Source organism: Sprattus sprattus (assembly GCF_963457725.1).
Source record: "Sprattus sprattus genome assembly, chromosome: 17".
Taxonomy (NCBI): domain Eukaryota; kingdom Metazoa; phylum Chordata; class Actinopteri; order Clupeiformes; family Clupeidae; genus Sprattus; species Sprattus sprattus.
This window is the reverse complement of record NC_137915.1, coordinates 17,057,425-17,199,433: the sequence shown is the minus strand read 5'-3', so window position 1 is coordinate 17,199,433 and position 142,009 is coordinate 17,057,425. Positions and strand designations below refer to the sequence as shown.

Below are 142,009 nucleotides of genomic sequence, written 5' to 3'. Positions count from 1 at the left end.
GCTATAAGAGATGTAATAGATTTTGCAGACCAGGGATGCCATAACAAAGGTGTTCAGTACACTTTAAGTCATTGGAAAAGAAAGACAGAGAGAGAGAGAGGGAGAGAGAGAAGAAAATAGGGCAAGAAATGAGACAGACCTTATGGCTGTGAGGAAGAAAGCCGCTCTCCTCCATGTAGCCCACAAAACCCCAGATGGGAATGTCATCGAGGACAAACTCAAAATAAAACAGCTCCTCCACAGCCTCTCTCAGCTGCTCCACCTGTGACCAGAGAACAGCTCCGTATTACAGTGTGCTGTAATTAATCACCAGTGACACTTCAACTGTAGGAACTAACAGTAACCAAAACACAAATGGTTATTTTATCTGGGGTCACAGAAGCACAAAACAGCTTACTGTTTCAGTGTCCTGTTCTTAACCACCAGTGATGGCGAAAGTGGGTTAACATCAACAACCAGTGCTGCCGTAGGTTTACCTCTTTTTCTGTGAGGGTTTTTTGGCACAGTGTTTGTCTGTCTGCGTTCTCCCTAAAGTGGATGTTGTATAGTGACTCGGCCATCCTGTCTCCGTCTAACACCTCTCCAAGGCTTAAGGCTTTATGGCGCACCTGAGAAGGACAAGAGTCATAAACAATAAAGCATCACCTCAACATAAGCAGATGGCATACTGGCAGGAACCTTGCCGTTTTTGTTGGCCACATGCCATTTGTTATCTAATAGATCTCTTGTGACTCACCTGGTCAGGCCGACAGACCGGTAAAGTGTAGTAGTGATACGTTTCCTGGGGATTGTGGTAAGGCCCGACCTTATTGACATAGAGGGTGACAGAATCTCCTTGCTTGTAGCTCGCCGTCCATCCCAGTTGGAACATAAGGCAAAGAGCCAAGACGCAGTACCTCCTCACTCCAGTGGAGTACTGGTGGCCGGATAAACCCAATCTTGGCGTCATGTCGACCCCTGGTAAATGAGAAACGCTGACTTCGCTGCGTCAAAACATACGCATACATTACTTAAAAGCAGTAAAATGTGAGTGATTCAAACCAAGTTGCTCCACGTTACAATGTTACCTGCCTGTGTACCTAGCGACTACGCTAACTACGCTAGCTACCTAATTTTGCAAGGTGGCCCTCCTCTCTGATGATTTACGAGCACAATGTCACATATTTCGCGTCGCTTGATAAACAATATCGGGAGCAACTACATTTGAATGGTTTTAACATGCAATTCCGGTAGTTACTTGAACTGCTAGCAAGTTGTGCTGGTAAGCTAATTGGTCTGTTGCACAAAATGTGACATTGTTGTTGTCAAACCAAATTGAAACCAAGTGACGAAGAAAGAGAACATTAGAAGTTGGTAACTTTGATTCTGTTGCCGTAAAAAAAAACATGTCAGATCTGCCGGCTTTCATTTTCATTTCCGTGTTGGCACCTACTGTACCGCAGCTTCCTCCAGTAGGCTACAATAACGTAAACGCAACAAACCTGTCGATGCTTCTCGCAGGATTTTTCGGATTCCAGGCCTGGGGACAGTCCTCTTCTCTTATCCGTGTTTCTGAAAGACTGCCCAAATCAAATAAAAATATTCCATAACATATCCTAACATAAATTGAAAGTAGTACTGGTATATGGGCTACATTCGACCCCTAAATTGATTGTGCTGTTCAAAAATACATGATGCCGTGGTGGAGAGTCAAGTAAAACTGCCTACTCCACGTCACCTTAAAAATCAAAATAATGTCGACTTTTCCGGAGTGGGCGGGGCAAAAGCGCTAAACACCTCCACCTGCTTTAATAATTTTAATGTCAAAAGTACTGGCTTTGTTGTTAGAGTCAAGAGTAAATAGTTACATTATTCAATTTAAAATCATTATCCCACTATTCGCCGATTGTGGACGTTTTTACTGTAGCTGTCGTCCTTCCCTCTGGGTACCCCTCAGCCCAGACCAATCGCATTACACGAACAGAGATGTTCGTTTCCATTTCCTTCCCCTACGCCAGACGAAGTTATCATTGTCGAGTAATCGATTCAATGCAACCTATGATGGGTCAGTTCTCTCCATCGCACAGTAATGTCTACTTTTAGAATTTCGCGCGAAAACAGACGCATTTTCTTCGCGCCGGTGAAAGTGAGAGAGTTGTTTTTCTAGCGCGCGACGGTGAGTATTTCTTCAGATAATTTCTTGCTAAAACGAACACTGGATACATTGATAATTACGACAGAGCTTTTTAACAATTGTCGACAGACACTTATTACAATGAAGTTTGACTGACATTTGCCAGTTAGACAGTATAACCCTTCTCTAACTCTTTGTATTGCATTGTCACGCATAAAGAGAACATGTGCGTGCAAGCTGTAGTGATGATTTTATTACAGCATGGACAGTTTCTTGTAGCATTGTGTAAGTCACTTGATATCGTTCTTGCACTGAATTATTGCCTTTATGTTGTTTAGACTCAGAACCCCGCAAAAACCATGGGAATTCACGGGCTTTCGAAGCTGATTGCAGACCATGCTGCTGCAGCCATCAAAGAACATGAGATGAAAAGCTTCTTTGGTAAATTCAGTAACTAGCTAGATTGTCTAACTCGGTGCACGTTATTATGTGTAGTTGTTGAGCATAGACACCAAAGCGTTCGAGCAGAGGCTGTCTTTATACCCTCGACATGTTCTCAGACTGCAACTTGCTATATTAGTCTTGCTACTGTGGCTATCCTGTTGATTTCGGCCTTAATTTAGCTCTTTACAAATCTTATTTCTCGCGATTCACCGGAGACATTACGGTTTTCTCATGTTATCCATCAGGGCGAAAGATCGCTATTGATGCATCTATGTGCATGTACCAGTTTCTCATCGCGGTCAGACAAGACGGTAATGTGTTGCAGAACGATGATGGGGAAACCACAAGGTATTACGCTGATCCTTCATATATATTCTTGAAAGCATCTTATTTTGTCACACTTTTGATGTACTATTAGTGCTGTACAAATGCGTAACATGGTGCACGCTTCAGCGTTTTATTTACAAACCTGGTTATTATAAAGTGCACCGTCCGTCAAGCCCTTTGACTGCCTAGTCATATCAACTCTTGTTAGTTCTGTCAAATGAGTCATCCAGCTGCCAACCATTTTTCTGAGTCATTGTTTTTTTTTTTGACCCTCAGCCATCTCATGGGCATGTTCTATCGGACCATCCGCATGCTGGAGAATGGAATTAAACCTGTCTATGTGTTTGATGGAAAACCCCCACAGCTGAAATCTGGAGAGGTGTGTTGCAACTACTTGGCTCACCACATTTAGCGAATAACAACTTTTACATAATACTGAAACAATTTTTGATGTGAGTTGCACACTTCAAAATGTGTCTGCCATTGGCAGCAAATTATTTACTGGCTAGTCAGTGGTATAGTTAATGAGCTGTCAATCTAAATTACATTGGATGGAATTTAGATCAGCTCAAAATCTATGTCACAAACACAGAGAACATGGAAAGGTAGACACTGACTTGTTACTTTCGTTAAGGCAATGGTAAGTATTCTGCAGATGAAATGTTAACTAATCATCTTCTGGTTTTTGTTGGTGACAGCTGGAGAAGAGAGGAGAGAGGAGGGCAGAGGCTGAGAAACAACTAGCCCAGGCTCAGGAAGCAGGTATGTCTGAGAGGGGCGGGACTCATGAAACTTTCCCTTCCCTGAAACATCAACCCATCTTGATAAATCTCTAATAACCATTTGTATGTATGCTATGTCTCAGGTGAGCAGGAGAATATTGACAAGTTCAGCAAGCGTCTTGTGAAGGTCACAAAACAGCACAACGAAGAATGCAAGAAGCTGCTCACCCTAATGGGAGTGCCTTATGTTGATGTGAGTTTTGGGAATAAACTCAACCTTTCATGTTAACCTGTGAACTTTCAGAAGAACCTAAAAGATAATGGCCAAGATAAACTTAAAATATGTAATTCTGGAAAAAAAGGGCTTTGACAGTAAAAAAAAAAATATGGGCCCTGTTTATGCCACTCAATCGGTCACTCAGGTTAAGCCTCTATAATTTGTAGGTTTTTGTCGTGAGTCAAGTATGAAGCATTGCTTTTACTGCTGAAATGGGGGAGCTCTAGATAACCTACATGTTAAATACCAAATGAACAGCATAGACGGGAAGAAAACCATCCCTGTGTCCTCTCGTCTAGGCTCCCTGTGAGGCAGAGGCCAGCTGTGCTGCCCTGGTGAAGGCAGGAAAGGTGTTTGCCACTGCAACAGAGGATATGGACGGATTGACGTTTGGTACCAACGTTCTGCTGAGACATCTCACAGCCAGCGAAGCAAAGTATAGTCACTTACCATGCACTACAAACACAGCCAACCAGAGTCATAATCAATCAATCAATCAATCAAACTTTATTTGTACTATAACACTGTTACACTATTGCCACACCTGATGTCTCTCACTCACTCACACATAATTTACAGAAGCGAAAAAAAAACACGAGAGAGAGAGAGAGAGAGAGAGAGAGAGAGAGAGAGAGAGAGAGAGAGAGAGAGAGAGAGAGAGAGAGAGAGAGAGAGAGAGAGAGAGAGAGAGAGAGAGAGAGAGAGAGAGAGAGAGAGAGAGAGAGAGAGAGAGAGAGAGAGAGAGAGAGAGAGAGAGAGAGAGAGAGAGAGAGAGAGAGAGAGAGAGAGAGAGAGAGAGAGAGAGAGAGAGAGAGAGAGAGAGAGAGAGGTAGATGTATTGGCATATCGGTAACGCATTTTGTGCATTTTGGGTAACATAAATGGAAATGAATGGCATTTCGGTAACATGACGTGGCATTTGGGTAACATGAGAGTGGCATTTGGGTAACATGGTGTGGCAATTGGGTACATTGATTTTAAAGTGGCATAATGGTAACATTTTAAAAAACAAACTTAAGGCATGAAATCATTCATGATATGAATCAGTAAACAACGTGTTGCTAATCTTGAGGTTTTTTTTTTTTTTTTTTTGGAAAAATAGTCAACTGAGGACATAAATCCCAAATGAATTTCATTCATTAGGATATTCATAGAGAAAAAGGTCGTAATAAGCTCCCTCATTATTTTTTATGATAATGTATTATAGTGTATGTGTAAATGTTTATTTTATTTATGTATTTATGATATTTAATTTCATGTACACTGCTAAATCTCTACCAATTCACCTCAATCGTCACGACTAAATGAGTCAGGATGACCCGCACCATAGTGGAGAATCATTTAAAACTCTATAAACTATACATTTAATGAAAGCTCATGAAGTGTACATGTCATTTAACATCTTATTTGGCACATCAGATGTGTCTATATGGATGTAGAAAACAACTATCCGCACTAAGTGCATACTAAATTCACGCCACTCGTCACGACTGAATGAGTCAGGATGACCCGCACCATAGTGGAGAATCATTTAAAACTCTATAAACTATACATTTAATGAAAGCTCATGAAGTGTACATGTCATTTAACATCTTATTTGGCACATCAGATGTGTCTATATGGATGTAGAAAACAACTATCCGCACTAAGTGCATACTAAATTCACGCCACTCGTCACGACTGAATGAGTCAGGATGACCCGCACCATAGTGGAGAATCATTTAAAACTCTATAAACTATACATTTAATGAAAGCTCATGAAGTGTACATGTCATTTAACATCTTATTTGGCACATCAGATGTGTCTATATGGATGTAGAAAACAACTATCCGCACTAAGTGCATACGAAATTTACGCCACTCGTCACGACTGAATGAGTCAGGATGACCCGCACCATAGTGGAGAATCATTTAAAACTCTATAAACTATACATTTAATGAAAGCTCATGAAGTGTACATGTCATTTAACATCTTATTTGGCACATCAGATGTGTCTCTATGGATGTACAAACAACTATCCGCACTAAGTGCATACGAAATTCACGCCACTCGTCACGACTGAATGAGTCAGAATGACCCGCACCATAGTGGAGAATCATTTAAAACTCTATAAACTATACATTTAATGAAAGCTCATGAAGTGTACATGTCATTTAACATCTTATTTGGCACATCAGATGTGTCTATATGGATGTAGAAAACAACTATCCGCACTAAGTGCATACTAAATTCACGCCACTCGTCACGACTGAATGAGTCAGGATGACCCGCACCATAGTGGAGAATCATTTAAAACTCTATAAACTATACATTTAATGAAAGCTCATGAAGTGTACATGTCATTTAACATCTTATTTGGCACATCAGATGTGTCTATATGGATGTACAAACAACTATCCGCACTAAGTGCATACGAAATTTACGCCACTCGTCACGACTGAATGAGTCAGGATGACCCGCACCATAGTGGAGAATCATTTAAAACTCTATAAACTATACATTTAATGAAAGCTCATGAAGTGTACATGTCATTTAACATCTTATTTGGCACATCAGATGTGTCTATGGTGGGGCAGAGAGACTGTCTAAGGTGGGCAGAGCGGAGAGACTGTCTAAGGTGGGCAGAGCAGAGAGACTGTCTAAGGTGGGCAGAGCAGAGAGACTGTCTGAGGTGGGCAGAGAGACTGTCAAAGGTGGGCAGAGAGACTGTCTAAGGTGGGCAGAGAGACTGTCTAAGGTGGGCAGAGAGACTGTCTAAGGTGGGCAGAGCAAAGAGACTGTCTAGGGTGGGCAGAGCAGAGAGACTGTCTAAGGTGGGCAGAGCAGAGAGACTGTCTAAGGTGGGCAGAGAGACTGTCTAAGGTGGGCAGAGCAGAGAGACTGTCTAAGGTGGGCAGAGCAGAGAGACTGTCTAGGGTGGGCAGAGCAGAGAGACTGTCTAAGGTGGGCAGAGCAGAGAGACTGTCTAAGGTGGGCAGAGCAGAGAGACTGTCTAAGGTGGGCAGAGAGACTGTCTAAGGTGGGCAGAGCAGAGAGACTGTCTAAGGTGGGCAGAGCAGAGAGACTGTCTAGGGTGGGCAGAGCAGAGAGACTGTCTAGGGTGGGCAGAGCAGAGAGACTGTCTAGGGTGGGCAGAGCAGAGAGACTGTCTAGGGTGGGCAGAGCAGAGAGACTGTCTAGGGTGGGCAGAGCAGAGAGACTGTCTAGGGTGGGCAGAGCAGAGAGACTGTCTAGGGTGGGCAGAGCAGAGAGACTGTCTGAGGTGGGAAGAGCAGAGAGACTGTCTAGGGTGGGCAGAGCAGAGAGACTGTCTAGGGTGGGCAGAGCAGAGAGACTGTCTAAGGTGGGCAGAGAGACTGTCTAAGGTGGGCAGAGCAGAGAGACTGTCTAAGGTGGGCAGAGCAGAGAGACTGTCTAAGGTGGGCAGAGCAGAGAGACTGTCTAGGGTGGGCAGAGCAGAGAGACTGTCTAGGGTGGGCAGAGCAGAGAGACTGTTTAAGGTGGGCAGAGAGACTGTCTAAGGTGGGCAGAGCAGAGAGACTGTCTAGGGTGGGCAGAGCAGAGAGACTGTCTAAGGTGGGCAGAGCAGAGAGACTGTCTAAGGTGGGCAGAGCAGAGAGACTGTCTAGGGTGGGCAGAGCAGAGAGACTGTCTAAGGTGGGCAGAGCAGAGACACTGTCTAAGGTGGGCAGAGAGACTGTCTAAGGTGGGCAGAGCAGAGAGACTGTCTAAGGTGGGCAGAGCAGAGAGACTGTCTAAGGTGGGCAGAGAGACTGTCTAAGGTGGGCAGAGCAGAGAGACTATCTAGGGTGGGCAGAGCAGAGAGACTTTCTAAGGTGGGCAGAGCAGAGAGACTGTCTAGGGTGGGCAGAACAGAGAGACTGTCTAAGGTGGGCAGAGCAGAGAAACTGTCTAAGGTGGGCAGAGAGACTGTCTAAGGTGGGCAGAGCAGAGAGACTGTCTAGGGTGGGCAGAGCAGAGAGACTGTCTAGGGTGGGCAGAGCAGAGAGACTGTCTAAGGTGGGCAGAGCAGAGAGACTGTCTAGGGTGGGCAGAGCAGAGAGACTGTCTAAGGTGGGCAGAGCAGAGAGACTGTCTAAGGTGGGCAGAGAGAGACTGTCTAAGGTGGGCAGAGAGACTGTCTAAGGTGGGCAGAGCAGAGAGACTGTCTAGGGTGGGCAGAGCAGAGAGACTGTCTGAGGTGGGCAGAGCAGAGAGACTGTCTAAGGTGGGCAGAGCAGAGAGACTGTCTAAGGTGGGCAGAGAGACTGTCTAGGGTGGGCAGAGCAGAGAGACTGTCTAAGGTGGGCAGAGCAGAGAGACTGTGTAGGGTGGGCAGAGCACAGAGACTGTCTAAGGTGGGAAGAGCAGAGAGACTGTCTAAGGTGGGCAGAGAGACTGTCTAAGGTGGGCAGAGCAGAGAGACTGTCTAGGGTGGGCAGAGCAGAGAGACTGTCTAAGGTGGGCAGAGCAGAGAGACTCTCTAAGGTGGGCAGAGAGACTGTCTAAGGTGGGAAGAGCAGAGAGACTGTCTAGGGTGGGCAGAGCAGAGAGACTGTCTAAGGTGGGCAGAGCAGAGAGACTGTCTAAGGTGGGCAGAGAGAGAGACTGTCTAAGGTGGGCAGAGCAGAGAGACTGTCTAGGGTGGGCAGAGCAGAGAGACTGTCTAAGGTGGGCAGAGCAGAGAGACTTTCTAAGGTGGGCAGAGCAGAGAGACTGTCTAGGGTGGGCAGAGCAGAGAGACTGTCTAGGGTGGGCAGAGAGACTGTCTAAGGTGGGCAGAGCAGAGAGACTGTCTAGGGTGGGCAGAGCAGAGAGACTGTCTAAGGTGGGCAGAGCAGAGAGACTGTCTAAGGTGGGCAGAGAGACTGTCTAAGGTGGGCAGAGCAGAGAGACTGTCTAGGGTGGGCAGAGCAGAGAGACTGTCTAAGGTGGGCAGAGCAGAGAGACTGTCTAAGGTGGGCAGAGCAGAGAGACTGTCTAGGGTGGGCAGAGCACAGAGACTGTCTAAGGTGGGAAGAGCAGAGAGACTGTCTAAGGTGGGCAGAGAGACTGTCTAAGGTGGGCAGAGCAGAGAGACTGTCTAGGGTGGGCAGAGCAGAGAGACTGTCTAAGGTGGGCAGAGCAGAGAGACTGTCTAAGGTGGGCAGAGAGACTGTCTAAGGTGGGCAGAGCAGAGAGACTGTCTAGGGTGGGCAGAGCAGAGAGACTGTCTAAGGTGGGCAGAGCAGAGAGACTGTCTAGGGTGGGCAGAGAGACTGTCTAAGGTAGGCAGAGCAGAGAGACTGTCTAGGGTGGACAGAGCAGAGAGACTGTCTAGGGTGGGCAGAGCAGAGAGACTGTCTAAGGTGGGCAGAGCAGAGAGACTGTCTAGGGTGGGCAGAGCAGAGAGACTGTCTAAGGTGGGCAGAGCAGAGAGACTGTCTAAGGTGGGCAGAGAGACTGTCTAGGGTGGGCAGAGCAGAGAGACTGTCTAAGGTGGGCAGAGCAGAGAGACTGTCTAGGGTGGGCAGAGCACAGAGACTGTCTAAGGTGGGAAGAGCAGAGAGACTGTCTAAGGTGGGCAGAGAGACTGTCTAAGGTGGGCAGAGCAGAGAGACTGTCTAGGGTGGGCAGAGCAGAGAGACTGTCTAAGGTGGGCAGAGCAGAGAGACTCTCTAAGGTGGGCAGAGCAGAGAGACTGTCTAGGGTGGGCAGAGAGACTGTCTAAGGTGGGCAGAGCAGAGAGACTGTCTAGGGTGGGCAGAGCAGAGAGACTGTCTAAGGTGGGCAGAGCAGAGAGACTGTCTAAGGTGGGCAGAGCAGAGAGACTCTCTAAGGTGGGCAGAGCAGAGAGACTGTCTAGGGTGGGCAGAGAGACTGTCTAGGGTGGGCAGAGCAGAGAGACTGTCTAAGGTGGGCAGAGCAGAGAGACTGTCTAGGGTGGGCAGAGCAGAGAGACTGTCTAGGGTGGGCAGAGCAGAGAGACTGTCTAAGGTGGGCAGAGCAGAGAGACTCTCTAAGGTGGGCAGAGCAGAGAGACTGTCTAAGGTGGGCAGAGAGACTGTCTAAGGTGGGCAGAGCAGAGAGACTGTCTAGGGTGGGCAGAGCAGAGAGACTGTCTAAGGTGGGCAGAGCAGAGAGACTCTCTAAGGTGGGCAGAGCAGAGAGACTGTCTAGGGTGGGCAGAGAGACTGTCTAGGGTGGGCAGAGCAGAGAGACTGTCTAAGGTGGGCAGAGCAGAGAGACTGTCTAGGGTGGGCAGAGCACAGAGACTGTCTAAGGTGGGAAGAGCAGAGAGACTGTCTAAGGTGGGCAGAGAGACTGTCTAAGGTGGGCAGAGCAGAGAGACTGTCTAGGGTGGGCAGAGCAGAGAGACTGTCTAAGGTGGGCAGAGCAGAGAGACTGTCTAGGGTGGGCAGAGCAGAGAGACTGTCTAGGGTGGGCAGAGCAGAGAGACTGTCTAAGGTGGGCAGAGCAGAGAGACTCTCTAAGGTGGGCAGAGCAGAGAGACTGTCTAGGGTGGGCAGAGAGACTGTCTAAGGTGGGCAGAGCAGAGAGACTGTCTAGGGTGGACAGAGCAGAGAGACTGTCTAGGGTGGACAGAGCAGAGAGACTGTCTAGGGTGGGCAGAGCAGAGAGACTGTCTAAGGTGGGCAGAGCAGAGAGACTGTCTAGGGTGGGCAGAGCAGAGAGACTGTCTAAGGTGGGCAGAGCAGAGAGACTGTCTAAGGTGGGCAGAGAGACTGTCTAGGGTGGGCAGAGCAGAGAGACTGTCTAAGGTGGGCAGAGCAGAGAGACTGTCTAGGGTGGGCAGAGCACAGAGACTGTCTAAGGTGGGAAGAGCAGAGAGACTGTCTAAGGTGGGCAGAGAGACTGTCTAAGGTGGGCAGAGCAGAGAGACTGTCTAGGGTGGGCAGAGCAGAGAGACTGTCTAAGGTGGGCAGAGCAGAGAGACTCTCTAAGGTGGGCAGAGAGACTGTCTAAGGTGGGAAGAGCAGAGAGACTGTCTAGGGTGGGCAGAGCAGAGAGACTGTCTAAGGTGGGCAGAGCAGAGAGACTGTCTAAGGTGGGCAGAGAGAGAGGACTGTCTAAGGTGGGCAGAGCAGAGAGACTGTCTAGGGTGGGCAGAGCAGAGAGACTGTCTAGGGTGGGCAGAGCAGAGAGACTGTCTTAGGTGGGCAGAGAGACTGTCTAAGGTGGGCAGAGCAGAGAGACTGTCTAGGGTGGGCAGAGCAGAGAGACTGTCTAAGGTGGGCAGAGCAGAGAGACTGTCTAAGGTGGGCAGAGCAGAGAGACTGTCTAGGGTGGGCAGAGCACAGAGACTGTCTAAGGTGGGAAGAGCAGAGAGACTGTCTAAGGTGGGCAGAGAGACTGTCTAAGGTGGGCAGAGCAGAGAGACTGTCTAGGGTGGGCAGAGCAGAGAGACTGTCTAAGGTGGGCAGAGCAGAGAGACTGTCTAAGGTGGGCAGAGAGACTGTCTAAGGTGGGCAGAGCAGAGAGACTGTCTAGGGTGGACAGAGCAGAGAGACTGTCTAGGGTGGGCAGAGCAGAGAGACTGTCTAAGGTGGGCAGAGCAGAGAGACTGTCTAGGGTGGGCAGAAAAGAGAGACTGTCTAGGGTGGGCAGAGCAGAGAGACTGTCTAAGGTGGGCAGAGAGACTGTCTAGGGTGGGCAGAGCAGAGAGACTGTCTAAGGTGGGCAGAGCAGAGAGACTGTCTAGGGTGGGCAGAGCAGAGAGACTGTCTAGGGTGGGCAGAGCAGAGAGACTGTCTAAGGTGGGCAGAGAGACTGTCTAGGGTGGGCAGAGCAGAGAGACTGTCTAAGGTGGGCAGAGCAGAGAGACTGTCTAAGGTGGGCAGAGCAGAGAGACTGTCTAGGGTGGGCAGAAAAGAGAGACTGTCTAGGGTGGGCAGAGCAGAGAGACTGTCTAAGGTGGGCAGAGAGACTGTCTAGGGTGGGCAGAGCAGAGAGACTGTCTAAGGTGGGCAGAGCAGAGAGACTGTCTAAGGTGGGCAGAGAGACTGTCTAGGGTGGGCAGAGCAGAGAGACTGTCTAAGGTGGGCAGAGCAGAGAGACTGTCTAGGGTGGGCAGAGCACAGAGACTGTCTAAGGTGGGAAGAGCAGAGAGACTGTCTAAGGTGGGCAGAGAGACTGTCTAAGGTGGGCAGAGCAGAGAGACTGTCTAGGGTGGGCAGAGCAGAGAGACTGTCTAAGGTGGGCAGAGCAGAGAGACTCTCTAAGGTGGGCAGAGAGACTGTCTAAGGTGGGCAGAGCAGAGAGACTGTCTAGGGTGGGCAGAGCAGAGAGACTGTCTAGGGTGGGCAGAGCAGAGAGACTGTCTAAGGTGGGCAGAGAGTCTGTCTAAGGTGGGCAGAGCAGAGAGACTGTCTAGGGTGGGCAGAGCAGAGAGACTGTCTAAGGTGGGCAGAGCAGAGAGACTGTCTAGGGTGGGCAGAGCAGAGAGACTGTCTAAGGTGGGAAGAGCAGAGAGACTGTCTAAGGTGTTAAATGACATGTACACTTCATGAGCTTTCATTAAATGTATAGTTTATAGAGTTTTAAATGATTCTCCACTATGGTGCGGGTCATCCTGACCCATTCAGTCGTGACGAGTGGCGTGAATTTCGTATGCACTTAGTGCGGATAGTTGTTTTCTACATCCATATAGACACATCTGATGTGCCAAATAAGATATTAAATGACATGTACACTTCATGAGCTTTCATTAAATGTATAGTTTATAGAGTTTTAAATGATTCTCCACTATGGTGTGGGTCATCCTGACTCATTCAGTCGTGACGAGTGGCGTAAATTTAGTATGCACTTAGTGCGGATAGTTGTTTTCTACATCCATATACACACATCTGATGTGCCAAATAAGATGTTAAATGACATGTACACTTCATGAGCTTTCATTAAATGTATAATTTATAGAGGTTTAAATGATTCTCCACTATGGTGCGGGTCATCCTGACTCATTCAGTCGTGACGAGTGGCGTGAATTTAGTATGCACTTAGTGCGGATAGTTGTTTTCTACATCCATATAGACACATCTGATGTGCCAAATAAGATGTTAAATGACATGTACACTTCATGAGCTTTCATTAAATGTATAGTTTATAGAGGTTTAAATGATCTCCACTATGGTGCGGGTCATCCTGACTCATTCAGTCGTGACGAGTGGCGTAAATTTCGTATGCACTTAGTACGGATAGTTGTTTTCTACATCCATATAGAAACCTCTGATGTGCCAAATAAGATGTTAAATGACATGTACACTTCATGAGCTTTCATTAAATGTATAATTTATAGAGGTTTAAATGATCTCCACTATGGTGCGGGTCATCCTGACTCATTCAGTCGTGACGAGTGGCATAAATTTAGTATGCACTTAGTGCGGATAGTTGTTTTCTACATCCATATAGACACATCTGATGTGCCAAATAAGATGTTAAATGACATGTACACTTCATGAGCTTTCATTAAATGTGTAGTTTATAGAGGTCTAAATGATTCTCCACTATGGTGCGGGTCATCCTGACTCATTCAGTCGTGACGAGTGGCGTAAATTTCGTATGCACTTAGTACGGATAGTTGTTTTCTACATCCATATAGACACATCTGATGTGCCAAATAAGATGTTAAATGACATGTACACTTCATGAGCTTTCATTAAATGTATAGTTTATAGAGGTTTAAATGATCTCCACTATGGTGCGGGTCATCTTGACTCATTCAGTCGTGACGAGTGGCGTGAATTTAGTATGCACTTAGTGCGGATAGTTGTTTTCTACATCCATATAGACACATCTGATGTGCCAAATAAGATGTTAAATGACATGTACACTTCATGAGCTTTCATGAAATGTATAGTTTATAGAGGTCTAAATGATTCTCCACTATGGTGCGGGTCATCCTGACTCATTCAGTCGTGACGAGTGGCGTAAATTTCGTATGCACTTAGTACGGATAGTTGTTTTCTACATCCATATAGACACATCTGATGTGCCAAATAAGATGTTAAATGACATGTACACTTCATGAGCTTTCATTAAATGTATAGTTTATAGAGGTTTAAATGATCTCCACTATGGTGCGGGTCATTCTGACTCATTCAGTCGTGACGAGTGGCGTAAATTTCGTATGCACTTAGTACGGATAGTTGTTTTCTACATCCATATAGACACATCTGATGTGCCAAATAAGATGTTAAATGACATGTACACTTCATGAGCTTTCATTAAATGTATAGTTTATAGAGGTTTAAATTATCTCCACTATGGTGCGGGTCATCCTGACTCATTCAGTCGTGACGAGTGGCGTGAATTTAGTATGCACTTAGTGCGGATAGTTGTTTTCTACATCCATATAGACACATCTGATGTGCCAAATAAGATGTTAAATGACATGTACACTTCATGAGCTTTCATTAAATGTGTAGTTTATAGAGGTTTAAATGATCTCCACTATGGTGCGGGTCATCCTGACTCATTCAGTCGTGACGAGTGGCGTAAATTTAGTATGCACTTAGTGCGGATAGTTGTTTTCTACATCCATATAGACACATCTGATGTGCCAAATAAGATGTTAAATGACATGTACACTTCATGAGCTTTCATTAAATGTATAGTTTATAGAGGTTTAAATGATTCTACACTATGGTGGGGGCCATTTTGTATCAGCCGATCATGAAAAATACCACATCTACAATAGTGGCAGCGTATAAAGATACAGGGTGAGACATTGTGCCCATTAAGATGTGATGTTTCTTTAATGCTGCTTAAGCAATCCAAGACCATTTTAGACACACCGCATATTTAAAAAAATGTCCTAGAAAGAGAAATTTATGAATGTTTTGCAACCCAATAGTTAGTAATATTTTCTTTTAAATTCGCTATTACTAAAATTGCAAATAGGAAATGCTTATAATGTCTGAATGTTTTCAAAACTCTTCACATTACCTCATTCGTAGCCAAATAACCTAATAAGATGAATAATTTGGCCACATCATAAATAGCTTCTCCAAAACTAACCCTAGGCTGCGTTACCGAATTGCCACAAAAATACACAAACATCATATATTTGTCCAATACTAAACACATTTCTCAAGTATTGTTACATAAACTGAAACATGGTATTAGGTTCTTACAAAACAGTTTCATATTTTGTTCCTTCATGTGATAATGACAAAAATACAACAATTTAAAAAAATGTTACCGATATGCCACAATTTGGTATTACAGTCAAATTAAAACATAAAATGGTAATATTTTGGTTAATAAATCTTATGTTTCTGGAGGGTTAGATGTTCTTTCTCTTTTTCAATGAAAAAAAAAATGATTATAGTATTTCCAAAGTGTTTTAACAACAAAAAACAGGTTGGGATATTATGGCATATCGGTTGGCATATCGGTAACATGATTTCAAAAGATAAAACTTAAATAATTCTGTCAAAATTAGAGAAATCTATTTGAAATTAACTGAGGCTGATGCAAAGGATCCCTGCAACTGGAATATACCAAAAAATCACTATTTTTGCTAATGCAGAGCTTGTAAAAAACTCTCCAATCTTATAACCAGTTACGAACTTTATGTGTATGCACTCTCATAGGAACGTAGGATGTCTTTCCGGTGAAAACAATTGACCAAAAAAAAACTAAGCAAAAACTTTAGGGAGAATAAATGCAGGTAATATATAGCTAGAAATTGCCCCAAGAATCTGTAAAAACATTCACATTCTCTCCAGTAATGGTGAAGATATAGCTTGTGGCATATCTGTAACATTGTCATGACATAACTATGCATAAAATTAAAATGGCTAAACAAAAAAAATAATTGACCAATATATGTCATAAAGGAAGTTCACAGTATTAGTTTAATATGTTAAATTAACTAAAAAAAGTATTTGTCTGTTTTTTAGGAGTGGAAAAGAGAGCAATGTTACCGATATGCCACTTCATGCATCTAAAGAGAGAGGAGAGAGAGAGAGAGGAGAGAGAGAGAGAGAGAGAGAGAGAGAGAGAGAGAGAGAGAGAGAGAGAGAGAGAGGAGAGAGAAGAGGAGAGAGAGGAGAGAGAGAGAGAGGAGAGAGAGAAGGAGAGAGAGAGAGAGGAGAGAAGAGAGAGATGAGAGAGAGAGAAGAGAAGAGAGAGAGAGAGAGAGAGAGAGAGAGAGAGAGAGAGAGAGAGAGAGAGAGAGAGAGAGAGAGAGAGAGAGAGAGAGAGAGAGAGTTAGGATGCAGCCAGCATGTAAAAGGAGAACAACAACATATCAAACTTCTCTGGTCTGACACTTTATCTGTGTCTCTTTATTGAGTGATGTTTTAAATTCCACAGGAAGCTACCCATTCAAGAATATCATTTCAGTCGCATTCTGGAAGAGACTGGGCTTACACATCAGCAGGTAATCATACGCATTGGTCCTCTGTCAGAATGGGTTCCCAATGACCACCCTATCGAACCCTATTCTGTGTTCTCTTCCATTATGTTTATTGTACCCCTCTGTTCTTGCAGTTCATAGACCTGTGTATCTTACTGGGCTGTGACTACTGTGGGACCATCAAAGGGATTGGACCCAAGAGGGCTTTTGACCTCATCAAGCAGCACGGCTGTATTGAGGAGATTCTGGAGAACATCGACCTAAAGGTAGGTTAGGCTTATGCCTTCCTAATTCACACGAGAATAAGTCAAAATAATGAGTTACTGTTCTTGAGCCCACCATCTCAGTGTAGGGGGGGGGGGGGGGGGTGGCTGCGTGCGTGCATACGTACAGGGAGGTTCCAACTACCAAACAGTGCTGGTACAGGGGTCTTTAAATGGTGTTGAACTGGCTGGTTAAGATCAGTTGGGTAGAAATTATTTTCTCTTGAGTAACAAAGTCAACTTTGCTCTGGTACAGCGGACGACAGACGACCATTTCACATCTGTGTTTATCAGCCTAGATATAGATTTCCTGTGTGTCAATATTTAAAGGGGAATGTCATCAGTAATAAACTCGCACACAACAAAGTGAATCTGTCACAGCCCAGATAAAGTCAAAATATTTTGCCACTCTTAATCTTTTTCATGGCACCATCTTACATCTGTGTTGGAAGTATCTTTTACCTCCCGTCATATAAGACACATGAAGCTTCTAGGACATTATGTCTTGGGTGCCTCATAAGATGTAGCCAGTACACAAGAGAGCATTATGAAGGGGAAAAGGCTTATCAAGTGATAAGGAAGAGGGAGGGAGGATACAGTTAGGAGTCACAGTTAACGGCAAGGTCAGCTCGTTATCAAAACAATCCCTATGCTGGAGGAAATGCTCAAAACACTACTGCTTATAACATGGCCCCTCATACTGCTACAGAGTTCCGTTGAATTGAATGGGCCATCCCAACGTTTGGAGGTCTGATATTTCTTGATGATGACCGCTGTCATGAACAATGGGTTTTGTAATTCTGGTGCACATATCAACCTCCACTCTGCATCGGGGTCCTGTTCTTCCTGTCGGGATTTATTTTTTAAGAATAACCAGCAGATTATACATCATCCCTTACATATCCGTACGGACAGGTTTTAACATGATTTTTCTTTCTCTATGTAGTATGTTGGCAACGGCCAAATCTAAAATGGTGCCATCTTGTGGTGATGTTTGTCAATTGCATAGGTGACAATCAGTTGTTCAAATTCCCTCACATGATCAAATTTGTAAGGCCTAGTTTGGAGACTGAAGAATGCCTTGCTTAAGTATTGTCATTAGAAATGGTGAAATCTCTATTGAGTTCACTGTGCTAATGTGTAAAGGGTGTTTGTTTGGTTGGTGCTCTCTGCAGAAATACACACCACCAGAAGATTGGTTGTACAAGGAGGCCCGCGGGCTCTTTCTGGAACCAGAGGTGGTGGACTGTTCCACCGTGGAGCTCAAGTGGAATGAGCCAGACGAGGAAGGACTTATCAAGTTCATGTGTGACGAGAAACAGTTCAGGTAAGGCTCGTTGGCAAATAAACACAGTCCTCAATCCTCCATTTTGTACGCAATATGCTGTTACTCTGGGCGATATACTGGCAGAGTAGACAAATGAGTCAGATTTTTGCTGATTTGCAAGTCCATGTGGAGTGGAGATGCGTTCCATCATGGCATGTGTATAGCTAAGATGTTTTGCTGCGCTTTGTCATGTAGCCATCAGTCAAGCACTCAGGCGGCCATCAGTAATGCACATTTCTTTCCTCAGTATGAGGCATTGACTCCAGACTTAATGCAGTAATTAACATTTTGACAAGTGTAGCTTGTAAAGCTCCCCGCCGTAGATGAGTGAGTTAAGGCTGACCTCAGGACTGTTATGTGACCTGCTGTGTCCCCAGTGAGGATCGCATGCGCAACGGCTGCAAGAAGATTCTAAAGAGTCGCCAGGGGAGCACCCAGGGACGGCTGGACACCTTCTTCACCGTGACGGGCTCGCTGTCTTCAAAACGCAAGGTTTGTGTAACAAGCGGGAGAGGCCGCAGTGACTAAATTACAACATGATCAAGTGATGACACTTCCAAGTTTTGACCTTGTACCATAAAAATACTGACTCAAAACGGGAAGTAATGTTCTCTACCAGACAGCTCTGGGCGTCTGCAATGATGGCCTTTTTTCATGACCTATTGTCATCCTTTTGTTGATAGGAGACACCGCTGAAGGGTTCAGCCAAGAAGAAACAGAAGACGGGCGCGACGCCTGGCAAGTTTAAAAAGGGCAAATGAGAACGTAAAACAGAACAGAAGTGGGTGAATAATCGAAGTCCATGGAGAAGGTGCTTAATGTGCAGTGACACACTGCGGTTTATTTCATTCTATTTTTCTTTCTGATGCAAATATAATCAGCTTCAATATCCTTTTCATGAACTGGTGTAAATAAATGTTTTAATAAATAATTCTGTGTGTACCTTGAATAAAGTTTGAGAGCATATTTACTAATGTAGGTTCTATTTATTACATCTGTGTGTTCACTATGATGAGCACATTTATCTGTTAATCAAGTATCCTGTGAAATTGTGGGGAAAATCAGTTTTTGGATTCTTCAGTAAAAACAGATTTGTATAGTCAACAACTTTTGGTGTCCCCTTCAAATTAATGCAGACCGAATATGGTTACGTGAAGGACCGATAAACATCTGTGGTTCCCACAAGCCGCCAAGGCTATGCACTATGGAGTTTGTGGTCCGGGTCTGAACACACACCCTGCGAAAATTAAAGAGCCTCACAGTTTGAAATTGCCAAAAGACACCAGTTGGCTTGTTTTCAAGCTTTGTCAGGGCCAACTGGTCTGTTGGTGGTGTTTGCAAGGTTTTTGCATGCTTTTTGAAGGGCAGTTTGCTAGGTTAAGGTCAAAATGCAAAATGCTTCTTTAAATGACAGACAAGAACTTGGGAACTTTAGGGCTACAGGAAATTATGTACTGGAGGCTACTGTCACTTTTCACACGTATAAAACTCAATTCACAGTCGGGAGAGTGAAATTGCAGTGTAGGATTTAGGGTTGATAGAATCTAAATGAGTACGCCAAAGTTGAAGAACGGAAGAGAGGACGTAGTCAGGATTCCTGGAGTTTATTTCAACGTGGAGACCCACTCAGCTGGTGCTCAGAGAATGGCCTACCTGATTGTAGACTATGTTGGCATTTATACCATTCAGTCAGGTAGAATACAAGAATGGGGAGAGACCACACATCAATATGCGGTTCCATCAGGGTGATCTATCAACAGAAATGGAATATAGTATTTATTATTAAGTATGTATTCATTAGTGTCAAATCGCCTGTAGTGGTTTCGTTTATCAGTTATGGGGAAGTTACTTTTGTCATGAGAGCAAGTGTCTGCCGGTGTAGGTTTGACCTCAACTAAACTATACTTAACTATAGTTACACTTCTCTGTCAGCTCTTCCTGACCAAGCTCCAAGGAGGAGTGCTCCCTCCATATCGGTGAGTGACCGCTCATTATGTCTGAGTAATATCAGGATTTGGTTGGGGTAAATGGAAAGACAACCACATGAAAACCCAGCATGTGTGCATTTCTCCTGCAAAAGAGGATTGATGAAGCAGTTGTTGATGAGATGCAGGTAAAGGTAAAGATGTTAAAAGGATGGAAGCCCAGTGAGGACAATAGCGGTGGCTTTCAGGAGGGGGGGTAACTAAAATCTACGTCAAGGAGAAACAGAAGTCTGGTCAGTGGCATGTACCGACCTTAATTTTTATTAGATGTTGACACTTGCCCTAAACATTCTCAACAAACAGGAAGATGTTATCGCATTGTGCAATTTTGCAACTTCAGTCGAGCCACTTTTTCTCAGAAAGGCAGATAGACAGTATCAGCTCACAGATATGAGAAGGAAATTAACTTGAACGTTTCTGTTTTCAAGCGCACACAAGTGACACCATTTCACCTCTCCGCAGTTGATTCTACATCTTCATGAAAACTCAGAGGAGATACTTCAGTGGTGATTGCTTATTGTTTGTCTCAGTAAGATTTAAACAATTATCAGTGCTGGAAAAATGTAAGTGAATCTAAATTACATTTTAGGCAAAATGACTGATAAGTGGAGATGCAGTAAAGGTGGACAATGAATAGAGAGTCGTGTTGTTAAACAGCTAATGATGATTCTTCGTGAAGATAATTCAAATTCATTTTAATTGAGAAAAGTATTAAAATCATAGTATCTGTAGAACTCAATTTTCTTCAATGAACAACTTAATTTTGTCAACTTTTAAAGACTCTTTGAGTCACTTCTCCTTAACAGTGAGGTGAAGTGTATTGTTTAACAACTTGGATCACAACATGAAAATTACATCCATCCTTGTGAAGATGAGAGGGCCAGTTTACAGCTGTAGTCCATTATTATTCATTGTATTATTTGTGATCCTGTTTTCACAGATAATAAGACTGATGATGATTTTCCTGATGACTCTATTTGTATTTTGCATTGGGTCACCTGCACCAGGTTGGGGTTCAAATTATTTTTTTTCTGGAATGTTTGATATTAAACTTCACAGTGAATCTAAATGTGACTTCAGTTGTCACAGCAGCCACAGCAGCAGTTGTGTAATGCCTAACTGTACGTTTTATTGTTACAATACAGCACATTTATAAAGAAGACTGATATTGTGTGTTGTTGATGTTGTATTTCAGGTCAGACAAAGGATACATATTCTGTATTGCTGCCAGAAGACATATACGCCCTGGCAGGGTCCTGTGTGTTGATCCCTTGCACATTTAAAGTCTCTGAGTTTGAGACTAAACTAAAAAAATCTAGATCAATCAATGCCGTGTGGATTAAAGGTGGACCAAAGAATGGCAAAAATGTGGTTTTTAATAGCACTAAAAATACAACCAAGGGGTTTGAGAGAGTAGAGATACTGGGGAAACTCCATCTGAGGAACTGCACAACAGTCTTTTACAACATCCGCATGGATCATGCAAGTCAGTACCATTTCAGAATTGAGTGGACTCCTTTCAAAGCAACATTCAGTAATAAGCCTTTTTATCTTACTGTCAAAGGTAAGAGACTCCACCTCTGAAGTTAACTTAACAATGTCTTTGATTTGGTGAAACTACTGTCGTCAACATTTCATACCATTCCGGTGCATTTTACTGCTTTTTCAGATTCTCCAGTGAGTCCGCATGTATCAAAGGTATCAAAAGTGTCGGAGGTGTTGACGGAGTCTGAGGGCTCATCAGTGACTCTCACCTGCACTGCTGCTGCTCCCTGCCCCTCTCAGCCTCCCACCATCACCTGGTCTCTCCACACTGGGAACGTACACACTCAGATACGGGATGAGGAAGATGGCACAAAATCCCTCTTATCATTTTTGACCTTCACCGCTTCCCGTAGTCACCATGGGAGAGAAATCTCCTGCATGGCTTCCTACCTCAGACAGAACCAGAGCACCCTGGCAGCAAACAGCACTGTGCAGATACTCAGAGTCCTGTGTAAGAACTACTTTTTAGTTTCACTGATGACTGCTTGGTTGATGTTGAGATTTATCAAACTGTCAAGATTAATTCAAATTAATTCAAAATGCTCTCTCTTTCAGATGAGTATGGTATCATATGCATCGGGTCTTTAATACATTCTATGCCCTCTCCCCAGTCTCTCCTGAGGATGTGTCAGCCTCTGTGAGTCCTTCAGGTCCAGTGCCAGAGGGCAGTAGTGTGACTCTGACCTGTAACAGCAGTGAGGCCAACCCTCCAGTGCAGAACTACACATGGTTGAGAGGGGAGCAGCACACGCCCATAGGATCTGGACAAACCCTCACCTTCAATCTGAGCTCCAGTGATGAAGGACTGTACTACTGCAGGGCAGAACATCCACAGGGGGGAAAGCAGTCTGTGGCAGTGACTCTGACGATTAAAGGTTTGCTTTTTAAGCTTGTTAATAAGTAACAAGTGTTCTACCAGATTCAGAAATCATATAGGCCCAAACTGATAAAAAGATTAACAGACAAAAATAGAAAGACAACTTCTAATTGATTTCTTTAGGAAAGATTATTTACAATGAAACTGACCAGGTATCTTCACAATGAAAGTCAGCTTCTCCTTTTTTTCCCAGGAATGTATGTTTCTGCATGATGCATTACATTTTAACAGGGCAAAATCCTTTAAAGATTCGAACTTATATTTTCCCAACCCTCAACAAATGTTTTTTCAGAACAAAAGTCAGAACATTTCCTGTTCTTAGCGGCTTCAGGAGGATGTCTGGGAGGGCTTCTGTTATGCGTGTGGATCGGGTTTGCTTTGAGGTTAGTAGTTTTCTCTGCTTTTTGAGTAGTAGCCTCAAAGCTTCTTGTTTTTAACAAACTTAAGGAGCAGAGTACTAGAAGAGAATAAGACAGGAAAAAAGCATGTTCAGACTGGGAGAACGTACAAAATAAACCTCAGTGTCGTAAATAAACCTCATGATTTTCCTGAATGTTCCTAACACATCTATTATGGACACATGCCATTTTCTTCCCTAGTATTCAGTATTTTCTTAGATACGAATTTCTGACACAGATTAAACTAATAGGACTTCCTGGTTATTAACGAAACCTTCTGTAGCAATTCAGAGGTCCACCCTCATCTGAGAATGTGGGTGAGAAAGTTTGAAAAGATCGTTTGTATTTTTAAACTTGACTAAAACTCCATTAAATACACGTTTTCCAGAATGAGAAAAATTCAAGTACTTCAACGGGATGAGCAGCGCTCCCTAGATCAGGTATGTGAGTGGGTCTCCCGCCCCCCCCATCCCTCCCTCCCTCCCTCCCTCCCCAGTCAGCCATACTACACTGTCTACGCTGAACAGAGAAAGGAAAAAACACAAAATAAAAATAAATAAATAAATTAATAATAATAATAATACAATATAATGTACAATGCAACATACATTAGATATGACAAAAGCCATTGGGGAAAGACAAACAAAGGGGGGGGGAGGGGTCAGTAAAACAAATCAGAAAGGGAATAAGGCAACAAGGTCAGATTGTAACCAAAGTTTCCTGAATATGATGATAGTGCTCATTTATCTTCAAGGGTTTTTAACTATTTTATGTTTTCCAGTGTTGGGTTCCAATTTAATTCAAATTTCTCCGGAGATCCTCTTAAATTGTACTTAATTTTTTCTAATTTGAGAAACATCATAAGATCTTCTAGCCATTTAGACGCCGAGGGGGCAAGTGGTGACTTCCATCCTAGAAGTATTCTCCTCCTCGCTAGTAAGGACGCGAAAGCAATAGTGTCTTTTGCCCACTTCGTGAAGTTCTCATGATTTGGTATTACCCCAAAGATACCGACTTCTATACTTGGTGACAATGTTACACTTAGAAATTTGGACAAATGACTAAAAATATCTGTCCAGTAATCACAAAGGCGAGGACAAGACCAAAACATATGTGTCAAGTTTGCTGGGGATAAATGACATCTGTTACAAGTGTCTGTGACATTAGGATATATTTTGGAAAGTTTAGAGTTAGTATAATAAGTGCGATGGATCACCTTAAACTGTATTAAACTCAGCCTTGCACAAGATGTACTCCCATTCACTCTGCTGAGTGCCTCCTTCCAGTCATTGTCAGTTATAGGGCAACCCAGCTCCTCTTCCCAGTCTTTTCTTTTCTGATCTAGTGGGGTAACTGTGAGTTGGGAAATTGAAGAATATATTCTGGAAATTAGGCCTTTTTGACTGGTAGGAATGTCCAAAATTGAGTCGACTGCTGAATCAGGTGGGGTGGTTGGAAAAACTGAATTATTCAGCTTGGCAAAGTTACGGATCTGGAAATAACGAAAAAGATGTGACTGTGGAAGGTTAAACCTTTCACTGAGTTTGGCAAAGCTATCAAAGGAATTATCAGTGTAAAGGCCTCTTAAATTTGTAAGGCCCGACCTTTGCCAAAACAAAAAGGCTGCATCAACACTGGGGGGAAGAAAAAGATGGTTGTTGCAAATGGGAGTATGGTTAGATACCCCCTTGAGGCCAAACGTTAATCTAAATTGAGACCAGATCCTTAACGTAGTGATAACAATAGGGTTGCCTGTGTATTGAGTTGACTGAATGGGTAGTTTAGATGTGAGCAAAGCCAAAAGTGAAGTGGAAGGACATGAACTAGCCTCAATCTCACACCAATTTAGCGTCGGCATCTGAACCCATAGAATCATTTTTTGTATGTTGGCTGCCCAATAGTAATTTCTTAAGTTTGGGAGCCCTAGTCCACCAACTGACCTGTCTCTTTGTAAAAACCCACGCTTGATCCTGGGGATCCCATTTTTCCATATAAAGGAGGAGATCAGTTTGTCAAAAGAGCTAAAGTATGATTTTGGCAGAAAGACTGGCAGACACTGAAAAAGATATAGAAATCGTGGAAGTACATTCATTTTTATGCAATTTATCCTACCTGCAATTGTTAAATGCAGAGCCTTCCACCTTTCCAAATCTAGTTTGATCCGTTCCATTAAAGGTAGAAAATTATTTTGGTAAATAGTTGACAAATGTCGACATATATTCACCCCTAAGTATTTAAAGCTGTCTCCAGACATCTTAAAGGGAAGATCTCTGTCGGTAATTTGTGGAGCTGGGTTATTAACTAAAAAGCATTCACTTTTTGAGTAGTTCAGTTTATAGCCTGAAAAGATACCAAATCTGTCTAATAGTTCAATTATGCGAGGGATAGTGGTCAGTGGATCAGACACAAACAACAATAAATCATCAGCATAAAGTGAAAGTGCCTGGTGTCACCTCTAGAAATCCCCTGATTATAGTTGGTTGATTTAAGTGCTATAGATAATGGTTCGATCACCACAGCAAATAATAGGGGACTCAGGGGACAACCCTGACGTGTAGACCTGGAGAGAGTAAAGTATTGAGAACTCATTCCATTTGTATTCACTGAAGCTTTGGGTGAAGTATATAGTAACTTTATCCATGAAATGTATTTAGAACCCATACCGAATCTGTTAAGGACATCAAACAGATACCCCCACTCCACCATGTCAAATGCTTTCTCAGCATCTAGTGAGACCACTACCTCTGAAGTTTCAACAGGAGCCGGGGACAGAAGGATATTAAGAAGTCTGCGAATGTTTGAAAAGGAATGGCGATTTTTCATAAATCCTGTCTGGTCAGACGATATAATGTCCTGTAAAACAGATTCCAATCTCAGTGCAAGTATTTTAGCCAGAATTTTATAGTCGTTATTCACGAGTGAGATCGGCCTGTTGGAACCACACTCATTACTGTCTTTGTTTGGTTTCAACAATAAAGTTATGGAGGCCTCTGTGAGGGTTTGAGGTAAGGTTCCCTGAATCAAGGAGTCATTAAACATGTTAAGAAGAAGAGGGCTTAGTTTATCAATGTGTTTTTTAAAAAGATTTATAGGGTAACCATCTGGGCCAGCCGCTTTGTTGCTTTGCATTAGTTTAATTGCATCAGTAATTTCACTAATTTTCAGAGGTTGATCCATAATATTAGCTTTGTCTGGAGTGATGGATGGAAATTCCAAATTATCAAGAAATTCCGTCCTGTATGTGTCAGTGTTAGAGGCTTCAGAAGTGTATAGATTAGAGTAGTAATTTTTAAAGGTATCATTAATGACAGATGGGACTATTGTAAGTCCTCCTGAGGAAGTTCTTATTTGTTTAATTTGTTGAGATGTTGTTTGACTCTTGAGCTGGTGAGCTAACAGTCGTCCTGCCTTCTCACCATGTTCATACAAAAAACCTTGTGAGCGCAATAGTAATTTTTCTGTCTCATGTGTTGTAAATAGATTATAATCCATTTGCAAATTTTGTCTCTCTTTTACAAGCTCTGGGGATGGTGACACTGATAGTTTGTTATCCAGATGACTAATACTTTCCATTAGCTGCTCTTGTTTTTGTCTTCTTATTTTATTTAAACTTGCAGAGTACGATATAATCTCTCCCCGAATAACCACTTTTAATGTTTCCCAAAGCAAAGATGGAGATATGGAATCTGAGTTGTTGTTAATAAGGAAATTATCAATTGCTGCAGAAATCATGCAATTAAATGCATTATCATTAAGCAGTGTGCAATTCAACCTCCAGGGGGGGGCGTGTTTTTTGTAAGAATCTGAAGGAGAGGTCAAGAAGCAATGACGCATGATCCGATATGACTATGGTTGAGTATTCTGTGTGACTGACAGTTGGAAGGAGATCGTTACTAATGAAAAAGTAATCTATTCGTGAGAAACTTTTATGAACCTGAGAGTAAAATGAAAATTGTTTCTTATCAGGGTAGCGGAAACGCCAAGGGTCCACACTTCCTATTTGGTTCATGAAAGATGAGAAGGCTTTGGCCATTTTAGATGGTGGGTGTTGTCTGGAGGGGGATCTGTCCAGTAAAGGATCCATTGCACAGTTAAGGTCACCCCCCAAAATTAGTTTATGATAGCTCAAATCTGGAAGAGATGATATCAGCTTTGTAACAAATGCCTCATCATCCCAGTTGGGCGCATACAAGTTTACAAGAGTAACTGCTTCATTGTTAAGACAGCCTGTAACTATAATGAATCGGCCTTGATTATCAGCGAATGTATTAGATGGGGTAAACTAAATTTTTTTATGGAATAAAATAGCTACACCCGCACTTTGCTGCTAAAGTTGGATTGAAAACATTGGCCAGTCCACGATGCCCTCAATCTGTGTTGATCTTTAGAGATCAGATGTGTCTCCTGCAGGAAAGCCACATCTGTTTTCAAATGTTTTAGATGAGATAAAATTCTGCCCCTCTTGACTGGGCTATTAAGCCCTTTAACATTCCAGGATACAATCCTCAGGTTTGCTCCTTCACCTTTTATTATGTTGGCCATATGTAATAGTAAGAGGAGTGTAAAATAGTGACACTGCCTTGGTATGAGAAGATGAGAGCAGGGGAAGGGGAGGAAACGGAAGGGGAGAGAGAGGGGAAAAAAACGAAAAACAAACATACAAAAAAGGAGACATATATACCAACAATTGTAGTGAGGCCATAACCACCCACCACCCCCCTCCAAATCGTACACATCCACCCACCCACCCATTCCCTTCCCAGAAAAAAACCCCACATTAAACTCTCAGAACGGAGAGTATACAATACTAATGCAAAATCTAACGTTCCTAAGCATGTTCTCAGAACTAGAACTAGCAGCAGGATATTACAAAACGAGTTACTTCTAGGCGGCATGCAACACGATCCCTAGTACATGAGCTAGGGGGCTCCTATTTAAAACAATGAATCCTGTGATTCAGAGATAATAAACACCAAACTAAGATCAGTGAGAGGTATAATATAGGCCTATAAGCTAGGTTAATGTACCCCTTCATATTGTTAATGGTTACTGTGTAAAGCTTATTGTATTTTTAAAGAAGTAAGAAAAGAAAAGAAAAAACGATAGGCCTATAACAAAATAAGATTTAAAAAGTCATCTTCGAAAGAGTACATACAATAGTGTCTAATCAGTCAAAATCAACAGAAAATGTTAGCTTGGTGGCTGTAACAGACAACTCGGGATGAGGCCGGTCTCTTCTCCTTTGCAGCATACTAGACAGGGGTGTTGATGTGCTGGTCATAAAAGTCCTGGGCTTTTTGTGGCGAATCAAAGTAGTAGTCTTGATCTTGGAAAGAGAAGTGAAGACGGGCTGGGTGTAGCAGGCGAAACTTTATTCCTTTCAGATACAGGGAGTATTTTTATCGGGTTAAATGACGCTCGTTGCAGGCCTGTAGAGAATACCCCCGCAGCCCCCGCACCGCGGGGGGGCCTCGCAGGGTTGGGGGGCCTCGTGTGGCCCCCACCAAAAAAAATAAATAAAAAATAGAAATATATATATATATATTTTTTTTTTTTACATTACATGGGATGCAATACAATAGGCTAGTTTAACCAATTCGAAGGTCACGACCATCTAGTTCATTAAACACAACTTTACTCATAACAATGCCTTTTAAGCATAAAAGTGGAAGTAGAAAAAGGCAAGAGAAACAGAGAGTCAAACAACACTTAGTTAATTGTGTACACACCCATCACTTCTGATATACGTAAGATTATATCGATAACCAATTTTTTTTTTTTCGATAACCAACATTTTTGGGGGGGGGGGGGGGGGGGGGGGGGGGGCGTTCGGGACGGGGGGGGGGGGGGGGGGCTCTCAGGGTTATTCTGCAGGGGGGCCTCACACGTTTCCTTTACGGTACTGGCTCGTTGTTTGGTCAGTTCAGCACTGATATCAGGGTAAACTCTCTGTTCAGAATCACGATACGTCATCTGATGTTTCAGGACTTTCTCTTTCTCTTGAAAACGAAGGAATTTGACGATAAAGGCTCTAGGCTTCTCTGTATTATTGTATCCCGGTCTGCGGAGGGAGCGATGAGCTCTCTCTATCTCAGGTGGGCTATTGAAGACCTCGGAGCCGGTCACCGTCATCAGCAAGTCAGACACAAACTTCGTTAGGTCCTGGCCTTTCTCACTCCCCTCGGGTATGTTGATTATTCTCAAATTCGAACGCCTGGATCTATTTTCAAGATCGTCGACTTTATCCAGAAGATTACCGCACTGGGATTGAAGCGTTTTAACTGTGGTCTCCATCTCGGTGAGTTTTCCAATGTTTTCCCCAGCCAAAACTTCTGTATGAGTGAGACGGCTATTAAACGATGACACCTGCTGTCTCAGAGAATCCACCGATGATTTGAGGGATTCTGTTGACTCGCGGATCAGAAATGCCACATCGGTCTTAAAGCTTTCACGTTGATCATTGAGTAGAGCTTCGAGGTCGCTTTTGGTAACCGGGCTGTCTTCTTCATGTTTGCTAGCCCATTTAGCATCTCTGGCTGCCATGTTAGCTAACTTAGCAGAAACGTTAGCTCGAGTACCTTGCTGTTTCGGTTTGTTCATTAGGCCTATCTCTTGACACTCCCGTGTAAAGTATGTGTAAATGTTCAGATTTAGGTCAACAAAGATAGAGGAAAATAAGTTTAAAGGTCGTTCAGGTTAATGATATGAAAAGTTTAGCCGGAGCCCCCTTTCGCACGTCTGCTCACCACCTCGTCATGCCGGAAGTCCAAAAATCCCATTTTAAGTTCTAACACTGCTTGTCTCTCTCACTCGCTCACTCATTAAAACACACACACACACACAAACACACACACACACACACACACACACACACACACACACACACACACACACACACACACACACACACACACACACACACACACACACACACACACACACTCCTATGTATACACTCAGGATAAGTTTTATAACAATATGTGTGTGTGGATCAACACTGACCCATGAGTGTGTTCACATGGATTTGAGCATCACACACAGTTTCATGTCTTTTCATGTTGAAACCCCAGGACTCGAGTGCGTGTGTGTCTGGTGCGTGTAAAGATGGGTCTGTACACACCAACACTCCCAAAGCCTCAGAAGACCAGCAAGAGGAGATCCACTACGGGGAAATCAGCTTCTCCAACCCCCCCATCAAAGACAGCAGTGAGAGGACGTGGCAGGAGTGCGGTCAGGACCAGGGAACGGAGTACTCAGAAGTCCGTCTGTCCGGCAGACATGCACAGGCCAGATACAAGAAAGCACCAGACATTGAAGAGCTTTACGCCCAAGTGAAGTAGAGATAGATGAGTATCTTTTCTTTCCAACTGTCTAAGGAATTTTTAGGAATTCTAAGGAATTTTTCTATAATGTGTCATTTATTTGAATTCGGCTTGTGCTAATGTGGCCGCCACAAGAAATTCTGTTTGTGCCAGCTTCAGTATATTATAGACCATTTGTAAGCATTTCATTTAAGAAAAGTCTACTTAAAATTAAGAATAAGAACAGTGGATATTTAATGTAAATGACAAAACCTGGAGTACCTTCACTTGTTTCCAGGTGATTTATTATCTCAGGGGCCTGTACAGGTTGTCCATATACTGTATAGTTTACATACAGTGCCGTCCACAAATATTGGCACCCCTAGTGAATATGAGCAAAACAGGCTATGAAAAAATATGTCTTTACTGTTTATCCTCTTGGTCTTTCACTCAAAATATTCACAAAGATCTTACCTTTTCATTGAAGTAAAATTATTGAAAAAATAAAACTGTTGACATTAAATAAATATTTTTTTCCCAAAACATGTGTGCCACTATTATTGGCACCCCTTAATTTAATGTTTTGTGCAGCTATTTTTCGGTCGACACCAAACCCACCTTTGATGTTTGTTGCCAAAAAGCTTTATTTTGGTCTCATCTGACCATATAACTCGGTCCCATTGAAAGTCTGACTTACATTTAGCAAACTGTAGGCGCTTTTGTTTGTTGTTGATTGACAGTAGAGGCTTTTTTCTGGCAACCCTCCAAAACAACTTGTGGTGATGTAGGTGGCGTCTGATGGTAGTTTTGGAGACTTTCTGACCCCAATACTCAACTAACCTCTACAATTCTCCAGCTGTGATCCTTGGAGATTATTTTCAATGTACAGACAAGTCCTCTTCCAGGCTGATTCTTAACATCTCCTGTCGCTTTAAACTTCTTAATTATTTCCATGTTAGTGGAAATGGGTATTTTCAACTGTTTAGAGATTTTCTTGTGTCCATTTCTTGATTTGTGCAGCTCAACAACTTTTCGTCACTGTGTTATTTGGGTCTTTCCCATAGTGATGAATGACTAATGGAATTTGGCCTGTGTCACTTCATATTTGTACGCCAGTGGAACAGGAAGTCATGGTTGACCTCTAGGAGTTCCTTATCAAACAGGTGAACTTAAAAATGTAAAACATGACTGGAATTATACTTCAGTTAGATTTTTATTACAAGTTTTTTCTTGGGGTGCCAATAATTCTACGTCGTAGAAGGAAATACAATGCAAATGAAACCTAAGAAAAGAATAGCTGCATAATGCACACATGCACTAAATACAGTGCCCTCAACAAATATTGGCACCCCTAGTGAATATGAGCAAAACAGGCTATGAAAAAATATGTCTTTTATCTGTTGCTTATCCTCTTTGTCTTTCGCCTCGAAAATATTCACAAAAATCTTACCTTTTCATTGAAGTTAAATTATTGAAAGAAAAAAAAACAGTTGACCTTAAATAACTATTTTTTTCAAGCAGAAATTGAAAAAATATCATATCAATATAAATACAAAATATTCATGAAACACCAATCTAATGGCTGAGTGCCTTTTTTGCCCTGCAGCGTCCTCAAGTGGTGACATAATATATCACATGTTATATTGATCGATTTATTTTGTTAAGTATTTGTTTGCATATCTCTCACAAGTACGACGTGTATTATGGAAGTGGAATGGTTCACGCATTATAACCCCTGTTTGAGATAATGGCCAAAATGTCAGATCCAATGGACTTTAAACTGGATCAGAGTTTAACATTGAAATTTCTCGCAATTGCAATTTGTGTCTATTCTTTGTGGATATGTCCTTCCAGTATGGTACTGTATTATAAAAATGAAACAGCACAGGGATTATTACAACGGCGTTAGTAAGATAATTTGCACAAACAACTGCAAAATAAGTGAATGGAAGTCAATAGACACCCTTAAATATAAGAAGAACGGGCCGCTAGTCATTTTCTTGGTGGAAAATATCTAATTATTGTCCTCTATAGAATTTGCAAATTATTTCTAGTAACAGATATCATGTAGTTACAAACTGTATAGCTATGTCTTTGATTGTGTTTTTGTCCATGCCCCTTTTCAGAAAAGACTTGTCCATGCATCTTCTCAGAAAAGTATCCTTAAACACCGATTACATTACAGTCACAGATTTGTCAGACCTTTTGAAAGGAAATGCCCACACCACCATTTAGTTCAAGAAGTTTCCCTTGCACTCACAGCTTGGATCTAGTAGTAACAACACTGTTAAGTTCCTACTGAACTTGAGTGCTGGGTACATTGTGTTTTACTGTACAGCAGTGGTATGCATCTTACTCTTGTGCAGGGGGCCTTTGGGTTTAGTCTTAATTGAGTGAGCGACACTTGTATGGATAGCAATTTAAAGATTGATGTTTAAGACATTTTCCAATGAGCATTTTTTTTAAGAGATGAAGTTGCGAAGAGAGAGAAAAAAAAAAGACCAACAAAAAACTAAACAAAACAAAGAAGACTTCTAAGAAGAACTACATTTCAAAAAATGCTGAATCTCTCTGTGGGCGTGAGGTGGAAGTGATGGGCCTTCTGCATTTTAAGATCCACATGTCCCTAGATTTGCCTCTACATGTCACGCAGTTTACAGAAGGAAGAGCTGTGAGTCTCTGTTTTTTTAGAAGGCAAGTGCATGCCTACTGATTCAATAGCGAGAGAAGAACACAGTCGACATCTCACAGAGCTGGGGAGAGGTTCCTCGTCGTGATCGTCTTTGTCGGTAAGCACTTGATATTGAAAGTTAAAAGAATTGTGCAGCTTTGTTCAATTAACTTTTATTCCTCAACAGGCGTAATATTGTAATTTCCTCTAGTCTTTTTGAAACTGGGTTAAAAGGGGGTTACAGAAATGTAATCTCACTGATTTAATAAAGACAAATTAACTACAAAAGTGAAAGTGAGAGTGATCAGGGAAAATAAAAAGATTGAAAGTTGATAAAAAGGGTAAAAAGGGAAATGAAAGGAATAAAAGTGGTTCAAAAGTGTCAAGGGCAAAATGAGTCTTGTTCAAAATTGGGTCTATGAGAAAATAAGTTCTATTTGTCAAATTTGTTTCATTCTTTAGTCAGATTTGTCCTTCAAAGCTAAGATTTCTATCACACATTGTCTTGATTGAGTCACGTTGCAGGAAATTCTGAATCATCCCCGTTTTTTTAACATCAAGTTTCCCACTTCTATTTAAGTTGTGAAGTGAAGAAGAGTAACGCTTTTACGAAAACACATGCATGCATAGGCATCAGTCTCACTCCAATAAAAAGAGCTTAATCACCACGGACAGATGATAATGGAATTGATACACAAAAATTAAAGCTGTGTGCAAGTGCTACAGTCAGGGGTGGAACTTGCCTTTCCTGCTGATGTGTGCGACTCATCAGTGAAACAGTGAGTGATCTAGTTGCCCAGAGGCCCACACCTTCCTGTCCCTGACAGTTAACCAAGAAAAGCTGTTTGTACACCGCAGAGAGCCATCTCTAGATTGCAGCTGTCCTAATTACATTGGCACGCCATGTTTAGTCAAGTTTGTTTGGTGGAAAATTAAATCAATGGTCCACTAATAAAGTTAGATAATTATAAGAAACCAGCCTTTTTATTAGCTAATTATGTCCATCTGTAGTGCATGTGTGTTTTCTTTATTTTCTGCAGACATAATGAACATGCTACTGCACACGCAGGCTGTAGGTGTAATCATCATGCCAAGTTCAAATAGGAACTGAACTGTGGGAAGAGGATTAAGATAAAGACACAAAACAGATTTTATTTGCCCATGCAGACATGAGAATGAGTAGCGAAAGTCGTCTGCACGTTGAAGAGAGGGTGAGCTGCCAAAGATAATGATGTGTTTTCCACAAGTTGGGTACAGTTTAGATGAAGGGATTCTATGGTGCGTAATAGATGTTCGGTGCACATTACTGTACATTATATAGTCTGTATGTCCATTATAACAGGTCCTATGTTTATGAAATATCCTTTTTAAATATCAAGTTTATCTGCCACCAGTATAGATTTGCATGGCTTTGCATTTGTTTGATCATTTTACAGACTTTCAACAATGATATTCTTCAAGACCCTCTTTCTCCTTGACCTCCTGTTATTAACAGTAGGTGAGTCTTTAACTATTAATGTTTTATATATATTTGGGATAACCTTTGCACAGGTTATAGGGCTCAGAAATGGAAATAAATATGTTAGTATGTTTCAGTCATACTACAAGAAACTTTCAAAAACTATACCCATGTCTCTCCATCTAAATCTATATCCATTTAGTACTAATATTACTCCATGCCAATAATTATCTTTATTTCATAATACTTTTTCATTGAGTTTGTAATGATGGTGAAAGGCGGCTTGTCATTATAGTAACAGTGCTTGTTTTGATATCTGGAGTTTTAGGGCAAAACAAGTACATGAGTACATACTTGTGCACTGACGCATTATAGTAATCATTTTTGCACTTGTTATCTTTTTAGGGGCAATCAAGCACTCATACTCAGTATCACTGCCAGGGAACCTACAGGCTCTAGGGGGATCCTGTGTACTGATTCCCTGTACATTTAATATCTCTGATTTTGAGAGTAAACTGAACACAGCTGGGTCAATCTATGGATTATGGATTAAAGGAGGAAGCGCATTCCATAATCACCCAGTGGTGTTCAATAGCAATAATAACACAACCAGGTTGTTTGAGAGAATAGAAATCCTTGGAAATCTAGGCCTGAAAGACTGCACAACTGTCTTCTACAACGTCAATCAAAGTCATACAGACAAATACTTCTTCAGAACTGAGATGAACGGCTTTAAAGCAACATTCAAAAATAAGTCATTTAACCTGACGGTTGCTGGTAGGAGACTCTCCTCTTATGTTAACTTATGTTAACTTTATGTTAATTGCTGCTGTATTATATAATGTAATGTAGACCAATGTAATGTATGGCAAATATTTATTATATCTTTTGTTTATCTCTATTATATCTTATTATATTATGTGTACATATTTCTCTTGAAAGACAATTTTTTAAACAAACTGAGTATTTATTATTCATGGATATAATTCGTAGTTGAATACATACAATCAAATCAAAACCATGTTTTATATAGAAAGAACGGAGGAAAGATGTTCTTGCCACCTTGAATAAAACATGAAGGGCTGCTATGCATTTTAATCTTCCTACAGATTCTCCAATGAGTCCACATGTATCAAAAGTGTCGGAGGTGTCTAAGGTGTCTGAGGGCTCATCAGTGACTCTCACCTGCACTGCTGCTGCTCCCTGCCCCTCTCAGCCTCCCACCATCACCTGGTCTCTTCACACTGGGAACGTACACACTCAGATACGGGATGAGGAAGACGGCACAAAATCCCTCTTATCATTTTTGACCTTCACCGCTTCCCGTAGTCACCATGGGAGAGAAATCTCCTGCATGGCTTCCTACCTCAGACAGAACCAGAGCACCCTGGCAGCAAACAGCACTGTGCAGATACTCAGAGTCCTGTGTAAGAACTACTTTTTTTCTGTGGCAAGTAATGCAGTAAATAATATTTTTTATTTAGAATTATTATTATGTATGCATATATTTGTACAGTATATTATTTTTCAGATACTATTTTAAACACTCAAAAAATGTTTATGAACTCTCATTTTGTTCTCCCCAGTCTCTCCTGAGGATGTGTCAGCCTCTGTGAGTCCTTCAGGTCCAGTGCCAGAGGGCAGTAGTGTGACTCTGACCTGTAACAGCAGTGAGGCCAACCCTCCAGTGCAGAACTACACATGGTTGAGAGGGGAGCAGCACACGCCCATAGGATCTGGACAAACCCTCACCTTCAATCTGAGCTCCAGTGATGAAGGACTGTTCTACTGCAGGGCAGAACATCCACAGGGGGGAAAGGAGTCTGCGGCAGTGACACTGACGATTAAAGGTTTGCTTTTTAAGCTTGTATCTGTATTATTAACACTAAATAAAACTAAATGCCAGAATGTGTTTCCTGTTTCACTGTAGGCTGATAAAAAGGGCTTGCATCCATATTAACCACACAAAGAATGTAGATGAACAATTACAATGTAACGAGTTGTTGAGATGTAATGAAATAAACTGAACTTAAGGTATATAACCTTCCAGGAAACCTTTAAAGGGTCGGATTCAAAGCAACAAGTACAGTAATTACTCGAAGATGCTCAGTGAAAATACAAAGTTAGCACTGCGTAGGAAACAGAATGTGTGCACTGCCTGGTTGTTACGACCTCGTTTGGGGGCAGAGCCTTTATTTTTCCCTAAATAAATAATCCATCGAAAATGTAGCAGAAACATGAACCATAAGCAAATGACCATAAGGATTCACATCGTGAGAGCACTAGGAGAGTAAAACCAGCCAGAAAGCACACAGGGACTTCATCTTATATCCACATCTTGGCAGGTGAGGTGAGGTGAGGTGAGGTGAGGTGAGGTGAGGTGAGGTGAGGTGAGGTGAGGTGAGGTGAGGTGAGGTGAGGTGAGGTTTGGTGAGGTGGTGATTATGCCCATTCAGTACACCAGGGCTGTTTCACAGCCTCTACAAGTCTCATTACATACTCTTTTTTTCAGAGAAGGGGAAGACATCTTTCCTAATCATCGGAACAACTGGAGGATCTCTGGCAGTATTCCTTATAGCTGTTCTGATTTGTGTTCTGAGGTGAATGTTTTAAATGACTGTATGCATATCCAATATCAAATACTCTTTTATGAGAATCAGTAATCAGTAAGAAACAAAAGTCTTTCTGTTGTTCTCCACAACTGCAGCGATTAAAACTGTGAGGAGCAAATGAAGTTGTTATTTAGTGGACATATACTGTAACTAAAAACCAGAGTCATTGTGTTGAATGTCATTTTCAGATGGAATAAATCAAAATTACCTGAAGTAGATGAGCACATTTCTGAGTGTGAGGTATGTTGTATAATTTTGAATGGAAGTGAATAATTATGGAATGAATAGATTCATTATCTTATTAATTATCTTATAAGAGCGTTACACCAAACAATTTGGTGTGAAAATATCACATGGATTTCTTTTTAGGGATTATCCTTTCTTGTGTGTCACTCAGATATGCATTAATGAAAATGACCTGTGTGATTAATGGTCATAACATGGCATATTGGCCTGTCTGACACACAGACCTCAGCTACGTGTGACGAGAACAGACCTGCAGGTGCTAACGGACCCGAACCCTTAGAGGAGCAGCCAGAGGAGATCCACTACGGGGAGATCATCTTCTCCGGTATGAAGCTCAGAGACACCAGTGAGAAGACGGAGCAGGAGCAGGAGACGGAGACAGAGTACGCAGAGGTCAATCAGTCCAGAAAAGACACCCAGACTAGTAACCAGACAGGCCCAGACAATGAAGAGCTTTACGCCCAAGTACGGAAGTAATTGAGATCACTCCACTCTTGTCCTGAGGATAACAACAGCAAACATTTAAAGGTGGGGTCTGTGATTTGAATCCAATACACTTTTTGTCAAATTCAGGGGATGGCTTTCCGCTCTTCCATGTGCTTGAAAAGCATAAACAATTCCAGTCAATCACCGTTGCTTCCGAAGTACAGAAGGTAGTAATTTGATTGACTGCTCAGCTCAAATATCAAAAGCCTTTCAGAATCAGGGACTGTGCCTTTAATTATGCCATAAATGTTGTCTTTTGCTTCCTGAAGGTGCAAAAAGGCAACCTTCTGATTTGGTCCATATGAGTTAGTATGTGATACTCTGTAATATGTTATAAATACTTTATTTTATATGCTAATTAAATGGCTTGAATATTGTTTAACATGTGTGTGAAAACAAGTGTGTGGTTGCGTGTTGCATGTGTTATCCCCAAAATGTGTGTTCCCTATATGTGGGTACCCTGGTGTTAAAAGCTAACTCACCAAACCCTTGGGGTTCCTGTGGAGCAGAGCTCCTCCCCCGCCCTGTTCTCCCCCTCTCTCACCATCGATACTACTCAACGTTCTCAGTGCTACAACCTCATACCTGTCCCTGTTCTTCCTCCTTACCCCAATCAATCAATCAATCTATCTATCTATCTATCTATCTATCAATCTATATCCTACTATATGTACAAAGGCTTGGAGAGAGAGTTCTTCCTGCATTGTGAGATTGGAGGCGGGGTACCCATACTGGAGAGGCGACAGTCGCCAGACAGGTACCCAGGCTCTCTCCCTCACTTCTATGGCAGCCAATCAACTTGTCCGTGGCATTGTTAGTGAAGATCTGTTGGTTGGAACCGTTGCTGTGGCCCCCTCTCAATGTCTGGCCAACTGGACCGCCCCACTGGTTGTAGTTCTGTGATGACTCAAAGGGCTTGCCTTCCAGGGCGAGGGTGACTCGGACTGCCGACCAGACCGTTAAACTCCTGTAGGCGGCGATAGGCAACTCTATCACCAGAGAGGCTAAGCAGAGGAGTTTGACTTTGTGTGACGCGCAATAAACAAATCCAGGGTCCGCTGCATTTAGGTTTGATTTCTTGTTCTTAGGTTTATTGTTTGAAACAAGCATCAGGTTTACAGGTAATAATCCCAGTGGATTGACTTGACGGTCAACAAAAATGTGATCTCCTTCTCTCACCCTCTCTACATACTCCATACCACCTCACCGGTGCTCAGGTGCCTATATCCATTCATACATTTCTCACGTGACATGCCCACAGTCCCACGAGTGTCAGAATAAAAGCTTTTAGTGCAAAACGTCAATAACCACTAACGGACCTGAAACATGGCCGCTTCAACTCCCGTAGCTTGTTTTTATCTGATAGTCTCATCAGGACTGTTGGAACATCCGCTTTCACGTCATGTTAAACAGAACATAGTCACAGAAATGTCTAATGCAATGACAAAATGTAAAACTACTGCCGTTGCAACGCTTTCACCTCAATGGTGAGCAAAGAGGGGCGAGTTCCTCTTTTTTAGAAAACAAGAGCAAAGCACAAAGATCAGACACCCATTAACAATCCCACAAAGCTGGTGTGAGCTTCCTCTTTCTTGACTCTTGCAAGGTAAGCAACCCCTGTATTTCATACTGATACTCTCACGCAACAAAACAAGGCTTCAACCATCTTTTTTAAGTTCTATCAGTGAAGACTATTCACAAAGTTATCTGTGTATACTATTCTGTCATCTCTTCAGAACAGATTTGAAAACAGATAATAATTTGAAGATGAAAGGTGAAATAAAGACACTAACAACGTAGGGAAATTAACTTAAAAAGAGGGAGTGAAAAATACTAAACAGAGAGACGAGACATCTGTACTTTTTCATTTGGATTTTTTCAGTCAAATAATTATTTAAATGTACAATATTTAAATCCACTTTGGCTTGTTATGTTCGTCTTGTTGAGTCTCATTTACATATGCAGGACATGCAGACATACTTCCTTCCTTCCTTGTAATGTGGCAAATACTTTTTCGTTGTGACCTAAGATTCCAGTGGTTCCTTTTTTAAATTGATAGGAAATAAGAATAAGGCACAATATATTAAAAATAAGTTTGGGGCTTGTAGTATACTCTGTGACAAAAATCGCTACCTTATGCAATGCAGTGTGCTTTCAGAACAAACCATATGTAGGACTTAAAAGTGTGAGTACATCAAGAGATAAAATGTGTAGTAATCAGATTATCCTAACCAAAAACTGTTGCAAAAATCCTCCACAGAGGAACATTAATATGTGTATTAGTACTACATGAGACTAAAAACCACTCAACTGCTCAATCAAACATCTGAAACCTAATATGGTTTGAACCGTTACACCAGAGATGGTGAGGGAGAAAGAAATCATCCACTGAGAATATGAGTAATCTTTCCATCCTGTCTCAATACTCTGCAGAACAACACTAGGTAGTCAGACAGCTCTTCACTGTCACTTGCATTTGTTTTTATAAGTATCAGCAAAAAAAAACTTAGAAGAAGTTACAGAAGTACTTTTCTCAGGGGACTGCACCTTGGTCAGTGTCCCATTTATATATATATACACAGTGCCCTCCACAATTTTTGGCACCCTTAGTGAATGTGACCAAAACAGGCTATGAAAAAATATATCTTTGCTGTTTATCATTTTGGTCTTTCCCTCAAAATATTCACAAAAATCTTACCTAAAGTAAGATTCTTGAAAGAAATATTTTTTTTGACATTACATAAAATATTTTTCTCCAAAACATGGGTGCCACAATTATTGGCACCCCTAGAAAATCCTATAATTAAAATCTAACTGAAGTATATTACCAGTCATGTTTTACATTTTTGAGTTCACCTGTTTCATTAGGAACTCTTAAGTGGTCAACCATGGCTTCCTGCTTCACTGAGGTATAAATATGAGGTGACACATGCCAAATACCCTTAGTCATTCATCAAGATGGGAAAGACAAAAGAACTCAGTGTCAAAGTGCGACAAAAAGTTGTTGAGCTGCTGAAATCCGGATTTAGGGAAATAAGAATATATCTAAACAGTTGGAAATACCCACTTCCACAATCAGGGCAATAGTTAGGAAGTTAAAAGCGACAGGAGATGTCAGGAATCAGCCTGGAAGAGGACCTATCTGTAAATTAACCCCACACACCGTGAGGAGGATGGTTCGACTGGTAAAATAATCTCCAAGGATCACAGCTGGATAATTGCAGAGGTTAGTTAAGTCCTGGGGTCAGAAAGTCTCCAAACTACCATCAGACTGCACCTACATCACCACAAGTTGTTTTTGAGGTTTATCAGAAAAAAGCCTCTGCTGTCAATAAGCAACAAACTAAAGTGCCTACAGTTTGCCAAATGTAAGTCAGACTTTTATATTAGAGTTATATGGTCAGATGAGACCAAAATAAGGCTTCTTGGCAACAAACATCAAAGGTGGGTTTGGCGTAGACAGAAAGATAGCCATACAGAAGAGCACCCCATACCCACATTGAAGTATGGTGGCGGATCTCTGATGTTGTTGGGCTGTTTTTCTTTCAAAGGCCCTGGACATCTTGATAGGATACATGGTATCATGTACTCCATCAAATACCATCAGATATTAAATAAAAACCTAACAGCCCCCCTCTAGGAAGCTTAAAATGGGTCGTGGTTGGACCTCCCAGCAGGACAATGATCCGAAGCACACCTAAAAATCAACACAAAAATGGTTCACCGACAGCAGAATAAAGGTTTTGCCATGGCCATCACAGTCCCCAGACCTAAACCCCATAGATAATCTGTGGGAAGAGCTGAAGCCGAATCTGCAAATGTGTTGGCCTCAGAATCTGAAGGATCTGCAGAGATACTGTATGTAGGAATGGTCTCAGGTCTGTGCCATGTGTTCACCAACCTCATCACGCATTATAGGAGAAGACTTGGAGCTGTTATCTTGGTAAAGGGATAATTTTATTTCAATGAAAAGGTAAGATTTTTGTAAATATTTTGAGTGAAAGACCAAGAGGATAAACAGCAAATAAATATTTTTTCATAGCCTGTTTTGGGCACATTCACTAAGGGTGCCAATAATTGCGGAGGGCACTGTATATATAAATGTTTTATTTTGGAAGTTATTATGATGTGTGGTTGTAGAGTGTGCATTTTTGAGGACACAGGATGTAGTAGACCAGCACATCACTGGTCAATGGTGTGTCTGAAAGAAAAGGACAATGCATAAAATCTTTATGCCCATTACAATATATTAATAAAATTAGAATTTAAGCTTGAGTCTTTTGTGTCCATTTAGTCTGTGATCACTATGTGCGATTTACATGGCATTTCTCCTTGTGTGATCAGTTTACAGACTGTAAGTGATGATTTTTCTCAAGACCCTCTTTCTTTTAAATCTCCCGTTATTAGGAGTAGGTGAGTCTGTTATTTTTCTCAAGTATTTGTGATTGACCTTTGATTAGATTAATTGCTTTAAAAATGGAAGCCAATATAGAAGTGCTCCTCACAATGGACCAAATATGATTTAATTTCTACAAGAGACCTTAAAAATAATCCTATCCATGTCAATTTAGTAATGTTAGTTCATGCCAATACTTTTTATTAGTAGAGAACTAATAGGTTGTAAAATGGTGAAAGGAGACTTATTATAGTAACGATGTTTGCATTTTCTATCTTTTTAGGGAAAATCAAGCACTCATACTCAGTATCACTGCCAAAGAACCTACAGGCTCTAGGGGGATCCTGTGTACTGATTCCCTGTACATTTAATATCTCTGATTTTGAGAGTAAACTGAACACATCTGGGTCAATCTATGGATTGTGGATTAAACATAACCATCCATTTAATAAAAACCCAGTGGTGTTCAATAGCACTAATAACACAACCAAGTTGTTTGAGAGAATAGAAATCCTTGGAAATCTACACCTGAAAGACTGCACAACTGTCTTCTACAACGTCAATAAAAGTCATGCAGACAAATACTTCTTCAGAACTGAGATGAACGACTTTAGAGTAACATTCACTAAAAAGTCATTTTACCTGACTGTTGCAGGTAGGAGACTCCCCTCTAACATTAACTCAGCTGTTGCTGTGTTATATCATAATGTAATGTACTCCAGTGTAATGTATGACAATATTGTATTTTATTATATTATATTATGTGTACCTATTACTCTTAAAAGACAATTTTTTAAACAAACAGTCATAATTATTCATGGATAAAGTTGATAGTCATGGTACTTGTAAAGTATACAAATCTACTATTCAACCATGTTTAACAAAGAAACAAATCTTATATAAACGGGAAAACGAGAGGTTTTCCTCTCCACCTTCAATGCAAAATCAAAATCAATTGATAAGAGATTTTATCCGACTGTTGAAGGTAGAAGACCTCTTGAGATAGCACTTTGTCAAAACAACTCTTTGTCTTGTGTTATAATATAATTGGTTTAAATGCAAAACTGAAGGTAGAATGTAAATCATCCCTCTCCAACAGATGCTGTGGCAAGTCCAAATGTATCAAAAGTTTCTGAGGTGTCTGAGGGCTCATCAGTGACTCTCACCTGCACTGCTGCTGCTCCCTGCCCCTCTCAGCCTCCCACCATCACCTGGTCTCTTCACACTGGGAACGTACACACTCAGATACGGGATGAGGAAGACGGCACAAAATCCATCTTGTCTTTTTTGACCTTCAACGCTTCCAGTAGTCACCATGAGAATGAAATCTCCTGCATGGCTTCCTACCTCAGACAGAACCAGAGCACCCTGGCAGCAAACAGCACTGTTCAGATACTCAGAGTCCTGTGTAAGAACTACTTTTTAAGTGTTACTGATGACTGCTTGGTTGATGTTGAGATTTATCAAACTGTCAAGATTAATTCAAATTAATTCAAAATGCTCTCTCTTTCAGATGAGTATGGTATCATATGCATCGGGTCTTTAATACATTCTATGCCCTCTCCCCAGTCTCTCCTGAGGATGTGTCAGCCTCTGTGAGTCCTTCAGGTCCAGTGCCAGAGGGCAGTAGTGTGACTCTGAACTGTAACAGCAGTGAGGCCAACCCTCCAGTGCAGAACTACACATGGTTGAGAGGGGAGCAGCACACGCCCATAGGATCTGGACAAACCCTCACCTTCAATCTGAGCTCCAGTGATGAAGGACTGTACTACTGCAGGGCAGAACATCCACAGGGGGGAAAGCAGTCTGCGGCAGTGAGACTGACTTACACAAGTGGGTTGACATTCACATTTACACACAACAAAAAGATGAAATGAAGTGAAATGACCAAAATTGATAGAGAGAAATTAAGCATCACCTTCCAGGTAACTTGGTAAAGTGTTTAGCATGAAAATGTGCCAGGGTTTAAAGAAGCAAAAACAACTATTTGCCTACTCTTAAATGTTCAAGGAATATATATATCAATTGGACAATGCAGAGTAAACAAACAAACAAACCTGTATGGAAAGGTCAATTTTAGTCGATGTACTGAACCACATTCTCTTTATTTCAGGGCTGGATCAAATGGAAAGTGTTCTAATCATCGGAGCAGCAGGAGGATCTCTGGCTGTACTCTTCCTAGCTGTTCTGATCATTTGTGTTATTAGGTAGACATTTTCCATCGAATTTCTGTTACTGTCATTTAAAGTGCCTCCAAGCTGGTAGATACAAAATCTGTTCTTAAAGGCACCCAGTGCAACTTTATGTAAACATTCAATGAAAAATAAACATTCAATTTCTAGTCTTTTTTGCACGTAGTAAGTTTCAATAACTCCATACCATTACATATCGACATTCAAGGAGCAAAGATGAGACGTCGTTGTGTGGTGAGAACTGATAGAAAATCGTAAACAACAACAATCGACGGTGGGGAGAAGCCATTTTTCCATTGACTGGAACCTGCTTTATTTATTGTAGGTTACCAAAAAATAAAGGAAATGGCGGCGATTGTTGTTCTTATCGATTTTCTATCAGTTCTTACCACACAACGACGTCTCATCTTTGCTGCTTGAATGTCGGTATGTAATGGTATGGAGTTATTGAAACTTACTACGGGTAAAAAAGACTAGAAATTGAATGTTTATTTTTAAGCCTCGAAAGTTGCACTGGGTGCCTTTAATGAGCTGCATTGATGTGTGTGTGTGTGTGTGTGTGTGTGTGTGTGTGTGGGCTGAAATCACTATAGTGAGGAACTATGTGATCTGATTTTTCAGTTCTCCATTCAGGCCACGGCAGCCATGGCCAAGACTGGCTGGACAGAATGTAGGTGATATGAAGTTGACATAATCAATTACCAAATTAAAAGTCCCTGTGTTTATTTTCAGATGGAACAAATCTACAATAACTCAAGAGCAGATTTCTGAATGTGAGGTATGTGTATATTTTCAATAGAGATGCATAACAATGGAATACATAGATTCATTAGTTCATAATGTGGTTCGGTGCAGTCTGCTTTAAAAACATAATTTGGATCTTTCCTATGGGAGTTTTTTGGCATTGTTTTTTCATGCGTCACTCCGATATCAAAACAAATGTTTTACTGAGCAACATCATCATTACAATGATGTGTGCGGGGTCATGACATGATCCTTAATTTCCTTCAGGGTCAATAAAGCATCTATCTATCCTAACATGGCATATTGGCCTCTCTGACACACAGACCTCAGCTACGTGTGACGAGAACAGACCTGCAGGTGCTTACGGACCCGAACCCTCAGAGGAGCAGCCAGAGGAGATCCACTACGGGGAGATCGTCTTCTCCAGTATGAAGCTCAGAGACACCAGTATGAAGACGGAGCAGGAGCAGGAGACGGAGACAGAGTACGCAGAGGTCAATCAGTCCAGAAAAGACACCCAGACTAGCGACCAGACAGGCCCAGACAATGAAGAGCTTTACGCCCAAGTACGGAAGTAATTGAGAACACTCCACTCTTCTCAGGAGTGTTACCTTCTGTTTCCTGCTTTTGTACAGCTGTTATTTTTGTAGATATGTGTAAATTCGACACTTTTTCTATTTGAGTTTGTGTTGTACAAGAAATACTATATTCTATGTGTCAATAAAATCATTTTAATTTTCATGTGTGTGTGTCAGCACGTCTGTTTGTATTCCCCACACACATACAGTATGCTAACATCTAGTAGGATTCAGATAATTCACCCATAAAACATGGGTTACTGTGGAGCAGAGCCTTTGGCCTCCTGTTGATCAAACAGCCTGCCACACAGCTTAAGGCATAATGCATTTAGGCTAAGGAATGAGAGACATCATAGTGAACCTGAGCCGAGTTAGCACTCATATGAAATGTGAAATGAGCTAGCACTCATGTGACTCTGGGTAACACTGGCATCACGAGCACAGTGAAATAAAGAGATGGCAGAACATCCCTAGTTGAGCATGTATGAAATGTATCTTTCTGCGCTCGCTGTGATGAGCACAGTCTAGTTTTAGTGAGAGATCCATTGGGTCATGGCTAGAATGTACCCAATGTTCCTATTGTTGCTTTGGCGCACATTGTGTTGTTTGGTATGTTGTCAAGCGCCATGCCGTGTTGCTTCTTCCATTGGATTCAAGTTCTTGTTCAAGTTTTTGCCATTGCAATGATACTCAATGTGTTCAAAGAAGATTAAAAAAAGACACAATTTCCGGTGGTCATGCCTGGAACTTTGTAAATTCACCAGCAAGAGAAATCATTTGCAATCTGAATTAAGACACACACACAGAAGCTTATTTATGATTGTTTTATTAAATCAGTCTTAATAAAACAGTTCAGCATTTTCTTTGGTCCAGACACTTTAGTGTAGCACATGTGTAAACTTGCCATGCATTATCAATTCATTTGAAATAGCTTTGGTTTAAAATAGTTTTTATTTCTTGATTTAAACAATTCAAACTCAACTAAAAATAATTTCATTGCGTGTGTTTTAATAAAATGACAGATTTTTTCCCTGAGCCTTCAAAATGTGTTTACTATGCTTGCTGGCACGCAAGCGGATAAGGACAGACAGTCTAACAGCCCATAACCTTCAGCTAAACCCTTTAGTACAAACTCATTACTGTACCAAAGCGAAAAAGACCCACTTCACAGGCACTCGGGTTATGACCTATCTAAGGATTTCTCACGATAACAACATTTAACTTTAGATTCAAATTCACTGATAAAAAGTGAGAACAACACTTAAGACTGAGTAGGTAGGTCCGTGAAATAACGCACCTTTCAAACAGTGAGTTGTAAACACCTGATGTCTTTGCTAAGCTATTGCAGGGTGTCCGTAAGGCACTGCTTGGTAGCATTGGCTCTGCTTGAGGATGCCCACCCTTATGCCCTGAGGACGTGCTAGTGCTTCTACGGTCAGGAGGACGGGGAGTACGAGGTTGCTGGTGCTCACATTACAAGTGATCTTGTGGTATTTTTCATTTTTTTTGCTTTTTGAAATGCCACTAATGTCACGTCATGCACATGCACCCTTCATATTTCCCCCGTCACGGAATGTCATATTCACAGCGTCACACAAGTTCCTCCTCACCCCCACCACCACCCCAATCTCCCCCAACTGTGCAGTAGCTCTATCATTTCCCGTAGTGTCTGTTGTCTTGCCGGTAGGCTGAGTGTCCATATATTGTTTTTTCTTTTCTGAGTGCCAGCTTCTTTTTTCAATTTCTCCCAATGAGGAGAGAGTATGCAGCCACCTGGAGAAGAAGCGCTGCACCCTGCGCTCGCCTTTCTTGTGCGGCTGCCTCGGTTTAAAATCTCAGAAAGGCGCTGGTGTCATAACTGTTGTGGCCCACCTGTGGTTTTTAAAAACACTATATGGACCACACACCCCAGCCCAACACCCCCCACCCCCCACCCCCCACCCTTGTCTCTCTCAGCATCACAATCACTGAAAGATCTGTTTTACAATCTCATCTCTCCTTCTGCCTCATCTCTATTTATCTAACTAACTATCGCTCAATCGATCTCTCCATCCATCCATCCCTCTGTCTTTGCTTAATTCCTCACCCTCTCCTCCAGTGCTTTGAGCTCCTCTCCCACCTGCGAGGGCAGGTCGGCCCCCACCTGCTGGGTGAAGTACGCCTGCAGCTCGTGCACCTCCTTCTGCCAGAAGGGCTTGGGTATGTCGAACAGCGCCCCCATATCCACCTTCTCCCCCAGCCCCTCCAGGCTGATGGCGCCGTCCTGGGGCACCCAGCCCACGATGCTCTTCTTGGCGGCCTCGTCGTCACTCTGCCGGCTGCAGCGGCGGAAGATCCACTCAAGCACGCGGGCGTTCTCACCGAAGCCGGGCCAAAGGAAGGCGCCGCTGGCCTGGTCCTTGCGGAACCAGTTGACGTGGAAGATCTTCGGCAGCTGTGTGGGCGCCTTGCGGGTCTCCATGCTGAGCCAGTGGGCCAGGTAGTCACCAAAGTTGTAGCCGAAGAAGGGGCGCATGGCGAAGGGGTCGTTCATGATGACCTTTCCTATGGGACAGGAGACAAATATGATAGTTTGCAAGTTGTAATTCATTTCAGTATATTATTATTAATCTTGTGTAGGAACACTAACAAAGAGCACTGGCATATTGTGTGGGCATAAAGAAGTATTTTACATATACACTTACGCATGTATAGCTCATAGAGGGCTATCTGTAGAGCAAATATCATGCTTATGTACTTTACAAGTAGATGACTGTATACCACAGTTCCAGCACATTCTACCACATTCTTAGAGCGTCGTCCATGACGATGAGTAGTGCACACAAACCTTTGTGTTCTGCTGCTGCTGTAGACTCGGACCTCATAGCTGCTCCTACAAACACTCCGTGACGCCAGTTGAAAGACTCATAGACCAGGGGCACACCTATGGAGGGAGAGAGGGGGCAGTGCCAACACAATGCTCAGTCATCTTTTATGAAAGGAAGGAATATGTGTGGGTTTGTGTTTTTGTGGATGTGTGTTTGTGTGTGTATGTGTGTGTGTTTGTGTGTGAATGTGGGTGCAAGTGTGTGTGTTTGTGTTTTTGTGGGTGCAAGTGTGTGTGTTTGTGTGTGAATGTGTGTGTGGGTGTGTGTTTGTGTGTGAATGTGTGTGTGTGAATGTGTGTGTGTGATTGTGTCTTTATGTTGTGTGTATGTGTGTGTGTTTGTGTTTGTGTGAATGTGGGTGCATGTGTGTGTGTGTTTGTGTGTGTTTGTGGGTGCATGTGCGTGTGTGTCAGTGTGTGTGTGTGGACATTCGTGCGGGAGTGTTGAAAGGGATATGATGAAGGACAGGCCGTGCTAAACACCAGTTCAGGGGACATAATAACAAACAGGAAGTACAATTTCTCCATCATCTACTGTCCTCCATCTACTTCAGATTCTATTTCACAACAAAGTCACTTAGTAACAACAAAGCTGTTCTATTTAAAACCAAAAAAACTCCACATTCAGTATAAGGGTGTAGCCCCTTCTTGCTGTATTTGAACTTCATTATCACGCATCTATGTCTTGGCTAGTGTCAGTGTACAGATTTTAAATGTTTTCTACTCTATGTAGCAGGTTGGGTATGCTGGCCACCCCTGACCTGAAAATCCTCTGCCCATTCTTGCTCTAAGTACATGAATTCTGTCAGTATAAAAATTATGTTCTAGGAAGACTGAATCAGCTGTGTTCAGCTAAGCAATGGTGCTATGGTACATTCAGTAGAGACAGATGAAAAATATATAAGGCAGTAACCTGAAGCCTGAAAACAATTTAGTCACATGCCTTCCTACCTGCTACCCCCCTTCTCAGATTTTTTTTTTTTAGTTCACCCCTTCCCCATCCCAAAATGCCCACCTTCTGGTCTGCGGCCCCCAAAGATGATGGCATCAATAGGCACACCCTCGTCGCTCTCCCACAGGGGGTCAACGATGGGGCACTGGCCGGCAGGGGCACAGAACCGGGAGTTGGGGTGGGCGCATGGAGTGGAGTCTCCTGTGGACGCGCGAGAGAAGAGGAAGAGGAAGACAGGGAGAGAAACACTGACGTTAAACATGGTTGACACATTTTTTAAATAAGAAGTGAGACATAAGATGTGAGAGTGTCGGCAGCAGGGGATAACAGATTAAGGGTGTAAAGTACAAGTTCCTGTGTCAAAGACAGCCTGGTAATTTAAACATATGGTTGGATCAGGCAACTAGACGACAGATGTCTATCATGTCACATTTATTTCTCAGACCTCACTGTCAGTACAATTACATTCAGTTCTGACAGTATAATGTGTCTTTGCAACAACTGACTCCATTAAAAGGTTTTGTAAGAAATAATGAAATCAACTATCTGCATTTAAACGATCTGGAAACCCCCCCTGTGTGCTTCTTCTTCACTGAACAGAGAGCAGTTCTAAATTCATCACATCTTCCCTGATGATGCAACAATGAAAAGTCACAGCATGAGCTCTGAGGGAAATGACTGCGCAACATAAAAGTCCATTCTGTGTCACTTTTGCAAAAGCTGGCTTTTTCCTGTGGACACACAGACTACGGGATATTCTAGCCATGCCAGTGTCACAATACAGATGAATGTTACATACATTACACCAGATTTGTATAGTTTTGATCACGATTGGATTATGTATGTATTTATGTGAAAACACAGTGAACTGTGACTCAGATTGTTCCATATTGAATTTCTGCTGTTGCTCGGTAGATGACGTATATCATAGCATAGGACGGTATCCCCTGGAACACCGATCACTGGTAATCTGAAGGCTTACCGATCTTCCAGGACTTCCCGTGCCAGTCGGTGATGCCGACCCCAGCGGCCGGGGCGTCCAGGCCTTCCCACCAGACGCCTCCGTCGCTGGTTTCCCCCACGTTGGTGAAGACAGTGTTTTTGCCGATAGTTGCCATGGCGTGCGGGTTAGTCTTCATGGAGGTGCCCGGAGCCACTCCGAAGAAACCATTCTCTGGGTTAATGGCTCTGAGTTTTCCTGAGAGAGAGAGAGAGAGAGAGAGAGAGAGAGAGAGAGAGATGTTATATGTTTCTATACCACATTGTTACCATCGATAAATTATTGTTTGTTTTGTATTTATTTATTTTATTGTGCTTGTACATTTTATGTAAACATGCTTTGGCAACGTTGTATTGTTTGCAGTCATGCCCAAAAAGTTTTTTGAATTTCAATTGAAAGAGAGAGAGAGAGGGGGAGGGAGAGAGAGGGGGGGGGGAGAGAGAGGGGAAGTGAGAGAGGCATAGGGGGAGACAGAGAAATGATCAGAGGAAGTATTTAGGGTGTGTGATCATCTCCATTTTGGTGAAGTGTTACCCCCCCAAAAGAAAACAAAAAAGGAGTAAAAAAAATTGTTTCTGAGAACTTAATATTTACTGGATACTCAGTACGTTTCAGTACATTGTTTGCATTAATTGTAAAAAATTAACTTACTAGAAAGCAGACAGCTGCTATGAAAGCTGGACAATGCTCTCTTTGTACTGTCAGTGGGCTGGCCACAGCAATTCATAGTTCAAAGGTCAGAGTTCCAAAGGGGGACGTTTATATCCCTCTTCCCGTTTTGCTCACCCTGGCTGTCGAACTTCATCCAGGCGATGTCGTCCCCCACACACTCCACAGTCCACCCCGGCAGTGCAGGCTTCATCATGGCCAGGTTGGTCTTCCCACAGGCGCTGGGGAACGCCGCCGCCACGTAGCGCTTCACTCCCTGAGGGTTGGTGATGCCCAGGATCTACAGAGAGAAGAGAGGCCCATGAGATCCTAACCAAAGTCCAAGAAGGTCCTGGAGCTCTAGCATGCTTTTATTTGATTACTATTATCAACCTTCTCAAGCTCATCAAGAAGGAGACATGCCTGAACAGAAATTCTCTTTCCGCCTACTGTTTTTTCTTAGGGATGAGCAAATGAAACCTAAACATGGCCACTTAAACGTAACAATATTTTTCCCGTAGAGCATTTGAATATACATCACAAAGCTGAACATCTTTGATTCTTTATAGAAGCCAGTTTTAGGAGAAGAAAGCTGAAATCAGTCAAGCTCTTTGTTTCCCGGGTAACCATGATTGCTATGTTGACTGCACAGAAGCCTTAATGTCTATGTTCATTTTGCACACAATACAATCAATGGTTTGGACTGTGATGTGCCATTTTGGCTTTAGTTTTTTCCCGTGCTGCCTGGCAAGCTCAGTTGCACTAGCATAAATTGACACAAATTGGATCCTTTCGGACTGCAGTAAATTCAACTTCTGCTCAGCTGGTACGTTTCCAAGAGGTGAGCAGAGGTCATATGGTTTCATCTATGCTGTTTCTGAATCTGTTTCTCAAGATCAGTATTATCAGACACACTGGCACACTGCAAAACAGGTTATAAAACTCTGCTTCCATGCAACGTGAAGTATATGACGAAGACAGAAATGAGCTTCCTGTGATCAGTAATCTCACAGGGTGAAGTCTATAAATAAATAAATTATTATCAAAGTTACAATACCCATAATAGTCATGATGGCTGTGCTCAGCATTAAAAGGTCCAATGTGCAAAGTCTTTGCAGACTCTTAGAGATATCATACCACTGATCTAATTATCAGAACAAGTTTATAAACCCATATGAGCAAAAGGCATGAAAAACCACGCAGAGAATGTGAGACTGCCTAGGTCTCAGTCAAGAAAGCAAAGCATAAATGGACTATATGGATACAAAGACATGGGGATTCCTTTAAGGATACTGTATTCAATTCCTTTAGAGGTTTTTCCTTCCAAGAGATGTAATTCCTTTGACCTTAATGAGTGTCATCATTGATCTTGCTCAAAAAAAAAAATCTGCAGAAACAAAGCAGGCTCTCCCTCTAGTGTTCAATGTCAATACTGCATTCTAACTGGCATGTTGTCATCAAGTCAATCTTTGTTTATGGCAATGCATAAGGCAACGTGTGTGTGTGTGTGTGTACTCACCAGTGTATGTTCAGCAAATGAGCCCTTATCTTTGATGGTGTCAGAGACAATGTAGAGAGCAAAGTGTATGTGTGAGTGTAAACGTGTATGTCTGTGCGGCGTGTCTGTGCGTACGTGTCTGTACGTGCATGATGTGTATGTGTGTGTGTGTGTGTGTGTGTGAGTGAGTGTGAGTGTGAGTGTGAGTGTGTGCCTGTGAGTGAGAGTTTGTGAGTGCATCTATGTGCAGGTGTGTGTTTTTGTGTGTTTAAGTGTTTGTCTGTGAGTGTGTGTTTTCTGCATGCACGTGTTCTCACCAGCATGTGCTCAGCCAACCAGCCCTAGTCATTGGTCTTTGGCAATGTGTGAGGAAAAGTAATAGTGTGTGTGTGTGTGTGTGTGTGTGTGTTTGTGTGTGTTTGTGTGTTCTCACCAGCATGTGCTCGGCGAGCCAGCCCTCATCTTTGGCAATGCGTGAGGCGATGCGGAGGGCGAAGCACTTCTTCCCCAGCAGTGAGTTTCCTCCATAGCCGCTGCCAAAGGACAAGATCTGCCTGGAGTCAGGAAGGTGGGAGATGAGCACCTTCTCTGGGTTACAGGGCCAGCTGTTCACCAGGGGAGCTGAGAGAGAGAGAGAGAGAGAGCGAGAGAGAGAGAGAGAGAGAGAAAGAAGGAAACAGATAGAAGTATATTTTTACTATGAAATGAATGAATGGAATGAAATGAGCCCTAGTGACTAGTACTATAGCTTCATGTAATGAAAACACTGTATTCAAATGAATCATGCTACCTACATTTCCCTGCAATCATTGCCTGCTGTGATTATATTAAATGTAGACCTCATTGTGACTCATTGTGTACATTGCTGAGTTCTGTCTCGCATTACATAGAGATCATGCTGCTCAGTTTTGTCCAACAGAGTAAGCAGAGAGCAAATATCTTTCACGAATCGTCTACCTCCACCTTTTTCTCCACCAAACGCGCAGCTAGAGTGAGTGTCTGGGATCAAGTCTGCTATTGGGGAGCGCTTGATATCAAGCGGCACAGCAGGGTTATCTTGGGGATCAAACCAACAGTGTGCGCCCTCTGCTCAAACACACCTGACTGTTCCCTTATAGAGCCCATAGTGAAGCTAGCCCATTTCTGTTGACATGGCCCTCCATCTCTCGTTCCCAGGTCTCACTTGTCCTGCTGGACAGTGTAGTCAATTTTTAAATGTCTTCACTTCGGTCTGTCATTGAGTTTTCCCAGCTTCGAAACAATCACTCATTCATCAATAATCTCCACATTCATCACATGCCCACACATCTCATGAAGTAAAAAATCCCACCATTCCATATTATTATTCGCCATAGCAAGTTCAGCTCTCGGTGCCCCTCCTTTTCTGATGCCACAATAGGCCCAGTAATTAAAGGTACGCAGTCAACACCTGAGCCTACTCATCACAGCTGATGGTCTCGCCACCTGCCTACAATGCTTCGCTACGGATTCATACCCTACCCACACTGACCTCACACTTTAATGGAGATAAGTTCCAAACACTGGTAATGACTTAAGAATATAATAATCAAGTGCCTTGTATTATTAATGACCTTATATAAATAATGTATCTATGTAAGTTGGAACATGGCTTTTCTGTGTTCCTGTGTATACATGTAAATTAGATCATTAGGCGCCACTTTGTCTGCATATGTGCAACAACATGTTTGGGTGAGCTAATTGGTGACAGGGTCGAAATGTGCTCTTGACCATGGAAAGAACAGACAACCTTGCAAGACAAGAAGCTCAGTCGAGGACTTGACTGAAATGTTAAACATTTATGGCGCCAGCATTAGATAAATATTAAGTATATAAACCCTATGCGATGTTAGTGAAATTGCTTCACCATCAGCCTTGTGCTGGGAGTGAGCCTGATTGCAATTGTAATTGTTGTGTGTCTAATAAATATACTTATATGCAGCACCGGAGTCCTGAGGTAACTAGGGTGACTTTTCGCCTATCAACCTCTTATCCATGCGATCTCCAATGCAATGTAAGACAATTGTAACAATAACATCTCCCAACCCACTAACAGACAAACCCCACCTTATTCACTCAGAGACACAAATCAAACCATACTGACGGCGGTACCTTTGAGAGGGAGGGGTCTGCCCAGTGAGTGTTGGCACCGTACAAACTCTGCCCCCTCTGCCAGCTTGTCCATGACGGGCGTGCCCATGCGGGTCATGACGCCCATGCTAGCCACCACATACGGGGAGTCTGTGACCTGCACACCAAACTTGGCCAGGGGGGAGCTCACTGGACCCATGCTGAAGGGGATCACGTACATGGTCCTGCCTACACGCAGAGGGAAACAAAATGGAGAGAGGCTGAACCCAAAGCAGACAAGTGACAAATCAAATTTAACCTTAAATTTAAAATATTACGGCTATATTTAAAACTGATAAAAACAGAAATGATTCTTTGCTCTTTTTTATCTTTGTGAGGCTTGTGTGTGTAAGTGTTTGAGAATGTGTACGTGACTGTGTGTGTGTATGTGTATGTTAGTGTACAAGTCTGAATGTAGTGTGCATGCGTTTGTGTGATCGTGTGTGTATGTGTTTGTGTGTGTTTTTTGTAAATGTGAGTGTTTTCTTCACACTCACCTGCCATGCAGCCAGGGAAGCGGTCCTGTCTGGCTGTCTGGAAGTCGCTCTCACTCATCCAACTGCCCAGCTGGCTTTTGACACCGCCGGTGGGGATGGGAATAGTGTCGCGCTCATTCTTAGTCACGATCACCGTCTTACTCTCCACACGAGCCACATCTCGGGGATCTGTGCGTGCCAGCCAGCTACACACACACACACACACACACACATACAAACAAATTAAAGATTCAATCTCTGTGAGTCAAAGTGAATTAAAAGCTACACCGATAAATATCATGCAATAGCACATCCGTTTATAATGAACAGTGTTTATGAAATGACTACTACAGTGTCAAATTAGCCTGGATAACAGACCGAACCCCGCCCACAACACTTGAGGTCTGGAAGTTCGGTCTGGCACTGCTCCGTTGGGGAGAAATTATCAGATCTCAGAAAACTGATCTAACCAATGAAATTGTCAGGGTGGGCTTTATACGATGATGGAAAGATGATCAACCAACGCTTGAGTTGAATTAACGGTAGATTCGAAATCGTACCAAGATGGCGGCATCCCGGTAGCCTGTTAGTGGGAAATATTTTATGTGAATTAAGCTATCTACACGACTTTTTTATGTCTACATTGACTCGGTTAGTTGTGTATGTGCTACACGAATGTTGCAGAGTATTGTAGGTCTTAACTGAAGCTCTAGACCATTACTTTTAGGTTACTGCTAACGCTTAGACCAAAAATCTATTGCAACACATAGTAGCTAGCTAGCCTCCCTGCTAATAAGTATAACGTGAGCGTGCATATCTCACAGATATTGACAGCGCATTCATTTTAAAAGATGAACAGAGAAACGCGATCAAAGCATTTGTCGATCGAAAAGATGTTTTTGCCGTCCTTTCTACGGGATCCGGTAAAAGTTTAATGTATCAGATGGTCACACTATGTTGCTCTGATTGGTTCTAGGTATCCAATTGAGTGAAGAGGCACACAGCTCAATGGAGCAGTATCAGACTCATATTCTGACTAGAATTATGAGTTTGACATTGTCAGGCTAGTGTCAAATACTATTAGATCTAGTCTAAAAACATGAAAGAAAGGCAGAGAACTCAAGCAAGACTGCCTGAGTGAAAACTGTAGAGGGACTAGATGAGTTGGCAAAAAAACTGTAGGAACCTACCCAAAGAAAATAAGAAAACATCATGTCTTCAATATAAAAATATGGTTATCGGCCACCTAGAATGTGTAGCTGACAAGGAACACCCCCTTGTGATAAAACATGTGTCAGGTCAGTACTCACCAGTTCTCATATTTCGGCAGCTTCTTGACCATGCCCTCTTTTTCCAGTCCTGCGTAGATGTCCTGAAGCTCCTGGGTCGACCCCGTTACCACGTGAACATTGGAGGGCTTGCATTCGTCCACCGCCCCCTTCACAAACTCGGCCACGGCAGGGGGGAGGGAAGGAACGGAGGCTAGGGAACGCACTCCCACAGACGTCCCCGATCTGACAAAATAAATAAATACAATGTCACACTCTACTTTAAAGGCACCCAGTGCAACTTTCGAGGCTTAAAAATAAACATTCAATTTCTAGTCTTTTTTAAACGTAGTAAGTTTCAGTAACTCCATACCATTCCATATCGACATTCAAGGAGCAAAGATGAGACGTCGTTGTGTGGTGAGAACTGATAGAAAATGGATAACAACAACAATCGCCGCCATTTTCTTTATTTTTTGTAACCTACAATAAATACAGCAGGCTTCCAGTCAATGGAAAAATGGCCTCTCCCCCCCGGCGATTGTTGTTGTTTACGATTTTCTATCAGTTCTCACCACACAATGACGTCTCATCTTTGCTCCTTGAATGACGATATGTAATGGACTTACTACGTGTAAAAAAGACTAGAAATTGAATGTTTATTTTTCATTGAATGTTTACATAAAGTTGCACTGGGTGCCTTTAAAAAGACTTTCATGCAATATTTGTATGTACGTTGAGTTATTACATGTTTTACTAGATAGCATAAGAGAGCAAACATATCTATCCAGAAATCTCGGTGTGTCTGTCAGTCTAGGGCGTATCTCCCTGACGTTAGTTACGTTAGATATGAGATTTCGCATGTAGCTTACGCATGTCATGAACCTGTGCATCCTTGATTTTGAAGATTTCTGAATTCATAGTTCGCGAGATTTTTGTATTTTATCGTTTGCCGTAGGCACTATGGGTTATCGTTTGCCGTAGGCACTATGGGTAGTGAGGCACTATGGGTAGTGTAGTAATTCAGAGAAAGAGGGGCAGACCCACGCGACGTGAATGATGTCATAGTCATAGAACAGCCTGGCATGTAACCAAGTCTCATTACCATGTTAAGTAGTATATTGTAGTTTGATGTATTTGTATAAGAGTTTGCTTTCTATTCAACGTTGCTGGTTAGACTAGACCAGTGACCATGCGTTCATGCATCTACTGATGCAAAGAGAGAGGTTTTCCGATGTATTAGTGTCCCAATCTGTTGTAATTCGTGTGTACTTTGTTTTCTCATTATTGCAATATTATAAACCTCAGTCTGCATTTACACTGGCTGGGAGAGGCTGTCATTCCGAAGGTACTGTGTGTGATCGCCTTTGCTCTGTGTTCATTAAACCGGTCAGTGTGTATGAATAAACGGCTGGGTGCCAATCAAAATCACAACAAAAGAGTGGAGTACTACACCGCTACAAATGGTAGCTTATATTGATAAGCATCGGAGGCTTTCAGATTGTCCATTGCTTTCCCATCTGTTGCTATGGAGTCCACGAAATACGCGAAAATCTCGCTGTAAGTTATGTTGGGCCATGTCGTCATGTTATCCTCCCAGTTCTGCACTGAACAACAGCTACACCTACGTCTGCTAACACTACAGAATGCATAATTCCTACGGGCACTGCACTAGTAGTCAGTGAAAAAGGGTGGTTTAAGAATCGGGCAAAAACACTGTGCGAAGGTTTTCATAGATAAGATTCAGATCAGAATCTATATCCACATTTGGGTAAACCTCTTGGATGAAGACCCATTTGCCTCTTTAACATGTGTAGTCTCCAGAATGAGACCTTTCAAGAGAAACAGCCTTTGAGGACAGGTGTTACCGAGACAATGACCTGAAACTCCTCACCCTGAGAAGCTTGCTCTGTCCTAACTTCATGCCCTAAAGGAACCAGTTCTGCCTCTTTGACTCACTCACCTTTAGAACAGGAATTTAGTATATACAGTAGTTGGGCTTTTAAAAATATATATTGTTAGTTATTTAGAGTTATGCATTGTTCAAACTGTCCACAATATGGTCTGAATTCCTACAGCAGCTGTAAGCGATATCCCGTCTGTTTTGTCCACCATGCTACCACCCTGCCAGGTTAGCAGGACTTGATACAGTCACATGGGTCATCTCTAACACAATCAATCACTGCATTCAGGAAGGCGTTTGGAAAACTGGTTGGGTCTGTATTGGTATGTTTGTTCTGTTCTACAGCCAATGGTTATTTCCAAAAGAACTAAAATTCCTGCTTCACTGAGTTGGGTTGTGACAAATGTGTGACCAGGGCTAAATCTGAGCATGAAGATGTTCATTATATCGTTGAAAAACAAAGCTTAACTCCACACTGGTGCCAGCGGTGGTCCTGTATTTGGTATGTGGCCAAGAACAATTCTTGCATCACCTCTTGGATCACAAACAATGTAACCGTGAGCCGATATTGCTCAACCAACATTCAACCACACACCCCACAGCTACAGAACTCAGATTCACCTTCTAATGATTAGGGCCCATTTCTTTTACTTTCTTTTTAATGAACTGAGGCGAGAGGCATGAAAAGACAAAGGAGTGAAAACCTTCTCTCTTTCCTCTGAGTACTAGAAAAAAGAGGGTCAAAGTTCACATTAGAATAGTGGCCAGTCCTTTTTGTTTGGGTGCTGAACAATCGGCACAGAGCTTTAAAACTGGGCCATAAAATAGCCACTGACTCTTACCTATACAGCCCAGCACAGCATAACTGGATAAGTGGTCAGTCATTTCACGAGACAGAGGGTGTCTTCAATTTCACAAAGCGTGACTCCCATCTACAGTAGCTTGTGAATAAAATTAGGGAGATATTTGAAAGGGGGTGGTGAAAGAGGTTTTCTTTTTAACTCTTCTAATGGGTGTGGCGTCTCACTGTTTTAATCTCTGACCTTTAACCCACTCTCTTTCACCATCCTCCTATCCCATCATTCCTCTCTCACCCATCCCCCATCTCCTCACCATCAACCCAGTTCTCTTTGGAACCTTTTGACCAGTGAGTTCTGAGCATAGATTTGTTAGTCTGTAAAATAATCCTGTGCCCTGAAGAAGGTTTTTTATTTCCACATGCCACTGTAGTATTATCTAGATTCTAGAACATCAGCCCATAGATAAATGTTAAATAGATACACATAGACGTAACACTCTATTTCGTTGTAACATTATAGAGAGAACCCTCAGCCAATGACATTCTAATTGAACAGAAGTGATCCTAATCCGCAAGGACCATCCCCAGCTAATAAGACTGATGAGAACATACTCCAACGAGTTAAGAAACCCTCTGTGATCCAATAAACTCAGCCAAAAAATGGTCAGCCATAAGGGGTTTGTTTTTAGCTTGCCCATGCATACTCAAATTTCAGGAGATCTGTATGTATAGCCATGTTTGCAGTTCCCTAGTTGCTATATGGGAGCTTGGGGAACAGTATGGCAGTAGAGTTATTAACTGTTGCAGACAGAAACACAGAGCATGAGAGCAGAGATAAGTCTGTCAATGTATCAACCATTAGACCCCATGATCTCTCTCTCTCCCTCTCATTTTCAGTGGAGTTCTGATCCATCCTATTTCTCTTCAGCGGCCAAACACACCTCCAGATGGGCTGGCCAATCGCCTGGTATGATGCACAAGCACACCCACTTGTACCAAAGCTCTACAAGTTCACAGTCTCTGTGGGCATACCGCACAGACCTATGTGCAACACTTAAACGCACTTAGGCCTTAACAAGGCCTTCACAAATCATGTGTGCACTGCAGTTTAACCAATGGGGGTGGTGGACATTATCATCTCCTAACCAACAAGAATGCACAAAACCACAACGACACACAAACATAAAAACAAACACACACATATACAGATCGAATGTGCAAAAAACAATGTCTATTTCCTGCCTATCGTGTTCTGTTATTGGCACATATCTTACGTTTCTGTACTACAAACTGTATTCTGATTTCTGGTCTGTTTTCAGTACTTCTCTGCACATTATAGACTTTTCTGAGCTTCTTTTTTGAGTGGTTGTGTGGAATTCAGCAGAGTACATAATAAAATGTGTCCTCATTCCCTATTGAGATCTTCTCATGTAAGTATTTAAACACATTTCAGCAAATCAAGTCCTCCCAAACACATGTACACAATACACCATACACCACATACAACACACACACAGCAGATACACAGCAGACACACTAGCAGCACACAGACTGTTAGACATCCTCCCCCCCCACCCCCAACCACACACACACACACACACACACACACACACACACACACACACACACACACACACACACACACACACACACACACACACACACACACACACAGGACACAGAGAAGAGTTTATCTCAATCTTTCCAGACTTTTCCTGATGCTAAAAACGGGCACAATGCCTTGACTTTGCTTGTTTCCACCCAAAGCACTGTGTTTCTATAAAACTTGACAAGGAAATATCTGAGAAGACTTAATTTCTTGTATTAAATGAGTCACCCGGACACTCAGACTTCTCAGCTACTGACATCTCCTACGGTTGAGAGATTGTGTGACTTCTTTCCAGCAAGTCAAAGTTTGTGCGTGCTTGGTTAAACTATCACATACCACAGTCAGGAAAAAGGACACAGTTGTGACAATGTTGTATTTTCTCTTTTGAGTTACCACAAGGTATCAGGTAGCGTTAATGTGCATTACAGCACAGTATTCATATCCTTGTTCCTTGCAGTGCATCTGTCTTTTACAAAACCCAACGTTATGCCAGAGTTTATGGAATATATGGGAAACTAACCCCGATTCCACTATTGGTTTCCAGGTTTTCCACCCTCTTCGATGCAACCAATTACTAGATCAATGTCAACCCTGAGGAGTTAAGCATTCAGTCATTACAGCTATACACCAATGTAGGCACTGAACAAACCGGATTGGTTACCCCAAACCAATCTGAATTTGTGGGGGCAAAAAATGTCTAACCCACATGGGGTGATAACGCATGTGACATTAACCTGTTCCATGTCAGGCTATACAACGTGTGCCACAGTTTGCCACGACATGTCATTAGAAAAGTAAACTGAGAGAAGGATGTTGAACTAGGCAATATGCCAAGGGCAATCTCTAAAGTAAAATAGCGTCAATGTACAAGGCTTCAGACTCTCGGTTACCATTCAGGTTTGCAGAATTGAACATCATATTTCCTTCAGTAACTTGTCTGAGCTTTGCTCTGTAGTAACCTAGTCCCTGTGAACATGCAGGCACTGTAAACCTCTCACACGAATATCTCACAAGTTCACATCCTTTACATTTCTGCGCCAACGTGGATACGCCATTTACATTGCGTAAAATGTAATGCATGCTCTGGCTGTACATCTCGTTCTTCAGCTTACAATCCGGAAAAGACCAAGGAGAAGTTGTGTATTAGTCCTTACACATTTTTATTTTGATACATACCTTCTCAGTACTCCAAGCATAAGGCGCGACATCCTCGATGATGCGGTAGTAAACAAGATACTAAAACTCCAAAAGTATTCAGTGGTTATATAAAAAAACAGATGCTGGTGTAACAAATGGAGTGCGTCTTCCAGGGCCAATCACCTCTCACATCTGATTGGTCTTGTGGACAGAGCTCCTGCACCGAGGTAACTGAGGTAGTGAGAACCTTGCTCTTTTGTATAAGCAGCACGTGTAACTTATCTACTTTACACACACCCTATTTCATAGCTTAATATCTGGACAGCAACAAGCGACTTTCCTCTTCCGTCAGCGCAAATTGCGATTCCAAACTTGTAGCTCCAACAGCTATCTCTACATATAGCCTACTTCAAACACATTTCCCTATTCGTTCATTTTACAGAGGTATTATATAGTTCGGAGTTTGGTGGATTGTTGTGTGAGGTTATATCCAGTATAGACAACCGTAGCAACATCCGTGTGTGCTCAACAGGTCTCCAGACTAGACTAAACAAAAAACTGAGACGACCGCACAGTTGGCTAATAAGTAGCTAAGATAGCCCTCGAAAACACAAATAATACCTTATGCACTCGAATCTCTAAATGTTATTTTTTCGGTGGTTCTTCCAGAGAACTTCGGTGGTTCTTACACCACATATTCTAAAACCTTTCGTCCTACTGGTATAACAACACCGGCTTGCCACCGGCTGATGCAAAGTCCTGTTCCTTTATTCACAGAAGAGTACTTTGTATCACTGCGGTTGCATTTACTACAAATGCAGCTGATGGTCTTATAGGTGAAAGCAATAAGGTCTTGAAAAATCCAAGATGGGGGGTTTGAAGATTAGGATGTCGTCCCTGTATGACGAAGCAGTGCCAAATCAGCAGATGTTGCCGTGAAAAGTCAGAGGTTTGGTCAGGAAACGAGGAAACACTACTCAAACCAGTGACGTTATAACCATGGGGGTTATCCTCAGTGCTGCAGAGCCGAATTTCTTATTGCTGTATACTTAAGTATAAATTAAGCGATGAAATATCTAACTTAGTTCATTTTTCACAATCTTTACGTTTCCTTTTTTTTATCTTGCCCAAATAACAACCACACACCTAGTAACAGTTGGAAATTCGGCACTCTAACCACAACAGCAAAAACCTATAGTTTATTCGGTTAAACAGCTGGAGTGTTTTATTTTGTAAACTTACTTTTACAAATCTTCACTTAACAAGAAAGTTTATGTGTGTGTTTGTTTGTGTGTGTGTATGTGCGCGCGCGAGACAGAGAGCGAGAGCAAGAGAGAGAGAGCAAGGGTGGGCGAGAGATAAAAGTACAGCACATCCAACAACTGGTTAAACTTCAGCCTGTCAATAACAATAAACCACGGCCTGAAACCATTCGCAACGCAGGCACGTGTTGGAACATACTCTCTCTAAAAAAAAGTCGTTTATGTACAGCTGGATTCCACATCTGAGAAAACTTGAAATACTCAGTTGCCAGTATTATGCAGGTGAACTACTTTTTTCAGTATGGTGAAGCTTTTGTATACTTCCACTTTTTTATGGCGTTCTGTAGAAAAGGCAATAATAGCCCATAGGCTATGTAAAATAGTGCCTAATTTGGGCTGGCATATTAGAGGTGGAAATTAAAAATAATAATATAATATTGATACAGCTACTCTATATCGCGATATTTATTTATATCATATTATGACTTTATTTTGGTACATACGTCTACTCTGATAACATTGCTTCTGAAGTCCACAATATGGCACCAAACCTTATACGTGTCTTTGATGAGATGTCAAAGCAGAAATTGGAAAGGAAGGTTGGAATCAAATGTCTACACACTGGCCACCAGTTTTGAAGGTGTTGAGAATCATGGTTATAATTCAGTGGTGTGGTGAACATAAAGCTGATAGGTGAAAATTCACCCTAGTTACCTCAGGACTCCGGAGCTGCATATAAGTATATTTATTAGATAAACAACAATTGCAATCGGGCTCAATTAAACACATCGCACAAGGTTTATATAGACAGAAGTTTAGCGTTCAGCAGGGATAACCACGTGGTGGATCTCTGACGTCAAAGGCTCCCTATATAGCAAGGATGGCAGTTTTGCACAAGGTCGGAAGAAGCACAGTTTCCTTCTTATCACCTCTGGTCTAAACATGCACTTGAACAAATGCAGACTAAGTGGCACCTAATATTCTAAGTTACACACACGCAGAAACACAGAAAAGCCATGTTCATGTAAGGTAATTAATAATACATTAGGCATTTGGCCTGTGCGCAGAGATTAACGTCTTTTTAGGCTAGGCAGAATGGCCGTGTGCAGAGGTGGGTGTCTTGAAAGGTTAAGCAGAAAGGCCTGTTCCCAGGGATGAGACTTGTTTTCGAAAAACAGGCCTACAGGTGCATGCCGATGGAGACAGGCAAGCATTCATCGAGGGGTCTCGGGATAGGAGATGCAGACAAGTCAAGGACAGGCAAAGCCTCCCAAAAAAATAAACAGGCTCTTTGCCATATTGGCAAGGACACCAACCTGCTGTCACGAGTCACCATTGTCCTAAAATGTTTCTCCACATCAAGTGAAAGAGAGTATTCTGATTGGCTGAGCGTGGATAAGTTTTAGGTGTACAATTGGTTCAATTTGGATACGTTTTAGGCTTTTGATTGGAAAAGCATAGTGACGAAATATGCCCTTTAAAAAGTTAGTGCGCAAGGTTTTGACAGAGCTGCTCAATGGACCACCACTCTGATTGAATGAAATGACTGCAAGATTCAATAAAACTTCAGTTCATCGCATTCGGTCTTCTGACTCTCATTGAAGTATCATCTCTGATATTTGGAGTGGTTGTTTTCGCTACAGCAAAGGCTATACAGTATATTTACCAAAGTTTGATATCCCTTTCATGTGTGTAGATTGTTATACCATTGTAAACTGTCCATACCTATGATTTATTGTTTTTATTGCACATGTTTATTCAACTTCAGATTGCTTTTACGTGTATAATTATAATGTTCTCTGCCGTAATATAGTTTTTTGATTTTGATCCAAGTACGGTTAGAAACTCCACGTGTAGTGTCTCCTGTGTTGTGTTTCAACCTATCACATCTCTTTCATCCTGCAAAACTTTACTTTTGCAAAGCAGCCTTTGCCCCATGGACTTTGCCAGCAGACCAGGGCATCAACATCACAATGTACTCCCCAGAAATACATTATCAAATCAATCAATAACCGATGGTCTACCAAGAACTTCAGGTTGACTTTTGACCTTTCAGCACAAACAACAAGAAATAAAAACACTACAGTGATGAACGTGAAGACCATACTTGTTCATTCATCAAACTTAAGTACACACACATATAAAAAACTGTTTCCATACTCTTCACTGTAAGTTATACAGCATGTGTTATTGAATTGCTCTGAGCAGTGAAAAATGCCTCAGGCCTTTCAAATGAGAAACCAGTATGTCTAGGTCTCATTTCATCATCTTGAATCAGATAAGTTAGATATACAAGATCACTGCCATTACATCTTACTCAAACTCAAGGTACATTTGCCAGAATTGAAATTCCTACCCAGAAAGACATTTAAGGTGAGGAAGAGAGTGGACAATGTCCTCCCTTCAACAAAAAAAAAACAACAAAAGCATTAATGAAGGCTGTTTTGATTGTAATGTCTCAAGTCAAGTCCTTATCCATCATATTTTTCCTAGCCATATCAAAGTATTTGATTGTACTGGTCATTCAAAAGCTTGTCCAACTATATAATATACTTCTACCATCTTATGTCTTCCAAAGTGTTCAAGAAATGTGTTCCCAAAAGTTATGGCTCAGGAATCCTTAGGGATATTTAGTATGCCTAGCCTCTACATTACCAGTCTAGTGTGAGGCTGTGTTGCATGCAGAGATACACAAGTGCAATAAATGTCCTACTTGAGCCCCAGTGCCTGTCTGGCACAAGGACTCCATTCACCTCCAACATTAATTCATGCAAACTCTTAGAACCATGTGAAAGTCTAGCCCACTTTAGTTCACAGTCTGGTAAAAATCAGTGGTGTAGCACTGGTCAAGTAAAGTCACTCATTCTCACATTGAATTTGAGCTAGTCTAGTGTGATAACAAGATGCCACAGCAGTGGGAGGTGCTTTTCTTTTCCACAGCTTTAGTGATTTGATCAGAAACACATAATCATTATGCCAGCGCTTGCAAGGCATTCACACATCATCTATTGATCACCAAAAAATTGCAGGGAAAAAAACAAATCCACTCAGTGTGTTTAGTTTGTCGACAACTTTGATCTGACTAGTTTCTTTGCTCGTCGGGCAGTTTGGGGTTTGTTTACTGTGCCTGACGCCACAGCTCTTTGTGTGTCTGTTTGTTTTTAGGTGGAACTTGAACCCCACATGTGGGTCAAGTTAGGGAAACAGAGGGCCACTGTCAACTGGTTGATTGAAAGTTCAATAATATCCATCAGCAACCATTTAACAGTCTGCAGTAGGTTTAAACAGCTTGCAAAAAACATGGCAGCCCCAACTGAGGAGAAGGTGATTGACCCTGATGGTGGTGATAATGTAATGATCTTCATTGAGATGATTATTTCACCAACGACAGGAAGCTCTTCTACCACCTACCGATGAGGTTGAATATCGCAGTTGAGTGATGGTCGGTGTCGTATGTGGTCGAATCTAATGTCACACCAGAGGTTATCTCTGGTTCAGTTCAGTAGCGTCACCGAAGTTGCTTTTTTGGTGATTTACCGAAATTCGAAATCGACTATATTTTTTATTTTATTATTATTATTATTATTTTTTTTTTTTACATAGCCTATCATAACCATGTTCTAAATAACGACCTCTAGACACAAAACTACAATCACAATTGTGCCTCTTTAATGGTGATTGGAAATAGGAGAGTTGGACATTCAGAGTTTTACACTCGAATGACGTTTGAAATGGAAATGGAAAGCAGTGTCCTACAATTCCCAGTGTGCAACACAAAGGCGGAATTAAATAATGATAGTCGGGAAGTTCCGACATTGCTTTAATTCACTTTCATTTTCACTTCATTTGCTGAGTAACTGTCTGCGTATTTCTTGTACGAATAACATTGTCATATCTACTGGGAGAAAAGTCCGGAGAAATTCTTCACGTCGATCGATTAACAAACGTTAACAGAATTATCAAGAAGTTTTTTTGTGTAACCAGATTGTCCATATTTTCACCTGGTTACGATGACGTCCATGGTCATGACCCCCGAGTCAAAGAAACAGGTAACTTAGACGAAGATATTTCAACATTAATATAGCATACAACTGGTCGAACAGTAGGCCTAGAATTCTAACAACTCTAAGTCTAAAAACCTGAAGAGAGTTGTGTATATGAGCAAACACAGTGCATGCTCACATGCAGACTCTCGCGCCGTAATATGACAAATAGTCTGTTGTCAGAAGGTAATGTGAAAAATACTGTTTCATTCCAGGTTGATGGCTTTTGCAAGAAACTGACCTTGGAGGTAAGACAGACTCTGTCCCCATTTAAATTGCTCAGATGTTTTCCCCCAGTATTGAGGTGGGCCCATTGTATTCATGTATGTTACATTTATTCCAAAGGCAGAACACCTGGTCAAAGCATTCTTCCCACAAAAGATGGCAGAAATGGATGCCCTGTTGCAGGTAAAATCAAGCCACTGAGAAGTATGTTCCAGAGGTGACATACGTGTCCATTTCATTTTCAAAACCAAAACCGTATTTGGTGTAGAACTGATGTGGTGGTCACATATTGACCTCATGGATGATGGTTTGTGTGTGAGTCACTTCCTGAGAGAATGTTGTGAGAACATAAATGATACCCCCAAGGGTAAAAGCCATAGAAAACCCCATTTTCTAACAGTGATAGCAATGCACGTCTCCTAACGATAGTCTGTCTGCTGTTGGCTCCTTTAAGGCTTCTCTCAGTCTGGAGGACCTGACTGCATTGAAGGCTCCCCTTGATATCCCAATCCCTGACCCAGCCAAAGAGGAACTCAAGAGGAAGAAGAAAGAGGAGGTGACTGAAATGCAATCTCATTCCAGATCCCTGATCCAGCCCCATTTACTCCCATTAACATAGTTGTATAAACTCTAAAATTATATATCCATGGATTAGCATGTCTCCTAGACAGGTTTTATTGTATATTAATCCATATCATATGTTTATTTTCTTTCGACAGAAAGAGGCTAAAGAAGGAAAGAAAGACAAGGACAAAGACAGTGACAAAGAGGATGAGGAAGGTCATTCAAAATATTGAAGAGACTGAGTCAATGGCCTACAAAGATTTGAGTTGGCAGAGTTATAGCGTATATATTTAGTTTTTAGAACTAATCCTAAATCTAATTGTCAGAAATGGACTCTACAGGCCTCATTAGTGAAGTTGACGATACAATTACAAACTGATTGCAGTTATATAGTAAATGCAGTGTCTAATTAAAAGCATTGCTCATCATCGTTAACATCGTTAAGCATCGTTTCTTTGACCCTCATGGTGCTGAACATGACCTTTGATATGTCTGTGGTTTAGCTGGCCCCCCCTGTGGTCCCATTGGCTGCAATGAGAGATTGGAGGCTCTGCTGAAGGAGATTAAGCCTCACCTCCAGACCCTTAAGGAGAAACTGAACACGGTAATGTCACTGCATTACACTGCATAATTCACGCCTCTCAAGTCAAGTCATCAATACCAGAAGGCTTCAGATAGGCCAGCCAATAGGAATTTTGGACAGGGGTACAACATTTTCTGAATTGGGCCCCTCGTTGTAGTTAATCCCATTTATGGGTCAATCATAGACCATTGCCTTTGACAGGGGGTCATCTGAACCCTTTGCCTCCCCTGACGGCAGGCCTGCTTCAGTGAAAACACACACACATACAGACATGTAAACATACAAGCACTTGCACACGCACACGTACAAGCATGCACACATACACACACACACAAACACACACACATGCACACACACAGGCACACTCTGACAGCCTCACATTCAGACAACTCTGTCATCTTCACTTACCTTGCACCCGTAATGCTTGTGGCCGATGTTTCACCTCTGTACTCATACCTCTGTACTGTCTCTCTCAGGTGTCGATGTGGGTGCAGCTGCAGGTCCCCACGATGGAGGACGGGAATAACTTTGGTGTAGCAGTGCAGGTTAGTATGCAGCTCTTCCTGTTCATTAACGGGCAACTGGCAATGAGCAAAGTCTGTCGCACATGAACTAAAGCTATCGTGTGGCGTGTGGGAACATTGAGCTAACCCACCCATGTTTGCACTCAGGATCTTTCTCATGGTATTTAATTAGCAAAATGATATTGACCAGTTATTAAATTAGCTGTTGTTCATGTGCTGCGACCAAGTATACTTAGTTCAGCTTAGTTTTAAGTTGTTAAGAATTACAGTTCTAGTTCGTAGCTAGTGTTTAAAAATATACACAAACTCTTTTTTTAAGAAACCATATTGGCAAGTGGCAGTCAAGCATCATAGTTTAAGTATGAAAATGTATTCTCCCATTTATTCAAACCTGGATTTTTCATGTTTGATGATTTCAGGAGAAGGTGTTCGAGCTGCTGACCAACACTCGCACCAAGATTGAGGGATTCCAGACACAGATTTCAAAGTACGTTTTATAGCACCACCCATTACATCACTGTCAAGAAATGAATCAGAAAACTTGATCTGAATAAAAACAAAAGGATTTTCACTGGAAGGCTCTTAGAATAAGCATAATTTGAATGATTGTCTGAGGGACTGTCCCCAGGGAAACTTGTGTGTTGGGGGAGTTATTTTAACAGTACATTAGATCATGTGTGGGACAGGAATCATGAGGAACCGCATCCACTATCCGATTAAGTACTAGTGATCTCTGGAAGAATGCTTTTCAGTGGGTTAGATAGCACACTTGGTTAAGGATGAATTATATTTAGGTAAGACCTGTCAGACCAACATTATGTCAATGATGAGCACTTTTACCAGGCTGGCCCATGTGATGGAGAGTCAGTCGACAGGCAGCTCTGTGGACCGCCACAGTTGTCTGTGAAGAATAGGCGGAAACTGGATAGACCTCTGACTAACCCTTGGGACACTGGGAAATCGGATGGGGTGTCACTTTGACCAGTTTTTCGAGGATGAAATAGCTTGGGAGCTCTATGAAGTCTGCTTGGAATGTATTGATCGGGGGACGCGATTTTGACTTTACCCCCTAAAAAGGGGGATGTTGGGCACCTGAGTCATTACTTTGACACAACTCAAAGATTTTCTCAAAAGCTCTGTCCAATAACAAATTATCATACCTCAGGCACCATATACATACAGTCATGGACGAAAATGTTGGCACCCTTGCAATTCTGTCAGATAATGCACCACTACTCCCAGAAAAGAGTTGCAATTACAAATGCTTTTGTATTCACATGTTTATTTACTTAGTTTGCATTGGTAAAACACAAAAAATCTGACAAATAATGCCAAATCTGACTTTATTCCACATAAAACTCAAAAAAGGGCCGGACAAAATTGTTGGCACCCTTAAGAAATAATTGTGTTTTAGGCATGTAATTCTCCTTTAATCTTTATTTAAACTCACCTGTGGCGAGCCACAGATGCTGGTAATACAGAAATCACATTTGCAACCAGTTAAAATGGAGCAAAGTTGACTCAACCTTTGTGTTGTGTGTCTGTGTATACCGCGCTGAGCATGGGGAAAAGAAAGAAGAGCAAAAAATTGTCTGAGGATTTGAGAACCAAAATTGTAGAAAAGCATGGACAATCTCAAGGCTACAAGTCCATCTCCAGAGATCTTAATGTTCCTGTGTCCACTGTGCGCAGTGTCATCAACAAGTTTACAGCCCATGGCATTGTCACTAACCTCCCTGGATGTGGAAGGAAGAGAAAAATTGATGACAGAATGCAACAAAAGATTGTTTGAATGGTGGATAAATAACCTAGAACAACTTCCAAATAAATTCAAGCTACCCTGCAGACAAAGGGTACAACGGTGTCAGCTTGCACTATCCGTCGCCATTTGAATGAAATGGGATGCTATGGTAGGAGACCCAGAGGACCCCACTGCTGACACAGAGACCTAAAAAAGCCAGACTTGAGTTTGACAAAACTTTCTTGGGGAAGCCAAAATCATTCTGGGAGAACGTCCTGTAGATAGATGAGACCAAAGTAGAACTTTTTGGTAAAGTAGTTTACAGACAACGAAATGAGGCCTTCAAAGAAAAGAACACGGTCCCTACAGGCTAATATGGTGGAGCTGGACCGATGTTTTGGAGTTGCTTTGCTGCTTCTGGAACCTGATGCCTTGACTATGTGCATAGCATCAGGAAATCTGAGGACTACCAAATCATTTTTGGGCGCAATGCAGGGCCCAGTGTCAGAAAGTTGGTTCTCCGTCAGAGGACATGGGTCTTCCAGCAGGACAATGACCCATAAAACACTTCAAAAAGTACCCAGAAATGGTTAAGACAAAGCACTGGAGAGTTCTGAAGTGTCCGAGATGACTCCAGATCTTAATCCCATAGCACAACTGGGGGGCATGATCTCAAATCAGTAGTTGGCAGAAGGCACCCTTCAAATGTGAGAGACCTGGAGCAGTTGGCAAAAGAAGAGTGGTCCGAAATTCCAGTAGAGAGGTGTAAGACACCTCATTAATGGTTACAGGAAGCAATTGATTTCAGATATTTGTATTTCTTTATTTTTAAGGGTGTTCTCCCCATTATAAAGTTGAGGGTGCCAATAATTTTGTCCGGCCCTTTTTTGAGTTTTATGTGGAATAAAGTCAGATTGGGCATTATTTCTCAGATTTTTTGTGTTTTTCCAATGCAAACTAAGTAAATAAACATGTAAATGCAAAAAACATTTGTAATTGCAACACTTTTCTGGGAGTAGTGGTGCATTATCTGACAAAAGTGCAAGGGTGCCAACATTTTCGTCCATGACTGTATATGCATATGTGAACTTCATGTTGTTATGTGTTCTTTTCAGATACTACAGTGAGCGGGGTGATGCAGTGGCCAAGGCTTCCAAACAACCCCATGTGGTAAGTGGATTCTACCTGAACTCCCTGTCTGCTTGATATTTTTTTTTGTAGTTTGTATCATATCTGCATTTACTTTCCAATAGCCGTCATGAAAATATAAGGCCTGAGAAATAAAGTACATCGAGGATTCTGCTGTGGTGTCAAATAAATCAGTGAATGATTTCCCCACAAGTTCCGGCTCAATTGAACAATCATGAAACCTCTAAATAGTTGACACCATGTCTGTCAGTTACATGTGTACGTTGTGTGAAGGGAGGGGACAAACATCATGCCACAGCGATGTTAATGAGTAATATTGCTCTACCCCTTTATTTTTTGTTTTCCTTGCATGTCCCCCTGACAGGGAGATTACAGGCAGCTTGTTCATGAGCTGGATCAGTATCAGTACAGCGAGCTTCGCATTGTGGTTCTGGAGATCCGCAACACATATGTGAGTTCAGATGGTTGTTTTTTATATATTTTATATTTTTGTTTATATTTTGGTAGGTCCTGTAATGAGTGTTGGTTCTGATTGAGTTATTTTCTGAACTCTAGGCTGTGTTGTATGACATCATCCACAAGAACTACGACAAAATCAATAAACCCAGGGGAGACTGCAAGGGCCTCATCTACTGAGAGACAGAGGACACACACACACACACAAAACCTTTTACACTGGCAATGAAACATACCTTCTTATGTGTCGTTTTGAGATGCCATTTGATCCTTTTACTTTAGCAATGAAAAAAATGCTCGCAGTCATTTTCAGTTTCAGAAACCACTCTTCTGTATTACAATGCTGTTATGCTATTTCCAAAATAAAATGATTATCATATTACTCTTCAGGTGTAATCTTATATTATTGTATTATAATTCTTATATCAGTCAGGTTTTATTTGTGTTTTAAATGTCCACAACGCGCCCTGCAAAGACACCGATTACATCCTGGAGACTTTATCAGTCTCCCTCAATGTTTAAAAGTCTATCAGCAGCAGTAACCACTTTCAAAACCAGAGGTAAACAACCGCCACATTAGAAAAACATTTCTCTGTTTCCATTCTTCACCTCTCCTTTCTTTTCTGTGGCAACTAATAGTCCACTGGTGGGCCCCCCTGGACAGCACCAGCTTGGTTCAAATCTAAACCAACCCAGGTAGAGAACTCTCCAGGCCAGGCAGCCTAGAGCTCCCCCTATCAGCTGGGAGGGGAACTGTGGGAAATGAGCCAGCAGGCAGAAGAGCAGGAAGAACCAGAGCCCCAGCAGACAGACACAGAGCAGGAATAGCAGCCTGAGGGGAGTCCCTGTTGAGCGTACGCACTGCCCAAACATGGCTGTCTCTTCCACCAGCAGCAGGCAGCACAGGCACAGCAGCAGGGCCTCCTGGGATACCTCACAGCCACGCCACTGAAATCCAGCGCGCAGGCAGGTCGTCTTACTCTCCTCGTCCCGGAGCAGCAGTCTTGAGCCCTGCCCGGGTGATGCGGCCTCCACACAGGCTTTTAGAGTGGTGCCGAGAGGCTCAAAACAGCTTCCGGAAGCATCTTCCAGGGAGGTTAACAGCCAGCGAAGGGCCAGCCACACAGCACTGGCTGCGGCCAGCCGAGAGAGGTGACGAAGGGATAGAAAGACAGAGCGGCGGAGGGAGAAGGAAAGGAGGAAGATGAAGGATCCAGTGAGGATGCAGGTCCAGCCCCAAGCTGAACTCAGGAACGTCCTGAACAAGAAATGACAATGAGAAATCAGGATGAAGTACTTCCTTTACTTCACAACGCACATTTATATGGAAGCATGTCTTCTCTTTTTGAAAGTGAACTTTATTCTTACATCAAATGTATGTTTACAGTGAAAACAACAACACAAATAATTGATTTAACTTCCCTCAGTTGATAAATAGGACTCGCTCTGAATAAAGTTCAGGACAAAATTAAGACAGCTATTAAGGCAGTGCAAAGAGCAATTGTCCACCCGTATTAGAGTGAGTATATGTTTCTGCCTTTCATGTCATACAGCATTTATGTGACAAACAAAGGGTCTCATGTTATTCAAAATCTTTACACCAAGAAATGAATCCAATATAACACATTAAAGCCAGCTCAAACAAACACACATGTAGATCTTACCTGTACAGGTAGTGGTTGTTATTAGCAAACACACTGTACTTGGAGACCCATATACTTAGGGCAGGCCCAGACAAAAGCAGGACAGAGAGCACCAGGTGGAAGTGGCGTCTGAAGGCTCCTTGGTTGAGGAATGCGGCCGAGAGGTCGCTCACCACCACCAGGGCCGAGAGGGCAAACGTGGCGGCGCGATGGTCCTGGAGGACAACCACGGCCCGCTGGAGCCCACTAAGAAACATCTCAGTGATGTCACGTCTCAATCCTCTCCAGAGATCAGCAATCCACAATTCACTACTAGAGAATCCACTGTGTTACTGATCGTTTGTGGTGGTGTGGTCCATCTGGAGGTCTTCCTAAAGGAATCCTTTCCCAGGGTCCTGGGACAGCTCAGTGCCCAGTTTTTCCCTGATCTGTTCTCGCTCTCCCCCCTCTCTTTTCTGTCTATTCTCCGTTGTCAGTCAGGACTGAGTGTGGTCTTGTGTAGGGACACCCATCCCCACATTTGCACCCTCCCCAAGACCACACCCTCCACTCTGCCTCTGGCATGAAAACTCATGGGGAACTGTGTCACTGTTCTTCTGTTTACCCTGTTTATCAAGGTGCTTTTTTATTACCATTTGTTTCACTCCCTGCCTCAGTGTTAAATCTCACTCCTGTTTCTGTGAACTTTCTGGTCTGGGTTGTTGTTGTTTTTTTCAGGTTTTTTTAAGGGTGTTAGCAGATGTGTATTTCATCACTGAAACTTAGAAAAATAGTTTAATTGCATCAGAGAAAACTCCACAGGCAACGAGCAAGGCATTGTTCTGGCTCTCGGTTGACAGGCAGGAATGCAGGCAGCTGCTTCAGGAAAAACATCCCAAACCAGTTTGAGGTTTTTATGTGTGTCAATGGCCAAACAAACTTCTCTATGCTAAAATACCTACTACCCTCCAGTCTAGTTGTAATATTCTAACAGCTCTGTGAATGTCTCCGTCAGCACTTCAGTGACATGAATGTGTGTGACAAAAATCAATACACTCCAAGTAAACAACTTGTTAGCTTGTCTCTAATCGCCGTTTTTGTTGTCACACATCTAATATTTTTAGTAAATTAAATGTCAAGGAACTATTAGGTACTAATGCTTTATAATGAGGTACTTTACTGCTCCCAGTAAAGGGATTTTAAACAAACACAAACCAGTTTTGTGGCTACAGTTCCTTTGTTACAGTTGTTGGGAAGCTGTGACATTCCATACCCTCCTAAATAAAGTCCTACAAGATATTATGGCTCCTTATCTCCCTTCTGCTGGAGATGGAATGCTGTAGCCGTCACAGCTATTTGGTTTGCATCAGGTTGTGGACACAATTAATGTTTTGGCCAGCAGAATTTCGATTGAAAAAATCTTGCCAGATAACACCTCTTTCTGCTTTGTCTGAATGAAATGTTTCTATTTTGTTACCAAATTCAGTAATCAGGATTTAAGCCACTGAGGAGCCAGCTAAGTATTAACCTTTTCAGAAATGCCCAGAAGCCACACAAACAAACATACAATAGTGGTACATCTCTATTGAACCGCTTCAAAGGGGACCGGTTACTCAAACTCTGCAGGATCCAGTCAACTGACAATGACACAGGGGTTCGCCTGACATCACCCCCCCCACCCCACAGCTTTGTCTCTCCCTCTTTCATTCTTGCCCTCCTCTGAGCAGCGCCAGCGCTATCAGTGGCTAATTTTAGCACCCTGACCACATTCCCCTCTCCGCCTTGCCCTTTGGTCCCCATGTGGACACTCTGAGCCAGACCAAGGCTGTGGGTTGGACTGTCCAATGAAATGATTGGCCAGCATCCAAACCTGGGAAAATGGCAACCCAGTATTTCCCTTGTTTATTTTTCAGATTTCTTCTAATGCATCCAATGCATCATGGGAACCTTACGAGAATGTGTTTTTTCAAGCTATTTTTTTTAACTTGGGCTCAACCCACCTCTGGAGGTAGGACCGGAGCAACTCCAGTTATAAGGAGGACCATAAGCTGCAGAGATTTTCATTGTCATAGTTACCAGAACTTCGCTTTGAACTAATTCAATTAAAGCCACGCCCATTAACAGGCATTTTCATCAAATAGGAAGGACAACAGGCGGTGAGTTTTTGTGGGGTTTTAATAATTACTGAAAAAAGAATGACCCAAAACACACCAACAGACAGACACACTCACCATATACACAAATTACTGTGTATATGCACATACATATAGACTGACACACACTCACTCACTCACTCACACACACGCACACTTCTCCTGTCCCCATCTTATCTCCTCACACGGAAAAAAGACATTCAAACCTTTTGGCTGAAAATGTGAATACTAGATAACAAAGTTCAATTATCAACATTTCAACATTAATTCCGATAAAATGTTTTACATTATCATAGAATTTCCCCCCAACCCCCTACCGCATGTTTTGTGAGTGTGTTCATTTTCTACGTTTTTAATAAAGCACCTTGTTGGACCGATCAGCCCCTCCCCATGAACCCACCCTTCCCCAAGGAAAAGGAAACCTGAACAACAGACTTAGGCCGTAAAAAAAACGACCTTAGCGTTAACTAAACACTCAGCCATAATAACTGAGATAGATCTACTAAAGAGAAATGAAAACACAGCGATCCTCATTTCCTCTGGATAAACTAGTCTGTGGTCGGCCCACAGCACGGCTGTTATTGACTTGAGTAATGTTTTAGGAGGAAAAATGTGTCTAAGAGGTGACTTCAAGGATCTTACACTTGCCAAAAACAAACAAACAGCAACAAGTAGCCTCCTGTATTTTGTCTGAGCTTATTCTCTCCGGGTCATGCCACCTCATGGCAGGCGGCACCTCAGATGCCAGCAAAAGCTTTGTCCTAAAAGTTCTCCTTTCCTCTACCTCCCTGCTTCTTCCCTCCTTTCTCTATCTCACTCTTTGTCCCGCTCCCTTTCTCTCTCCTCGTCCAGAGGGTGTGTCTGTCTATGTTCCCATTGCCGCACTGCTCCGTCCCACTGCAGGGGGGAGGGGAATAAAAGAGAGGGAGAGAGTGATGAACTGCAAGAGTACAACAAATCACAGTAAGATATAGAGCACACAAAAACACAAACAAAGAGGTCATATGAAATCAATACAATAAACAGAGTGTACACACTTGTATGACAAACTGAAATCAATAATACTGATAAAAACTGTAAGACAGCGTAAACAAAGAAAAGAAAGAAAAACTACAAACCAGACAGACATATGAAGATATAAAGCAAAATGTCTATAACAGACAAACAAACAGACAGACAGAGAGGGAGAGGGAGAGGAAGAGGGAGAGGGAGAGGGAGAGGGAGAGGGAGAGGGAGAGGGAGACAGACGTACTGAGCTGCTGACGATGCTCTCCTGGTATGGGTGCCAGCTGACATCTCTCACACATGCGTCATGGCCTGGGAGTCTGGACACGATGGTGCCGGTCAGGACATCATAGACTAGGGAGAAGACACAGGGATATCACAGAGGTTACACAAGCAGCACCACCATTCATGCTTACATTCATGTCTTCATTCATTCATGTATTCCTTTGCTCAGCCATTCATTCATGTCTTCATTCATTCATTTATTCCTTTGTTCAGCCATTCATTCCTTCATGTCTTCATTAATTCATTCTTTCGTTCATTCATTCATTTGCTCAATTGTAAATTAATTTATTCATCCAATCATATAGGGACACATACAATTAGCAGTAAACCTGCCCTACGCGATACATTAGCTACTGCACACAGACATTCAGTTTACTGCCCTTGTTGCTCTGTCATGAACAGTGTGATGAGAGAAGGGTGGAGGCCCCCTAATTAGCTGCACCTGGGCCTCATTAATCTTAAGGGAGAAGCAGAGGCCCTACTTAATAGCCTTCGCAACATAATCACCAGCTATGTAAGGGTGTGTGTGTGTGTGTGTGTGTGTGTGTGTGTGTGTGTGTGTGTGTGTGTGTGTGTGTGTGTGTGTGTGTGTGTGTGTGTGTGTGTGTGTGTGTGTGTGTGTGTGTGTGTGTGTGTGTGTGTGTGTGTGTGTGTGTGTGTGTGTGTGTGTGTGTGTGTGTGTGTGTGCGCTTTCTGTTGGGTAAGTCTTTAGTTAATTCTGAAGTTGTACAAGCTATGTTCTTACGCTTGGAGTAACCAGAAAAAAACAGACAATTTTGTTTTGTTGCCATCTACATTTAAAACACAGTGGTGGAACCGATAAATGTTTATAAAAAAAACATTGTATTTCTGTCCCTGCTCACAGTCAAACTTGAAATAACCGAGGGCCCACAAACTAGCATGTGGAGACATACTACTGAATAGATGTAGAAACAGCAAGGGGAACATTTGTTGTATGAACAGACGCTTAGCCTTATTGACAGACAGACAGACAGACAGACAGACAGACAGACAGAGCGAGACCCACTGATGATCTTGCCGGTGGAGCAGCCGGTGTAGATGAACTTCTGTCCGGTGCTGAACTCGGGTGAGAACCTGCAGCGGATAAGTGTGTGCAGCACGCCGTGACCCCGGTACGTCATCACCGACGTGTCGCCCGTCAGCTTGTGCCTCTTCAGGGCTGGGGCCGGCAGACAGGAAGAGAGGAGAGGAGGGGAGGAAAGAGGAGATTAAGACAGAAAAGAGTAAGGAGAAAAAAAGGGAAACAAGAAAGGAGGGAGTAGAGAAGAAGAGGAAGGAAGAGGAGAACGAGAACAAGAGAAGGAAAAGATAGACGGAAACACAGATTGACTCCTTTTACACTTTGAATATACACACATTAACACTGTCAGCACCTTCATATGACCAGCACATAAATAAACACAATAACAGTCCAATTACCACACAAACACACAGACACTCTGAACATATATTATACTATACAAGAAAGGGGAGGGGGTAAGCCACACTCAGTTACCCCAAACACGATGCACCTGGGCCTCCAAAGTAATTATGTTACCCTGGCAACCTATTGAGGCCCAGGTGAGGATCATTTAGATTCTTGGCATAATTTTTGGTCGGAAGCAGAGGCGGGCAGAAGGAACTGAAGCTGGCTTCTACTCTAATAGGCCACTTATGTTTGCTGAGGGACCGTTAGAACAGAGTGAGGTGTTTCATTTCATCTTCAACAGGATTCTGTGCTGTGACTGAGGACTCCCTGAACAGTGCCATTCTCACTCAGTCACTCAGTCACTCAGTCACTCAGTCACTCACGGTACCTTTTTGGGGAACCTGCTGCCAGCGGTAGTCCCAGTTCTGCTGTGTGACGGCCAGCCGAGAGGCGGCCAGACCCTCCTTGGGGGAGAACTTCCTCACATCCCATAGCTTGATGGACTGGTCCTTAGAGTTACTGATCAGGTAGCGTGCGTCTCCCTGGACACACACAAGGGCATTCTCATTTAATTAGTGAGATCGATATATATGGAAACAGACAGACAGACAGACAGACAGACAGACAGACAGACTTGTTGAGATACACCACACCCGGGTTAGTGATCAGGAAACATGCATCTCCCAGCAAACGCATCTGAGAACACTCTCATTTCACAAACTAGACCGATGACTAATGACAGACAGACAGAGGAACAGATAGACAGACAGACAGACAGACAGACAGAGGAACAGATAGACAGACAGACAGACAGACAGACAGACAGAGGAACAAACAGACACACAAGACATGTGTAGATATGATAGACTGATAGATAGATAATAGCTACTGATCATGTAACATCCATCTCCCTACAAACACACCCAAGAACATTCTCATGTCAGCTCCAGCTATAAACTGAGACAGACAGACACACAGGGACATGATCGATTTTTTTCTTCAAGCTTCAGATGCTTCTTATCAGGCATCTGCTTGATAACCAACAGAATAAGCCATATTTCTGTAACACATTAGACAGATTCAGAGGTATTATAGACAGACAGACACACATATGGTTCAATAGAGCTCCAGATCAAGTGTCATCCATATCACCCCTCAAACACTGAAGATAATACACCATCATTACTCCACACAAAGGGAACATGAATAGTCTTCAAAAGGCAGGCTGTTCCTTAAAGTGATTGATCACATTTGTGAACACATCTACCAACACACAGGAGACTGCTCCTACATTTAGCAGAGACAGGATGAACACTTGATCAGAGCCCTGGAGGAAATGGCCCATTAATGTTAGCGAGCGCCGTCTGACATAGCAGATAGCATGCTAGTGAACCGGACACTCTGTCATAATGGGCTAATTAGTGGCTCCTTATTAATGGCATACATTAATTCAGCTGAATGGATACCGTGGGATCTGCTTGCAGCTCTACACACTCAGACTCTCACACACACTCTCACACACACACACACACACACACACACACACACACACACACAAACACACACACACACACACACACACACACACACACACACACACACACACACACACACACACGTCGAGAAATGCAGTCACAGCGAGCTAGCCAGAGGCTGCGCACACATGATCCATTCATTTCATACATTCATTTAATTAATTAAGTGCAATGTAGGCGCCTCGAGTTGAGATGAGGGCGTCCGTTACATAAAGCCATTCTGCCAGTTAATCAGGGTTTTGAAATACAATACAAGTAATGAGATGACGAAGGTGCCTTATTAGCCTGCGCTAATGGTGTGAACTTTACACTAAATTTTGTTCCTCGGTGTCTGTATGTGTGTGTGTGTGCCCTATTCCTTGAGCCAGCCCAGGGCCTCCTTAGTCAGGTTAATCTGGGAGTCACCGCTGGAAACCACGTAGGAAAAGTGGAGAACTTTCTGCTATTGTCTGCTCATTAGCTTCAGGGGGTGACCTGATGGAGATCCCACGTGGGATCGAAGTTTTATTTGCCAGTCAATAGCTTTTAGTGTTTGAAGAGAGATTGTGATAGTGTTTGAAGAGCTCTCACCTTATCATTGAAAAAACTACTGGCTTAGCGGTGTTTAATGCATGCATTTTCAAGCAAGCTCCAAAAACAGATTGAGAGGATGGACTGAAATGAAGTAAAGTCTGAATATAAACTATTCATCGGCTGTATATTTTGTCATAACATTTGCTGTTGGTCAAGCCGTCTTGTTGCCGTGCAAAGTCAATGCAAACAAGTCCAGTCTAGACATAGCATGTTGAGCATCCTCCACAAAAAATTGTGACAACAGTCTTCCTCTAGAGCCCGGGTAATCCCAGCATGCCTTGCACCTGTAGTATACCCTGCTTTTGTGCTGAGTCACCTTCGCTGTATAAAAGAGTGATTGCCCCTCTGACTGGCCGGACCGAGATTGAATAATTTAGGTTCGGTAAGTCAATGATTTAACACGAGACTGTGAGAGCTTAATACTGATTACATGCACGGTATTGATCGAGTGAGTAAACAGTAAGGTTTATTTCAGGGCAGAAAACAACTAGCGTTGTCTAAAAAGCTCATAGGCTGATTAGCCGATAGAGCTATCAAGCAAAATAGAGAAAAAGAGGCCAAAATAGGGATGTGATGTAGGGAAAGTGAAAAGAAAACATTTCCCAACATTCCTGTGTTCTCTCTGGAACTGGATTCTTTATCTGGAGTATTTTGATACCCTCTATGTTATTCAATGCCAGAGAAAACATGAACAAGTGAAGTTCATTTGTCAGGGAAAAAACGTAAAGGGGGAGAGTGGGGTAAGATGAGTCAGATGGAACCTTGACCCACCACCTGTATCTGGGCAAACACAATTTCTGTCATGGGACCCTAAATTTAGTTTGCATTCTTCATTTTCATCTTGCTGTGGAAGACAGAACCATGTAGTTGAAGTGGTAAGAATGTTTTTTTCACAAAAACAAAAAGTGGTAAGCAGGTTTTTTGCCGGTCAAAAATGTTTTTTTTTTTGGCTCATCAGGTATAATAAGTGTCACATCACAGGTAATAATCTCGGTTTAAATAATGATACCAGATTTGCTGATGGATTGGCAGTGTTAAAAAAGATATAAGTGAATTAGCAAAAGAAAAACTCTGAGTTGCTAGACTAAGCACTTTTCCCAAAATGGTGGCTGTGGGGCAAAATGAGCCAGAGCCTTTGGGGTGAGTTTAAGCGGTGGTTCATCTTAACCCCTTGTGATTAGTTAAGTCAAATATTAGTTTCTTAAATTAGTGTTGCAACCTAACAATGGATAACTAACATTATATTTCATATTTTAAATGTAGCATAACAGCTGCCATGGCACATAATGGATTTAATTATTAATAATGAATAGGCCTAACAGACTATGTGTCATATTAGCATAATATCATATAAGAATGAGTCTGAGTGGCACTGGTGAATCCCAGCATGCGTTACGTGCGTTATACGTCACCTTGCTGTGGATGAAGGTGATGCCGTCGCGGTGGCCGGCCAAGTGGCCCACAGGCTGGGGGCGGTCCTCGCGCAGCGTGCGGCGGTCCCACACCTTACAGAGCGCGTCGTCACTCCCTGAGAACAGCAGCTGCGACGAGCTGTCGGCGAACGCCACTGTGTTCACGTCGTCCTCATGCGCGTCGATCTGAGAGAAGAGGAAGAGAGACAGGTAAATTGTGGAATTGGGGAGAAATTAAATGAAAGCGCGAGAAAGTGGCAGAACAGTTCATTGTGCACAGCGAAAACACTGTTAAGATGTGTGCAAAGTAGATAGATGAAACTGCTTTTTCCTTATATCTCAGACTAATATCTCTGATTTATAATGATGGGCAAAAGTTTCCAGTGATTTCTACAAAGATTATTATTGTGAGCCCAGTACAAATCATGGCTGTTTGTTTAGAGTTTAGACATGTGCATTGTTTTTAAAGACACCATTAAGGTGCAATTCAATTCGTTATATCTCAGATTAACATCAAGGATTAATATATATAGAAATGTGATTTCTATAACAGATAATCCTTGTGCCCAGTATAAATCATGGCTATTTGTTCAAGGGAAACCTTCTACAGCCCAGAGATCCATTAGTCTGTCATAGGACAGGGAAGGAGGAAATAGAGCACATTAGCGTAAAGTGACACTGAGCAGACACAGACACACACACACACACACACACACACGCACACAGACACACAGACGCACACAGACACACACACCCACACAGACAGACACACACACGCACACAGACACACGCACGCACACAGAAACATGCATACAGACACACACACACTAAGAGTGTGAGTGATGTGAGTGTGAGTGATCCATCCCAGTGCCCTATGGAAACAGCAGATAGACACACACACACACACACACGCACACGCACACGCACACGCACACGCACACGCACACGCACACACACACACACAGACACATGCACGCACACAGAAACATGCATACAAACACACCTATACAGACACACACACACTAACAAGAGTGTGAGTGATCCATCCCAGTGCCCTATGGAAACAGCAGATAGACACACACACACACACACACACACACACACACACACACACACACACACACACGCACACGCACACGCACACGCACACACACACACACACACACAAACACACACTAACAAGAGTGTAAGTGACCCATCGCAGAGCCCTATGGAAACAACAGACACACACACACACACACATAAAAAAACAAACACACGAACACAGACACACACACGCTCGCAAGAGTATCTATCCATGGCAGTGCCCTCTGGAAACAGCAGACACACAAACAAATAACCACACACACACACTAACAAGAGTGTAAGTGACCCATCGCAGAGCCCTATGGAAACAACAGACACACACACACACACATAAACAAACAAACACACGAACACAGACACACACACGCTCGCAAGAGTATCCATCCATGGCAGTGCCCTATGGAAACAGCAGACACACAAACAAATAACCAAACAAACACACACACGCCCAAACTGACCTTCAGTGTCCGTTTGTTCTGTTCACGGTCAAAAACATACAGGCAGCCATCATTTGCCCTGAAGAAGAAGAGGAGTAACAACAGAGAAAGGGTGATTATGACAGGCTGAAGAAGATACACAGATACACTAGATAGATCAATATAGATATAGACATGATTCTCTTTAACTTGTAATTAAAGAACAATAATATATCACATCTACATGACATGATGCCCTAAATGTTTTTATCCTATATTTTTCACTTATCTGCTTTGCATGTTATTCTTGCCTGTAAGACTAAACCATGGTGTGTCTGGACTTTTTTTTTCTTTAACCAGGGTCCTCTTGGTGGGGCAAGGAGTCACAATGTTCTATCCACCAATAGAAGATGGGGCCCGGTTACTGTTAAAACCACATGCATGTATTTGTGGTGGGAGAAATTACACTTGGGCTTTTCTGGGTCAGTATTTTGGGGTAGTCATTCAAATTTCACTACGGAGATCAGCAGCTGTGCTCACCCTCCTAAAATCTCCTTCCCATCACAGGATGTAGTGAGCGAAAACACACAGAACCTCCTTTCGTCTGGACTGAGAGGGGAGAGAGGGAGAGAAATAGGGGCATGAATATCAACTCCAAACACAAACGCAAACACAAATAGAGAGAACTACAAAGAATGGGGATTTTAGGGTAGGCTAGATGAGATTGAAATCTTTTCTACTGATGAGAGTTTCCTCTAAAATTGAACTGGGGCAGAAAAGCAAACAGACAAATGAGCTGCGCCTCAAATTCTTTCTTGGCGCCTCAATTAAGGGCGTGGTTGCCATGGAATCGATCCAACTGCCAAATTAAAAACACTGGCTTTGGAGGGGCAAATAATCCTACCACGACAGCCAAAACAGAGTAGCACTGCACACAGATATCCACACAAAGCCAGTCTGGCTGCTTACACAATGTCACACAGACAGACAGTGCCCTGATTCAAGAACAAAGAATGCACATGCTTCTAAGAAAAGACACTACTGACAGCCACTGATATAGTTAATGGCTTTTAAAGGCTTGTCAGTGCTGAAGCATGTACAGTGGGGAAAATAAGTATTTGAACCCCTGCCGATTTCGCAAGTTTGGCCACTTGTGCCAAATGTGTGATCTATAATTGTAATGGTAGGTGTATTTTAACTGTGAGAAACAGAATATCAACAAAAAAATACAGAAAACTGCATTTTATAACATTTATGACTTTATTTGCATTTGATGCAGAAAATAAGTATTTGAACCCCTAGCAAAACATGACTTAGTACTTGGTGGAATAACCCTTGTTGGCAAGCACAGACATCAGACTACTACATCTTGTAGTTGGTCACCAGGTTTACACACATCTCAGGAGGGATTTTGGTCCACTCCTCTTTGCAGATCCTCTAAAAATCCTTAAGGTTGCATTTTCAATGGAAAGGAATGAGGGAATGAGGTTCAAGCCCAATATTCCACGTTACATGGCCCCATCCATAGTCCCCTCGATGCGGTGGAGTCATCGTGTACCCTTGGCAGAGAAACAGCCCCAAAACATAATGTTTCCACCGCCATGCTTGACGGTGGGGATGGTGTTCTTGGGGTAATATTCAGCATTCTTCCCCCTCCAAACGCAGCAAATCGAGTTGATGCCAAAGAGCTTGATTTTTTCGAATAATCGCACCATTAGTTGTCTGCTTCTCACCAAGCTGCTTGCCGATGGTTTTGTAGCCCATTCCAGCCTTGTGCAGGTCTACAATCTTATCTCTGATGTCCTTGGACAACTCTTTGGTCTTGCCCATGGTGGTGAGGTTGAAGGTGTGAAGTATGATTCTTTGGACAGGTTTCTTTTATACACGTCACCAGTTAAGATCAGTTGTACCTTGTTAGGCCTAATGAGGACTTATCTGTGTGCTTCTTGGGCACATAACTGGTCATTAGGAGCCAGCATTCTTGCTGTTTGCTTGGGGGTTCAAATACTTATTTTCTGCATCAAATACAAATAAAGTCATAAATGTTATAAAATGCAGTTTTCTGGATTTTTTTGTTGATATTCTATTTCTCACTGTTAAAATACACCTACCATTACAATTATAGATCACACATTTCTTTGCAAGTGGACAAACGTGCGAAATCGACAGGGGTTCAAATACTTATTTTCCCCACTGTATGTGTGTGTGTGCGTGTGTGTGTGTGTGTGTGTGAATCTATCAGACATGGCAGTCATGGGTAAATATGGAGGTTATGATGATGATGAACTACACACACACACACACACTGGGACTAGAGATGCAGCCTAGCAGTGTTTGGGGTCTTTACCTGACCCCCTATGCTAAAATGTACTATGAGGTGTAACACTAACTTGAGGTCCAGGGCGGTGTGGGACTCGCTGTCGCCGTCTACACTGCACACGTGGACTGGAGAGATAGAAACGAGAGAAGCACAAGTCATGTCAGTCATATTCAGGAAATGCAGTCAAAGGTTTTCGTTGCCAGTGTTGTGAAACCACTGGAAGCACATCAATGGTAGCTGATAGAACTGGAGATTCAAGACAGATGGACTGCAGTTCAACAACACACTGGGAGACAGCTGTGTGTGGTGACTGTAGAGTTACTACAGGGTATTGGAAACAGTTACAGAACACAACCCCATACATACATGAAACTTTCATGTGCATACAAATTGGCAAACATTCTAGTTGGTCTCAATGCAGGCACAACGTTAAGGGTGATGCCCTTTGTTACTGGAGTCAGACCAGCTGTACACAGACAGAATCAGATGGCTGAGGTGATACCTCGTCTTGGTTCAGTCAGACCAATTGGAGTAGGCCAGATTACACATACATACACACTGGGGTTGCAACGGGGATGCCCTGTCTTCAGACCAGCTGAAGAGAGACACACGCACACACACTTGCATACGCACACGCACGCACACGCACGCGCACGCGCACGCGCACGCGCACGCGCGCGCACGCGCACGCGCACGCGCACGCGCACGCGCACACGCACACGCACACGCACACGCACACGCACACGCACACGCACACGCACACGCACACGCACACGCACACGCACACGCACACGCACACGCACACGCACACACACACACACACACACACACACACACACACACACACAGCTGTAGCGATGTCCTGTCTTACTGTAGTCAGACCAGCTGGAGTAGAGAACGCTGCGGGAATCAGGCGTGAAGCAGACGTCCAGCACGCTCCAGCCCACGTCCCGCGCTTTCACTGTCCGCTTCAGGGAGAAGCGCCCCCTGCTGGTGTCATACAGCCGGATGTTCTGATCTGAGGGCAGCAGGGGGCACAGGTCAGACAGAGGTCAGAGGTCAAAAACACAATAGAGTCCAGCAGCTGATTTATATTACATATCAAAAGGGTATGAAGGAAGAGAATGGCTTGATTAAGGTAGCTATAGACCTCATGACATAAAATGTTGTGTTTGTTTTGAAAAAAGATATCCTAAGGATTCCACTATGGTGTAAAACAATACAAATCCATCAGGGAAGTGAAAATGTTTCTGTTTATCAAAATCCCCCAAAATCAGTGAAGGTCAGTGAAGCATGGAGAGGTATGGTGATGAGTGGCATGTGTCCCTGACAACAATCTAGTTTCTGTTATTAATCGATTTATTATATGGCTCTTCGGAATGCTGCAAGAAGTACTATTGATTTGAATTGACCACCCCAACATTTGGATTTCTTTATAATGACCATTGCAAAACATTACATAGTCACTTATCATAATGGAATTTCATTGTCATTTGAACTCAGGAAGTAATACGCTGCTACGCAACACCTGAAACTTTAAAGTTCTATTTGTGTGAAGACCTATTCTTTTTTTAGCAGAAGCCAGGAAACAGCAATATAATCATGAATAAGAGATATTTTGAGGAATGTCTTCTGTCGTTTTAGCAAGTAACTGTATAATAAGCGGGATAATGTATAGGCCGTCAGTCAGTATCAGAAGACAAATCCCTTCATGACAAAACATGTTCACTGTGTGTCTGGGTCCTGTTCGTCCTGTCGGGATTTATTTTCCGATACTGACCGTGTACTATACATGATCCTTTACTTATTACCTTGACAAGCGGAGAGGAACATGTTTCCATCATTGCTGTAAACACCACAGAAGGCTTTCTGTTGATACGTGTCCTTGAATGCAACATGGTTTGGCAGGAAACTGGAGAAATAGAACAGACAGTGGGGCACAGGATGTTATGTTTGGCCTTTCCCAACTTTACTGAATTATTAATGATTAAACTAAAGATTTGACGAGATTTTGTGAATTAATGGCTCTTGTGAGTCATTGATTGCTTCACTTCAATATAAAAGACTGATCAGATGATTTCCTTGGAGGAGCATGACCTAATTGTCATTATACAGATAAGACTGGAGGTCAGTTGCAGGGCAGTGAATGGTAAACTCACTGTGATCGAATGCGACTGCACTCCCCGTGAGAGAAACTGGAGCCTCGACATCGGCCCTGTTCCCTCTGTAACCAGACAACACACTCAGATCAGAGGACACACTCAACTTCAAAAGCAGTCCACAACACACACATTCCCAACAAACAACTTTTGTTTTAATCCTTGCAAGAATGTCACATGCAGTCCTTAAAACACGGTCTCCATACAATAAATAATTTTGGTTTATTCCAGACAATGCTATAGAATGCTGTGAAACAGTATTTTATTGTAAACAGCTCCTTGCTGATAATCCCTTGAGAAAGGCAACAGGCAAACTCTGAGCTCTGAGTCTTTTTTTTTTTTTTACAAACCACAATAATACTCAAACACAAGTTAATTCCCCTCTGAAAATGATGGGGTCCAGGTTATGCCTTTGTGCAGATTCACCCAATGACAAATTGGCATGCAAAATAAGTTTCTGAAAATGGCGACTGCTTGTTGACTTTACAAGTGTGTTGTATGCAGTGGGCCGAACCTGTTTAAAGCAGGCCCATAACACCAACTTAACAGTGTGCCCATGGAAGTAGTTGTAAAACTTCATATTGCTCAGCATACAACTTTAAGTAATTTGCCACCAAAATGACAACTTGCCAACTTTAGAATAAATTCAAATGTTGATTGAAGACCAAAAAAACTGACATCTAAAACTCTTCTATCTCTGCTCTGCTAGACTGATGCTGAAACTGCTGTGATGTTGCGATGTGAGCTCTCACCTGTGTTAGCATGTGAGTGAAGCTATGTCTGCTTTTAAGGCCGGACGAGGCTGTGGCCAGCAGGATCTGAGTGCGAATCTCGCTCCGATCCACATCCTGGGTGTCAGGCTGGGAGTCCACTGATCAGTCAGAAAAGTCATGATTTTCATTTGGCAAATAAGCAGTCATGTATGCCAAAAACATATCTTAAGTTAAGGATATAACTGTTTTTCTTTGCTAGTTAAATAGAATCCAAATATGGGGCCATTGTTTAGATTTGACACACTGATCCAGAATCAGAAATATTAATGGAATTTCTTCTTTCTTTCATAGCTCTGATACAGAGTAGATACAGTTTTCTCCATTGCTTAGGCTTCTAGGAAAATACAACACACAATATCATTGGACAAAATGCCCTTCTCTGTCAACATCACTTAACAATACTGTTACTAGTGCCTTATTACCAGGGGGATTGTAGCGGTCTCCGAGACGACCTTCCCAGGCCCCGTCACTGTCCTCGTCCGAGTCTGAATAGGACTGGACAAGCTGTAGGCCTGTGGCTCCACTTCCATGGACCAGTCGGACCTGGCCCCTGAGAAAGGAAAACATTGTTTAACAACAGCATCAGAATTAGTTGACAAATCCCATTCACATCCATGACGAATCCACATTAACTTCTGTTTTTGATACAGTAAACAAATGGACAAAATGTTCATAATTACAGTGCAATTTCAGGTACTGGTAGTAAATTAAAGGCCAGTCCTGCCTAATGTTTTGATTCCGCTAATCATTATTTACATGGAAGATCATTGCCTTGATTTGTATGTAATTGTGGATGAATAAAACAAAGTCACATTATATATTGGAATTAAAGTCCCTGCACTATGAAAAGTCTGTGTCTAGCTTGTGTATTTGTGTACCTTCTCAGTAAGTAAGCCAGCACTTGAGCTAGGTCGACGTCCTCCTCAGCGGCTGACTGTCTTTCTGTCGGTCTTTCTGTCTGTCTCTCGGTTGGTCTTCGACCCCTTTGGTTCGAGTTCTGGTTGGAATCTGGTTCAGACTGGTCTGGGTTTCCGCTAGAACCCCGACCGGACATCCCAGAACTGGACTGCGAGCCCATAGGCCGAGAGCCTGAGAAAGGATCAGGACAAACAGCATCTGCCACATTATTTGAAGTATGACATGGTCAGTATTTGCCTTGCTTCGTTTAAAATGTGGCCGTTGTCATCATTATCGATTATCATAAGTGGCAGTATGGAAAAGAAATGGTGAGATAAATATAGATGTTGTCAATAATGTTGGACTTATGTAAGGTGCGCTGTCTGAAATGTCAACACATGCGTGTAGTTTCATAAGTGCATGGTAACAAATCAGACAGTTGAAATTCCATGAATTGATGGTGAAACACAACGATGCAATGGTAATGAATATGACAATGTTAAGGAATGGATAATTACACGGTGAAAATAGTGCCGGTCAATCTCTGTTTCATGTGGCATGAAAACATGTCGACGACTGACTATTGAAGAACACTTCTGATTGCTGTGTTGTCTAGGATTATGAAATTGCATGCTTGTGTTTCTACCACTGTCACGATGTTAATAGACTTTTCACGGTGTTGGATGTCACAGCAACTGCTTTGCAAGTGTACAGGTTAACCAGCTAGAATAATTGAATCAGGTGCAAGCTAAGTTATTGTAGGCTACGACTACCGTTTCACAGACTAGCTAGCAAGATAGCTAGCGTTACTTACCCTGTTCCAGTGGATAGAGGGGTTGACAGCTTGTTCGTTGTTACACAATCCTCGTCTTCAAACAAATGCACTACCTTGGTACGTTACCACTACAACGAATAGTAGTAAAAAAAGATTTACTATTACTTTAGGGTGGTTGTCACACCTATATTTTTGATATGTTCCTAGTCCGTTCTGTGTTGGTAGTACGCCATGTTGTTTACTATTCCGGACCCGTTTTTTGCCATCACATGATCCATTCACGCGAGAACAGGCGATATCTGAGGGCACTTCCTTGTGTTGTTTTGCACTTAACCTTACTTGTAAGTATATCAGCACTTGTTTATACATGGTAAGCATGACGTTGTCCTACAGTGCGTTGTGTTGGTTTTACTAACTTTAACAAATAAAAATACAAATACCCTTGTTTGTAAGACTTTGGGGAAAGCCATTAGCCTACTGTCATGAGACCTAGGCCGACTGCTAATTAATTTCCCTATTTCTTTTTCCTGAAAAAATAAACACCCCATGTAATCTCAAATAATAAATCCAGAGTCAGAAATAGTTGCTTGATTTATTTAGCACAGCACAAATGACAATCATGTCACCTGTTAATTTACACCAGTTAAACTTCCTCCATTTGATGTATAGGATGGCCAACATACATGGACATTTACACTGCTGCATGTAGTCAAGTGCTACTAATGTCCCCTTCTGGTACAGATTAATATCTTATTTAAACCTACTTTCTACAGTTACGGGAGAATTGGTGAATTCCCAATCAATACTGTTACTATAGTCTACTGTAATGCGTTTCCAGCAATGTCTTGACAACTTGCAAATAGTAACTGTACCAGACAGTTCAACAGAGGTCGTTGTGAGTCAGGCATCAAACTCTTATTTATCTATACTGTCTTACAGAAGCGTCTTACAGAAATAGATTTCTCAGTTTGTGTCAGAACAGTCATAGTGTGATCCTTCCCAGTTCTTCTACAAAATATGAGCAGCTAGTAGTTTAGTGTAATGATCAGGGCTGTGTCTCTGGAGATAGACATCCATTTTCCCTTGAACTCTCTTGTCACCACAGAGTCCTGCAGAGACACACAGTGGTTACAGACAAAACGTTATGGGAAAGTGCACAAATAGAAGCATGGTAAACATGGGGGACAGAACTTACATGGTAATGGTCTCATGATAAACACTGACACCACAAACATACTAATTCCCCCATTATGACTCATGAGAGAATCCTCACCAAGCTTGTCAGCAGTCTTTTCGATTCTCCGTAGAGCAGCCTGGATGTCACCTCCATCTGGCACTAGTATCTCAATCTCTCCCACACAGTATCCAAAGTCAGCCTGGTCGAGATCCACGCCTACAGCCCCCTCCTCTCCCTCCTCCTCCAGCGAAAATGAGCATCTCTCTGTGGTGTACTTGGCAAAGCAACCCAAACTCATTTCCTTCAGCCAGTCATCCGATGTGTCACACTCAGCAACACCTCTAACACTTTCTGTTTTTTCATCTGCCATAACCTTTGTCAGTTCAGCCTTTATTTCAGGTAAATTGGTTATCTCCCTATAGCGTGAACACAGTCCTTCTGCCTGACTGTCTTTCTGAATGGCTGCTGTCTTCTTGGGCACAGGGCATTTGAGTTCCCAGCAACCTTCCCTGCATCGCAACCAGAAGTCTTTTAAGGTCAGGTCAAAGTCTGGGGAATCAAAATATTGGTCTTGAAATCGGCGTTGGCCAATGCACACAGCTGTAAGAAAATAAAATAGGTTAAGGAGGGAGCGCTTGTCATGTCCTGCTTCAGAAATGTATCTGTTCACCACCTTGAATACTATTGATTGCAAAATATATTTAGGCTACTACACAAAGAAAAGTAGTTCATATTTAACATAAGAAAGGCTGTGACAGTGTTCGTGATAAAGATATATTAAGTTCCATAACATTACCACACCTCCAATGTCCTTTAACTTATTCTGAATGTCTGGATCACACACAAATTTTCGTTCCACTTCCACGTTCATAGTTACCTGGAGTGTAAGAATGTACCTTTACAACAAGACAGTTATCGCGTGAAATGTATACATTAAAGTTACCAATACCGAAGATGTTTGAACGATCGTATAATATACTAGAATATCTGAAACAAATTGTACATTGTAATTATTATACACAAGATGGTCATTAGTGCAAATAAAGAGTTGCCTCGGGCTAGTTACAATGTATCCAATGGCCGGAGCGGTGACAGCCACAACAATCTGTGAAGTTACAGGTTCTCTATTTGTTTTATCGATCAAAGCATCATTTCTGGGATTTACTTGCCTCTAAAACGGTCCGTTCTGAGTCAGGGTGGCTGTGTTATAGCACACAAGCGAAACTAGAATAACATTTGAAAACAAAACCACAAACCTGTCCAAAAAATAGTAGTCAGATTTACTCAGGCACAGCTCTGGACAGCTTAATATTTGTATTTCCAGCATAGTGTTTGCGCAGCAACTGCGCAGACTGTATAATTAAGGTCTTTTTTTCTTCAAAAACGTTAGCCCATTAATGGCCTCGGTCTATGTGGGTATTTTGGCACTTGGTTTACGGTTAAATATTCTGACGAAATCAGTACAATTATGTATATATTTGTTTTACCCCACATGATGAACAGGTACAACTTGTAGCTTTGATAGCCTATGAGTTTCCCATTATATTTGACAGTTAATGCCCGACCTTGTTACCGTGTGCTCTTTCTAAGGGCGGATATAAATACTTCCTTGTTATAAAATTAATTAAAAGTCGTTCTGTCACGCGATTGGTGATATCAAAGACCAGGAATGTATACATTTACAGGGAAGCGAAACTAATTAAGTTGCAATCGAGATTTAGTTGTCAAAGAGGAAAATATAAATATTTTTTTAATATCATAATCTCTATCATCGAATTAATACGTTATGGATTGGCCTCCTATTTCTCCTCCAGCCTCATGATATGCCTATGTGGTTGTATTAAAATAGGCTACCTTTTTAATATTCTGAATGGATCCTGATATAATCCATGATGAGTGAATAGAGTACACAAAACTATTCGTTTCATGTTGAGTAAACCCATTAACAATTGAGTAGGCATTAACTGGGTTATGTCACATAGGCTATTATCCGTATTCTTTTTTATACGCTTTAGATAAGGTTTGGTGGCTTAATTGACGGTTGACGAGTGGATTCTGCAGGGTGTCAGCAGCCAGCTTACGGGGGGAGCTGTCGTGTGTTTACTAGAGGGAAGAGAACGAACGAACGAGGGAGGGAGGGAGAGGGCAAGCAAGGGAGAGAGAGAGAAAACTTTTCAGTTTTAAAGAGCGAGAGGAAGCGTGCGCTGGAGTGGCGACCATGCAGGTAAACGCATTAGCTAATTGCACTAATCTTAATTAAACGATTTTGGTGCTGTTCTTGTCTTCTTGTTGTGATCGAAATTACGATGTGGACTTGATAGTTTCATCGCGACGATGGTTTTCGAAGTGAACTTAATTAGAATGTTCGTTTTAGTTCGAATTCTGATCTTAAATTCCAAACTTTTCTGCCTCCGTCTCCCTTTCTCTTCACCCCACCACCCCTTCACCAGTTTTGTGCACGTAGCGCATTTCAAGTAGCCTAGCTATTAATACTGTCGTTAATTGTTATGCGATGCTATGTAAAATGATAGTTAAGAGTGTCGTTCTAAGATTACCACCGTTTGTTGGCATGGAGTTTGATGGTAAAAGGCATTAATTAGGTCTGTTCAGTAACCCGGGAGGAGGGGTGGACGTGTTTTTTACACATCTGTAAAAGGCATCCAAATTCATTAATTAAATAGCTTAGTCGTTGTAGGCCTCAATTTCCGCTAGTATGCAGGCAGCGAACGGTGTAAACTGGATACCCGTTCGACAGCACGCAAGCTTTGGGATAAGGGACGTACTCAAGGCCGAGGTTTTGTGGTAGATTACTAAACCTATTTCAGGAACAATTTTATTGCATGGTACATTCGTATTGAAACGTTATCTGGGTGCAGTGTCTGGGAGGAAACTAGCACGGGCGCTGCAGTTTAGGTTGACAGCCGAATGTAGATTAAAACGTGATGTTAGCTATCCAATCTGTTCAGTGTTGTTAGCTTGCCAAGTGTAGCTAAGTAAAGTGCCACGAATGTTATTCGGGTCTTTTGTTTAATGGTATAACGTCAATGAACAACAAGCCATTTCGGATTGTCGTCGATGTGAGTTACAAATGAGCTGCTATTTCTATAGACTGCCTACTGAAGTACTTTACCAGCTGTGTTTTACATCGCAAATGCTTTTTGTTTTGTGAACCACACATACAACTGTTAAAGACGTCGCTATTGAAGTTAGCAAGCTAGCCAGCTAATTGATCCGCCACCGGTGGGTTTTGCTAATTAGGCTGACGTTAATTAGCTGAATAATCAAGACTATTGGTAGGACACACGATCGTTTTCTTTTGGATAATTATGAATGTTGGTATTCTAGAATGATTATATGGCGTATACATAAACCGTATATGTTACCTTATTAACCAGCTAGAATTTTGACGATATTTGTAGCAGTCAAGCTAATTGACTTGCCGACGCAGCTAACGTTAGCAGATAAGTGGACAGTGTTGGTATTTGGTGTTGGAATGTTCGTGGACAGTTACACGATAAAAGTCAACATTCGCCTTTTATCATATTAGACATACTTTGTGTACATTTTTTATTCTATAATGTCAATATAATTCGACAATTAAATGTTGATTATTATACGTGCCCCAAATTACAGTGCGGTCGACGACTTATTTATTTATTATTTTAAACCGTCAACACTGCATAGAGATTTCTCGTGGGGGGTTGCAACGTGCTGGCCATTTTTTTTCTTTCTTTGACAAGAAGCGCAAATGTATTTATGTATTCAAAGATCAGCATAATCTATTGTATGACCCCCCAACTCAAGTAAGCACACTTTTTTTTAAAGCCTTCAAGGTCAATATTTAGGCCATATTTTTCCTCTATGACGCTCGTCATTGTGCAATTTAAGTTTGGTCTGAGAACTCATTAATTGAAGGAACCTTGGTCCAATGTATAATATATGTTAATTAGTTTTAACTGCTGTATTTTAAACGGTATGCAATTACAGTAACACAGAGGACCAATAATGACTTGTTGTGAACTGAATTGACCCATTTGAAAAAAATGTGTTTACATTTTGGTCAGGTCATGGCTTTATAGTGTGTTCTTGTTACTGTAATTACTGTAGCCTATATTGTACTCCACCCTTCTCTGTACATGAATTTGGGGATGTATTATAATCTTTATAATAATCCTAAACTTGCCCACCATATTCAGTGGAAGGGAAAACAGTACAGCTCATAATACTGAACATAATTGACCAATTCGAATATTTTAGAAAGAATATTACATTTTAATATTGTGTATAATGCGTTGTGCTGGTATAATGTAATTTATTGAATTTAATTATATCTTAATTAAATGTTTGATCATACTTGTATAGATAAACAGTTATGATGATCATAACGAGATTAATGTCCATAACAAATACATGTCAACTTCTTCGGACGCCCACCTGCATCACCCTTTGGAAAAATATGTATAAACCGAAAAAAAACTAGAAATTGCCCAAAAATGTTGTGCTGTTTTTCCAAAAAACATTGTGTGTGTTTGGGTGGTTGTGCCCCTCCGAAGCCCCTTGTAAAACATTATTCACAGGCTGTTGATATAGATGGTGGCAGCAATGCAACTGTAAGGATGGTGTTAAAAAGACACATAAGGCAACGACTTGAGGAAATAAGCATCTCGTTGTTTTTTGTTCACCTTATAGTGTGCTTGTTGTGGTTTTCGGCACGAATAAATAGCACACGTTTCATTTTTAGATAATATGATTTTATGTTTACACCCATAAATAATCAAAATTGGGGAAAATCGTAAGAGTTGACGCGTATAATAACAGTACTATCATGATCTATTACTATCTTATAAGTTAGTAATATGAGTGTATGGTAATACCCAATGTCATTTTAGTAACTGTATTGTTTTCTGTTTGTTCATCATATTAATTGCAGGAGGAGCCAGGTGAGACTGTGAGCAGTGGCAGTAACGGGGTGTCAATGTGGTTGTGTCCACTTTGTCAGCAAGGACAGCCCGACAGAGACGGACTCTCTCTGCATCTGACAGGCAAACACAGTGTACTTCCTGCCTGCCTGGATACATTACTGGATATTGTGAGTCATATGATAATATATTTCACATGTTTGTCCTCTAATTATGTAACAAAAAGAGAGCGGCAGATTGCCTCACTGGCCACTGCTGTCAAACAAATTATGCATCTATATGTAGGCCTATGTGGAACAAGATGCTTTTAATAACCTTATTACAGCACAGAAATATAAGTTTTTTAACATTTCCAAGCTGTTAAGTTGTGAACGCTTCAGCTTGGTTCTTGTCAACAGACCTTTGGTCTACTGTGAAGTATGTTTGTATTGTAAAGTAATTCACTGACGTGTCCTCTTTCTGCATCCTCTGATAAGGCTGTCCAGACACACTCCTCAAGTGAGGATGCTAAAGGCAGCGTTCAGAGAGAAACTGCAGGTGAGATTAACCCTTTCTTGGCCATGACACTTCAGCAAGCTGCATGTCTTCTGATAATTACTGATTTTATATTCAGAAAATCAGCAATGATGTAACACAAAACGATTTATTTAAATTTAAAAAAAAAATTTACATTTCATTTTTTTTTATAGATTCCTGTTCGCAGCCCACCCAGGACGAAGGGGATTCCAGAAAAACACAACAGATTGCTGACAGTGGCCAAATGAGGTCAGGAGACAAAGGGACTGCCACCCTGGAAAAGGAGACGGTTGACGAGGTGGAGGGGATGCAAGACCCGGAGGGCGATGTGGGTGTTTTGGAGTCGGATCAGGAGAGTGCTGCTCAGTCCTCAAAAGCCCCTGGAGGTTCTGTCAGTAATGACAAATCCACGGGTAAAAATGAAGCCGGAACAGAGAGCAACAGTAACCGTCCGTTCAAGTGCAACGCATGTCTGGAGTCATTTGCCACCAAAACAGCACTAAGTGTACATTACAACTCGGCCACCCACATCCAAAGGATGAGAACTGGGTCTTCGAAGCAGGCTGGGGAAAACGATGCCACAGGGCAATATCCCTCCCGCCCTTACGTCTCCAACAAGCCCTACCAGTGTGCTGTGTGTCGAGTCTCATACAATCACGCCATCACACTTGAGAGTCATTTAAAATCTGTGTTGCACCAAACTCGAAGCAGAAATGCAAGCACTTCGGCCAACAAGACTCCTAGCAGTTCAAGCAACAACAGCAGCAGCAGCATGGTTCCCAGTTTGGTTGTTACAACCACAGGCAATGCTGCACAGTTAGTAAACACTACCACCAGCAATTGCATCACCCAACCCAGCCTGACAGCGTCTGCAGCCACAACCAAAGATGGAGAGCAAATTCAGCCAGCCCCTTCGCTTCTCACCTCTCCTGTAGCCTCTGCTCAGGCAGTCTCTGCCTTCCTCACTCTCCTGACCTCTAGTCCCAATTCTATCCCACATTCCATCCTCCCATCTCTTTTTGCCACCGGAGCGGGCACCACACCCGGGACTGCAGGTCCCCAGCTCATCCCCCAGGCACAGGTGCTCATGCCACTGATACTGAATGGGCTGCAGACCCAGAACCAGAGTTCAAACCCCGACTCGCCCAGTCAGCTCATGCCCCAGTCTCTCCCTTTGCTGGGTCTCACGGCTGCACAGCAAGCTCTTCTTGCCCAAAGACTCGGTGGCTTACAAAGTCAGTGGTCATCAGTTGGACTTCAGGGCACAGCACACCCTGATACAGAGGATTCGGAAAAGGGGGCAGAAAAAACAAGTGGCTTGCAAAGACCTTGTGAGGAGGTGAAGAGCGAGCCAAAACCAGAGCTGTTGCCAATAAAGCTTGACATTAAATCTGTGGTGAAGTCGGGAGGGCTGAAGAAAGAGATTAAAGAGGAGGAGCAGGGTAAAACGTGTGCCCTTGAACAGAGTTGCGCCTTAAAAACCGAGGAAAACAGGGTTGAGGATGACATAGAGCACATGGACAAAGGGCAGGAGGACGATACTGAGGAAGAGAGCACAATGGAGCGGGAGAGTGCAGAGTCTGATACAAAGAAGTTGCCTTGCACAAATGTAACAAATTCTCTTGCAGCTCCCGGCCAATCTCTCCTTGGTGATGGCACATCGTCTGACCCTGACCAGGCCCAGTGTTTTACTCCTAAACACAGACAGACTGTAAACAGCACTGAGCTCAAGACACGCCCTGCTAAAGCAAGCTCCTTAAATGCCTCCCTTGCCTTAGGCCGATCTGGCCTTGGTTGCTCTAGGTCTCGGCCTCCCTTTTCTCCAGGAGCCCCTGTGCTTTCAGAGTTCCAATATCAAGTTTTGTTGGCCTTTCTGGAATCTAGAAGTGAAGCTGACGCTGCAAGCCCCCCACGAGAGGACTGCGAAGCACTCGGTAGGGAGGTGGGGCTTACAGAGGAGGAGGTACGCAAATGGTTAGAAGATGCCCATCAAGCCAAAGAGAGACAGAAAGCTGGAGAACATGGGAGAGTGGACGAGAAAGATGAAGACCAGGACGATGATGAGGAAAGCGCACTTACCATTGATGAGAGTCCAGTCAGAACTGCTGTCCACGCCATTGACTTGTCCAGTGGGGGAGATAGACGTAGGGAGAAGGAGCGGGAAAGCCAAGGTGACCCCTGTTTGACCTCTGACTCTGAGAACGAAGAGGTGTACACCTCTGTCATCGTGACTGATGAGGAAAGCCAGAGTAGCTCCATGAGAGAAGAGCCAAGCAGTCCCGTTAAAGAAGTACCACAGAGAGAACAGGCTGGGGAGAAGACCTCATGTGGGGGTAAGGTACTCAGATCCACTACAGTTTTCCTCTCCGATGCAGAAGAAGACGAAGATGAGGAAGAGGGTGGGGCCCACATGGGGAAAAGAAAAAAGAGGAAAAGAGAACCTGACGGAGAGGACATGGAAGCCAAGAGGGATCGACCGGATCCCGACCTGGATCTGGAGTTGGAAGCTCAGGCTGACCCTCCCACTCCCCTCTCCGTTGCCATTGATCAGAGAGGTCTCCCCAGTGGTATTCTTCATTCACTGCCTCTCTCACTCTCTCTCGCTCCATTCTCCACTCAGTTCATCAGTCCCTATGTTCTTTCTCTTCCCTCGTCTGTGGTGGGGGTCGGAGTGGCAGAGGGCGACGGTGGAAAAGTAGCTGCCTTTCCAAACGCTCAGACCATCGCTCATTGCTCGGCAACGTTCTCAGATCCTCTCAATCCACCCGGCTTGTCATCTCACTCACATCATGCTCACTATATGTCCAATGGTGGGGACTGTGAGACTGCATTGGACCTCAGCATGGGAAAGAACCATGGCTCCACAAAGGCTTCCACGTCTGTCAGTGTGGCTGATATGACCGCGGCACAAAAAGGACGCTTGTTAGATGGGCTTGGGCTTAGACCAGCAGCTGTTGGGGTTGCAAGTGACGGCGGCCTTATCGTTCTCCAAGTGAAGCCCGACTCGGCTATTGCTATTCCAGCTTCCAACAATAGCAACTTCATCAACCACAATAACTTGGCGAAGACTAACGCCGTGCTTATGAGGGCAGCCGAGAGAGATCACACATCCACAACAGACAGGGAGAAAGAGAAGGAGAGGGAGAAGGAGCAGAGGAGGCCCAAGGCGAGGCGGTTCAAAGACATGAGAAGATCTAGAACCATCATCCAGGCGGAGCAGCTTGATGTCCTCTATGGCTGCTACTTCAAAGACCCGAACCCAGGAAAACACGAGTTTGAGCAAATCTCAGAGTGGGTACATCTTCCAAAGAAAGTGGTACAGATCTGGTTTCAGAACATGCGAGCAAGAGAGCGAAAAGGGGAGGTCCGTTTCATAAGCGACGGCACTCTGGCGGCCGTGGGCAAGCCACTCATTAAGTTCACATGGCCCTTAACGCAACCCATCTTCTCGAGCAGCCCCAAGAATAGCACCCACTCCATCTCATCTACTGGAGCCACAACTGTAAATATTCACCCTAAATCAACACCAGGAAAAGAGGAGAAGGTGTCAATGAGCCTAGGGGCTAGCAGGCAGAAAGAAGCTGCATCTGCTTCAGCTGTTGCTAGCAGTGGAGGATCTTTAGTAGTGCCCAAGCCCAAACCTGACCCACCCACCACGCCTGTTACAATGGTCAAAATTGCCCCCAAAGCCATTCATCCAATAATCCAAGTGTCAGCCATGGATACCACCCCTACTTCATCCTCTCCATCTCAGAAACCCAACCCTGAAGAGGAACACGACAATCCAGAGCAAGATGAGGAAACTGACCAGGACAGTCCTGGACCAGGAGCCACTAACCGCATGGTATCCAAATCCTCTACATCACCTGCCAGCACCAGGCCTGAGAAAGCTACAGGAGAGTCCCAGCAACCCAATGGACTCAATTATTGGTCCCCCAAAAGCCCCTTCAAAATCAACACACTCTCACGCGAGCAGCTGGGACTTGCGTCACTTGTTACTCGCAATCTTACCCCAACCACGGCACGGAACCCCACTCCCACCCCATCACCGCGGAACCCTACCGCCACCACTCCACCACGAAACCCCCCCTCTACAACAACTCGGATTCCCACATCTACCACAGCAGTTGTCAGTACCACTACCACTTCCACTTCCACTTCCACACCTACACCTACACCTACACCTACACCCACACCCACTGTTGCAAAATCCAGCCAAAGGGATGTTGGATTTCTGACACACTCCACGCCAAGGCGACCACGTACGCACCTTACTTGTCTCCAGCTGTCTATTCTGCAGTCATGCTACGAGACGTGCGCTCATCCCAATGCACTCGAATGCGAGGCAGTTGGAACTGAGTTGGGCCTCCCCCTCAAAGTTGTGCAAATCTGGTTCCAAAATACGCGAGCTAAGGAAAAAAGATGGAGGCTTCAACAGGAAAAGCTGGTGAGGCAGACTCTACTTTAACTTGGATAATGTATGCTAGTTCAATTTTCAGATGTAGTGAGATCTGATTTATATGTGTAGCTGTGAAAAATATATATTGTTTGTATTGGTTAACTGAAAAAAACAACCGTATTGTTATTTGTAATGTCTTAAAATCAACTGTGTTCTTTTTTTATGTATATCTTACTCTTTCCAGTCTCCTAGTTCAGACCCCTCTAAGAAGGTCGAGATCAGCGCCGCAAGTTACCTGCAATATAACGCTCTAAGAGCCAACCGTCCCATCCTCCCCAAACCAGTTCAACTGACAGTCGTGGAGCCCTCACAACCGCCAGGCGTGGGCCAGCCGGCAGGCCGCGAGACCCTACGGGGCCGATGCGAGGCCTGCAACGCGTCGTTCGAGTCCAGAGCAGCAGCACGTGCACACGTTTTCTCCCCTCGCCATCTTGCCACACTTAGAACCACTAACTTTGGCCAACCAGCAGCGCTTCTTAACAATGGTTCTGGCACTGGGGCTGGTTCTAACTCGAGTGTCACAGCTGTGTCTTCTACCCCGTCGCCAGCCAGCAGCACCACCAGCTAAGGCCTAGACCTAGTCTAGCAAACAGACATTGGACCTTGAGCTTTTAATAGACTTGAGAATGGGTGCTGTCTTTCAAGCAAACCTTTGTGTCTCCAATACTAAAGGGGCCCCCCTTTTTGCTCACCATCCTTGTTCTCTCTTTCTGGTCATCAGTTGGGTGTAAACCCAAGATGATTTTAATCCAACAGGGCTCATTCAGTTAAATTTTCACACGGCTTTACCTAGAGTAATTAAATGACTGCATCATCTTGGCCATAGTTCATGATTTTGTGGTAGTGGATGTTACCCACCTTGTCTAGAAACGTCTTGACTCCTACTTTGCAGTTGTAACGTGTTCATGGACCATATATTTAGGCAGGTATGCCTCTTAATGAGAGGTGTTCTCATTTCAAAGAATTGAAAAATGGACTTGGTACTACCATTTTTTGAGATGGCATCCTCAAAATGATTATTTCAGCTTTTACTTTTGTTAAAGTATGCCTCCAAATGTCCCTGTATGTTTTCCTGCCAATGTCTACAGTCTCCATTCAAGTGGTTTTCCTGTAAGTAGGTGGTGTGGTTAAATGGGGATGTATCCCAAACAAATGATCAGAAACCTGTGATGAGGTATGTGTCGGACAGATGATCAAATTTTAGTGGTGGGGAAGGGAGAGGTTTGGAAGGGACGGAGGTCAAAGGGGTTGGCTGTAATGCAGGTTCATTTGTAATTTCAGGAGAACTTAGGAAGGCTGGGCTAGAAAATCTGGAAGTGCTGTTACAATGACTTCCATCAGGAAGCAGACATTTTGAAACAGTCAAAATGACAATCTGAGGAAGAGAGAATAGATATTAGTTGAATAATGAAATCAGATACTTTTCATATAGCACTTTGGTTGTGTTTATGTGTGAGAGACTAAGCTTGTTAAAATGAAACTGCTGCGCAAATACATGTGGCATAACAAATATTTTACTGTAATCAGATAATGTACCTATCTGCTTCATGGTCCTAATGACTCAAATCACAAGTAACAAACAGGAGTGATCAGCAAAAAAGAAGACTATATAACTGTCATCCAGTTTCATATTTTTATTTGCTCTTAAGATAAGGAAAACATTTTTTAATGAAGTTAATATACTGAAATTGAGTTAATGTACAATAATGTTTCCCAAATGAGATCACTTTCAGAAATCAAGCTGTTAAGGACAAGAAAGTACAGGGTCTGTCATTTGAATAGGTATATATTATTTTTTCATTCACTGTCTTGATGCATTGTATGTTCTTGCTTTTTTTCTGTGTTCTGCATAATCATGCAGTGGTTCTGGAAAACCAGCGAGAAGAGGGTGTGGTGTTAATCACAAGGTCTCCCTTTACTGTTATGGACTTTCACAAATCAGTATATTATTATTCGAATGGATGGAGCAAAAAGGAAGTGCCGTTTGAAGGACATTAAATACTAAAGATGTTTTTTCCTTTTTAAGTTGTATATTATTGTTATTATTAATAATGGTATTAATAGTTTAACAAAATGCAAAGCTAAAAATTAAAACTTTTTTAAAGAATTCTATTAACGAAAAAAGATATTCCAAAGTTATTCTTCCTTTGCTGTCTGTCATTTAAAAAACCAAAAAGCAATCTTGAGGTTGACAGAGAGCGGGAGAGACACTTAATGCAAACTGTACAGGAACTCCCAAAACCTTGACACTTTGAGCTAGTCCAAGATTTTACGCATGAGCTACAGAAGACGAATGCATTTCAGCCAACACAACACGGGGCACTTGATTGTGTATTCAAAGACTACATGCTTTTAATATACTCTTGTTAATTGCTAATATTTTGTAACACGCTGTGTTGAGCTGTAGCTCATGCACACAATACATGGACTGGGTTGCAGTGCTACGCTACAGAAATGGGAACACACAGTGTTGCACTGTTCAAAGTAGATAGGTGGTCTGTTTCTTTTTTTATTCTAATCATTTTTCATTGTCACTTGATTATCACTTGTTAACTGTACTACTATTGTTGCCATTTATTCATCACTGTTTTGATTACTATTGATTCATGACGGTTTTAATTGCATCTCTTAACTTCAGTGAGATGGCATTGGTATGAATATTGAACAATAATGGTGGCAGTGTTGTTTAAAATATTAGATTTTTTGATTAAGCTTGTTTTCTTTTCTTTCCTCACTTGTACCTTCATTTTGTGTTGGATTCCCATTCTGTTTTCTTATACAGAAGTGAAATAAAAAACAATTGAACTTTTGTTTGGTATCTGTTGAAAGGTTGATAGTAATTCTTTTTTTATTCTAGGATTTTCAATAATCACATTTCATCTTCCTCACAGAGAATCACCTTCTCACACAGTGTCGTATAAAGTTGCACAAATACTCAGGTTTACATGAATTATAAAAATAAAATGTCCTAAAAGTAATTTACATTCATCATGTTCACATATTTAATTTATTTTTGTGGTCATTAATAGTTGTCATGTGTTTGATCACTTTGTTGAAGGTAGTTATAACCGTTTTCTACTTCAGGGTTCATAAGATATATGTGTATTGTGTACATGTGCTCATGAGTAACATGTGCTTTGACTAGTCATCAGAACTGTTGCAGATGTTGGTCTGGAATCTAGATTGCTGACTTAGCATCTTGTGGTAGAGGAGGGAACAGCTTGTGGATAGCATGGGATGTTTTAGAAATGTACTAATCTGGACCACAATAACACTGAGGCTTCTGTGCTATCAAACTTAAGTGTGTTTCTTTTGATCAGTCTGTTGCCCTTTACTTCCTACTACCATTAAGCACTATAACTAATGAGTATGTTGTACTCCAAAGTTCCACAATGGTATGATACTGCACAAACCACAGGGCTGATTGCGGTTGATTATTTACTTTCGCCACATGCTTGTGCATGTTCTTGTCTTTAAAAATATCTGTCAGCTGATGTCCTCATGTGCTAGCTCTGCACTTCAACCAAAGTAATGCACTATCCTGACCCTGGGGTCGTGCTGTTTCTGACATCATCACTTGTCTGCTGATGTCTGCCCATCTGTCTGTCTGGCACAGTCTATGCTGGCGTCGCCTCGGACACCTGATACAGTTGCATCAGCATAGTAACATATCAGTGACCTGCACCATTTCAGTTGCAGGGGTTGGTTGGGGTTGGTTGCTATGTTGGAGGAGTATATCATATTACTGACACGTGTGTTCATTGGGTTAAATGTAAGGACATGTTTATAAAATGGCCATTCGGTTTTGTAGGTTTATGGAGGATTGCACATCATTAGAGGATATTGGAAACATTACTACTTGTCTAGGGGACAAAGCCTCTGACATGGTGGAGGGATGATAGTATGGCAAACTTCAAATATCAGAATGATCTTAATGACATGTAAGGTAAACTTTGGGATTTTTCAACCTGGGCCTTATTTTTAGATCGATTTGGGGCAAAACTTTTACTGAGGATAATTAATTGTCCAAATCAGTCCAGTATTGAGTTAGAGTGCTATAACCTGCCACCTCAAAACGGCCATACAATGTAATTCCAACGGGTAAGCATCCGCTTAAGAGTAAACCTCTTGTTTTCGGCACTGACAGGCTCATACTGTTATTATAAGTATCTGACAACATGGAAAAGATCCCAACATCCCATCTGTTTACCTAAATAATTTACCACCATTAAATACAAGTTTTAACATGTATTGGGCCATATGATTTGGCTTCCAACTTACTTCACCACAGGTTTGTTGATGACATGGGCCTGTGGATACAGATGTTCAGCCGTTCAACCAAGACAGGAAATTAGCTCTAGTTGTAAATGAAGCATAGACACATTGTTGTCCGGAGTCCTTGTCTCAATAACCATGTCAAGAACTGAGTTTTTTTCCCCCACTGCATGCCCAGAAACATCAGTTATGCCAGCAAAACAGAGGACACCACCATGACCCATGGTGTGCTCAGCTCCACATTGATGACAGTGAGAGATGTATTGGTTGCATTATTTTGTGTCAAGTAGGCCTAGTCTTACAGTAATGCTGGCTTATTTGATGTACCCAACCAATCTGGTAAACTCTTGCCATGTAGGTGTTATCCAGTGGATTAAATGAGAAAACTCCTTTGTTTTTAAAGTCTACGTTTTTGAATGTAATAATGGTCTTGCCTCTCTTCCTTCCCACTTTGGCATTATGCAGGTTTTATTAAGTGTTCTTGTCTCAGACCATTGAAAGGTTCCCCCAGAACACCTGAAAGCTGTTAATATACACGTGATGTACTAAATCTCACAGATTTAGCAAGAATGCTTTTAAATGAGCAGTTCATGTGCCTTCGTCGTGTCCTTTATGAAATAATTATAAACGTTCTTGTGTCTTTTCAAAATTCCTCTGTCTGCTCACTCTTTATTAATTATTTGTTCTGAAAAGCATATAATGTATAATTTCAGTTCCACATACATCTTTTCACACAAGGACATTTGCAGATGTATATCATGTTTGGCTATTTTTCTTTATTATTTGGCCTATCGATCTCTTTTAGAATGAATTAGCCTATATTCGATACCAGTTTTAACTGTCGGCTACTGCCCAAGTCGGTGAATAAAAGTGCTGACCGCCTCCCAAGCCGAACCTACGACATACACGTAGACAAGCCTACACTGCCCTCAACTGAATGGAGATGAGAATCCGGATGAATGACGTTATTGTCGTCGAATTGTAGTTTGAATTGTAAAACCAAATTAGCAAGAGGACAGAACTGCTCTGCCATAGACCCAATCATAACTCTCAAAACGATGTGGAGGCGTGTCTATAATGGGCCACTGACGAATAAGCAATCAATTGTGTCGCCCGCAGTGATCTGAAACTCCACCCCCGGCATCCATTTCTGTTCTGGAAGACACGGTGCTCGCGAAGAAAATCGTTGCTTTTAACATTTATTTTAATGTAATTTTCAGACAATCGGGCTCTGTCTTACGAAAATAACACAGTAAAACCAGCCGGTCTGAGTCGTCACATTTTTCTGTCTGAGAAATCGTACAGGCTTTCGAATCGAGGCGGGCCTTTATTCCCCATTTTAACTTTCCTGAGCGGCGTTTTCCGCGTTTTTTTTTCACTCGCTAGCCCCACTCACTCTCCCCTCCGTGTGAGTAGGGGCCTGTAGTGTAGCCACGAGGCGTGTTGGACCAGCGGGAATCGGGCGATGGCGGAGTTTGGTAACGGACTGGCGGAGGAATCTCTGCTGGACTCAGATCCAGGGCACACAGAACTGGAAGATCCAGGTGTTGGCGATGAAGAACCAGGATTAGATGAGGGAGAGTCCGGCATTGAGGACCCGGTGAGTGAAGGACACAACGTTAGGTACGCCTAGCTGTATGGCGTGTCTCATTGGAAGCCAGTATAACATCTTTAAATATATTAATTTTGTTTCAAGGCGAGTTAGTGCTAAAGGTATACAAGTAATTAAACTCGTGCTACACAGCGTGCAACTGCTACCGCCGGGTTGAGTAATCCGCCATTGTGGCTCGCGCAGTGCAGCAGAATTGGCTGGTGACATGCGTGGTGTTGGCGGCCATGTTGGCGCAGCGTTGGTTGTGGTTCCCTGCACCAGAGCTGTCGACCTAGTGGGGGAAAAAAAATCTTCGTCGCAAAAATGCGAGACGGAGATGTAAGAGTCAGGGGCGAGGATAGGACAGGCCGCCATTAGCAGCAGTGTGAGTCTATCCGCAGAGAAGGAACGAGTTGACGGTAAACACGCCTCCTTTCTTATCCGAATTGTGTCTGTTTACAAAAAGCTTTTCATTGTGGTGCTAGCAAAGACATGTTCTTACGTTGTCAACTTTTTGGAAGGATGTGATAATTGCCAGTCGTAGGCAAGCTAGCTAACCGGTTTTGCCAAGCTAATATAAACGTTATGCGGCACTGACATCAGTGAACATACTTGCAGTTGAGAGTTTATTTGCAAGCAGGTTAGGGTGATGCGACTATCACTGGGAGCCACAATTGGCCCTCTTGTTAGCCACCCAGGGACATTGTGAGATGGTCGGCGAGTAAGCTAACGTTGGTTAATCACTGAGATGAAATGGCAGATTTTATCCTATTAAATCATTGCAACATTAATGTTGGATAGCTATACAACGTGCTACTTAATGTAGTTGTTGCCAGCAAAGGTTAAGTTGCAGAAACTCTGTCATTATAACCACTAGAGATGCTAATACAAATACATATATTTTCTTTTGATTTAGAATGCGTTGGTGCATCTTAAGGTACATATACTTAGCCAGCCAATTAACGTTATTTGAAACATTTGATTTTAATCCACGAAGATGGGTGGCGTGTGTATGATGTAGGTAGCTCAAGACATGGGGTGCGGTACTCCAGAGACTGCATCTTTTTTTCCCCTTGCAGAATGTGGTCTTTTCCAGGGAAGATGTGCACCAGACATATTTTTTATGATTGTGTCGTGGTATCAAGTAGCAAATGCTAAATGTTTACAATCAGGTTAATGATATGGGATTAATGGTAACTGTTGAATATGTCGCTTGAAGAAATCAGATGTGGTGTGGTGTGTCCTTAATGTGGCATCATCAAGACCTAGACTGGGTTAAAGTGTGATGAGAAGAGAGGGCAGCACATGCGAGTCGATCTATCCTAGGATGGAGCTGGAGCGACCCTCGCTGCCCTGCAATGCAGCAGAGATGGGAGGGCAGGCTCGAACTAAAGTGTGTGCGTGCATGTGTGTGCGAGATTGTATGTGTTCGTGTGAGGGGATGCCACCGTGCATGCGGCCTGCCTCGGGTCGGTAGCGCCCACGACAGTGGTGCTGCAGCAGCGACGGGTGCGTCTTTGCTGAGTGGACAGTCTGAAGTTGAATGGTTAATGGACGTGCCTCTGAAAGACCTCGGCCCATTATCGTGTCTGTGTGTACGTGCGTGCCTTCGGTTTGCCCGTGGTGGCTGCTGGAACGGGGTCAAACGAGGCTGCAGCCTCTGTGGTGTAAAGCCCCGACGTGACTGAGATGAACGTGCCGGCGTCCATGGTTTTTTACCACCTCCACTGTTGGGAATTGTGCTTAATTTTGGATCCTCACAATTCACTGATGTTTTAAGCACGCTCATGATTTAAGAAACCAGACATAAAATACTGTGTGTATGTATGCCATTGGGAAAGGGTCTGGTTTTGTGGTATGCTATATTAAGAGGAATTAATTAGTCGTAAGTATTGATGTGTTGTACAGTCTAAATTTGGTTTTCCTTTCCTCCCCTCCCCTCTTCCTTTCTGTCTACTCCTCTCTGCATAGGAACTGGAGGCGATCAAAGCCCGGGTGCGAGAGATGGAGGAGGAAGCAGAGAAGTTGAAGGAGCTACAGAACGAGGTGGAGAAACAGATGAACCTGAGTCCTCCACCCAGTGAGTGTGTGTGTGTGTGTGTGTGTGTGTGAGTGAAGCCAATGGAGGATAGTGCATGGAGATGTGTGTCGTGCAGGACAAGGAGAGCACTGCAGTCAAGTCAATGCACAGATAAGTAGTGCTGCATCAGAGATTGCAATATGCACCAGTTGCATCTAGTACATGGAGACCAAGACCACTCTGTCCAGTTTTGGAACCAGGGGAACTTTATTGGCATCTGTTGTGGCTTAAAAGGCATTATGTTAAACAGACTTGTAGTCACCTTACCAGGCATTTGTGTTTAAAGTATGAAACTGTGCATTTATGCTAATCTAAGACACAAGACTACCCCCTTTGATTTAATACACGAATGACAGGTTGTCTGGCACCTAACCTTTTACAGTATCCGGTTAGATGCTAAAAAGTCAGCATTCCATTGTCCTGGTACCTGTGCAAGAGTTGAATCATCATCATTAGTGTATAGCTTGTGATTATAACCAGTATTTTTTTTTTCTTGAAATGCATCCACAAATATTCATTGTGTTGTCAGTTGCCATGTGGTAAAAGAACGGGTATAATGAGTGCGAGTGGCAAACTAACTGTGGTCCTGTGGTCCTTTTTCCAGCTGGTCCTGTCATCATGTCCATTGAAGAGAAAATGGAGGCGGATGGGAGGTCAATCTACGTTGGAAACGTAAGCCTGAATTTAGTGCTTTAAATCCTGTTTAGGTTGCGTACCGAATCTTTTGAATGTTTCTCCAGCTGCAGTTTTTATGACAAACAACACATTTCCACGACTAGCACTGATTTGTGTAGTTCATTGCATTTAAAGGAACAGTGTGTAGTTTTTATTGTCCTAATGTATAAACACCAAATATGCAGAGGCTAAAAACCAATATCACGACTATTCCTTCTCGCTCTGTCCACCAGGTGGACTATGGCGCAACTGCAGAGGAGCTTGAAGCTCACTTCCACGGCTGCGGATCCGTAAACAGAGTCACTATCCTGTGTGACAAGTACACAGGCCACCCCAAAGGGTAAGGCACCACCACCACTGCTGCCTTTTGTCTGCCGTTTGTCGTGTGGGAATGTATTGGATTAAAGTGTAAGTGTGTAATGCTAGTCTTTGGGTAACTATCAATGTTGCCAGCTGCAACAGAATGATACAGGTCCTGGATCAGAGCTGGTGGTACAGACACATTTGATTTAAAAATAAGATAAGGAGATTTACTTGAGTCTATTTGAACTGAAACTCTTATTGTCTTTGCCAAAAATGCCTTTGTATCATTTAGTTGTATATTTCATATGTGACTTAAATGTCCTGGTCCATTTGTAAGACCATATTTAAGATGGCTGAGGACCCTTCTTCCATAGAGTTGTGTGCTGTGGGTCATTAGGTATTGCTGTTTTCTGGCCTGCTTAAATAATGCAGAGCTTCTTCCTTTTGGCTAGTTTGGCAAATATCAGTAACACTGCTGCTGTCTAAAGTAGACAGGTGGGTTTAGGAAGGCTAGTTGCCTGGGAGGTTGTCCCCTGTAGTTGTCCTACAAAAAGCATGCGGTAGCTATGTAGGTCAGCATTTGGGCTGACTGCCTTTGGACATCTCACTCTTTATTACAGTTCATTGAGTTTTCGGGGTATCTGATCCACACCCAGTATGGGGAGCTGCAACAGCATTCCAGTAGATTGGAAAGGCAGCAAGACTGAAGTAGTGAACTGTGTTCTTCCATAGTCCTAAATTAACCTCATGAAAATGCATTACAAAGATGATCTTTGCCTCTTGCATTAAGCATCTATTTTATTACCTTACATATTGATTCTAAAAAAGTATCTTGAAATGAGTATTCATTTTTTCGTATGTTTCGTCTGGTTTCAGGTTTGCGTACATCGAGTTTGCAGATAAGGAGTCTGTGCGGACAGCCATGGCACTAGATGAATCCCTATTTAGAGGACGGCAGATAAAGGTGAGTGTCATCCTCGCACGGGTGTTTTCTCCATCTTAAACATCCAAGGGCAAGTCATTTATCAATATTATCAATCATGTTATTGGACTGCTTCGAGCACGAGCAGCTTCTCACAGACACCAATGATACCATTCTTGTATGCACCCTTGTCACATTTTTATTTTGCAGATATAACAAGACTTGTGTAAATATTATTTGGCACATTGAATTACTTACATTACTGAATTTGATCTCTATATAGTCTCCTGTCATAGGGGTTCTGGTGAAGACCAAATTAAAGATTCTCTTTGAAAGCTTATAGTCTGAACTGTTTGAGTGGAGTGGATACAAATCCATTATTGTTGAGTTGCCATTGTCCTTCTTCAGAGGTTTGAATCCAAAACTAAGTAATCTCATCAGCTCCATTTGAACACGGAAGGTAAATGTAGACTATGAATAGAGAGAATTAACAGTATTCTTGTTTATAGTTCACAGTTGAGTGACCTTGTCTCTGACAATTTCCTGCTGGTTTAATAAAAATGAGGATGAATAATTAAAGTAACAATTATCTGTGTTGATGTTCAGAAAGATCATCAAAACAGTCATCATAAGTGTGTCTTGTTGTGAGTGTGTACATTGCAAAGTCCTGTGCAACTTTAAATTATTATTTTTTTAAAGTAAAAACTAATAAATTAGTGACGTAAAAGAATGATTAACTCAGGCGTTTTCCCCCTCTTTCGTCAGGTCGGCGCTAAGAGAACGAACCGGCCAGGAATCAGCACCACAGACCGCGGGTTTCCCCGCGCTCGGTTCCGCTCGCGGGTGAACTTCTCGTCCCGGTCGCGCTACTACAGCGGGTACACGCCACCCAGAGGCAGAGGACGGGCCTTCAGGTGAGGGCAGCCCCCCAGTTTCACTTTCTCACGCACGTGTACACACAGATACACAAATACTAATACACACACGGGGGGAGGTGGGATACGTGAAGGGTAACAATGGTTGAAGTGTAGACAGTTAAAGGGAAACTCTGGGAGTTTTTAACCCTGGACCCCATTTGCCCATTTTGTTTGTGTCCAATTTTTTACTATGGACAAAAACGATCGAAATTTGTCCAGTATTGAGTTACAACACTATAATTGCCAACCGGCAAACGGTTATACAATGTTATCCCATGGGGCATGCGTGCACATCTGCTACTGACAGGCTCATGTTGTAATTATCTGACTATCCTCATGATCTGTTTGAAAGGGTCCCTACTAGGGGTGGGTATTGCCAAAGAAGTCACGATTCGATTCGTATCACGATTCACATGCCACGATGCGATTATATCACGATGCATCGCGATACTTGAATCATTGCGATGCATTGCGATGTATTGCGAATTTTCACTGAACACTGTTAGAAAAAAATTAAGCCATTACCAGTGGCTGACTGGCTGTGTATGATCTGGATAGTGTGTTCAATTGATAACTCAAAGCAACTCAGTTCATACATAGCTGTATTTATTTAAACGACTTTTGGAGGTTACTTAACACAAATATTATTATTACTGGATACACTGCATGTTTTGTTTATGAATGACTTGTCGCAGTATCGCGCGGCCGTAAATGCTTGATGTTCGCCAACCATCATGCAATAAAAAAAAAAAAAAGGTTTTTTTTTTTTTTTTTTAATTCATAATCGATACTTGGCGTCAACAATCGATGCAGTAGATCGTGAAAATTAGAATCGCGATGCATCGTCATGACGATTATTTGGCACACCCCTAGTCCCTACAGAGATAGACTTGCGTCCGTTTACCTCAATAACTGTAAAGAAACTGTAGGAAATGTTTTTAGTCATTTTCTACTGGAACTTAAACAACACAAACTGCCATTTTCGTCAGTTTCTTCACAGTTATTGAGGTAAACACACACAGATCTATCGCTGTAGGAATCCTTTCCATATTTTCAAACACTTATAATAACATTACGAGCCTGTCAATGGCAAACAAGCTGTTTACTTTGACACAATGCTTGCCTCATGTGATTACATTGTATAGCCGTTTTGCGGTTGCCAGTTATATAGCATTCCTACTCAATACTGGGCCAATTTTGAACGTTAATTGTCCTGAGTAATAGTTTGGACTCAAAAATATCAACAAAAAAAAGTCCCTGGTTAAAAAAGCACAAAGGTACCCCTTAAGTTGGAGAATTAGTCAGGGAAAGTATAAAGGATGATTGAAGATTGGGTTCTTGAGAGAAAGACATGAAGGCAATTGTGTAGACAGAGTTTTTTAAGGAAAGGATGAATGTAGAGTAGGCATTGGTGAGGGAACTGCAGCATCTGATCCATTCTGGTCCTCCAGAAGGTCTTCCCCCACTCACTTGTTAAAAGAGTTCAGGCGATCTAGAAGTAAGTGTGCCTAGTTGAAGTTTTGGCTAAAACTCTTTTGTTCTGATAGTGATTTGGAGGGAATATTTGGCACCATAGTTAAACAATGTTTACTTTGTAACTGGGGGAGAGAGTAAAGTACACACGGAGAAGGACCTGCTCTAGATTTTTACTCCAGTCGAGCAGCTGCTTGCTTTATATAGATATATATGCTATGGCTGAGTAGTCTGTGTATGTAAATAAAGGTCTGGTCATTCCAGTACTATTCTAGGGCAGGTCAATGCTATTCTCCTCCAGCCTGGGTCTAACTACCAGGCAGTTGCACTCGCCAGACAGTTACAAAGCACTGTTTTACTGAATAATAACCTGGCTATTGAAGGGTACATAAAACCCAATAGTCTCCATTCTTGAATAGCAGCGGCGTCTTCATTGAGAGGCATTATTAGAGAACAGTGTGAGTCTTTTGTGAGCTGGGTGCGACCTTCATCTCAAGGATGACGGCCATCAGTCACCAACAGGCAGGTGTAGTGTGTTGGAATCACCACGCATTCTTTTAGCTACAACGTCACAAGTGTTGAAAAGATAAAATAAGGTCGAAATTAACTCCAATCACCAAAGCATTGAAGGCTCCACACCCAGGATGTGTTAGCTGAATTCCTCAGTGGTTGTCTATCTTGGTCCAAAAGACGAGGTTAGGGTTCACAATGGGGTGATGTACTGCTCAGCTCTGATTGACTTGTCCCAATTGACGGTTGTCTGGACCTTGGCAGTGCATGTGTGAGGGGCAGGCTTTTTATGTGAGTGTGGCACATGGACTGATGTAATTCAGTCATGACTGGGTAACAGGGTAAGGTGTTACAGGTGATGGGCAAAAGGACATGGGTGTCTTATCTGTTAGTCCTATTTCTGGCTTTTGAATACGTATAGGTTTAATAGTATTTTACATTTTAATTTGTCTCAGGACTGCTTGGTAAACATCCTTACCTTGTAATGCGTTTGTCATATTGTTGTGTCGCCACACACACACGTGCACTCACCTGTGTACATTCACAGTTCTGTTCCCTCCTGCCTCCTCCCTCCCCACCCAAATGTGTGTTCTCTTATTTTATTTATTAGCTTCATTTTCAGTTTATTTTCATGCATTTCTCTTTTTTGGTTGAATGGAAGGCTTCAACCAATACAGGTGTTTCCATGCATGAACATGCACACACAGACATGATGGTCACATTGCAAACACCATCAACACACATCCTCTCCCAGTCATGTCTTCATCCGTTGCAAACCCTGGTGCAGACGTGAGAGGTAGTGAGCAGGCTGGTGAGCGTCTGCTCGCCATAGCGTTCAGGGGCCCAAACAGTGATTTCCGCTAAATGGCATCTCATCCAAACCATAAGCTCGGGCATTAAGTAAGCTTTGCTGAGCTAAAAGCGTTAGTGTCCTCCAGCTGTCACTGATGATGCTGGGCGGTTAAATATCTAATTTTAATTGACTGTATTTAATGAATGGAAAAAAACTTTGACATCTCAAATTGATTGAAGCCCTAGTGTGACATTCAGTGGCTGGGTGCTTTGCGTCGCACCGCTGGTGTACAGCTCTGGAGTGGTCAATTCTCAGATCAATTGAAACAAACCGGTCTTGATGTTGACGAGCATTCATCAGCCCCCAGCAACCTCTCACTCTGCTCTGCTTTTTAATTCATTCATGATCTTATTTCTTTAAAGTATTGCTGTAAAGACACACGCACATCCCTGTTCACTGAACATGCATTGCAGTAGCCTGGGCGTAAGCCGCTACTGCCGCTGCATTGGGTAAGCTGGGCTCACCAGAGGCCCTCCCAAACCCACTTGGGTGCATGTCCATGTGACTCTCATCTGACCAATCACAAACAGAATGGAGGGTTCATTCCTGCAGCCTGATATTGACCTCTGAACTCTGATCTGACCTCCAGTGTCACCTCCAGCTTCGAGCCCTGACATTTTAGGGAGCGCTGGAGTGTTCTACTTTAAAAGAGAGGGGTGGTCTGGGGGGGGTGTTGTAAATGCCAAGCAAGCTGTGTTGGTTTTGTATAGCGGTTGTAATGGATGCCCATGTAGTGTTATATATATATATATTGTGTGTGTGTGTGTGTGTGTGTGTGTGGCCAGCAGGCTGTTTTGAGATTTCAAACCAATTGAAAGTATGCAGATGTGTGTATGCACCATGTTAAGAATGGGGTGAGTGTCTGTATTTGCTGTATTGTGCCGTGATCTGTTATTGGTCAGGCACATTGTTGTTGGTGTGTGTGTGTGTGTGTGTGTGTGTGTGTGTGTGTGTGTTTGTTTTAAATTACAAAGCACATCACTGCCCAATGTGTAGTGTTTGGTTACGTGGATATATGGGACAGTTTTTTTTCTTTTCTAGCTTGTTTAGGTTTCTATTGGTGTGGTTTGTGTATGTGTGTGCAGTTTTTGCCCATAAGTCTTGGATGGGTGTTGCTTGTGTTTACTTGTGGGGCAGTTGATGTCTGTCCCCAGGGATCTCTCCCTACAGAGACCACAGGAGCCGCCCTTACACAGAGAGAGAGAGAAAGAGGGAGAGAGTGCCTTCACTGCCCCCCCTTCCCTGCCCCCCAACACAGGCGCACACACACACACACACACACACACACTAATCTGTTGTAGCCGCGCACACAGCTTTAGCATTGGAGAACCTCCTTCAGTGTCTCCGACCAGTTGAATTATTTTGCACACAGTTGATCATTGTGATTATTGTTTATGCCTGTAAAGGCCTTAATCACAAGAACGGTATACATTTTACATATATGATATTTGTGTATACCTTTTTACAGATGAAATTATGCACCATTGATTTGTATCTCATCCTTTTTCCACTTTTTCAAGTATTGATGACCAACCTCGCTGACCCAAACACAACCAGACACGCACTACTGCACCATACATGACAATTGGTGTTTTTATCTCAAATCAAACCAACCAACAACATTTTAAAGAAATAATGAAGAAAAAAAACTCACCCTCTTTTTCTCTCTCTTTTTTTCCAGGGGCCGAGGGCGATCAACATCGTGGTATTCCCCTTACTAATAACACCCCCCCCCCACCCCCACCCCCCCTTTACTATCATATCTCCCTATTCCCTTAACAAAAAAAAGAAAAGAAAAAAAGTCCCGCCCCCCTCCCCCCAGTAAATGAAGAAAAAAAAATCTCAGAAGAAAAAAAGACAAAAAAGAGGAGAAAAAAAAAAAGAGCCTCTCCTGGACAGACAGACAGACAGGCTGGCTGGCTGGCTGGCTGCAGTGTGCGATTGTGTGTGCGCGTGCGTGTGCGGACGTGGTGCGGTCATCCTGGTAAGGTATCAAGTGGCCGTTTGGGGGAGCTTGGGTGGCATTTTCTTTCCTGATCTGTTGATTATTTTTTGTTTTGTTTTTGTTTTTGAAAAAAAAAAAAAAAAGAAAAAAAGATGTTATCTCAGGCTGCAGATGTCTCCTTGGTCTGGTTGTGAACCCCCTCTCTCACCCCCACTTCTCTCTCACACCAAATACAGCCTTTCTCCTGTTTTGTGTTCCACGTACATCGAGAAAAAAAAGCAAAGTTGCAAGAAGAAAGAAAAGAAAAAAAGATTACTGTACATTTGAATATGTGAACTTTGAATAGCAAAGAATGTTGTTTAATTTTTTTAAGTTGTGATATTGGAGTATCATATATTCCTTTCTTTTGTTTTTCTTTCTCCTCCCTCCCTCCCCCCTCCTTTTTTGTACTCTACGAAGCAGTTGCCACTCATCTTCTGCCCCTCCTTTCAACCCGTCGCTGTTTTGGTTTGCGTTCCTCTCTTCCTACTGGTTCATCTCTCGCTCGCCTGCGTTCAGTCCCCTCCTCCCCAGAGGTCACATGATGGCCCTTTCAGTGTTCAGTGGTTCATGCTCATTTGGTTGTTTCCACACTCATCTGTCGTTCTTCTCGGGCCCCCTTGCCGTAGCATTCATCATTGTTTTTGTAGAAAAGCATGGCCAAAAACACGTCTGCCATCTTCACTGTTTTGACTTCTTTCTTCTTTTTTTTTTTTTCCCTGCAAAGTAACCCCCTCCCTAACTTTTTTCCCCCTCATGGAGTCCCACTTAATGTGTCTGAACCACTCTCCCCATAACTCTTACTGTCACCCTTCTACCCTCTGTCCTTCTCCATCTCTCTCTGTCTCTCTTTTACCTCTATCTATCTCTCTCTGTATATTAGACCACTTCTTGTCGTTTCAGGTTTCAGGACCAGTGGAGGCTGACTTCCCCTCCTCAAGTGGCGGCGGCCCCCAATGTTTCGGCGGCCTCTCTCTCTCTCTCCGCTCCCGCTATGCACACTCACCCCATTCTGTCCGTGTGGGGGGGCGGGGGTGGGGGGCAGGGCGACCACCGGCCCACTGGTATTTACTACAACAACAAGCGCTGAGCTCACTCAAAACACACACACACACACACACACACACTGACATAGAAACATCGACACAGAAACATCGGCAGACACACACACACACACTTATATAGAAGCGCACGCACATACGTACACGAACACTAGGCCAACGCACGGCACACATCCCACCACATATAATAATATATATATATATATAAATATATATAAATACAGAGAGGATGAGCAAGGCAAGAGCAACACCCCACTAACGGCGGCGGTGGCTGAGTGGATGGGGAGGGAGGAAGATGCAGAAGGGGAGTGGAGAGAGGGGGAAGGTGGGGAGGGTTCCAGGGCCCCGGCCCCTGTCTCTCTCTCTCTCTCTCTGTTTCTGTCTTGTCTGTCTCTCTCTTTTCTCTTTCAGTGCGCAGGGCAGACATGGCACGGCAGGACATCTTAGTGAGAGGGTGTGGCTCTAGGCATCAATTTATTTAACGGTGGAGAGCAGGGCGGGGCTTTTATTTCTTTGGGGTGGGGCGGGGTTTGTGTGGAAAGGTTTGGTTTTTTTTGAGACGGGGAGCGGGTTTGAACACAAAAAAAGAGAAGATGTTTTGCTTTTTTTTATTTTATTTTATTTTTAACCCATGAGTCTGTAATTAGAAAAAAAATAAAAATAAAAAGAACATTGTGTAAAAACAAGTTGAGGTTAAGTGTTTTTCTTCCTGTATTTAATTATTATTTCTTCCAATGTCTATCTCTGGGTTTTGCTTTGACTGAAATTTTCCTTATTTTATAGTATGTATAGTAGTAGGTTTCATTTTAATTTAGCTATTTTAAAGCAGCAATAAGTAGTTCTGTTCCAAAACAAGCAAGCTTATAACCTAAAAGGCATGCATAAATCTTGTGAACGCCACCAACAGTCCACTTGGCACTAATAAAAGCTTGCTGACACACTAACTGGTGTCTTTTGGCAGTATAATTTGCAATGTCATCCATATCCTGGATGGCTAGTGGGAAAGACACAGGTTTGAATATATGCTTTCAAAATTAATTTGAGGATGGAATAATAGTTGCCTATTAAACCATACCTCAAGTGTCAAATTGTTGCTTTAAGATGCACATGAGAAACTTCTAATCTTAGTAACTACTACTGACGATAAGTGAAATATTGGTAGACAGCGCAGTGGATTTATGCATAACGAAAGTTGAAATCCAAGTAGAAATACGAAAATGTTGCTGATGAGAGAAATTCAGTTGCGCTTTACAAGTAGTTATTCTTAATGAGTAATTGCTAATGAAGGCGATCGTAACGTGTGTTTTGTGAATACAAATAAATCTGTGTCAATCAACTCACGGCAGTCAGTACATGAGTGGTACTTTGTTCAGAAAACAGATCATTTAATTGACCCTTATGATGGGTTTATATAAATGAAAAAAACTTGAAACAAAATTCATTTTGGACATTTATTCACCCATATGGCAACAGTGAAGCTGGAAATAATTATATACAGTAAACTGAAAACAAGTGAGCTGGTCTGTAGTGGAACTTCAGCTGTAGAGTTTATCAGCCATCTTTATCGATGCTTTTTGAAAGCTGTTGGAAGAACACAGAAAATCATATTAATCATCTTCACCTGAAGTGAGCACTTATCGCAACTGGAGTTTGTCTGTATTACAGTGAAAAGATGTATGCAATCCCTCAATGTCTAACTTGCACAAGCACATGTTCTCTAGATTTGGTTTCTTTAAATTTACACACCTGCCCAATTCTGGAATTGACAAAATGAAAACGTACCCTTTCTTTTTGTCTTCTTCTTCATCAGTTTCTTCTTTTTGGCGTGTGGTTTTTCCATATCCTACAATTGACAGCAGACATGGGTGATTAGAAATGATGTAACCACACACTAACAGGCTACAGGAGAAGACGTAGACATACCTGTCCCTCGCCCCCAATCAGTCCTGTGATGTCACCAAAGCGTGTGATGTTACTCAGCTGGGACGTCATTCCCACCAGTCCTCTCTTCTTGACCTTCTGGTCCCGGGTCATGCTGAGGCGAACCATCATGGTCTCCTCGTAGTTTTTCCTGTCGAACAGAAAGCTCTTCATTCAAAAAGTGCACTGGCAGTAGTCCAGTGAAGAACTACAAACACACCTCAGAGTTTATGTAAGTTTCAAGTAAGGTATAGAGACATTTCCACCTATTGGAGTCCATAGTACAATAACAGCCTTAATCCTGGACATTAGAACCAACATCTCATATTTAATACAAGTTTGAAACCGTAAAATTATTTGGTTTAAATTCAGTAGGAATTGGTTGAGATTTTACAAGTCCAGTTGGTCTGAAATCTGAATTTACTGACCTGTGCTGCTCTTCCCGACTCTCGCGTTCGGTCTGGAAGTCTTGCCGATCCCGGATCTCCTCAGGTGCGTCGCTGTACTGCTGCCGTAGTTCCTGGATAACAGAGCTGCGCAGGGCAGCACGTCTGTGCTTTTCTACCTGTTCCTTCTGCTTGTCCCCCTCTGTCAGGTCCCCATCTGGAGGGAAAAACAAGAAAAAAAATAGACAAAACCATAAGTGAAAAGAACAGACTAGTTCCAAGTTCTAAATCTTATTCAATTCAACCAAAGTGTATTGCTACATTCAAAACAAGTATATTGGGTGTTATATTTCAGATGTTTATATATATTTCTTACATAAAAACCTTTGCTGCCATTACAAGCTGCTGTTTCTCTTGACTCTCTTTCTTTGTTAAAATGTTGTTAGGTTAGGAAAAGGACCACACCGTACCGTAATGCATAGGGGCAATTCGGGGAGGTACATATTTCTTAGCAGAGGAGCCGTCCTTCTCAGAATCTCCAGTCTTCGTTTCACCGCCATCCTCATCAGAGCCCTCAGACTCACCCAGCTGGATAATCAAGAATAAAATATTTGAACTGATAATGAATAACACACACTATAAATAGGTTTGCATTACTCTGAAGAGTTCTGGCCAAGTGGAATTGGTAAATCACTTACTTTGCTGACAAGATTGTCAGGATTAGGGCGAAAATGCAGAGGATCATTTTTAGCTGATAACAATAGATAGAAAAAAACATGTCACAGTATGTAATCTTAGGTATAGCTAACATTATGTAACCTGTACACTCTGCAGCCATAACAGTTGTGTTAATATCTCACCAAGACTTCCAGTCACTGCTGTCCGGACCAATTTATCAATCTGATATTTCAACTTCTGATCCAGTGGACGCATCTTCTCTACAATCTAGAGGAAATGACCAAACCGCAAATATGGGACAATTCCAAGGAAAGGAGACAGACACATAACAGAGTCTGTAACATTGTTCAGTACCCACCGTTCTAATAGTAACAAGTCTATGGATGGCATCGTTATCTTTCAAGCTCTTTCCCTCCGATTTAACACTGATCAGATGTGTTACATCTTGGAGGTAGAACAACAGTAACTCGTACTTCAAGTCGAGGTAGGACAAACCCTACAACACAAGAATTTTGCAAATTAGTGACATACACTTTAAAATAATCAAATAGGGGTATGGTCAAGCGTAAAATAGTATTTAGCAAGATTCGTCTCGTTACCTTAGAAGTTTGATATGCTTTGTCCTTTACTTTCTTGATCAAATTTTGGACATGACTTGTGACTGACACAACCTTTATAAATGACACATAAAACATTATTGGAGAAACATTAACAATACAAATGATAACGCTAAATCAGCTACAGATTTACGTAATATAGGAAGTCTTCTTCCTACTTTAAGTATATGCCGCATGAAGACATCGTAGTGTAGAAACGTACCTGTTCTGTGAGGGTGTTCAACAATTTTACAGCAGCGGGCAAATCACTGTCGACCAAATCCTAGGAACACATATAATGATGTTATATGAAATGTGTTTCTTCCAAAGCCAAAGAAAATGCAGAGGTAACCGTTACATATGGATATAAACAATTGCCATTTCTATAAGCTAACTCTAGCTAGCATGCTACAGTTCATGGTGTATCACTCTTATCGTGAATTTGTGTTTTCTAAAAAATCTGGTAATGAAATATACGAAAGACTAATACGCTGGTTATAGATGTCTACCAAAACAACTTAGGGTGTTATTATAACTTTCCATGATCTGATACTCACGTTGCCATCCTGGGAGGCCGCCATTTTGATTTTAACACCGGAAGTATTGACAAATGACTACGGGAAGTGATATGAGACACAACACATTTTTTTGTTCGACTTTGTTATAAGTCATCTGTGCCCAAACTTTACTGCCATCTATTTATTTGATACTAAAGCAAGCAATTAGTATATGAAAAAAACCTAATAATGCTGCCCCACTGTTGGTTCTAAAGGCTATAGATTAATTTCTTAAAATGAAATCTTTTGAAACCAAAAATGAGAAAATTCACTTAGTTCAGTAGTTCATTTGACATGTAATATCCCTCCAGCTCCTGCCCCTGGGCCAGTTTGCTAAGGGTGAGTACAGTGAACAACCCCTATATTGTAGAATATTTCTTCTAGAAGCTAGACAGTTTAGCTATCAGTATCAAAGTGTTTGTCGGTTACTTTGGATTCAAAACAGCATTTTAACTTCGTCCAAAAATGTGTACAAACAACAACACACACAAGCCCCTCACACAGACACAACAGCAACACACAGAGCACACTCGTCCAAATATATTTGTTTTGTGTAATGTTATCCAACTATGAGATGTTTATAGACGTTCCAGCTTCATTTAGAAGATAACCCTTCCATAGAATAGATCAGCATTGCTTAATCAGCATTCTTTTGAGGCCACCAAACCATTCTTGATATCGTCTGTGTTGCAGAAGTGTACATTGACCAGTAATTTGCTGTGTTGGAAACCCCTGCTTAATTTCAGGAATATGATCCCTGTATATGATTCTCAGCCAGGTAGGATTTTATGTACTGTAAAGCCCAAAGCTAGAAATATGACAAATAAAATATGATAATATGTCTGACATAGTGGCACTGTTTCATGTATTTATCCCTTTTCTGCCATGGCACATCCACTCTGCCTTGGCGGCCTATGACATCTCACACACATTTCCTGCCTTTCAAGACTCATCAGTAAGTAAACAATCAAGGTTCAAATGACAAGTAATTTATCGATTTAGCAGGCACTCAAAAAAATACCATGACACTGAAACTGATATTCTACAAATAAGTAAGCTTTCTTTCATGTCACAGATGCTTTGAGGGGTTTAACTAAACTGCAGACAATTGTACACACATATATGTGCTTAAACTAATGAAACATTACTTTGATGACATATGTGGAGGTTAGACAAGGAGTTTTGAGAATGTTAATTCTGACACGAGACATGTCAATGCTATTATCATCTGTGAGAAACCAATGATGTTGTTCATTCAGTATGGAACTACATGGTTTTAAGTGAAATTGTGCACATACTACACGACTGTACTGCTCGATAAGGTTTTATATTGAATATATACAGTATATATTGAAATGACAACAAACAGGCAGAAGTCAGATAGCTTAAGAAAAAAAGCTGAACTTTTTTATTTGCAGGGACAAACTACTGTTGAATGACTTGAAATGAACAGCTTTAAACAGTTAAAGAGTGAAAATATAAAAAAGCAGCATTGTTTGCTCTGTAGTACCACTGAAGCTGAAGAAATATGTACAACAAAAAAGGCAAAAGTAAGAAACACTTAGAAAAAAAAAAGCAGTGTTGTTCAAAAACGTACAATAATTCACGATCAAGAAATACCCATCTTCATGAGAAGTAATTTTTTTTAAAACAAGAACAAAAAAAAGTGCCCTCTTGGACATGAAGCAGAGTTTAAGAACAGCAAATGAAGGCAAAAATACAGTTCAGATTGTGCATTTTGCTCTTTGAAATGATACCTTACTCAGACTAACATATGTGTGGGTCCCACATGCATCTTTTCCCAATTAAGTCAGAACTGGTGGCTGAAACGGGACATGTTTCTGATGGGATATGTACATTTGGATGGGATTATGTATTTGTCTATGATTTTCCAATCACACCTTATATAGGGAGAATGGCAGTGAACAACCATCCGCCTTAAGGTTTTCATGAAAACAAGAAACACAGGCAACAGTTTTGCATAATATGGTACAAGTTGCATAATATATGCAGGCTTTATCCACAAACAAAAAAATAGTTTACAGCCACAGTTAGGTTGATCAATTGTTTATATCTCAACATTCTGAGTACAATCAAATTTGGCTTAGCAAATTTACATTAGTTTGAGTTGAACAGGAGACCGTCTACCTCAGAGAGGCTTTGCAAAAGGCTCGTCACCCAACAATTAAGGTCTTCATAAGTATACTTTTTTTCTATATTAATATATTACAAATGTTTCAGTATTTGAAGAAAATTGCAGATTTCTATTCTTAATAAAATAATTTATCATTGATACAGATTAGAATTCCTTTTTTTTTTTTTTTTTTTTAAATCTACACAAATTAGTTAGAAAATCTTAGTGTAAGTTCCTAGCTACATAATAGGCTATATTCCAGACCTACAGTTCTTACTTTCTTCAGATAGGTACGTGATACAGTTCAATCCAACTGCTAGAAAACAACCACTGTGTACAACAGACTGGCAACCATGACTCCTTTGATGAACAGGCACATTTTAGTAAACTCTTTTTCACATCCCTCTTGTATTGCCCCCAAATGTAATAAATTAAATTACTGCTGAAATGATAAAAGTGATGAATAATTTAACCAACAAAAATGTTACTTAAAAAAGATGAAATAGTATAGGTTATTAAATATGTCTAGTAAGCTCAACCTCTCCATTCACAGAATAATATTGTGTACAAGGAAGAGAAAGAAAAAAAAAAACATATAGGAGAATTAAGAAATGGTTGCATTTGCTGGTTATACAATGCTCCCCATTTTTAAATTGGTGTTTAGAGAAATAAATTAAAAAAGAAAACTAATAAAACTTAAGGAATAAATAAAAAAAGCGATATTGATAATAGATATTAGTTATATTATCCTTTTTGAATGATTTACAGCGGTAATATTCTTGGTTTGACAATAAATAAAAATGCTCAGTAATTCTAGCTGGTAAACTTCTGAACTGTTGACCCATCATCAGAGGCAGTTTACAACAATCTCGACTTCAAAGACACAAAAGGAGGTGAACATACTCCTCTGCCATACACTTTTGTTTATTTCATGACTATCTTCAAAGATAAAGTGCTGATTGAGGAGCCTTTGGGGGAACTGTGTACCATATATCAGATCCTAAAGTTCCCCATCATGAGGAATCTGGAGTTCTTCTCTAGCCTCGTGATTTAAAAACAAATGACAGTGGATTTTAACACCCACAAGCCAGAAGAAAGGGACTACAAAAACAATCAAGGTTCCTTAAAGTGAGGCCTTGAAAATATTGGCATCGTCTCGGTGGTGAAGAGCCCCATTGAAGAGTTCCCATCTCAATGATGAGTCTCCATGCGTTTCTTTCAGAAACCAGAACAATTCCCTGAGGTTCACATTCTGTGATATTGGTAGACTCCCTCCCCCATGCCCCACTGAAGATAATATACAATAATTGCAGCTGGCCAATTCATCCCAGAAGGAGAACCAACTCGGGTACCCAGAACCCTGATCCGTGGGCATAGAGCTTTAAAAAGCCAAGTCTTTAAACCTGGTTGGTTTCCCCCATATTAACACAAATGTTAGCTACCGTTTGGATGATTTCAACTTTTAAACGTACTGCTTTGCTGAAGTTTCAAAGGCATACAAGAAATCTCAACATCAGGAGGGGACGAGTGACACCACAGCCATCAAGATGGTTCACATCAAAGTAAATACATGTACACATCCAATCCCAGAAGGTTTGTTTTTTTCTTTTTAAATATGTACAATACTGTCCATTCCACAGTCTCCGCCCATATTAAACTTTTACAGACTCCATCACAGACAACTTCATGGCTTCTTCCAACAACTGATTGTCTGTGAAAGTAGGCGGTGGCTCTGGAACCGATTCTGACAAGCCAATCAGAGACTCCAGGAGGCAGGTCCCTGGGTCGCTGCCCTGGGGCAGGCTGGGGTAACTAGGCAACTGGAACTGAAAAAAGTTGTCCATGTGTTCGTACTCCTTGAGGGAGTTATACAGAGAGCTGGGACCAAGGCAGGGGAACCCGTCGAAGAACTCCAGGTCCGACTCCGAGGACAGGCTCAGGTCCATGTAGCTGGACGAGTGATCGATCGACGGGGAGGGCGTGTTGGGGACCGTGCCGCTGTGGAACAGGGTGTTGCCCTGGTTGGCGTTCTCGTCTAAGAGTTCAGACATGGAAGAGGACCTGTTGTCGTCTAGGTCTGTGCGCCTGCCAGAGAGTGTGGCAGACAAGTTATCATTGTCCTCATAACATGTTCCAAAGATGCTGAACCCCGTCGTTAATGACAACTGAGTCCTCTTCTGGCAGTTGGCATTTTCATTGTCATTGTTGCGGTCATGGCGGATGTTGCCATTTCCGCAGTTGGCATCCTCACTGTCGGTGTCGGTAAAGCTGAGGATGCGCGTGAGTCCATTCTCGTCCACGTCCAGCGGCGAACGCTCTCCTGCGGCGGGGCTCTCCTCACAGTCCTCGCTCTGGCCTGACGAGCACGACGTGTCGGTCATGTCGCTGCTGCAGCTGTTCTCCCCGATCGACGTCAACTCCGAGCTGAAGTGGAAAGTGGGTATGGCGGGTACTGCGGGAACGCCCGGCGCCGACGTCTGCTGGTGGGGGTGGGCGCGAGGCTCCGGGTAGCGCTCCTGAGGCGGCGGGGACTGGTCGCCCTGGTTCGAGTGCTCGTCCAGTCGCTTCTCAAGCTCCAGTTTCATGATGGTGTGGATGTAGTGTGTCTGCACGCGGCTGGAGTTGAACTCAATGCGGCCCTCCATGTTCCCGCAGCCATCCTTTGAGCAGCCACAGGGAAAAGACGAGTGGTCCATCTGAGCCAAAGCAAACAAATACCAAAACGTTAAAGACTTAATACTTCAGTTCGGTTACATTCCTTTGAGAACACCTTTGAAATGTAAGAAGTGGTACATATCATTAACACAAAATACTTTTATAAATGAAAACAAACAAAAAATTAAACGCTACCTCTGAAAACCTTATTACACACAGTATAATTGTAAATAATTCTATAATACATCTACTTTGTGGGTTCATTAGAATTCCTTAGAACCATATTCAATTCATTGAAAGCATTGAGCCACCATCAATTATGGACTGGCTTCAGTGTAAAGAGCTACAGGTGTTTTATTCTTGATTTATAGATCACATGACCAGGGCGCTAGAGGGGGGCTCCTCACCTGGCACTTGATGCCTGCCAGGCTGCAGCTACAGGTCTCCGGCTCGCAGAACGTCTGGCAGTCGCAGCCGCAGTTCTCCCGCGAGAGACGCAGCTCGTGCAACTGTCGCTTCTCCTCTTTGTCGATCTTCTTGACGCCGGCAGCCTTGAGGAGGGTGTGTCGTCGCTTGGACGGGTACGGCTGCAGGAAGGAGCCGTCGTCCACGTTCACGCCGCTCAGGTCGATCTCGTCCTCAGGGATGTCGTCCAGCGTCAGCTGATCGGCCTCCTCCGACTCCTGAGTACCGTTCTTCGTAAGCTGGGAGGGAGGAAAGAAGAGGGAACACTTTGAGAAAATTGTAGGAGTATGTCAAATTCTTAGGTAGAATGCAAAGTAATCAAAAATCAGGTTGTCTTTATGACATATTTAGAGCTACAATGGAATTATAATTGAAAGCTGAAACTACCAAGTTCCTTCAAACTTACTTTGTGCTTGAGGGTCTCCAGCTTCTCCTCCCTCATCCTGTTCTTGAGCTTCTCGAGCCGTAGGTGGCGCTGTTCGACGGCAAACTCTGCCAGCGTGTAGCTGCGCTGGGCACTGTGTCTTTGCATCATGCCCAAGGAACAGCCACCACGGCTCGGTACACTGGTGAAGCCTTGGCACCGCGGGAAGAAGAAAACCTCCACCTGGTTAAACTGCACATTGCCCCTCCTTGCTCGCTTGGACTTCTTAAGGATGGATGTTGCTGAAAGAGAGAGAAAAAGAAAAATGTAATTTTAATTGAATGACAATATTGTACTTACAGTCATATCAATGAAGCTTAAAGCTTTAATATATATATATAAATAGAGAGGGAGAGAGAGAGAGAATGTCAGTCTTTACATATCTCTATTGGGTTTTGTAATACGTTGTCATGCGCCGCGCCGCGCCCCCCCCCCCCCCCCCCCCCCGAGCACTGAGACGTCCAGAGCTGCAATTCGTAATGGGCCCACTAGATGGCAGACAACACCCTGCCAAACAAACACCATCGCCTGATTAATTCTGTTTACAAGCCACAGAGTGTATGCCTACTAGCACTACTGGGCCAATAGAAAGCCAATTAGGTCGGGTTGTTAGACACCACAAACCTTGGAAAACATTTATTTTTAGACTATGAAAAGATATTAAAGTGTCAGGTTTTCGAACAGTGTTCAACGGCTAATGTAACACGGGATAACCAGGGCATTTTCTAACCAACTCTGTCCTCAGACAAACAGCCCGACTAGGAATTTCCCTTTGGCAGACGCCGACTGTTGGAAGCATCGGAAGCAGAGCCGCCAGAATTCCAAACCAGCGTTTGGAAGTCTGATGTTACCGGGACGAGACCGAGCACAGCGGAGCGGAGTATGAAGGGCCAGTTCAGTCTAGCGAACGCGCACACACGGTTCTCCAGCCTGTGGATAAGAGGCCACTCTGTCCAACTTTATATGCCTCACAGCCCTGACAAACAAAACCCCACCCACCCCACCCTACAGCCTCTATTAGCAGGACCACCAGTCACTGTCAACAGGCAGCAGCTCTCCCATCAGACACAGCAAAGCCATTTTTCTATGCTAGACACTGTCAGCTTAAAAGCTGTATGGAGATCAAAGCACAGCTACAAAAATACATGTGAGCAACAACAAAAATATGTTTGTCCACTTCTCTCTATGAATTTTTTTTCTCCAACTCACTCATTATCTGTTGTGCATTGCTGACAGAAGAGACTCTACTCTCCTCCTGCCCAGCTGTTTTACATTATACTCTGAATCTCGCTGGGAAGGCCACTTCATAGATACTACCCGTCATGGACTGTATTCTTAAGAACACTCGCCTCCTCTCAGTCTAGTTTATGGTGGTGGAAAAAAACAAACATTTCAAAAGCCTCCATGTCTGTCACATTAATTAAAACTCTACCAAAAGACGACCACAAGACTCAACTTCAAAGACAACCAGAGACAGGCGTGATTATTAATATAATAATTCAGTCAAATTAGCCAACTTCTGCAGCTGGAAACTACTGGTGTGAATATACAACACTGTGGACATGCCTCAACCTGACTCTGATGATGCAGACAGAGAAGAACTGAACAGAATCTCTTTTCTCAGAGACAGGGATTCTCTCCAGTGCTTCTCCTGGAAATGGCACAGATAGACAGGCGGCTTTGGCAGGTCTTAATGTTAACCAGTGCTCTTCTCAACCCTATAAACAGCACACATACACACATGTACACTGACATACTTCATCCCCAGGCTAACACCTCTCTCCCTCCCTCTCATTCTGTCTATTTATCTATCTCTCTCCCTCTCCATATCTCTCTCCATCTCTCTCCGTCTCTCTCCATCTCTCTCAGCCCCCCCCCACCCCCCCTCCATGCTCTGCACCTCCTGCAGCACCTGTGCTGGGTACGTGCCCAGGCCTCTCAGACAAGAGGCCTCTCAGACAAGGCTCTGTGTGTTCTGGGCCGCCTGGCACTTTGCCACGCTGACGCTCACTGGCTCCGTGCCCCGTCATCCTGGGAACCTCACAACTATTAGCCCTTCCTCCTCCTTGCACATGCCACTCCCACGACAACGACATGGGACGGCGTACACGCGCATGTGTGGGGTAGATAGGGGGCAAAAAAAACATGCCGCATTGGCCTGGACCCGACACGGTACCAACTATCTCCACACACGTCCCCAGTGAAGAGGGTTGAGACTGGGAGGCTTTTTGTGTCATGTCTTTCGCAAAGGAAATCTATTGCTATTACTATAAATGTATGGGGAGTAGGAAATCCCATGTCACCAATCAAATTGACCTCGGGGTTATTGTGTTAGACTGTAAGCGCAGAAGCAATGGATTGCATTTGCAATGTGTGGATTTCTTGCTGCATGGGATTCAGCAGCCAATTTAACCCAGGCCTTATCAGTTGGGACACTGGGTGCCCATTCACAGAGAGATAAGGGACCGCTGTGTGACGCGTGCTTTCTCCTCTATGTGTGTGGGTGTTTGTGTGGGGGTGTGTGTGTGAGAGAGAGGGAGTGACGGCAAACTCAATGAAGTCAAAGACTGACATACAGAAAAAAAAACCTTCATTTGTAAAAGAGAAGGAAAAAAGCAATGGATGGGACACTCACTGGTTGGAGCTGTTGCTGGGGAACTAGGGTTGCTAGGGGTGGAGTCCAGGGTGTCGGAGAAGCAGCTCTCTCCATCCGAATCCCATCCTGCCGAGGAGGTGAGGGAGGACGGAGAGGACGAGGAGTAGCACTGGTCTTCTTCGACCTCATTAAACTTCCTCTTCAAAACCCCACTCATGGCGCTTATGGAGCGGTAGATGATCTGCAGCAAAGAGAAGAAAGCAAGACAAACAGAGAGAGAGAGAGAGAGAGAAAGAGAGAGGAGACATTAATTATCAATCTTATTTGAGGCTAATGTCATTAGCATAGTAATTAACGTGTTTCTCATTACATACAAACATACTAATTTGACATCATCAGCAAAAAATATGTCATGCCTCAGGGGCTCTGTGTGTGTGTGTGTGTGTGTCTGTGTGTGTGTGTGTGTGTAATTGCTATGGCCACAGCACGTTCTCCCTCCCCAACATGCTTCGTCATCATTCATCATTGTCTTCAGCTCACTGTGCACAGTGTCCATTTAAATATCATAAAGAGACTCATCTTTAAAAACACAGTTCAAGGCGACTCAACAGATGCTGGGAACGGGGCCAAACCAAACCAGTCCATTCAGCTTATAACCTGCAGCAACCTCTGATCAGATCAAACATGTCCCGGAGACCTCTGGGCCAGCCTGGTAAACAATTCCAACAAGGGCACTTACAGGGAGCCGAACGGGTGCGGGAGTGTTCTCTCGGGCCTTTCTGATTGTGTGCCGAGTGCATGCTCAATAGCCCCGGAGGTCTCAAGAGGAACAGGAAGCAATCAATCAGGCAGAGTCAACAATTACCAGACCCTTCACCCGCTTACAAATCCAATCAGCTGAACGAGTACATTGATCAGGGGCGAAGAAGTGCATACAGAGGTGGCAGCCTACCACCAGCTCTCTAAAGAAGAATGGAGCCTGCTACGTCGCAATTAACACGCAGGGTTTTAAGACTTCATGCAGGTATGCACAAGTGTGTGTGTGTGTGTGGCTCTCGTAATAGTGCAGAAGGCCACCTGAAGGTAAATATGTGTGCAGATTTTGGCATAGTAAACATGTTTGTTATGCAACCCCTGAATGCAGTTTTCTTTTTCTCCCCCCAGCTGCAGGGGAGAAGCCGCTTGTTCAGCAGTAAAAACAATCAATCCTTTGAGGGGAAAGAGAAGGCTCGGTCACTAGGCGGTCACCCCTCTCTGAGTGAAGCCTCCTGACGAGAGAGAGAGAGAGGGGGGGAGAGAGAGAGAGAGAGAGAGAAAAAAAGAGAGAGAGAGAGAGAGAGAGAGAGAGAGAGGAGCGAGAGAAAAAAAGAGAGAGAGAGAGGAGAGAGAAAGAAAGAAAGAGAGAGAGGAGAGAGAGAAAAAAAGAGAGAGAGGGAGGAGAGAGAAAGAAAGAGAGAGAGGAGAGAAAAAAAAGAGAGAGAGAGAGAAGCATCTGCCGCTGAATAATCTGTTGATTTTTCCACCGGAGGTCACTATGGTGCTGTCTGCTCACACCCTCGACCATACACCACCTCCCCCCACATACACAGACTAGAAGAGAGAGAGACAGAGAGGGGAAGAGAGCGATCTCTCCATCAGTCTGTCCACAAACTCTGCGTCTTTTTCTGTCCTAGGCAGACGCCTGCATCAGCTGATACAGTCAGTACTTGGAGAAGGAAGGAACAGTTACACAAACAACAGCAAAGACACACTCTGTGTCTCTCTCCCTCACATACACACACAGTGACGTCTGTTCATCAGCCATTGCAGCACTGAAATCAGGTTAGTTTCAAGGGACCATTACAGAACTTATATTCCTCAAAGGCTCATGTAGCTTGCTGGCATCTAAGTGACGAATGAAGGTTGCACAACGACCCAGTCTGTTGCTTGGCCACTCAGGCTGAGTTTGTGTGTGTGTGTGTATATGTGTGTGTGTGTGTGTGTGTGTGTGACTGGTTTCCTGGCTGACGGTCCTCTCCTCTACACTTCCAGGAATAATGAGGCGGTCGTGACTTCAAGACAAGATGGGTCATTGGTAGTGTCTGTACACAGCGCCTCACCACCCAGACACCAACCCCTCCCAGACGACAAAAAAAAACTAAGAAGGTACAGTCTACCAAAGGCAACACACTAATAAAGATTCTCAGACGACTCACTCACACCGTCACACGCAAACACATCAGGGTGTAGACTAGAGAACATTCTGGTTGAACTCTGGCACCACACGACACAACAGTGAGTCAAACACTATATCGCCGAGAACCGTTTCTTTTTTTCAGCAAGCAGAAGAGGAACAGCAGGAGGTGAGGAGGAGAGCACAGGGGAAGTCATTGAACGTGTCAGACGGCGTGTCAGACGGCAAGACGCTGTCTGCGCCACCTGTGCCTCAGGCTGCATTGCCACACTCTCAAACACAACACGCAGAAGGTGCCAGGACCAAGGTGTTCCCAACTGGTGGCCAACCAAACCCCCCCCCCATCTTTCAAGGAACTGTAAATACACATGGGACTACACGCCTGAGTGGCCTTATCTGGCCGCGTTACGTTAGCATCCTTACAGCAAACAATTAAAAAAAAAACTTCAAAGTTTCACTCCACACGCCAGGGTCTCCCTGGTGCAGCCAGTTTGAGCGGTTACGCAAGCTAGGCGGCAATACTTGGTGTAGTGCACCATGCTGTGAGACTCAACAGTGCAGGACACACACTGGGACTAGGGAGGCCTCTGTCATAGCACTGAGCAGGGACCGATTTAGCAGCAGCCAACCATGTCTCACAGAACCAGGCCATTTTCTGTCACTCTCTGTGTGTGTGTATAAAAATATAGACAGATAGAAAGAGAATGAGAGAAAGAGAGAGAATATGTGTTGAGGGAGTTCTCACACACACACACACACACACACACACACACACACACACACACACACACACACACACACACACACACACACACACACACACACACACACACACACACACACACACACACACACACACACGCCTCAATGTCATGCTATTATTTTGGTTTCACTTCATATAGCTACATTAACAAAAAAAGAGATATTAATCACCGTCTTCTCATTTGACTAAGAAAACGTACCTATATATGATTTTTCATATCCAAGTATTTGCATTCAGCTTCATCAGAGCCTGGCATCTATGGATCGACAAACCTCTGTCTAACACCAGAAAAACTTCATCCACATAAGACAAATACAGACTCAACAGCCATTTTACCAGATGTTAACCCCCCACCCCCACCACACACACACACACACACAGACACTTGTTAAAGAGGAGAGGGGCAAAAAAACAACAAAACTGCAAGGATGCCCCTGGGGAGAAGAGAGGAGAGAGAGATGAAGGAAGAAGGGATGTAGAGAGAGAGACTGAAAGACAAGTGGGGGAGAGATGGAGAGGGACAGAGAGCCAAGTCAGCTGAGGAGTTTTAATTAAAGGCTATGGCCAAAGAGGGAGGGAGAGGGGGAGATGAGAGGAGGAGAGGGAGAGAGAAAGAAAGAGCGAGAGGGGGGGGGGGGCAGCCCTGGTGTCAAAACTGGGTCATTGTCTTTTGACTGCAGCCTACCTGACACATTGATTTGTTAATCTTGTTCAACAGGCAGAAACAATGAAGAGGAGCTAATCCCAAGGAAGGAGGGACAGAGAGAGAGAGGGGGGGGGGGGGGGCAGGGTGCTGAGGACATAACCTTACAGTCTGTGTCAAATCTGGGGTCTCTCTCACCGCCCCTCCCCTACACCCGCACAATAACCCAGGATTGATGAGGATGTAGGTAATTGCGGGAAAAAAAGCAGACATGGCCACTTTTCCTTCACCTCTGATGTACCTCATGAGATACCCCTGGAGAAGCCGAGGCCTGTTGCCTGCCTGTCGTCAGGTCTGGAGATGACAGGGATCGGATCAGACAGGCGAGATGGGGAACGGCGCGCGATTTCGCTGCCCCATAAATTATGCATCTCTGTCATTCCATCAAGCTGCACGGAAAGACCAATGAAAAGGCGGAGGGAACACACACACACACACACACACACACACACACATACACACACACACACGTCTGCACGCACACATGTATGCATGCACGCACACACACACACCCACCCTAAGATGAGGTATTCCCAGCTGTCGCACAGTCTGAGAAAGATAAATCTCACGGAGGGGGCAATAAAAGGAAAAGGGTTGTCCACCCCCACCCCTCACACACACACACACACACACACACACACACACACACACACACACACACACACACACACACACACACACACCAGATCTCTGATCAGGACAGCAGGGTGGGTTGATACGGCTCTGCCTAGAGATCTTCCAAACAGAGGCTAGTGGTACAGTTTTCACAAATTCTCTTTCCTGCGGAACAAAAGAGCTTGGCAGCGCTCAAGTATAAAAATATCATGAGTGTGCCCCAGGTGGGAGTTCTCTGTTGAAGCACTCTTGAAAAGCATTGACTCCATAATACTGAACGCATTCAAGTGATGTACCTGAAAGAACTAGAAATACCACCACAGATTATAATTAGTATTGCTATTAGCACCAATACAGTTATTTCCTTTTCTAAATGAACCAAAGAAGCACAAGTGCAGACAATTCAGGCGAATAGCTGGAAGTCAAAGTTATGGGAGTTGCACATTCTCATCTCCAAAACGAGATGGTTTTAGAGTAAGCTTCAGCACAAAACACTTAACGGTTCCCTGAAGGCGCGTACAAATCCTGAAATAAATTCTTGTTAAAACCGCTGGACTCACCAGCTCTCCCTGTGTAGACCCAGAAGTGAGGTGAAGCAAACCAGAGATAACCCAGCCAAGCAGCTGGTTGGAGCTACACTGGACTGCTGCTGCTGCTGCTTATACGCCTAAACACACACGTTCAGACCAATACACACACGCAAAGTTCAGATAAGCCCACACGCTCAGACACACACACACACACACAGAACTGGTGCTGGAAAGTTGACTTTGCCCTAGCAGCTGGTGACGCAGCAGCATGACCACAGCTGATAACAGAGCCCTTCAGAACTGAACATATGCTAACCTGCTCTGGATGGCGGATTTGCATGCCATTCACAAAAGTGTCCATGCCAAGCTATTAAAGCTGTGGGCGTGTGTGGGGGGCGGGCGCAGCGTGATCATCTGTGGGAGATCGACGCTTCGAAGCACGCAGCACCCCTTTGTGACATTCTACCTCTCTGCTCGTTCTCCCTCTCCCTCTCCCTCTCTCTTTCTCTTTCTGAGCATTTAGAATGCAATTGGTATGGGTGTGTGTGTGTGTGTGTATGTGTGTGTGTAATTGTTGGGAGTGCGGGGGTTGAAATCCAGATACAACACATGATGAATGGTCACGAAATTTCACAACTGCCAGAGGAATCCGGGCATGACGTTGGGGAAGAAAAGGAAAAAAAAGAGAAAGACTCCACCTGGTGGCTCAAAAGCACCAAACTCCCCAGCTCTCTCCGGAGACGGCCAGAGAGGAGGGAGGTGGGAAGGTTGGGGGTGCGAAAAAAAAGATCAACTTTTGCCAGGGAAACATTCTGTTCCTGTGGCTCACACACTCACACACACACACACACACACACACACACACACACACACACACACACACACACACACACACACACACACACACACACACACACACACACACACACACACACACACACACACACACACACACACACACACACACACACACACACACACACACAAACCTTGTGTGCATATCCATCCCAGATAGTAGTGCTGGTGCGGCTAGGGACTTTAAACAAACAAATAATTCGATGCCTCCAAGCCACAGGCATTCCATTCTGGCAGGATGAACCCCTTCTGTAATGTGGGATGGAAGGGACTTGATTGAACCCAGATGTGCTCCCGCTGCTCCTGGTGCGCTAGTGTCCCCACAGGGACATACTCCAGAGTCAGAGATGCCTTTTAAGGGCACACCTGTTGGGCCTGATGGACACCTTATGCTGGGGATTTCTGGGCCCGTTTGTTGCATTCTTGCCTGACCACATCACGGCAACAAGCACAAGTGGGTGACGTTGGCCGGAACTGTTTGTAAATTCTGCAATTCCAGACATTGTTTTCTGAAGGCAATCATGAAATACTGCCATGGCTAATGTCTCTTCGCTGAGGAGGAACCAAACACAATGAATTCCTCCAAAATTCCTGAACGCATCCCTGAATAGCACTGAAATAACAAATACGGCTCCAGCGGTGGTAGAGCAAGTCGAGCTTTATAACTTCCAGAGACTCACTGCATGATTAGGGTTTGGTGTATGACAGTCCTTCAGCAAAGACATGCATGCAAACATGAGAGTTGGCTCTGGAGAAGGGAAGGCCTATCCACACTAGGGCTGGGCCAAGGCAAACTGTCATCTGGGGAGCTTGTCATTAACTGCAAAAGGAGCAGATTATGAACAAGTCCTCAACTGGCTCTGCAGAGAAATTGTGTCAGCTAAACTGGAATGTGAGTGGCGTTTAATAAAAGAAAGAAAGTGTGTGTGTGTGTGTGTGTGTGTGTGTGTTAAATATATATATTATAGCAAATGAGTACAAATATTTCAGATCTTACACAGAAAGAACAAGATACTGTATTTGTGAGGATGCACTTGGGCATTACATTTTTGACCTGCAACATGGCAAAGGAATTGAACCTAACTAGCTTACTCATGGAAACTGAGTCAGACAATAGTCTCTAATGCTTAGACTCCCCAGGGAGAGGGGTCAGCCTCGCTCTCAGTTTTCGCCCCACTGTGTGTGTGGCAGAGGGGTCAGCCCCTGTCTGGGCCACCTCACAAGCTGCAAGGAATGCTGGAAAATGACAAAACAGATGGGACCCCTCCACTAGCTCACCCCTCTCATATGCTTCCCTAACAACCCCCCCCCCCCCCACCCCCCAAATCTCAGGACACAAAAGCCCCAGCACAGCCAGTGAACATGCAAATGGGGGGATGGGGGGGTACAGACAGACAGCGGCAAGGAACCACTGATTAACCCTGCCGTCGACTTGGTTTTACAAGAGGAGACGCAAAGGGAGCAAAAACAGTCAGGGCAGCTCAGCAAAAGCATGTGGTTTCCAGTAAAACACTACTACTTCCTGTTCGGGTGAAACCAAACGACTTCTACTCCATTGCCTGTGTAAGAAGAATGAGGCCGTCGGCTTATGAGAGAGCTGTGAAGTGAGGCTGGACAGGATATCAGCGAGACAGGTCATCTTAACCAACCCCCCCCCCCCCAACCATACAGCCACACCTGCTGCCCTAAAGAAGGACTTTTCTCAACATAAATGAAGAGGATACTACCATAATTTTGCACTTCAGTACATAACCCGTTCCTTTCAGTGTTTAAAATGAATTTCAGAAAATGACAGCACTTTTAATTTCACAAAAATCACAAGCACTTTCAACCTAGTATATTTTTCAAAGGAAAGTTGGGGCACAAAGCAAAACAATGGCTTTCCAGCCACAAGGTGCTCAGCAGATTTAGATAGGATGTTGAGAGAGGAAAGATAGTAAATTCATTTTTTATGAAAAAATTATGGCCAGGCAAACGACGGAGCCACAAGCCGCCCAGCAGCCTCTTAGAGCTGGGTCTAAACAAAGACTCATTCAAGCGACCATAATCTGAGAGAACATGATTCCCACAAACAAGCGAGTGAGGTCGCGCTAGAGACAGCAATATAGCATACCATCAGAGTTCCGTGTGAAAATCGCTCGCACAGTGGAATCTTTTTTTAGTCAACAAGCGATAAAGCCTCAGACCCCAGAATCAGGAATTTGGTTGTTTTCAATTACATAACGGAACTTTTAATGAATTCTTAAGTATTATAATTACTCTTGACTAAGCTATGTTACCCCAACAGGTAACCTAAATAATGTAGCCTATAGCCTGCGTTTAGTGTATGCACACTTATAAGATTACTTTAATGAAAATTGTACAAAACTAACGTGGAATCACCTGCTCATTAACCAGGCAACACATTGTAATGCAATCAGTGTTCTCATCAAAGGCCACCGATAGGCTACAGCTGATAGATGAATTTGAGCAACTTCAGCAGATCATTGACAATGTGTCTGCCTGGCTAACCTGCCAGAGCAAAGTGGCAAGCACACCATCGCTCATAAACTGTGTGTCCATTCCACTCATTCGTATATTTTAAGCGCATTTATGGAAATTCGGCTAATAAAAATGCGAATCAGCGCACCTTTTCATCCGCGGTGTTACGCAAATGTAAAATGGACACTCTCCTAATCAAGGGAGGAGTTGTGAACAGCGGTGGGTTCAAAACTTGAGGTTGAAACAACTTTAATGGAGACAGGTAACATAATATCAACATATGCGATTTCTATTAACCTTAGTCACATTATAGGCTACCCTATGCGAATTGGGATAATCCGCCCCCCTCTAGCGAATCGATTTGTTATTCGATTTGGAAGACTTTATGCGAATGTTAAGCGTTTCCGCACAGAATTTCCTATTCGAATGGTCAAAATTCGCATTAAAAAGTTGGACGGAAACCCAGCTAGAGACCCGATGATCCCAGTGATTAATGCCAATTACAAGACTCACTCCCTGAAAAGTCCTGTAGTACCTTCAGGAGTCGCTCTAGTTACGAGAGACGCGCCACCGCTGAGGACTACAAGGAATCAATTTACTTTGGCTATCTCATACAACCAACAGGAGCTGTTATCTCATATCAAAACCAAATTGTTGGATGACAGAGTACAGCAATCATTGTCCGCGACTGCATCCAACTTTTTTGAATGAAACACAGACCAGTGAGGGTCATCTCTTTAAACGTAGGCTAACACAGGCGGACAACTGCGAGACAACATATCGGTTTATTATGTTAAGCGGCACGCTCCTTTTCACTAAATGTTTATCTATTTACATGGTCTATGGTCAACAATAGACTATTATTATTGAATGACAAATAAATCTATAGGCCTAGGCCTTTATTGAACGCATATCTCTTAGTAGCTGACAAGAGCAAAGATGAACAGTCTAGGTTTAAATAGCCTATTTTACCATTCGCTAAGAATAAACGTTTCACAGAGCGGTTTAGCATCGACAGAGCTGCTTCATTGTATGGGAAGTATAAACAGTATAAAGTTTGACATCGTCAAACAGCTACCTCACAAACCATCTTAAAGACCAACAAACTTCCCTCAGAAAAAATAATTACCGCAACAGCATATCTGTTCCAGTGACATAGGCAAAGGAACATTCAAACTATTTGGCTACCCTACACCTCAGAAGATATTGAACATAAATTAGAAGTGTAGTGAACCCCGACACTCACCAAGAATAAACGTATCCGATCACCATTAGTGACAATAGATGAAATCAGAGGTTGAAATAATAGTAATCCAGGCGACACAATCGCGCTTTATCCGTGCACAGAGTCTCCGGGTTTTGTCTCGCTATTGTATGGACACCGTACCAGCTGAAGCGTTTCCCTTGTCTGAACCAGTCTGCTCGGCAGCGCAGGCTTTTTCGTCAGTGGAAAACTCCCTCCTGGCGTCTGACGCAGGCAGTGACACAGAGGGAGAGACTGCCCACGCCGCTTCCTGCCTTCCGAGTGAACTGGCAGTCCTGCCGCAGAAGCATCCTGATCACGATCACTACAATTACATGTCCATTTGATATGTTGTAATATTGTGTAGGCCTCCATGACTAAAGAGGTAGATAATGAGAAAAATACCGGTGTGACCGTCCTGCAGTCGGTTGTCACGGTTAAATTCACTTTCAGTGTAGGCTACTCATACGAAGTTGTTGTAGCTTACATAGTTAAAAATTGTGTATTAAAATAATATATTTATGTTGACAAAGTTATGGTAACTGTTAACGTAATAATATATGCTAAGAATACATTTGTTTACATGACGGTGTCATTTCCCCCAATGTTCTGTCCATGACTTCCCGTTAAAACACGTCACTGAGTCAGCTTCATTAGAAATGATGAGTCAGATTATTATAACAACAACCAGTAGGCCTACATTTCGAATAGTGAAGACACAACAGCGCTTCAACACAACAGACCTAAGTGCGCCATTAGATTACATTGTTAGACTATTATTTTCAGGTTATAATATGTTTTGTATCTTTGTATGTAGGCTACATTAGAAGAGCTACGTTATCACCCACAACCGAACTTGGCCCATGTGTAAACATGATTGTTTCAAACATCGGTGTGGAATACTAATTCTATGCCTCCAAATAAATCTAGAATCAGTCAGCCTCTGCCATTGGAGATCTGTTGCCATGGTATTTAAAATACACTGTTGCCCACACAAGTACCTTTATGGGCCACACCTTACATTACAAGTGATCTATACATTCGGGTGGAACAGTGATTTTCTCGTCAAGGACACTAGACTACCGGACTCCATGCAATGAAACGCCTTTCTTTTGACACGGTCAGATTTTAAAGAGAGTGACTTGTTTATGTCAACACAGATGTATACTTCAGCTGGCTAGGGAGGCAGGGTTTCAACATAAAGGGCAGACACATAGTAAACATTAAGATGCAATGTCTCATCATTGTTGCATTTATTTCCAGGAATCCGCCCAGTTGCACACACCCAGTTCAATATCAGTTTCAATGGTCGACATACTCAGAAACACCTTAGAAATGCAGCACACTAGTAATTAACTTAAGTAATGGCAGGGATTTGCCTTAAGTGTGCCTGTGTGGAGAATGTGTGTGTGTGTGTGTTTTGTGTGTGTGTGTGTGTGTGTGTGTGTGTGTGTGTGTGCGCGCACATTTACATTTAGTCATTTAGCAGACGCTTTTGTCCAAAGAGACGTACAAGGGACAGTCAAACTAAGAGCAATAAAAACCTGGTGTAACAATATATACTACTTTACATATGAAATAAAAAAAAGGACATAGAAAAGAAAATGAAGTGCAGGAATGTAACTGCAGTAAGTGCAAGTTAAGCACTAGTCAAGGTGTCAGTTAGGAAGGGAGGTGCTCTCTAAAGAGTTGGGTCTTCAAAAGCTTCTTGAAGGTAGAGAGGGACGCCCCTGCTCTGGTAGTACTAGGCAGTTCGTTCCACCAACGTGGAACTACAAATGAGAATAGTCTGGATTGCCGTACTTACACAACAACGCTCACAAGACGAACGCAGCGTCCTGGGTGTAACATTTGCCCTTACAAGAGCATTTAGGTAGGTGGGAGCAGAACCAGCAAGCACTCTG

General features: G+C 42.8%; 11 protein-coding genes across 15 annotated transcripts in view; 4 read left to right on the top strand and 7 right to left on the bottom strand.

The window, feature by feature from the left end:
- tm9sf1 (transmembrane 9 superfamily member 1) overlaps nucleotides 1-949 on the bottom strand; it is a gene marked incomplete at its 5' end in the record, with an annotated part of 6,324 nt that extends 5,375 nt beyond the window's left edge. Inside the window, 3 exons of the mRNA XM_080854947.1 lie at nucleotides 140-262; nucleotides 477-608; nucleotides 737-949. Coding sequence (XP_080711073.1) covers nucleotides 140-262; nucleotides 477-608; nucleotides 737-949 — 468 coding nt within the window. The remainder of the gene's footprint in view (nucleotides 1-139; nucleotides 263-476; nucleotides 609-736) is intronic.
- fen1 (flap structure-specific endonuclease 1) lies at nucleotides 939-18,737 on the top strand. Of its 2 annotated transcripts, none has more exons than XM_080854949.1 (12): nucleotides 939-1,026; nucleotides 2,452-2,554; nucleotides 2,803-2,905; nucleotides 3,161-3,263; nucleotides 3,583-3,646; nucleotides 3,750-3,859; nucleotides 4,183-4,319; nucleotides 16,203-16,269; nucleotides 16,380-16,511; nucleotides 17,684-17,835; nucleotides 18,213-18,327; nucleotides 18,519-18,737. In XM_080854949.1, exons 2-12 carry the CDS (start codon nucleotides 2,473-2,475, stop codon nucleotides 18,594-18,596), a joined length of 1,143 nt encoding a protein of 380 aa, XP_080711075.1. In that variant the 5' UTR covers nucleotides 939-1,026; nucleotides 2,452-2,472; the 3' UTR covers nucleotides 18,597-18,737. The 2 variants fall into 2 exon arrangements, with proteins under 2 accessions (XP_080711075.1, XP_080711074.1); XM_080854948.1 differs by lacking the exon at nucleotides 939-1,026 and adding an exon at nucleotides 2,019-2,155.
- A 28,662-nt stretch (nucleotides 18,738-47,399) lies between these two features.
- pck2 (phosphoenolpyruvate carboxykinase 2 (mitochondrial)) lies at nucleotides 47,400-55,052 on the bottom strand (the record flags this gene model as incomplete). The annotated part of the gene is made up of 8 exons (XM_080855470.1): nucleotides 54,935-55,052; nucleotides 54,420-54,626; nucleotides 52,723-52,910; nucleotides 50,930-51,092; nucleotides 50,126-50,341; nucleotides 49,207-49,344; nucleotides 48,153-48,248; nucleotides 47,400-47,869 (listed from the first exon to the last, which is right to left on the bottom strand). Exons 1-8 carry the CDS (start codon nucleotides 54,990-54,992, stop codon nucleotides 47,400-47,402), a joined length of 1,536 nt encoding a protein of 511 aa, XP_080711596.1. The 5' UTR covers nucleotides 54,993-55,052.
- Nucleotides 55,053-66,744: 11,692 nt separating this feature from the next.
- psme1 (proteasome activator subunit 1) lies at nucleotides 66,745-72,457 on the top strand. The gene is made up of 11 exons (XM_080854856.1): nucleotides 66,745-66,940; nucleotides 67,150-67,182; nucleotides 67,280-67,342; nucleotides 67,614-67,715; nucleotides 67,879-67,939; nucleotides 68,227-68,327; nucleotides 68,783-68,851; nucleotides 69,250-69,317; nucleotides 71,687-71,741; nucleotides 72,085-72,171; nucleotides 72,276-72,457. Exons 1-11 carry the CDS (start codon nucleotides 66,902-66,904, stop codon nucleotides 72,354-72,356), a joined length of 759 nt encoding a protein of 252 aa, XP_080710982.1. The 5' UTR covers nucleotides 66,745-66,901; the 3' UTR covers nucleotides 72,357-72,457.
- Nucleotides 72,458-72,752: 295 nt separating this feature from the next.
- On the bottom strand, nucleotides 72,753-74,164 carry fitm1 (fat storage inducing transmembrane protein 1; the record flags this gene model as incomplete). The annotated part of the gene is made up of 2 exons (XM_080855440.1): nucleotides 73,841-74,164; nucleotides 72,753-73,434 (listed from the first exon to the last, which is right to left on the bottom strand). The coding sequence occupies exons 1-2, from the start codon at nucleotides 74,074-74,076 to the stop codon at nucleotides 72,753-72,755; spliced, it is 918 nt and encodes a 305-aa protein (XP_080711566.1). The 5' UTR covers nucleotides 74,077-74,164.
- A 1,791-nt stretch (nucleotides 74,165-75,955) lies between these two features.
- dcaf11 (ddb1 and cul4 associated factor 11) lies at nucleotides 75,956-90,859 on the bottom strand. The gene is made up of 15 exons (XM_080854896.1): nucleotides 90,656-90,859; nucleotides 89,823-90,033; nucleotides 89,367-89,494; nucleotides 88,924-89,042; nucleotides 88,172-88,236; nucleotides 87,824-87,924; nucleotides 86,884-87,030; nucleotides 86,083-86,137; nucleotides 84,233-84,301; nucleotides 83,735-83,792; nucleotides 82,191-82,376; nucleotides 79,059-79,212; nucleotides 78,269-78,421; nucleotides 77,204-77,310; nucleotides 75,956-76,848 (listed from the first exon to the last, which is right to left on the bottom strand). The coding sequence occupies exons 2-15, from the start codon at nucleotides 90,020-90,022 to the stop codon at nucleotides 76,765-76,767; spliced, it is 1,626 nt and encodes a 541-aa protein (XP_080711022.1). The 5' UTR covers nucleotides 90,023-90,033; nucleotides 90,656-90,859; the 3' UTR covers nucleotides 75,956-76,764.
- A 337-nt stretch (nucleotides 90,860-91,196) lies between these two features.
- thtpa (thiamine triphosphatase) lies at nucleotides 91,197-93,077 on the bottom strand. Of its 3 annotated transcripts, XM_080855670.1 has the most exons (4): nucleotides 92,963-93,077; nucleotides 92,595-92,670; nucleotides 91,890-92,393; nucleotides 91,197-91,725 (listed from the first exon to the last, which is right to left on the bottom strand). In XM_080855670.1, exons 2-4 carry the CDS (start codon nucleotides 92,662-92,664, stop codon nucleotides 91,625-91,627), a joined length of 675 nt encoding a protein of 224 aa, XP_080711796.1. In that variant the 5' UTR covers nucleotides 92,665-92,670; nucleotides 92,963-93,077; the 3' UTR covers nucleotides 91,197-91,624. The 3 variants fall into 3 exon arrangements, with proteins under 3 accessions (XP_080711796.1, XP_080711794.1, XP_080711795.1); XM_080855668.1 differs by having other exon boundaries at nucleotides 91,197-92,393; XM_080855669.1 differs by having other exon boundaries at nucleotides 91,197-92,393; nucleotides 93,050-93,064.
- An 847-nt stretch (nucleotides 93,078-93,924) lies between these two features.
- zfhx2 (zinc finger homeobox 2) lies at nucleotides 93,925-104,465 on the top strand. Its single transcript, XM_080855354.1, has 5 exons — nucleotides 93,925-94,017; nucleotides 96,724-96,882; nucleotides 97,189-97,249; nucleotides 97,402-101,675; nucleotides 101,872-104,465. The coding sequence occupies exons 1-5, from the start codon at nucleotides 94,012-94,014 to the stop codon at nucleotides 102,253-102,255; spliced, it is 4,884 nt and encodes a 1,627-aa protein (XP_080711480.1). The 5' UTR covers nucleotides 93,925-94,011; the 3' UTR covers nucleotides 102,256-104,465.
- Nucleotides 104,466-107,125: 2,660 nt separating this feature from the next.
- On the top strand, nucleotides 107,126-118,824 carry pabpn1 (poly(A) binding protein, nuclear 1). 2 transcript variants are annotated; one of them, XM_080855597.1, is made up of 7 exons: nucleotides 107,126-107,562; nucleotides 109,525-109,633; nucleotides 110,238-110,305; nucleotides 110,542-110,648; nucleotides 111,488-111,575; nucleotides 112,299-112,447; nucleotides 118,174-118,824. In XM_080855597.1, the coding sequence occupies exons 1-7, from the start codon at nucleotides 107,428-107,430 to the stop codon at nucleotides 118,358-118,360; spliced, it is 843 nt and encodes a 280-aa protein (XP_080711723.1). In that variant the 5' UTR covers nucleotides 107,126-107,427; the 3' UTR covers nucleotides 118,361-118,824. The 2 variants fall into 2 exon arrangements, with proteins under 2 accessions (XP_080711723.1, XP_080711724.1); XM_080855598.1 differs by having other exon boundaries at nucleotides 116,968-118,317.
- Nucleotides 118,825-119,775: 951 nt separating this feature from the next.
- ngdn (neuroguidin, EIF4E binding protein) lies at nucleotides 119,776-122,497 on the bottom strand. Its single transcript, XM_080854969.1, has 11 exons — nucleotides 122,469-122,497; nucleotides 122,135-122,194; nucleotides 121,915-121,986; nucleotides 121,674-121,811; nucleotides 121,498-121,582; nucleotides 121,336-121,388; nucleotides 121,108-121,225; nucleotides 120,680-120,854; nucleotides 120,255-120,402; nucleotides 120,114-120,174; nucleotides 119,776-119,912 (listed from the first exon to the last, which is right to left on the bottom strand). Exons 1-11 carry the CDS (start codon nucleotides 122,490-122,492, stop codon nucleotides 119,893-119,895), a joined length of 954 nt encoding a protein of 317 aa, XP_080711095.1. The 5' UTR covers nucleotides 122,493-122,497; the 3' UTR covers nucleotides 119,776-119,892.
- Nucleotides 122,498-123,945: 1,448 nt separating this feature from the next.
- On the bottom strand, nucleotides 123,946-140,251 carry csrnp1b (cysteine-serine-rich nuclear protein 1b). Its single transcript, XM_080854785.1, has 5 exons — nucleotides 140,109-140,251; nucleotides 130,782-130,983; nucleotides 128,129-128,388; nucleotides 127,665-127,961; nucleotides 123,946-127,298 (listed from the first exon to the last, which is right to left on the bottom strand). The coding sequence occupies exons 2-5, from the start codon at nucleotides 130,957-130,959 to the stop codon at nucleotides 126,255-126,257; spliced, it is 1,779 nt and encodes a 592-aa protein (XP_080710911.1). The 5' UTR covers nucleotides 130,960-130,983; nucleotides 140,109-140,251; the 3' UTR covers nucleotides 123,946-126,254.
- Between the last annotated feature and the right edge of the window lie 1,758 nt (nucleotides 140,252-142,009).

Bases quoted from the DNA above. Each gene is read 5' to 3' on its own strand.
- thtpa (XM_080855668.1), bottom strand. From the start codon at position 92,664: ATGAACGTGGAAGTGGAACGAAAATTTGTGTGTGATCCAGACATTCAG. The intron at 92,394-92,594 runs GTGTGGTAATGT...ATTTTCTTACAG, and splicing joins TAAGTTAAAGGACATTGGAG to CTGTGTGCATTGGCCAACGC.
- ngdn (XM_080854969.1), bottom strand. From the start codon at position 122,492: ATGGCGGCCTCCCAGGATGGCAAC. The intron at 120,175-120,254 runs GTATGTCTACGT...TGTCAATTGTAG, and splicing joins TGATTGGGGGCGAGGGACAG to GATATGGAAAAACCACACGC. The intron at 119,913-120,113 runs GTACGTTTTCAT...TTCTTCCAACAG, and splicing joins GAAGAAGACAAAAAGAAAGG to CTTTCAAAAAGCATCGATAA.
- zfhx2 (XM_080855354.1), top strand. The intron at 96,883-97,188 runs GTGAGTCATATG...TCCTCTGATAAG, and splicing joins TGGATACATTACTGGATATT to GCTGTCCAGACACACTCCTC. The intron at 101,676-101,871 runs GTGAGGCAGACT...TACTCTTTCCAG, and splicing joins GGCTTCAACAGGAAAAGCTG to TCTCCTAGTTCAGACCCCTC.
- psme1 (XM_080854856.1), top strand. From the start codon at position 66,902: ATGACGTCCATGGTCATGACCCCCGAGTCAAAGAAACAG. The intron at 68,328-68,782 runs GTAATGTCACTG...TGTCTCTCTCAG, and splicing joins TTAAGGAGAAACTGAACACG to GTGTCGATGTGGGTGCAGCT. The intron at 71,742-72,084 runs GTAAGTGGATTC...TCCCCCTGACAG, and splicing joins CTTCCAAACAACCCCATGTG to GGAGATTACAGGCAGCTTGT.
- csrnp1b (XM_080854785.1), bottom strand. From the start codon at position 130,959: ATGAGTGGGGTTTTGAAGAGGAAGTTTAATGAGGTCGAAGAAGACCAG. The intron at 127,962-128,128 runs GTAAGTTTGAAG...CCTCCCTCCCAG, and splicing joins TGGAGACCCTCAAGCACAAA to CTTACGAAGAACGGTACTCA. The intron at 127,299-127,664 runs GTGAGGAGCCCC...GCTTTGGCTCAG, and splicing joins TGGCAGGCATCAAGTGCCAG to ATGGACCACTCGTCTTTTCC.
- pabpn1 (XM_080855597.1), top strand. From the start codon at position 107,428: ATGGCGGAGTTTGGTAACGGACTGGCGGAGGAATCTCTGCTGGACTCA. The intron at 109,634-110,237 runs GTGAGTGTGTGT...TCCTTTTTCCAG, and splicing joins GAACCTGAGTCCTCCACCCA to CTGGTCCTGTCATCATGTCC. The intron at 112,448-118,173 runs GTGAGGGCAGCC...TTGTCGTTTCAG, and splicing joins GGCAGAGGACGGGCCTTCAG to GTTTCAGGACCAGTGGAGGC.
- dcaf11 (XM_080854896.1), bottom strand. From the start codon at position 90,022: ATGGGCTCGCAGTCCAGTTCTGGGATGTCCGGTCGGGGTTCTAGCGGA. The intron at 89,495-89,822 runs GTACACAAATAC...TTCCTTTCTCAG, and splicing joins CTGGCTTACTTACTGAGAAG to GGGCCAGGTCCGACTGGTCC. The intron at 86,138-86,883 runs GTAAGACAGGAC...CTATCTCTCCAG, and splicing joins CTCCAGCTGGTCTGACTACA to TCCACGTGTGCAGTGTAGAC.
- fen1 (XM_080854949.1), top strand. From the start codon at position 2,473: ATGGGAATTCACGGGCTTTCGAAGCTGATTGCAGACCATGCTGCTGCA. The intron at 4,320-16,202 runs GTATAGTCACTT...TAAATTCCACAG, and splicing joins CTCACAGCCAGCGAAGCAAA to GAAGCTACCCATTCAAGAAT. The intron at 17,836-18,212 runs GTAAGGCTCGTT...CTGTGTCCCCAG, and splicing joins TGTGACGAGAAACAGTTCAG to TGAGGATCGCATGCGCAACG.